Genomic DNA, 144,179 nt, shown 5'->3' with positions numbered 1-144,179 from the left:
AATAAAATAGTGGTGCATGGCATCGTGCCTCAAGGCAAATTGCTGGAACTTCCCGTAGCAAAAAATAGTATCAAAGCGCGTAGGCGCCGCGTAGTCGTCTAACGTGTAAACATTGATACGGGACTCATTTACTCAAAATTTGTACTTATTATTATAATCTTTATAAAATATCTGATAATACGATGTACATATTTCTAATATTCATTTTTGACCGCCAATTGGCATTATTTTTTACTTTTTTTATTGAATCTCCGGAGACGCTAGACCTGCCTGCCCAAAAATTTAATCAATTCTTCATCTCGTCAATATCGGACGCTCCGTTCTTTTAAAAACTGAGTTCCAAAACGGCTAGACCTGCCTTTGGCAAAAACTAATCAGCACGTCTCCTTATCAGTAGGAATTAAATGTGTTTTTGAATGATTCAAATCGGTCGAATTAATCGTGTTTGCGAAATCGTCGACGAAAATTTTTATCCGCACACACACACGCACATACACATACACACACATACATCCATTTGTCTTAAGGTGTGCCAAAATGTTCAGAAACCTTTGAAACGTAAAGATATATAAAAATTTTCATTTTCGATTTTTTTGCCATTTCTATAAATTACCCTACGGAAAGTTCAAAATGTGTAAATTCATTCAACATGCCTTAAGGAGAAAAAAATTGATAATCTGCAATAGTTTCTAATATTATAAAAATCCACAGTAACCAGGTTTCTTTAACCATCATAAATTCATATTTTTTTATTGACTTCTTATTGATTAAGGTTTCAAGAGTCTTTGTCTTCCCTAAGTCTTAAGTCAAAATTTCACTTACACCTAGTTATATTAGCTTTTTTATTAAAAAAATTGAAAAATTGATGTAATGCATTACAGTTTTGAAATCAATCAGAACTAAATTATTTTATTACTTAAACAAGCATTTATCAACACTTAGATTGATAGTCTTTATAATACCATATTTATAATACCGTACACGTATATTGAGAATATTAAATTTTACAACAGAATCGAGACTGACTAAAAATAACCATCTAGGAAGTAACCTTCGCAAATAAGAAGTCGACGTTCGCGATGTATATAGACTTTGTGATTCGCTTCACAGATTACCATAAGTTCAAACAATGGGGTTTTATATTTTAATTACCATCGGGTTTATGGAATAACATATCGTAAAGATTCAAAATACTTAACTGGATGAAATATTAGTCGTTTGTTTTTATGCAAGTTGAACGTATATTCCCGTAAATCATATGCTAGGTACTAATTTCGCGTCTATTGTATGATAATGCACAAGAAGTAGAATTTACGCGAAGAAAGATTGCTTTGAAATATGGTAAAAAACTAGTTTCGGTCGAAATAGGTACAAATGCAGAGATTATTTTATTTACAAATTTTCATATCCTAATCAGTTTAAAATCTGTGCTCTCATTTGTGTTCATAATAAACTTTCTCAAATTTAGCTTCTAAAATAGTTAATTTATGTCATCAGTTGATTTTATGTTGTTAACAAAATATAATACTTGCATTATGGCTCTATGATCAAACTGGAAGCAAATATGATAATAAAATGTATAAAATTTTTATTGGCAATAAAACTATGCAAAAAAAATGATAATACTAGCCGATCAGGCAAACGCAGTTTTGCCATAAAAATATTTCTAATATAAGATGTTTAGCATGAAAATCACTAACTGATTTCAAATGTGGTTCATAAGTTTACCGAATGCAAAGCATGCCATATATAAATGTCCCTCAATTGCAAGCCAATCTATAACTGATTCCATTTAAATTGAATTCGCACATTTAAGTTTTCAAGATTTTGCAATATTAATTGCGCTTTTCATTAATTCATTAATTTTTGAATTCAAAGCAAAAAAAAAATTCATTTTACATGATATTGTCATACTCATTGACTGAGATTGAAAAAAATTAAGAAAAAAAATTAAGATTTTACAGCTTTGTCATAAAATGGTACCTTGTTCCTTATCAACAACTGTTGTATCTTCAGATTTTAATATTAAATCTCTCTATTTCTTGATCAAAAAGCAAAAATTGCTCTTTATGCAAACCATTTATCAACTTTGTACTATTTGGGCGTATCAAGAAATATTTATACAATGGAAAAATGAGAGGGGTGGACAACCCTTAATGGAAATAAATAGTTGTTCGAAGTAAAAAGAGTTCTATGTATTTTTCAATTTAAAATTATAGAAAATTAAAATAAAGAAAATTGGTCTCAAAATTTGAAAAAAAATTACAAGGGTAGACAACCCTTGATGAAAATAAGAAGTATTTTGAAGTAAAAAGAGTTATATGTATTTTGTCAATCCCACATTAAAAAATTAAAATAAAAAAGTTGACTTCAAAATCAAAAAAGGTATTAGGGTTAGATAACCTTTCATAATAATAAAAAGTATTTTCAAGCTCAAAAACTGAATTGATTTAGAACGAAATCATATTTTCATAAAACTGCATTAAGATTAGATAAGTAAAATAGAAAATGCTAAAAATAGAAGATGAGAAAAATATACAAATAAATCATGTTAAGTTTGTATTAGGTCTGGAGTGTATATATTTTGGTTTCGCAACAAACGTTTTAATGACATTGCGAAGTATAATTACAATAATACATACTAAAATTTATTTTTGAACACTTAATTTAATACTATCTTCAAGTTTTAGTAACATTTGAAAAAAGCAACAAACTGTGAAAACAATAAAATTAGCGGTTACTTTTAACAATGACCTATTGCAATATGTGTGTAATATACGGTTATCGAAATATTATTAATGGATTTTATAATTTATATTATTATTTTATGCTTACGAAACTGACTTTGAACTTTCTTCAGTTTTGAAATCAATAGTTCATCATTGTTTCTAGAATTTATTATTTTATTACAAATTATAAGTTGACTTAATTTATCTTAAAAGATCAGCTGAATATACCATTTGATTTTAATTCAGTTTAATAAAATCCAAAACATAGAATTTTATTTTCTAATATTTAGATACATTTTTATTATAATTATATATTTCTTAAAATTGAAAAAAATTTTAATTTTATAATACTAAAATTCTAGTTTCCTACTTTATTTAGTCTTTGTTTACCAATATAATTAAAAAAATATTTTGTTCAATTCTGAATTTTATTTTGGCATATGTATTAACAAAGTCTAATAATCGGGCATAAGATCAATAAATACATTTTCGAAAAAAAATCATAAGTAATCTAATATATAAATTAAAGTGTCTAAACTGCGAATGTTTTTACATTGGCGAAACTAGCCCAAATCTACACAAAAGTTTCTCTCCACATGGAAACAATTAAAAAAATAAGAATCGAAATTAAAATAAAGAATGTAATAATTTGAAAGCATATTATATTTATACAAATAATATTATTTAATATATTTTTCTGGAAAATTAAATACAAAATACTGTTCAGAATACCCAATACCAATAAAAACAGTTAAATTGTTTTTGAAAATTAATAAAAAAAAATTCTTTTAAAAATCTATTTTACAATCCATGAAGACAGTCTACAGCCGAAAAAGCCCAATTATTACAATTTGATAAAAAAAAACTATTATAAATAATTTTTATAAAATTGTCTCGATTATAAATTGATTGATCTCGATTGAAAAAATATTATGATAAATATTTTTTTTTAACTGATCGCAATTTATTACTAAAAATGTAAAAGTTTAAAGCATAATATATTTATACACGTACTAATATAATTTTCCGAAAAAAAAAATACTGTTTAGAATTCTTCAATACCAATAAAAATAGGAAAATTGCTGGACTAATATTAGCAGAATCCAAAAAAATCTCATTCAAATAGAAAGTTAAAAATTCATCAAACCAAAAAATAAAATATAATTAACCTTTCAAGGGTAACTTCCATAAATGGAAGTTTGCAGATCAATTAAATTCTAACAAAAAGAATTTTCTCTATAAAAAACAGATTGAATTAGAATTTAATATTCTCATGATACAATCAATCTATTCTTTTAAATAGTGAATTCTATAAATAAACCTTTAAATGGTGACTTCCATAAATGAAAGTTTGCAGATCCATTACATACTAATGACAAAGTTTTATCTCTGAAAAAATTCTGTCAAAATAGAATTAAATATAATATTCGAATCTTGATACGATCAATGTATTCAACATTTTTATCAATGAAAAATTAATACAAAATCTCACCAATCATTACTCAGCAAATATCATGTTTTAGATGAAAATTCGGCACGATATCTTGCATCATATTAAGCAATTATTTGTAACTTTTTATGCAAATTAATTTAGTGTATATTACAAACATAAAATTTGAAATTCACACAAACTGATGCAACCGATCCCACAGTTTTGATTTTAATTAAATTCCGTTACACCAAACTTTGAAATAAGAGTTTTTAATGAAATTGTACGAAAAAGTTGATGCGATTGGTGTACTTTTTTCAAACATTTCCATGGTCTAGTGAAGCATGTCATTTCATAAGAAAACAAATTTAATTGTACCTACTGACAATGAGTTTCGTAATAACCAGTTCTTTTAATAGTAATACACTTGACCCGTCAAGAGCATTCGTAATTCTTGACTGACATTTTATGAAATACATATTTATTTTTAGAATCAATATTGACGCTTCAATATAATTATTATCAATTCTTAATTGTTTCGATGTTGCAAACAAACAAATAAAAGCTGTATACATTTATTGAATAAAACTTATGAAAAAAAAAGTGCGTGTAAGGATCACAGGCGATTGAAGTAAAACTTATTGCTACTGTACAAAGTAGCAAATTCAAGTTAAGTAAAAGTAAATACATCATATAACAATTTTGAATAACGTTTATTAGTAATATGGTAACACTCGTGATGCACATTTTTTTGTGTAAACCATTATAAACATTTATATAATGATAAATTATAGTTTATATATTTATAATGGCATTAAAAATATGTATAATATTTAAAAACAATAATGTAATTAAAGTCATACTCCAAATATGACATGATCGGTTTGTCATTGTAATTAGTATTTAGAAATGAACCTTCATTAGAGATATGAAGTAATTGCTGATTAATAAATTCTATAATATTCAAACATAGACGACGACTAATCATAAACGACCCATATAGAAATGATATATCATCGAGAGCAAATGACGAATAATTGGCACTAGACTCTGCCGTAACGCACTTCCGTTGCATTTATACGGATTTACACCCTAGTCGCGCGCATAATCCTAGTTTAAATTTAAAAGTTGAAAAGTATGTATATCAATCGCATCAACTCTTTCAAAAACACTATTAACCCTTGTTTCACAATTTGAAGTAATGAAATTTCTTTAAAAAAAAATGCAAGAAGCCCAAGTGAATTTCAAATTATATTTCAATTATAATGTTTGTAATAAAAATTAATCCGTATAATAAGTTACAAACAATTGCTCAATATGATGCAAGATACCGAGAAGAATTTTCATTCAGAGCCAGATATTTGCTGAGTAATGATTGGCGTGATTTTTTATTAGTTTTTATTAGTAAAAAATGTTGTATAGTTTGATTGTATCATGAGAATGTTAATTTTAATTCTATTTTGACAGATTTTCTCCAGAGAATATTATTTTCATCATTGGTATGTAATCGATTTCATCATTCCATTTATGGAAGTCACCATTTAAAGAATTTAATTTTTAGTTTGGCGAATTTTTAGTTTTGTGCTTAAATAAGATTTTTCGGCTCCTGTAAATTCTTCAAATGCTATTTTATACTAAATAATTACTTTTATTGGTTTAACTATTTAAGAATATTTAAGAAAATTACTCCTTTCAACAAAATTTTACTAATACAGTACATTTAGCATTATTTTTAATTGGAAAAATTTGCCAAATATGATATATACTTTGAAATTATGATATTTTTATATAGAAATAAATTCAAAAAAATAATTTATTATAATACATTATTTTTAATTAAGAAAACTTTATGCCTGTACCTGAAATATGTGAAACACGAAATATACAAAAATTAGGACTTTAAAAAATAGTGTCATATAGAAGTAAAGATGTGCAAAAAAATTGGTCGAAATAAAGTAGACTAATGAACGAACAGTAAAAAATACGAATTTCATAAATAAAAAAATAAAATTAAGATATTTTATTAAGACACCCTTAACTTTTCTATTTTTCTACGCAGACCTGCAAATTATCATAATTTAAATATAAAGTTTATTTTACAAACTGTAGTTTCTTCCAGATAATGATAATATATTACCAACTTTAATTTTAGTTCAATTAATTTCCTAATCTTGTACCAATCAATATTATCTTGCATTATTCATTATAATTGATATTTCAAAGTAAAAATATGTTCATCGATAAAAATCTGAATAGTAGCCATTAAATCTAACCTAATGAAGATGAAGTGAAGGAATTAGAAATTTATCAAAATTCAATCAATCAAATTCAGAAAATTATCTAATATATCAAACGGATTTTTTTGTTGGAAAGCAATCAGAACTAGGTGCCTAAAAAGCTGTTGTAAACGATTAAAAAAAAAACAATAATGGCATCATATGTGTCCATTGTATATTTCAAAAGACCAGTCTAATTACGATTAATATTTGACATAGTTTTTTTATATTTCATGGTCTTCATAAAACTATGCAACCGGTGTGAATCAATTTAATCGAGATAACACCAGTTTTTCTTCCTGGTCGCAGTTTCTATTAAAATCTTTGCTTTATTTTGAACAACACTTTTTATAATATTTCAATCTGAAGTAAAATATTATACCAAATCCATTTTATACATACATATTATATGTCATAGCTAAAAGAAATATTTTTAACCAGTTTTCAGGAATAATAATAATAAAAAATTATTTTGGAGTCTTCATATTAATTGTATGTTATTGTATGGCATTATTACGTTAAGTAAAAAAAATTAGATTTAAAATTAAAAATTATTTTTAATAAAATTTTCAAATGGTTTTTAGTTTTAACGAATCTGCTATAGATTTAAATTATAAAATTCATGATGCTATTAACTTCCCGTAGGGCAAGTTATAGTAATCGCAAAAAATCGAAAATGAAAGTTTTTATATATCTTTACGTTTCAGTAGTTTCTGAACATTTTGGTATACCTTAGAAAAAATTGATGTATGTATGTGTGTATATGTGTGTATGTGTGTATGTGTGTGTATGTGTGTGTGCGGATACAAACTTTCGTCGACGATTTCGGGAACACCGATCAACCGATTTCAATAATTCAAAAAACATTCGATTCGTATTGATAAGGAGACGTGTTGATTAGTTTTTGGCAAAGGCAGGTCTAGCCGTTCCAAAGATATGGAGCAATAAGTGTCAAAAACGGTAACTCAGTTTTTAAGAGAACGGAGCGTTGATTTTAATAAATCAAAAAACATTTTACTTGCATTCACAAGATGAATAAATGATTACATTTTTGCTAATTGGCGGTCAAAAATGATCATTAGACATATGCACATAAAATTATCAAATATTTTATAGAGATTTTAATAATGTGTATCAATTTTGTTTACATTTCTATGGGTTCGTAACACCGTATGTCTGTTAGATGTCGACGCGGCGCTCACGCGCTTCGATATACAGGCCCACTTCGAGCGGCCTGTTGTCAGGCAGCAGTGGCAACGATTTTCACTTGGAAATATAGATAGCAATATGTATCCAAGTGAAAACAGCCCTAATACAGCATTGATGCACCAATTAAATGCATCACTATTACAGTAATTGTAATAATACAAATTCAGCTCATAGAGATGAGACAACTGTTTGGGTTGCCATCTATGATAAAACCGAACGTAGTTTGTAAGATATTAATCACAACAGCTCATAGAACCCATAAGTTCTGATCGCTGTTCTAATATTATACAAAAAAGACACAGTCTCTATGCAGCTAAAGCAGTGCAATTGCTTTGAAACAAGTTCAAAATATTTAAAAAAAAAAACATTTTTTTTCCAAGAGTTTTTTTTCCAAAAATTCAATTGTTTCAAAAATTTAAAATTACTCAAAAATCAAATTTATTCAAAGTTTAAAAAAAAATTAATCTTCTTTAAAAAATTTATTTTTTTGTACTGAAAGTAGCAGCAATTTGCCTTAAGGCAGGATGCCATGCACCACTAGTTTATTTAGGTATGTTTTGTGTTATTTAGTCTATCGGGACATAATAAGTTTTTTTTACTATAATAAAACTTTGACTGATTAAAATCTCAGAAAGTCATCCCAGTTCTATAAAAGCACGATACATTGTCTTCTATTCGATATCGATATCTTAATTATATGTTCCTGGCGAGCACGTGAGGGGCGGACGTGGCCTGGCGCGAGGCATGAGCGATCCAAACGCAAACGCGCAGACATGGTTTCGAATAAAAAACGCAATTCCCATTAAAAAGACAAAAGGTCAATAAATAATTATACAAACAAAAAAGCAATAAGTAACCGGGCAACGGCAACGGGCGACCGACAACGACCACATAATGTAATATTATCACACCGCGAGAAAATAAAAGTAAGGCATTGTTCTAGCTGGAACAATAACAAATATATAACGCGGCATATCGAATATGTAAAAGAAAAAGCAAATATGAGCACACCACGGGGAACTTGTATTCTGTATTTTTACAGATGTAAATGTCAGACTCTTCAGTTATCTGATAGTAATAAATGACCAGATACATATGGCGTTATGACTTTTAGCACGTTGCGAAAAGTTTCGTATATAACTAATTATTGTAAAAAAAAATAATGACATGCAGTTTACAAAAACGTAGTAATAAATTGCACAGATTGTTTTTAAATTGATTGTGAAACTTTATATTGGAATACCGCTTGTTTTTTGTCTCTTGGTTTATAATACAAAAAGGCGGAAGGGAGATATTTTAAAACCTAATATTTCATGGTAGAAAATCTTAATTTTAAATCTGTTAAAACTAAAATCATGCTAAAAATTTTATTGGTGAAAATAATTTAATAAAATTAAAACTTGAATTCTTTATAGTTCTTTCTCATTTTAAAACATCTAATTGTTAAAAATAACACATTTAATTTTACTACTTAAAGTAAAATAGCCAAGCAATTAATATGAAGACTCAAAAATAATTCTTTATATATATATATATATATATATATATATGTATATATATATATATATATTTATTTATTATTAACGATTTTAATAGAAACTCTGTCCAGGAAGATAAACCGGTGTTACCGCGATTAAATTCGTAGAGTTTTAGAATTTGCTAGAATCAAAAGTAAAATTCAAATAATTTTTGATATTTTTTTTTTTAAATTGGAGATTAAAACAAATAGTTCAATAATACAAACGATAGTACTCATCGAAATCCATCACATGTCTTTTAAGTTTGTGAAATCATATGCACACATACATACTTTTTTTCAAATTTGGTCTCATTCGATTCAGAATGAAAACATAAATATAGCAGAATTTTGGGCAAAAATATAAACTTTTTCTTCGGGAAGTTAAAAAGTAAAATAACATATAAATAGGAAATTTTTCGAAGATAAATGAAATTATTATTATTATTAAATAATTTATTTAAATTAAATAATTAAATATTACTAAATTGATCATTTCATCTATGGTTATGAATTCTGTGTTAAAATGTATGAATTCACCTCACTTGGAATAATTGTATTTTAATAAACAATAAGACCAGTTACGGTAAATTAAACAGAAAAACCTCCAAAAGTAAGAATTATTATAGTAGTAAGAGCTGATTTAAACTTTATTAATTATGTTCAGAAAAATATATTTAGAATATATATTTAAATTTTGTTGTTTAATCTAATAATTAAACTGCATCGCATTAATAAAATAATGTAGTTATTATTCCTAAAAATTATAAAATGAAATAGTAGTTTCCGTCTAATCGTTTTTAACCCGACTATGAGGTGAAAAAGACCAGATGACAAATTTTACAAAAATGGAAAAAAAAACATATTTTTACAATAATGAACTAAATAGGAATATTACTGAACATAGTTTGATAGTTGTTTGTTTGATATGCGTTATTTGTTGTAGCTTAGTTTTTACAATGTAATTACTAAAAGTCAAATTGGGCCTTTGTTTCCCGGCCTACCTCCAATATTATATTTTAAATAATGTTCATAAATTGCATTTGTTTTGTATAAGTGATTATGGTACGCTTGATTAAAAAAATGGTTTTAGTTTTTTTTTAGTTCTGAAGAAAAAACTTTAGTATACTTCCTATAAACTAAGACAAGAATCTTTTCATAGAATGGCACATCCATTTCCTTCAGACTTCAAAAGCTTTGAAATGCGTTACAAAACCTGAAATTTATTTCAAAATATATCGTCATCATCATTCGCATAATTACGGTTAGTGCATAATTGATTACACGAAACGTGCAATAAAAGTAAGTAACCGTGTAGGAACTCCGAAAGTCATAAATGACTTTTAATTTATGAGTAGCCCATCCATAAAAACTATTCGAAAAAATACGTCTTGAGCGCGTACAATGTCGTCTTGCTACTGGTTGTAAATCTTTCATTACTGGGACTATTAAGTTTTATTGCTTTTATGGGGAAGGCAAAAAGTATGGAACATACATTTCATAGCTCGGTTGGTTAATACATTTACATTTATTTCAGTAGCAATGAACCTTTCAATTTTATTCGGCTTTAAGCTTTTTTAACTTCCCGATTTTTTTATATAACTTTACGTTTCAAAGCCTTCTGAATATTTTGATATATCTTACATTCAGAGAAAATGAAAATAAATATATGTATGTATACAATTTGAAGAGCACGGATCAACCGAATTGAATAATTCAAAAAGCATTCCTATTGATATGGAGACGTGCTGAAAGGCCGTTCATTAATCACGTGAGCAATTTTTATAAATTTTTTAACCCCCTCTCCCCCTTGATGATACGTGTTGATACTTAAAATTATAGACCCCCCCCCCGACGTTCTCCACACAGCATCACGTGCATTTTTAGTACCTAGATAAAAATGTAAAATTTTTGATTTTTTTTTCAAAACTTTGGATTTTTTTTAAATTGAAGTGAAAAATAAATACACGCAATATCTTACTAGGCCCCCCACCCCTACCAATGGTAATATTTTGTGATTTTTGGTCAATTTTGACCCCCTCCCTTTAAGGGTCACGTGATTAATGGTCGCCCCCTGATTAGTTTTTGGCAAAATCAGCTCCAGCCATTTCGAGGAGATTCAGATAAAAATTACAAAAAATTGTTTTTCACTTTTTGAGAAAACATAACGTTCGATTTAAATGATTTAATTCAACTTTGGCAATTTCAAAATTGACGAAAAGTTTCAAAATTTTCAAAAAAGTCGTTTGTTTTCAAAAATTTCAAAATTCTTCCAAAAATCTATTTTGTCCAAAAAATTTCAAAAACGTTAAAGCTTTTATAATTTTCAAATTACAGAAATTTTCAGTAATTTGCCTTAAGGCACGCTGCCAGGCTTAACGAAAATCAGTTTTTTACACAATTTTACGTTCCTTGGTAAAGATTAAACTGATAATTCCCTTATAGAAAATTAGAGTAAAGTGATTTTAACACCAAATGTTTTCAATCAAAATATATCCCAATTTATACTTTTTTGTTTAACCTAATTAATCATCATCTCTTTGTATTATCATAAATATCGATTTGTATATTCCTCAAATATATGCCGCCAATGATATCTTTTGTTATTTTAGTAGCACGATAAACGTTTTTAACAATTTATTTTCTATATATATGATCTTGAAAACTCTTTACTAAAAAAATGTTGGATAGAACTTCAAGGACTGGATAAGTATCTTTAAATATAACATACTTTCCCAAAATTCAGCACAACATCAGCAATACTAAGTTAACTAAAAAAATCTTGAGTAGAACATCAAAGAGTTACAAAATAATTTAATTGTAACAATGAAGTAGGATTTAATAGAACCCTCTAAGATTGTGAAAATCTGAGATTGAAAATTGGTGGCGTCCATAAAAAAAAATCCAAAATTTTGGATGACATCGACAATGTAAAATCAATTTTTTTTTAATAAAATCATCATTTTAACAACAAGTTTAAATTCTCAGAAAAATCCGAAACAAAATTAATTTATATATTTTCCAAAATTTGTAATAAAATTTATGAAAGAAAGTAGTTTACAGAATCGCAATAAGTTTGTGAAAAAAATGAAATTTAATTTAATATGAACAAACATAAGACTCAAAACTTTTAACCCACGTGCTGCATCTAAATTGATGCTAATTTAAAAATAAAAAATATAAGGACGAAAAGGTTGGCAATTCCCGAATTATATTATGAGAGAGAGCAATTAAGTTCGACAACTGTTCAACAGTTTTCAAATTGCACCTACCGCTCGATGCACTTGAACATATAGGAAGAAACTTGTCATAGATTTTATAAACAACCAAGAACTTTTCCTGAGAAATTTCAGTTAATTCTGGATAACACGATACATATTGCCAGAAGCAGATGTTAAATCTCAAACGAAAGAAATATCAATAATTAATTCAACATATTTCAAGAAATCCAATAATTGATATGAATTTCTCTGTTGATATTCGAAGGAATCGAAGCATCAGCTCAATCGATCAAACGGAGCTTTATTAGAAATATTTGGCTAAAACCTTATAAAACTAATGGGGTGCATGGCATCGTGCCTAAAGGCAAATTACTTGAACTTACCGTACCGTAATTAAAAATCTTGGTACGGAACCCAAAAAAATTTACGCAAAATGTGTACACATGATTAAAATCTCTATAATATATCTGATAATTTGATGTGCAAATGTCCAACAAACATTTTTGACCGCCAAATGGCATCTTTTTAACTAATTTTTATTGAGAGTCCAGCACCGCTGGTTTTCAGTTCTTCATCTTGTCAATACAAGTAAAATGTTTCTTGAATTATTAAAATCGGACGCTCCGTTCTCTTAAAAACTGAGTTACCGTTTTTAGCTCTTTTTGCTCCGTATCTTCGGAACGGCTAGACCTGCCTTCGCCAAAAACTAATCAGCACGTCTCCTTAATAATACGAATCGAATGTTTTTTGAATTATTCAAATCGGTTGATCGGTGTTCTCGAAATCATCGACGAAAGTTTGTATCCGCACACACGCACACACACACATACACACACACACATACACACACATACACACACACATACACACACACATACACGCACACATACATTCATTTTTTCTAAGGTATGCCAAAATATTCAGAAACCTTTAAAACGTAAATATATATAGAAATTTTCATTTTCGATTTTTTGCGATTACTATAACGTACCCTACGGAAAGTTAATAAGTCCTTCCTGGCTTAATATTTAAAAACGAGAGCTAAACTAGTCCCAGCCTCGATCTCAACGTCGGCCAACTCGATATTAAGCAGTATGAAATCAAATTTTCTCTTAATGATATGATAGTGATCAAATTTTTACTAAATGATAGATCTTCAATATAATCCCAATTGGAAATCGTCTTTCGTGGTGAAATAAAAATAAGAGTGGTTGACAGTTGAGTTGCCGTCTCGAGCAAAATCTTATGTTAGATGGCTAATACAGCTCATAGAACTCGTAGTTCGGATTTCTGGTGAAAAAAATCACAGTAAAATATATAAACAATTCTCGTATTTGCTGTTGAATAATTCCAACTCAAATAAACATATGCATAATCATAGATAAAAGAGATAATGTGTAGAATACATATATTTCAAGCTGCACTATTCATTTCAAAACGACCCAATTACTTTCAAGGATACTCTCAAAATGGTCAATCTTCTACGTTTCCTACGCAGCCATAAATAATTAATATTAAAATATATAAATAAACGTATATTTGTTATTACACATGGTAAATAATTGATTCGCCCTACTTAAATTCAAGGTGCGTATCGCACTAATTATAATATTCAATAAACATTATTACAAAATTTCAGCATGTACTTCGTAATTTAATTATCGTTGAATGGCCTTTGAGATATCATTATTTATTTATAATGCATAAAATAATTATTGATTAAGTACTAATCCAAATATTTAACACTTCTGTTTTATGACCTAGATAAGACCTAATATTATTAATCATTTCCATTCCTAATATTATTATTGATCATGTCATCATACAATTTATAAAATATTTCTTTTAGTTTGAGCTGTATTTTTATATAGGTAGATGTTTTAATAAATATCTACTTAATCATATAAAATAACAGTTTTAGTCATTTTAAACTTAATAAATAAATATTAATTCAATAAATAAATATATTTAATATAATATAAAAAATAATAAAATCATTAAAATAAATTTTTCCTCAAAATTATTCACAGATATGCAAGATAGTATTAAATACATATTATCTTGAAGAATATTACTAGAGCAATGTCCCTAACAAATCCTGTTAAAACTTCCCCTAACATGAATTGATTTTTGGTAAATATTATTTAAAGAAAAAGCATATTAAAATGATTAATATGAGAGCAATGACAGAAAACAATGGTTTACATTAAATTTGCCACTAGTAAATATTCACTAAATAATTAATTTTTTTGTAAAATTTAGGTTCAGTGTAATAGTCAGCAAATAGTTATGCTAAAGAACTTATATAAATATAGAATGAACTCCAAATAATTAAATGATTTATTTCATTACCATCTTATTTTATATTTTTCGAATTCTTATCATATAATGAACGGAATTACCAACAATGTATCAGAGGAGTTAACTGCTTAAATATTTAAGTTTTAATATTTTAATTGCACTGTTTTTATATTTATAAATTTAAAATTAAGTTAAATTATTGAATACCCATTAGCAATCCTTTTATCAACTTCCCGTAGGGTAAGTTATAGTAAAAGCAAAAAAATCAAAAATAAATTTTTTTGCATATCTTTACGTTTTAAGGTCTTCTGAACATTTTGGCATATCTTAGAAAATGTATGTGTATGTGTATGTGTGTCTGTGTGTGTGTATGTGTACGGATACACGGGTCAACCGATTTGAATAATTCAAAAAACATTCGATTCGTATTGATAATGAGATGTTCTTATTAGTTTTTGGCAAAGGCAGGTCGAGCCGTTCTGAATATACGGGGCAAAAAGTGCCAAAAATGGTAATTGACTTTTTGAGAGACTGGAGCTTTTATAAAATTAAATTTTAAAAAAATTTTAAATTAAATGAATAACTTATGATTTTTTTGGGAAGGCAGGTGTAACAATAAAAAAAAGAATAAAATTCCATTTGGCGGACAAAAAGGATCATTAGACATATGCACATCAAATTATTAGAAATTTTATAGAGATTTTAATAATAAGTATGAACTTTGCTTACATTTCTATGGGCTCCGCACCAATATTTATCCGTTTTATTCTATATTTATTCTATAAATGACAGCGATGCGGCGCTTACGCGCTTCGATTTTTCTTTTCTAAAACAGCCACGCAGGACGATTGCTTTGAAAAAAGTTCAGAATTTCCAAAATATTTCAAAATATTGAAAAAAAATTTTTTTTTTCAAAAATTTCTTTTTTCAAAGTTAAAAAAAATGGCACTGGAAGGTCCTTTAATTTGCCTTAAGGAACGATGCCATACACCACTAGTTTATATTTATTATGTAAAATAAAACAATCCTATTGCGAAAAATCACTGATAAAGATTATCAATAAAGAGTCACTAAAGTACATTTTCAAAATCACATAGTCACAAATATCTTTAAAATTGGTAACAAAAACATTTCAGTCTTCAAGATATATTTTGGTAATTTCTGCCGGAAAGCGAAGTGAATGATTCATGATTGCCTCATATATTTAACAATCGAAAAAATCTTTGCATCATGCCCGCACATCTTTCTATAACATTTATTCCTGTATTGTGTAAAATCAATAGAAATAGCGGATGTAAGAATAACATTGACACATACTGGGATTGCCATTCGAATATCTTTAAATAAACATTCATACAAATTAGGTTATTCACAGGCATCCTGCAGAGCACAGTAGCTGTAGGAGAAGACAGGGGTTGGCAACTAACATTAAAAATTAATTTCAATTTGGAACCAAATATCAATACTTCTGGGGCAATTCTACCACAACAGAGCCCATAACATAGCGTTGTCATGGCAACTAAAAATATACTAAAAATTGAAGTAGTATATAGCATCGAAATTGTTTCAGATCAAATTATTGGTGATGATGTAAAAACATAATTTAGATATTTCTAACAGTGTTGTAATGTATATTTCAGCAATATTCTGAAAGGTTTTACCTTAGAAATCATATTTAGATCAATATTTTCAAGTGATATCTTATATCACTGCTGCTTGATATCAATCTAAATAGAACTTGAAACCTACTTGAAACGAGAGAAAAATTGAACTTATGGAACCTAACCTATTGTTCTAAAATCTACAATGCCTTGTATAAGCTTTTCTTTTTCTCTAAATTTATCTAAATAATAGGAAGTTATATAATCCAATTATGCAGGATGAAAATATATCCATATAAAAATATTAGACAACAAGTAGCTTGTTAAAACGCTTTATTTGTTGCCGAAAGAACAAGTACGTTTTCAACGTACACTCATCGATAAAACAATTTATTTTCAATTAATTTACATATTAGTTTATTACAATTACTTAACGCAATAGAAGTTATAAACCATGATTTACAAACTCACAAGGGAACACTCAAGATTACACTTCTAGGATTTTGAAGAAACTTCGCATAGTGATAGAGTTGATAAACCAAACCAAACCAACCAAACCTCTTAAGAGATTATAGGCCTGTGAGAAGGGGTTTAATTATAATATTATAAATTTTAATTAATTAAAGTTGCAAAAAATGCGCTATCCGTGCATAGCGTTCCTTATTAACATTTCGAGGTCTATAATATTTTATGGGCTTCGGTTTGACTATCAACTCTATCACCATGCAAAGTTTCATCAAGATTTCCTTGTCAGTCAGTCAGCTAAATTAACTGCACATAAACAAAACTGCATATTTTGCAAAATAAAATATATAAATTTTACGAAATTTTGCGAACTTTTTTACAACTAGCCAAAGCCTGAGTAAACGCTTTCATCAACATAAAAATAACTAAAAAAATCCAAAACAATTTAAAACGATGTTAACCGAGCATATAAATAATTTAAATCATAATATAGATTAGTTATATTAGTATACAAAATTCTAAGTATTCTTTATTATTATTATTATTACTATTGTTTTTCTATGAAATTTCTTACATATTATTTATTTAGTTTTAATTTTTATGGTAAAATTGATTGCCACTGAATGAAGGCTAAGATGCTAGCCAAAACGTATGGATTTTAAATAAATTTCTAAAAACTCTAATACTATTTTTATTGGTGTAACGCCCGACATTTTAACTCAAATTAAACATAAATTTTATTATATACAATTTCCACAAATGTTATTTCTATAAATGAATCAATTTTGAAAAACCCTACTATTAAATTTGTTACTAAAGGGTAAAAAGTTACAAACTCCTGGCTAAAGTGTGCGATATTAGTTACCAGGAAAATGGCTCCTAGTTTTATCGTCATGCAGGTGGCGACAGATGTTCAGTTCGTGACCAAAAGAGATAGATTTCTGATATTTTGATATACCTACAGAAAACATGTATATATATATATATATATATATATATATATATATATCCGATTGTATACAACATATAACGACCAGTAATGTGCGGGGAGGTTGTGGCCGAACAAAGAACATAAAGTGATAGTCAGGTTACGTGCGAAGACAGATGTACTTTTTGCTAACGTTCGTACATTTTCTGGATTTTTCAGCAGATAATGAAGAATTGATCCGAAAGAGATAAAACTTAGAAAATAAGGGACTTTAAGAATTGAAAGAATCTTCGAATTTTTGTTGGAATGATGGTATACACGTACATGATGGTACACACAAATTAGTAGAAGATTTTTATATTTTTTTATTTTTTCAACTATGGAAATTAAAAAATCCATCAAATTTTGTTTATTATGTTAATACTTTTCTTACAAAACACTAATGATATCCATAATTAGGGTGACCATACGTCCCAGTTTGGCCGGGATGGTCCCGGATTTCCACCTTGTGTTCCGTTTTTTTTTAAAAGCGTTATTTGTCCCGGATTTAGATCTTTTGTCCCAGATTGTCCATGGTTTTCAAAAAGTATAGACTTAAATTGCATTTTCACTCTTATTTGATAATAAAACTACAACTATCCCATCAAATATCTGAAAAAGTTGTGTACAAAGAATATGCCCATGCTCACAAAACGTTATGAATGAAAAAATTGCTGATTACAAAATTCTGAAGATGGATTAAAATAACATCTTACATTAATAATTTCGACAAAAAATAACAATAATATGAAAACTTTTTGACTGCTGTCTAGCATAAGTACTGTTTTTTAAGATAATTATAAAATTAAACATAATTTTATAAGTTTAAAAGCAAAAATTATAAGACATAATATAACATATAATGGAATAACAAAGTTCTTACTAAAAGTCAGTAATTCTGAATAAAAAAATATTCATTTAAAATAGATTGATTTTTATTGCAATCTTTAATAGTATTTGTTATTTAAAAATTTTAAGTTTTGTGGCATACACCTCCCCCTAACCCCGTATTATTCGGGATTATCATAACTAAAAATTACGGCCCCAGTTTTTATTTAAAAAAATATGGTCACCTTACCATAATGTACTTTTAGGCAATAATTAGCTCAACAATTTAAAAATAGAAGATTTAAAGGTTTACCAGATAATTTTTTGAACTCATTCAAATATGCAAAAAAGTATAATATAAAATCTGAATTTACGATTGAAATTGCCAGAAACTGTTTTCTACTGCTACCAATAACAGTCTTGTGAAACCAAATATATAAAAAAGTTATCCTTTTTCTTGTTTTTCTTTAATAATACTGTTTACTGCTATGTAATACTCGTACACTATATAATTAAAATCCACCCCAAAATCCAAAATTATTTTTTATCAATGCAATTTCAATTATAAATGTAGTTTATAGTCTGTGAACTATTTCTGTAAAATTTTCATCAAGATTAGAGTGCAAGTATTTTTCAATACTTTAATATTTTTTACCCTAGCTAAATATATTTATCAGAATTAGTTATTACGTTATTCTATATTTAATTCTATATCCTGTACTAAATTTTATTTGTAAGATTGTAGCTAAATATAGCAAATGAAAAAGTTGTATAATTTATATATGAAACACATCCACAATTTGGATTAAAATTAAATAAAGATTAAACTTCTAATTTAAATTTGTTAATTAAAATAAAATCTACTTCTAATCCTTTAATTTTGGGGCACATAAATATCAATTAGAAAAAATAACTGCACTATCATCAGCTCAATAATTTATAATAAATTACACATATCGCAAGAAAATACTACAAGTCTTAATCATGTTGTTATGATAATTAACTTGCTTAATAGAGCCATTAATTCGCGTAAAAATAATAAATTACAGTGAACAAAAAAGTGCTAATTCTTACACACGTGGCAATTACTTAGAAAATCTGCTTGGTAACTATTTTTAAAACATCTAAATATACCCAAAAACAGATTTTTATATCATTTCTAAAACCATTTATTTTACAAATGAGAGACTCAGATCAGTAGATCGATTATTGAGTAATTTTCACAGGCATTTGTTTAAAAAAAAAAAAATATGTTATTGAGATGTAAAAATATTTGAGATATCAGTCCAAACGACTGATCGAATTATGCTTTTATAATGCGCCAAATCATAATTCAAATTTTAAAACAGTTTCAATATTGAACATGTTGAGATTATAATTATCGTAATTAATTCATTATAATTGAAGTTAATGCAAAAAATATCAGCCAGCTTGCAAAAACAAAAATTTAAATAAATTATTAAATACTATATATATATATATATATATATATATATATATAATCTATATAAAAAATTATACAAAAAATTGCTGGTACATTTCATTAAAAACCCGCAACATGATTCCGTACATATTTTTTTCATTTATGATTTATTGGCTTTATAAATAAAAACATATTAAATAACTGTTTAACTTAGGTATAAAAATGATATTTAGATGATAATTTTTTACTGTATAATTTTTTTCATTCACAAATATACATTCTTAAACTCATAAATTTCCATAATAATATAATAATTTAACTAATCACATGAATTGTTCATGCAAATACGCAATATATTTTACTTTTATTTTATATTCATTTTTCTATTTTGCCTTTATGCAATAAACGATATGAATCAAGCATTTTATTTTGTACGATTATAAAAAACGCCAAATTTACAGATTTTATGAATGATTATGTGATTTATTATAAAAAACAAAAAGTAATGTCAGATTCAGTACTTTCCCAAATTATTTCTCAATCATAGTGAATCTAAATCATTTACATACTACATACTTGCATCTGTTATTATCAGTTTTTCTCTACTAATTATTTTTTAAGTGCACATTAAGCAATAATGCCTAAGATGAGTCTTACTTCGATAGTCATGCAATTATAAACGTTTACACACATTAAATTTCGATTCAAACCTCATTAAGTTCGAGATATCTAAACATTTCTTTTAGGATTATAATTTCTAGTAGATGATGACTATAAGGTACTGACATGACAGCTCTTTTATGAATCGCTAAGCATAAGAAATAAGGAAGGTTGGTATAGTTAGATTTTTGAAATTTATAATCAATTTTATTCCTTTAAATAAAAATCTAATAGTGTGTAAACTTAACAGCATTATAGAAAAGAATTAATTGAATTCACAAAAAAATCACAGTTCAGAAAGAAAATCAGAAAACTAATTTAAGATTGTTGCAGTCCTAAATCTTTTGAAACTCTATTACTTAGTATAATTATAATTTTACAGATTATTGCAATAACTAAATAAGAAGAACGTGGTTCAGCAGCGAATTTGATAAAAAATATTAAACTTTTGATATATCTCATGATTGCTGTGAAATACGAACAATATGCTAAATATAAGCAAAATAACACACTGCCTAATTTTAAAAAAAAGCTAGTTTTATTAACGTTTCCACGAAGAAACCATAATAGCAGTCCTGCCAGATGTTGAGCGTCATTGTCACAGTCTTGTCGTACAGTTCAAACGTGTTTCGCTCCTTGAAAAGCTTATTTTGAGGGTATTATTCTCGTGTTTCATGGTGCTTTATTATTGATTTTTGTAACAATTTCAATTAAAATCAATGAACTTATACCAATAGTAGTTGTTTCGATCGATTTTATTGTGATAATGGTGTTTAGTAAAAGTTTAATTAATTATTCATTTTTGTTCATTTTCGGACAAAATGTCATACTTATACAATAAACAAAATAATATAATTACCATTTCACAAGCCTTACATAGCAAAGAAAAAAATTAAAACTTGTCAAAAGTGATTGGTTTCTAGCTTCTACTTCACGTAAGCAAAACATAATTGCTAAAAGCAGATGAAAAGATCCACTTCATACTTCATGTGCTAATGTCCCAAAGAGGACGAAACAATTGATTTGTACTACTATAAATAAAGGTAAGATATATATGGCCATTATCGCATTATTTTGTAAAATTGACATGTGGCATCTTTATCTTGCAATAATGAACATATTGTTTCAATATGTTCTGTGTCCTCATAAAACGAAAAGTATAATTAAACTCATTTAACATCTAACAGAAGTATTTTTGGCTATAAAATATCATATTTTAACAATTAACCGACCGACTCGTTTCTAAATCGTCCATGTCATATTATTAAGCGGAACAGTTAGCAGACCAACAACCTTCATTAGCACTCGCAGAAAAAGTTCAACTTTACAAAGAACCCAAGGCGGACTCCGATTTTGATGGTTTCCAGAAATGGATATATAATTTTTAAAAATACATCAGCTGTAAAGGACAATAATTTCAAAATTTGTGTAAATATAAACAATAAGTGAAATTGGCAATACATAAGATTAAAAAATGTTTAGAAGATGAAGAACTAATAGAAAAAAATATTCTTGCAGCTCTTTTTTGAATTTTTTTTTTTTTGATTCCATACACGAGATGCGAGTAAAAATTAGAGTAATAAATTGAGAGAAGGCAATTTAAACTGACCTTAAATTTAAAGACTCTCAACATAAAACAAGCTTTCGTTAAATTAGTTGTTAGTACAACTGTGATAGTCCACGTTTTTATGTAATTGTACGCCCTAACAACTTCGAGAAATTAGAAATTCAAAAAAAGTACCATTTATAATCAACGAGTTTATCTTATTATTTATTTGATTAACTGTACGAAATGAAATTATTTGGGTTTTACCATTATTGAATAAAAGATTATTAGATTTAAACCAATAGGTAATTGAAGTCATTACTAAATTTAATTCGATACTTATTTCTTCCAAAGAATTTTCCTGAACAATAACACTAGTGTAATCAGCAAAAAAAATAAATTTACAAAGATCAGAACAATTTAGTTGGCTAATTATGTATATAAGAAATAATAAAGGGCCAAGTATTGAACCTTGAGGAACACCAAGCATGATTTTTAATTTAGCATTTAAGATAATATTAATTAAATTTAAGAAATATAATAAAATCAAATCTGGATCGGAGAATTATTAAGAAATTATTTTGAACAGCACTGAATCATTCTTTGATTCATAAGATAATATTGTAATTAAGAAATATATAGGATGTGGATATATAATTTTTAAAAATACCCCAGCTAATTTTAAAATTTATATAACTATAAACATTGATTGTGAATAAAATGGGCAATACATAAGATTAAAAAATATTTACATTCAAATTTTAAAACAAACAGAGCATTCATATTAATTAAAGTGATAGGAATTGCATCATGCATTGTTTTATATAGTAATTGTTTTTTCTATTTTCTAATAGCATTTGAGATAATTTTAATTAAATTCAAGAAACATGATAAAATTTAATCTGTTTCAGACAAATATTAAAAAATTATTTTGAACATCACTGAATCATTCTATGCTTCATATGATAATATTTTAATTATGAAATATATTGGATGTGGATATATAATTTTTAAAAATACACCAACTAATTTTAAAATTTATATCAATATAAACATTAAATGAAATAGGCAATACAGAAGATTAAAAAATGTTTACATTTTATATTTAAAACAAACAGAGCATTCATATTAATTAAAGTGATAGGAATTGCATCATGCATTGTTTTATATAGTAATTGTTTTTTCTATTTTCTAATAACATTTAAGATAATTTTTATTAAATATAAAAAACATGAAAATATTAAATAAACTAAATAGAATATCCATGAATCATTCTTCAATTCGTACGATAACATTGTAATTAAGAAATGTACTAGTAACATTGGATATGGATATATAATTATTAGAAATACACCACTTGCAAAAAACGATAATTCTAAAATTTGTATAAATATAAATATTAAGTGAAAAGGGCAATACATAAGATTTTATTTAAACAAACAGAGCATTCATATTAATTAAAATGATAGGAATTGCATTATGCATTGTTTTATATATTACTTTTTTTCTCTATTTTCTAATAACATTTGAAATAATTTTAATTAAATTAATGAGACCCGATAAAATTAAATCTGTTTCTGGACATTATTAAAAACTTATATGGAATATCTCTGAATTATTCTTTACTTTATAATAGGTTAGGACGGCGCTTAAAGGTCCGCGGGAAAAAAGGTCCACCACCGAGATCTCAAAAAAAAGTAATAATGTTAAAAATATTTTAACAACAATATTTGAAAGTCACTTTGATTACTGTATCTGTTTACTCCTGGCTGTCCCATTTTATCCTGCATATGGGGTAAAAAGAACTAGGTTACAAATTTTTGGAAAACAGAAAAAATACCTTTCTACAATGATGATGTTATTAGTTGTGACATAATTGGTTTGGTTTTTCAGAATATAATAGCTCAGACTCAAATTGGACCTATATGCCCCGCCCTATTTGAAAATATGATAAAATTAAACTGATTTCTGATTTTTAGGAAAGAAATTTGTAATATCCCTGAACCATTGTTTTCCTTATAATATATGATATTATAGTAGTTAATAAACTTACAAGAGTGCTTAATTTTTTTGTATATATAACTCTATATTCTAATTCATTGTGATTACTCTATAATCGAAAAATGCGGTCCTGATTCAACATTCAACAAATAAAATGTCAATTTTTTTTACAAACTATGACACCACGATAAATCTGAAATTCAGTGGCCCGTGGTGAGTCACAGGATAGGCGAATTAAAGCACTGTTTACCCTATATGGTCCTTCATGGTTATTTAGTTACCATATGAAGAAGTCATTTTACTTGAAAATGTCTTCTATATTTAGAGAATCATATTATAATTTATTAACTTACAGATCCCTTGACTTAAAAATATTTTTAAAAAACTTTTCAAAATTCCATAAATTAAATTGACTGATACGCACGTGGTAAATTCATTAAGTTTATTTAGCTAAATATGATTATTCTAATAACTTTGAACAACTAAATTGTAATTGAGCAAATAGAGTAAATTAAATTATGAGGAAGAGAATTTTGTTAATATTATATTTAAGGATTTTCTAAAATTGGAACAAATTAACTTTTTTTAGTTGTTGAAACTAGACACATTAGAGTTGGATTGCACAACACTCATTACTCGTTTTTTTTGAATGAGTGTATTTCATATATTTTCATAATTTTGTACCCTTAAATAAAAAAAGAGCAGAAAATATTTGAAAATTGTTTTTTTTTTCATAATTTTCAAACTTTATATTTATCAATTACAAAAACCTTACAGACCGATTCCGCATTAGTGAAAAACTCTAGCAAATAAATATTGAAAATTTAGAATTTATAATTATGTAAATGATATAATAATATTAGTACAACTCATATTTTATTAATGAAATGAAAACATTTAAAAAAGTGTTTTACATACAGATCCGAAGCAGATGCAGTTTAGTCTAGAAGCTTTTACAAAAGCTATTAACCAGTTATTACAATTATAATTAACCAGTTTATAAGTAAGAGCAAATAACTACGTAATCTTAAACACGATTTAAATTCTTCATAAATTAGATTTAAAAGGATATTAAAATTATGTACCAGAAACTGTAAAATATAATTTATTTCAGCTCATCTGGAAATGTTTTAATATCTGAAAAAATTCTTAGACCTATCAAACAGGTGTTTGATAATGATAACATTTTAATTAATCAGTGGAATATTTTCAATCTTGTTACACACCTGTGGGTTTTTTTAAATCGCTCAAAGTGCTGAATTTTTATTAAGATATCGAACCGCCATTTGATTTAAATCTGTAGAGATTATGGTCATAAAATGTTTATTTAGAAAATCATTAATAACTTGGAAAATCGTTTGTAATAAAGGAAATATATATTGATCGAAAGTTTCAAAATATGATATTACTCAATTTTAAAATAATTTGCAACATACTGGCAGAAGAAGAGAACTTTATAAAGGTTCATGTTTACCCCAAGCCCTTGCCCTCTCAATATTTTGTGCAGTTTTAAATAAATAAGTAAAATTACCAAGATTAATTGATCATGATGACATCTAATTAGGTGTTAGGTAATACAAAAGGTTATTAATATGTACATAAAATAATATATTAAAAATAAGTTGAATAAAGATCTATGGCAGAAAAAAACAAATTTAGCATACAGAGTAGAGAACATAATTAAATAAAAAATCTTATAGTTTATGAACCAGTTTTCAATTATTATTTTAATTATAAATAAATTAAATTTTATTAATTAAAATCGACTCAACAGCATGTTATCAATGATGTGATGATATCAATATAATCATCAGCGTCATCACTTACACGATGATAAGATCAAGGATAAAATAATCTATAATGATCGAATATTCATAAGAGCATAGTACGTGACATATCATTATAAATTAATTGGAGCCAGGATTAAACATGTGCATACTTACAGGTATTTACTATAGAACCACGTGCTTTGAATCATTTTCTGTACTAAGCTGCAATCCCCACTATGTTTCCAATATAATAGTGTGCAAGCTGATCGCAAATTTTACTTATTTTGAAATATGGAATAAAAATTATTTTTGCATCTATAAAATCGACTATCACTATGATATTTTAATATTTTAAACTTCATTGATTAATTTCAAACTATAGACAATGAGGATGTAGAAAAGCAATTACTAATAGAAGGGCGACATTCCTTCGATATGAAATACTTTCATAATATAATATTGTTGTTTATAATATTAATGGTTTTAATAATCATAATTGAATGTGGTGATCGATGTCTCTACAAAACAATTCTCTAATAAACAAATTTGGTTCTTATACTAAAATCATATAATTATCTTCCCCCAGTATTTCATAATAATAGAGTTAATATTAACTCTAATAAAATTTTCGGTAACCCTTAAATCAAGTTTTGTTTAACAAAGAATTTACTTATAATATAAATAATTAGTCTTATTTCTGATAACTTATATTATTTGTACACAAATTTTAAACTTTTAAAGTCGAAATGCGATTAACTTTGCTTAAGAAATTACAAGGTAACTCCTAGGTGATTTTTACATAAGATCAAATAATGATGCAAGTTAATTGAAACGAGTAGAACGTTTTTTAAATTTCTAAATCGTTAGAAAAAACTTACAGCTAATTACAAAGAAATAGCCCAAATTACCAAAATAACCATTTTTTTACCCAATAATGATGCATCCTATTTTTATTCTAATAGTTTTCAAAAATATTCTAGATGGTTGATATTTTTCTTTTTTAAATGTTTGATCATTAGGCAAAAATAGTTAATGATTGCATCATTCAGTAATAAATTATTACTGAATGATGCACTCACTAACTATTTTTGCGTAATGATCAAATTAAAAATATAAACAAAAAATATAAAAAATAATCAAATTAGTTTTCAATTACTGAAATTAAGTATTTATACTAGAAATAGATTTTTTGTTAACTATGGGATAAAATATTATTGAAATCGGCATAGACGTTTTCAAATAGATGCCTACAAAAAATAAATTTTGACTTCATTTTTACACATGCACATATCCACTCACACATACATACGTAGGTACTTTTTCCAATTTTTGTGTAAAATTATTTCAAAATGATTTGCTACATCAAACAATAAAATTTGTCATTTTCTGGCAAAAACATAAATATCATAAAAAAGTTAAAATTTCTCGATTTTTCTTATTGTTATGAACACATTAATTAACTTCTCTTAGGGTAAGTTATAGTAATCGCAAAAAAATCGAAAATGAAAATTTATGTTAAATAAATTGTGTTATGAACACATTCATAACACCAAAAATCGAAAATGATTTTTTTTATTTATATTTACGTTTCAAAGGTTTCTGAACATTTTGGCATACGTTAGAAAAAATGGATGTATGTGTGTATGTATGTATGTGTGTGTGTGCGGATTTAAATTTTCGTCGACAAATTCAGGAAGAAGAGTCAACCGATTTGAATAATTAAAAAAACATTCGATTCGTATTGATAAGGAGACGTGTTGATTAGTTTTTGGTGAAGGCAGGTTCAGCCGTCTCAAAGATACGCTGCAAAAAAGTGCCAAAAATGGTAATTGATTTTTTGAGAGAACGGAGCATTCGATTTATATGATTTAAAAAACATTTTATTTGTATTGAAATGAAAAACTGATGATTTGGCAGACAAAAATGATCATTCGATACATGTAAATCAAATTATTAGATGCTTTATAGAGATTTTAATAATGAGCACATTTTTTTACATTTATGTGGGTTCCGTACAAATGTTTATCCGTTACACTGCGACGCGGTGCTTACGCGCTTCGATATTTCTTCTCTAACACAGCCACACAGAACGATTGCTTTAAATAAAAGTTCAAAATTTCAAAAAAAGTTTCAGAATATAAAAAAATATCAAATTTTTCAAAAACTCAACCTTTTTCAAAAATTCCGAAACTCTCATAGATCAAATTTTTCCAAAGGAAACTTTTTTAAAAAATTTAATTTTTGGTACGGTAAGTTCTACCAATTTGTCTTAAAACACGATGCCATGCACCACCAGTTTTTCTGTATCTTTATAACTAATTTCTATGTTCCTCAGCAAATAATATTTACTAAATAGACACCAACTCTCCGTCTACTGGCGCAACAGATTACTCTACGAACAGAAAGAACCATACATATGTTTTTCAAACTTCAGTCGAACGTCAACCGTTTGTGCGCGAGCACCTCTACGACACCTGATATATTCTACTTAAAAAAATACGATACGAAAAATTATTTTCATCAGAATGGTATTTTTATTAAATAGATTTATTGTTGTAAAATACTAGTGTGCAGTGTTTGTTTAGATCATTACTATGAACTCGTGGTAAAAAAAATAAAATATTCAAATTTTTGAATTGTGTGAATTATTGTGTTTGAATAAAATGAACAAGTGATTAATAAGATTGATATTTGGAGTGTTAAATATTAATTATAAATTTATAAATTATTACAATTTTCATTACACAAAAACATCTTAATTGTTGTGGCAGATTAGAGCTTTTTAACAGTGTGCTTCAAGAAGTTTTAAGCTGTGCTTTAATTTCCAATAAATTTTTGTGACATCAGTATCATAGTCCAAATATTTTATTGATATTTGCTGTGGTAATTGAAAAACAATAAAATAGTTTTAAGTATACCAATATAAACCAAACTTTGGGACCAAGTGTTGGGGCCATCTGATTAATTTTATTTACACCTATTGGAAAAACTTAGATAAAAAATGTGCAATTAGTGGGTTTAACCAGAATTAACTCAAATCAAACCAAAAATTACCAAGTGATCAAAAACTGTAGAAATATTTTCATCCAAAAAACTGATCAGCAAGATCAAATAAGTTGAGTTCTCCTAATCAAATTATCCTCAATCAATTTCTTTCTGAAATGTTTGGTTCTATGGAGCCCAGAATTACTTTCGAGATTCCTTCCGGATTACAATTGGAAGCTTTGGAAAATTACACGGTTTTAGTGACAGAAACACAAGGAACCATGGATGGAACTGCTTCTACTGGAACTTCCACACAGGAAGCTGAACAGTATGAACAGCTATTAGCCGATGTTTGGGTCGGGGTTGTTTTGACCCTAATGGTGCTTTCTTGTGTCTGTTGCATGTGCAGTTGTTTACTCTATCACAAGTTTCAGCAGTGGAAAAGAAGTGGTGAGTTTAGAGAAAGCTTTAAAAAATTATTTTTACTTTAGAAAAAAGTTTACCATTTTTACTGATATTTAAAATGATGTGAAAATACATAAACAAGGTGGGTCACTTGGAAAAACCAAACGATAACCTAAACGAGGGAATACTTTAAACAACAACAACAATTTCTATTCGTTTAATCTATATATGTGTGTCTGTTTATGTTCTATGAATTCAAGAACAATTCAGAAATTCAAGAAAATTTTGGGAAATTATTAGGTATTTTATCGAAAAAGTTTTGAATATTTTTATTCAAATCAAGTTGTAAGGATTGGCCACACCTAAAATTATGTTTTCAATTTTTGAACATTTTCTCATAATGCGCGATTAAAAAACATATACAATCCTAAATTTTCACCATCCCATGACACTCTCTATTTTGTAACAAACATAGTAATTAAATCATTCAATCGCAAAAAAATTGAAAATAAATTTTTTTATATGTTTTTACGTTTCAAAGGTTTCTGAACATTTTGGCATACCTTATCAAAAATGGATGTATGTGTGTGTGTGTGTGTGCGGATACAAACTTTCGTCGACGATTTCAGGAACACGGATCAACCGATTTGAATAATTCAAAAAACATTCGATTCGTATTTATAAGGAGACGTGCTGATTAGTTTTTGGCAAGGGTAGGTTTAACCGTTTCGAAGATACGGGGCAAAAAATGACAAAAATCGTAATTGATTTTTTGATAAAACGGAGCGTCCGATTTGTATGATTCGAAAAACATTTTATTTGTATTGACAAAATAAAGAACTGATTACATTTTTAAGAAGGCGGTTTCGGAGATCAAGTAAAAAAGTAAAAAGAAATGCCATTTTGTGGTCAAAAATTATCATTACACTCATCAAATGCTCATCAAATTATCAAATATTTTATTGAGATCCCGACCCTTACGCGCTTCCATATTTCTTCTCTAAAAATGCCACAAAGCCTAAAATATCAAAATATAAAACAAAATTCAAATTGTTCACAAAAATATATTTTTTTAAAAAATTGCAAAATTCTCAAAATTTTATTTTTTCAAATTTTGCAAAAAAAAAAATTAAGTTTTTGGTACGGGAGGGTTCCAACAATTTGCCTTAAGGTTCGATGCCATTCTGCTTTCAGTAAGTGAACATTTTTTAATAAAATTCGAAATTATATAAACATAACTTTTATTATCAACTTCTAAATTTAAACTGCACTTTAGCCAGATGATTTTAATACTAATCCTACTGGAAAATATATAACTTTTTCTTAAATTTATTCTACCAATTGCCCAGTTAACGGTTAATATTCTCTTCTACCTTAAACTATGCTGTATGCGCCCATATTGTAATTTTATTTAAATGATGACTTTGTTAGATATTACCGTACATTATTCTAATACTAAAGCTTATGTACCTAAGCCGATCATTCATAATTTTACCGTTTCTTAAAAAATCTATCTTCCATCTACTCATTGAGGAAAATACCCGTTGCATAACTTGATCTTCGAGAAACACACAAGAATAATTATAATATTGTGAAATAATATGATCACATGAGCACGAATTACAATTGCAAAATTATTTGATTAAACAACAAATACGTAAAATTCTCTTATCTTCTCGTATGATAATTTAAATCTATAGTACACGATACCATTGAGAAAAACTATTGTGTATTTACGTCATTTGATTGTTAAAAAAATGGGACTGTAATGGTGATAGGAAAGTTTCATAAAACTTTTGTCCATATGAAATGTTCAATAAGTTATTCTGTACTAATAGTTCGAAATTATGTAGAACCGAAATAGATATGTTAATAATGCATGCTATGTCGGTAATCTGTATATAATTACGTTTATTATTTGCTCTCTACGTGAATAAATTTTGTTGCCACGAAAATTCCACGTAGTTGGAACCATAAATGTAATAATTATGGTTGAATTTCAGATTTAATATTATCCCATAACTAGTGGTACATGACATCGTGCCTTAAGGCATATTGGTAAAACTTCAGGTACCGAAAACTAAATTTTTAGAAAAACAATGCAAAACTTTGAAAAAATCAGATTTTTGAGGAATTTTGAAATTTTTGAAAAAAAAAAATGATTTTTTTGTACTTCGATTTTTTTTTGAAAATTTTGTAAATTTTTTTAAGCAATCTAAGCGCAGCATAGCTGATTCGGAGCCGAAATATCAAAGCGTATAAGCGCCGCATAGTCATCTAACGTGTAAACATTGGTACGGAATCCTTACAATTGTACATAAAAATTTGTACTTATTATTATAATCCTCATAAAATATGTGATAATACGATGCACATCTGTCTAATTATCATTTTTGACCGCCAAATGGCATTATTTTTTACTTTTTTTATTGAATCTCCGGAGACGCTGGACCTGCCTTCACAAAAAAATTCGCCAGTTGTTCATTTTGTCAATACACGTAAAGTGTGTTATTTCAATTATTTAAATCGGACGCTCCGTTATCTCAAGAACTAAAATACCATTTTTTGCCCTATATCTCCGAAACGGCTAGACCTGCTTTTGCTAAAAACTAATCAGCACTTCTCCTTATCAGTAGAAATCGAATGTTTTTTGAATTATCCAAATCGGTTGATCCGTGTTCGCGAAATCGTCGAAGAAAATTTGTATCCGCACACACACACATACACGCACATACATATGCCAAAATGTTCAGAAACTTCTGAAACGTAAAGATATATAAAAAAGTTCATTTTCATTTTGTTTGCGATTAGTATATCTTACCCTAAGGGAAGTTAATAATAATAAAAGGTAGCGTGAGCTAAAAGTTAAGCTCCAACTCGATTCAGAAAAGATGAGTGTGATAGATTTCCCATTGCCATTTGTCATCGCAGTGCCCGAAATGAACTCATTTTTAATTGAAAACATATTTTCGATCCATATTTTCAAATGACAATTGATATCACTACTACTCGATATCAAGATATATAGAACAGACGTTCCAAATCACAACCCTGTTCACACAAGGCGGTGCGCTTAACCGTTATGCCATGGGACACAGCCCATATATTTTGATATTAATAATCGTTGCTTTTTGCTGGAGTGTAAATTATAATATTTATCATATCTAATTAATTCATTTCTCTTGAAATTGCACTTCATGTTTGTTGTTAGCCATAATTTTCAAATTGCATCTCTTCCTCATGAGAATCTAACACGTTTACGTGTTTGCGGTTGTTAAATTAACTCGTCACGCTTTGAACTCTGATTGAATCTAATACCATCTCTTCAAGACCACACATCGATTGATAGAAAACATATGTATAGTTTATGTTCTTTCAATTCCAAATCGAAAGAAAATTAGGAAAAGTAAAAGCAAAACTAAATTGTATTGTTCCATCGCCAAACCATTCTTGCCAATTCACCATTTCCATAAAGGTATCATGGCTAGGATGATCTACTCCATTATGAAATACTACTTTTATCGAAATTTTCACCAAGAGGGTTTATTTGTTTAGTACATAATGCCAATATTTGCACTACCAAGACAGAATGATTGAAACTTTGTATTAAAGTTGCTTTCAATTCCGTGATACAGCCAGCTTTTATTATTTACCTGCAATTCTGCTTGAAAATCTATTTTATTTTGTGTTAATTCAATACAAAATATTCTTAAGATTTTCAATGCTACCTAATCTTCGTCTTAATTCAACCTTCAACTAAAAAATAAAACCTTATTTTTCATTCGATGTCTTACCAGTACCAGTCCGAGCACTTTTCGGACGACGAAAACTTTTCGCAATGATCGATGTGAACGTCACACTTAACTGGTTAAATAATTATAAGCAAATTTGTAAGTAATAACTTTAAGAATGCTTTTTATCAAAACTTTGTATTTTTAGATAAAAATGCTAAAAAAATACAATTACTTTTTCTTAGAATTTGACTAAAATTACCAGTTTTCACCAAAAGTCCTACTTCAAATCAATTCATGAAATACCACATCAGTTTCCGCCGGATTAAGTAAGAATGAATGATATAAAACTTATATTATAAAAAGCTCGTCTGATAACCACTTACATGGAATTGATAATGAGCCCCATTCAAATAACCAAGGAAATTTTACGAATAATGATAAAATACAACTTATTTCATCACCAGAGTCTCTAAGTCATTTAATAATCAAAATTTTGTGAGGAGACTAATGAAGACCTAAATGACATAAACGATAGACAATATATAAATATCATCAGTAAGGGAATTATTAAATGGCATCATTAGCTATCACTTGGTACATTTCTGTAGATAAAGAAAGTCTTTTTCCCCGTGTGACATCATCCTAAGCCAGAGCTTTGCAGAAACACCCACTCGATTCCATCTAAATAAGACGATAGATAGATCGTCATAATACCGTATTGCACATTATTTCTGAGTATTGCGTTATTATTCATAACAACAGTATAAGGTACTTATATGGATATGAGTCGATCATGAATTGTGGTCGAAGGAAGGTACATTCATATTCACCAGACCGGATTGCTGGAAATGGTACTTCCGATAACATGCGATGGCCTGGATATTATCATCAGATAATTGCTTGTTTGACAACGGAATAACGGATATTGGTGTTATGCAGTTACGGAATCTCTATATGGATCGATATAATAATAAATGGAAATTCATTATGAATTATAAATAGTTTAAACTATAATAATAATAATAAATGGTAGTCTGCCCGAAGGCAGGTCCATGGTGCGTGTGTCACCAAAATAAATGTTTTCCTTGCCCTTCGTCGTCTTTTATTCTCATTGCCACTATGGAATTATTTTCTACTATTAATGTATGTAATATTTTTAGTGGTGTTAAAAATCTTCTTCTAGGAACTCAATAATATCAATATCAATCCAATAAAAATATAGATATTTATATACGAGTATATGGCAAGATTATAATGACTACAAATCGATCAAAAAAAACTTTATATTTATATTTAACAGCCTTGATGTAATATAAGAATTTAATATTTATCTAATGAACGAACATATGCAAAACATAACTATAAAAGATATATAATTTACAGAAAATAAGGTTGAATATCAAATCTAGCAGTGAAATATGTTTTCATCCCAAAATACGAACATATTTTATTTCTGTTCTGAGTTATATACTATAGAGTACTCTATACTATATTATAGAGACTCTTTAGCTCTCTTGATTTAATCTGAGCATCTTATATTTATCTTGATACCTAAATTTCAAAAATAATAAATTTATAAAATTTATGTTCTAAAATATTAGTACATATGAGTGAAATATGTACAGTACGATTACATTTTATTTCTATTCCGAGTTTCATAATATAGACTACTCTATACTATATTATACAGATTCCTTAACTCTCTTGATTTGATCTGAGCATCTTATATTTATCTTGATACACAAATTTCAAAAATATTAAATTTATAAAATTTATGCTCCAAAATCAAATCTACTACTAAAATATGTACTTTTCAATATCAAAGTACGAATATATTTTATTTCAATTCTGATTTATATAATAAAGAAAATTATATTTATATTCAACTCTTGATGCAATCTATCCAATATTTATCTGATTTCACAAATTTTACAAAAAATATAAAATTTTCAAAATACAAGGTCCAAAATCAAATCAAGCATAGAAATATTTTCCTACCCGAAATTGTGATATTCTCCAGTAATATTTATAATATTTTTCCAGTCTAATTTGAAGTGTCATTTCTTGTGATACTTGAAACAATATCGAACAGGATTCTCAGCATTAGACTTACACTTGAAAGCATTTTTTGCTGTAAAATTATTCTTCCGCAGCATGGTTTTTCAAGGCTGCAACGCATTGTCGCCTACATTCGCTTAAAATTTAATGTTAAAGAACAAACTAATTAAAGAAAAAGGTTCAGAAAAACATTTTGCGAACTTCTTTTATATGCAATTTTTTTCAATAATCGTACGACATACATATATGCAGCATTATAACAAGTAATTCTATACCGCATTTCATGTTAATGTTTCATGTCTCCCCGCAGATTTACGATCAATCCGCCTTAATGTACGATACACCATAAACTACATTAATTGAATATGTTATAATTAAACATAATTAGCTACTGCATAAAATAAATCAATGTTTAGTAATTGATTTAGCTATTTCAATTCTGTGCACACCTCTTGTTAACCTTGATTTTGAAATAAAATGATCGTACATATACGCCTCATGAGGCACAGAATTATAAATCTGTGGCTTTTATAATAGAAAGTCTGTGTTGTAATATATACATGATGGCTAATAAGATTGCCTCATAGGTATAATTGAATAATATGAGTAATCATTTGAATTTTATGCTTTGAAATATTGTTTATAAATAAATATAAAAGATATATAGACGAAGAAATTTTGATTTCTCACATTAAACTAAGTGAACGTGAAGTGAAGTGATCATAATATAATTAATTGTAGCGTATGATTAATTTAAAAAAAAGGTCTGTTGAAAATTTATTTTTATTCGTTGTTAAATATTAAAGTTAATACTATCTAATGTAAGTAGCATGAACACGATTAAAAAATGTTGCTGTCTAGCGATAAAAGGATTCTATTAATATTTGCATTTGAAATTTAAATTTAAACAAAATGTATAAAATATTCATTTCGTAAATAATATTTTGTTTACATGATAATTAACGAGATTATTATTAACCAGGTAACTGGGTGCTCACATCGAACAGCACACACACAGTATGTTTTTAGTTCTTTCTTAACATAAGCATATATTAGATACGTATTAAGTTAAAAACAGATTAAATTTAATGAAACTGAGAAAGTAAGTATTTTTTGAAAATAATAACTGAAAATGTTATTTAAATAACTGAATATTATTTCTTACTGATTAATGATATTTCCAAATTTCGAGATGTTCATATAACTTGTCTTAAAGTAAAATTCCACTAAAACTTCTTATTTAATAAAGTTGTAGCCTCAAATATTCTAAAGAACTTTACATTTAAGAATATATTTTGTAGTTATCAAAAAAAATCTAAGGTATGCCAAAATGTTCAGAAACCTCTTAAACTTTTTGATATGACAAAATTTTCATTTTCGATTTTTGACCTATTACTATAACTTACCCTACGGAAAGTTAATTAGTTCAATTTCTTTTATACATTTCAATCCAATAATTTTCCTAATCGACCAAAGTCATGTAGAATTTAATAAATTTACATATTGCGTGTTTTTCGACCACTAATCACAATCTATCGAATTTATTTCTATCTGATGAGCAAACAGAAATATATATATCCATATAGAAAATTTTTTCCAGGATTTCGTCGGTCCCCAATATACTTATTATAAATGATATGTATATCGATCACGTTTCGTATTGCTTTCGGAACGCCATCAATTTCAACTGACCTGTTCGTCTGTATATTAGAATTATTATAATAGAAGTCAAATAGAGTCAACACAATGACATCACCGTATGTAATATATTCATCATTGGATGCGTTTGTGCCATTTAGACGGATTTAATAATCTTTTATGTGTCATGGAAAAATAAAGATTTCATATAAACAGAATAATAAACTTAATATTAACGCAATCGTGTTAGATAGTACAGGTGAGGCATCAGAGGTAAAAGATAAATAACTGCGTTGCAAATCCTTACTCTAAAACTATTTAATAAATAAATTCGAAAAGACATTGTACGAATAAAAGAAATTCGAAAAGGCATTTAAGAAAAATCTTTAACTCAATTTCTTTCGAATATATTTATATATTTTAGGGGGAATTCCCCTAGTGGCGGACACATAAGGTTATTTATAAATAAATCAAAAAATATTTTACAAAATGTTTATTAAATTATGATTTATCTTAGATAACTAAGTTAGAAATCAAACTAAATTAACAAAACCGCAATCTTTGCTAAAAATAATGAATTCTATCAATCAAACTTTATCATCAAAAAATCAAAAGTAGTATCAAAAAATATGACTTTAAACAGTGGCACCTAGTACCGGACATTTCAAAATAACCTTCATTGATCACATATGTAGCCATCTCCACACTTTGGAATGTCTGCACATGTGTCTTTGACGAATATTCTTAAATATTGCAAAAAAAAACATTATTTATCCACCCTTTTGGCTGGGCCACACCGATGCTCTCAGCTGGAGCATTCACCATAAGCTTTTCATTCTTTGACTAGGAAATACGAAAAATGGGGGTATGTAGTGACCGGCACTCATACAGAACAAAATTAAATAATTGGAATAAATTACGTAAATTCTCACAAGAAATATCAATATGTTTACTGTCCGGCGCTAAGGGACAGACATTTTCGTTCATTTGGTGGCACCAACTAAAATTGGTTAAAAGATCTAATAATATTCTACTAGTGTTAAATAGAGTGTCCGGTGCTTGGAGCCGTCCGGCGTTACGGGACTTTCCCCTATATATAATATAGCCAATTAGGAGTTTGTTTCTATTAAAAACTTTCAAAATATGCAAATGATTACCTACTATTTTCCAGAAATAATATCCAAATTAACCAAATTTACATAAGCAAATAATTAAAGTTATACGCATAATTAAAGAAAAACGCGATGATCCGTGTAAAAATGTTCATGCATTTGGGCATGATTTCCAGCATATATCAGTTATAAAAGTAATTAACTAATAAAATGGTATGTATACGTGTAGTGTTTTGAATTATAACCTAAAGTAATTAAGTTGATGAGCAACACGCACGCTTAATGCAATTAGTTCTATTTAAAGAACCGAAACAGATGTAGCTACCACTTAACACTAGATTTTTAGGCTGGTAGAACTTTTAAAAGCTTTGTATATAATTTTTTTAGGTTTGGTCGACATGGACCAAAAATAATGAAAATGAGATTAACCGATCATTAGTATCTGTAAATGAAATAAAATTACATCTAACAAAAAATCAATAAAGTAATATAAATAAATTCAAATGACACTTAAGTATGGCATTCCACAGCTATTAATCATAGTACCCATTTTCAATTATACCTTATCCAACCTGCCCTAATTCAAACGATGTATATTTAAACACCCGTATGTCAACACATGGCTGTACTCAACTAGTCAACGAGTTGAATTTAATAAATTTAATTAAATTCCTGTCCTGATGTTGACAAAAAGCTCTCTATCATCAAATATTAATAAGCGACACTATGACCAAATCTATTTCGATAACTGGCTTGCGTCAAAGCTGAAAACATCGTATGGGTACATAATAGTTACATACATATGAGAATAATTATGCAATGAATTTAAAAGCGAACTATTTTCGTACTTGGATTTGATCAATGCCAATTTAGTATTACAGTAGAGGAATTGATTCAAAATATTCAAGACCGAGGGACATAAAAAAGAAAATAAGGACAAAACGTAGATTTTGTTATGATATAACCGATATAAACAATTGTACAATCAAGGCACTTCATTAACGATATACAGGATGTATCAAAACTGTACAAAAAATTCTGTTCTGTTAGAGAAATAAGATCTTTTATGTAAAGCTTAGCATAATTCTAGAAAACACAATTATGGCAATTGTTTCATTATTTTTAACAGTTGGCTTAGAAATGTTATTTCCGATTACGATTCCATGGTTTGAATGAACAAGTAAAATAAATTTTAACCACTCTAACCGATACATGATCACAGTTTGACCAAAGCTCTAGGATGTATTCAAAGCTCATTTTCAAACTGCATGGAATATATATATTTCTATTTTTTTTTCTTGACAGTTTCTACCATAACTATCACCCTGTTTCGACTTGACGTTGAATTCTGGGACACCCTATACAGCTAGTATATTTAAAATCACACAAAAATAATAAAAATTCTTTTTTCATGTTATTTATTTATCAAAAACAGTAAGAAATACACACTTATTGAATATAATTAGACCGCAAATTTCGAATTTCCCAATTCAGAAATTTGTGCCAAATTTGCTCGTTCTTGAACATGCCTAGCAATGTATCTTCCAACGGCTTCAAAAATTGATGGTTGATGATAAAATTCTGATCTACGTTCCTCTTCAGGATTTCCAACAGTATCTGTTATAGTCTATTAGAAACACTGGCATTATATATTTGTTACGAATATCACAAATAAATTACACCATCACTTTTAATTAAACTAGATGCACATACGAATTCAGTTATTAAGAAAAAATAGAACAACTTCAGGGCTGCTGAAATTCTGATTTGCATTTGATAATAAATCAATGTTTGTTCCAATTTACGTATACAAAGCTAAAGTTAAAGTTACATTATCAAAAAAGTTTTGAAGATTCAATCAAAAGTTTTTACTATACATCAATCTTATATACAACATCACTCACTTTTAAGTCGTTTGTTTGACTTGCGATACATTTCCTTAAATAACTTTGCGGATTTTGCGAAAAGTTTAAGAAAAAATCTCTTCTTATATTGATACCATTAATAGTATCCACTGTTTTATTTATTGTTTCATCGTAGAGACGAATTTTCTTTGAATTATCAGTTCTAAAAGAATAATTTTTGTCTTATAGGTAATCATATATTTCACAATATATTATTACCTGGCTAAAAATTTGGTCATGGAAGTATTAACATCCAAGTCCAACTCTATATCGAGATCGTATGAAGCTTTTTGTTCTGAATCGTCCATTTTTATTGTATGATTTATAATAATTGGATCTCGAGCATGTAACCATCGCTTGATCTTTGATGGAATGTCAGAAAATCTTAATTTTTTACAGGAAAACACGTGTCTTAAATATTTGTCGCATATGATGTACCTAGAAAACGGATATTTTTCTAGGATGATCGGCACCCAAGCGTATCACATAATATTATCTACTTATATATTTTTAAGTTATTTTCTTTAATTATCAAAAACAAAAATAATTTTGACTTACTCAGGTTCCAAAGGATCTTGCAACTTATGAATTTTAACGTAATTCCATAAAGCATTCAGTATTTCTGGTAAAGTTCTTATACGAACGCCAAGCAAAATATATAATAAAGACAGCAATTTGTATCTTGGCGACTGAAGGTCTAACAATATTTTAATTTTGCACTGAACTTCACTATCACCTGGACGAGTCACCTTAAAACCATCCATTAAATACATACACTTATTTTAATATTCATTATATATTTTTATAAGTTAATAACAGTTTTGTGCCTTGTATCGACACGTCAAGGCAATTTTTTGTTTGCTTCACAAAAATCATAATCTTAAAAAACACTTTTGAAATTGGAATACTTAATCACTAACAATAAGTACACTTTTAACGTTGAGGTCTTCTTAAATTCCTGCGATCCAAGTTACTTATATCATTCGTCTTAATTTAATTTGTCACTCAGAGAAGCGTAAAACGTTACAAATTATTCATTTTATTTTTTTTTTGCCAATTATATTCAATATTATTTATAAGCCTAAATCGCTTAGTCACTTATAGTGTAGTCGTTTACAGAGTTGCTTTAAAAAAGAGCGGAATACATTCAAAAAAGCGGTAAGTCAGTATGAATAATTGGTTTTTTAACTATTACACTGTTTGATAGCTGAAAACAATCAATTTCTAGTCAAATATACAAACATACCTGAAAACCGTCCGATTCTTGAAGAAAAGTTTCCTTGTGCCACTCAACCAAATGAAAATCAGGACCATAGAGTTCTTCATCCAACTCAATAACCAAGGACTTGATATAAGTCGAAAACTTGCGATCAGGCTGAAAATATTCAAAAAACATAAATAATTCCATGCAAATATAGTATGTATCATAATTTTTTTTGTACCACTTTAAGTCCATTTTTGACATCATCCAACAGGTGTCCCTCGATTTTTAATTCCCAATATGGGATAGGCCCGTAGCACCCTGCAGAATTATTATTTCCATCGGGGTAAAATTTGTTCCATATATGCACCCTTAAAATTCTCTTTTGCTTATAGGGAGCTTTTAAAGCTTGCCTGAAATCAATGCGTTTTCTTTCTATTAACCAATCTATTTTTTTCTCCAAATTTGATAACTGAGTAAATAGTTTCGCATCGGATTCTATGTGTTGAATATTATTTGGTAGATTTTTTCTGCCTAAACCACTCCGTGAGCCTTCTCCATTATTTGGTAAATTCCTGAAAAAAATACTTATGTTAGTCATGAAAATTAATTAAAAATATAATAATGAATTGTATATCAAAAGGATTAATTATAAATGCATGATACTTTGTAGAATGATGTGTTTTCACAGCATCATGCGTTACAAAATTATATGTGCTTTATGATGAATTTTCATTTAATTTCATTGAAAATTCTGATAATTATTTTCCTGCTATACGAGAGGTTTTAATAACTAGCTAAATTAATTTATTATCGTTGCAACGCCCAAAGTGACGCATATAGAAGGCTTGCATTTTATGAAAATTACCTTGATTTCAATCTCAAACTGTAAGCAAACTAATATTCATTAAATATAATCAATTTCGATACTCAATTGGGTCATGACATGGAATTAACACATTAATTACTACAATTACATCATCAGTTCAGAAAATGTGCTCAGAGATCTCCTTTCTATTAGGTCTATTAAACTTAATGTGATCGGTATGTGCCAATAAAATATGGATTTATATTGAAATTGAATATTTGCACCTTGAAAAATATTTTGATGTAAATAAGAGTCATTTAAATAAATCATGGGGAATATTGCATCATGAAACTTAAATTAGCTTGATTAGTGTTGCATATGTGATAAATTTATACATTAAGTGACAATAATGGGAGAAATATTTAAAATAATACGAAATTGAACTAGTGATGTATGGCATCGTGCCTTAAGGAAAATTGCTGGAACTTCCCATACCGTAATTAAAAATCTTGGTACGAAACCCAAACAAATTTACACAAAATATGTATACATTATTTAAATCTCTAAATAAATATCTGATAATTTGATGTACATATGTCCAATAAACAATTTTGACCGCCAAATGACATTTTATTAACTTATTGTTATTGAAATTCTATAACCGCTGGACCTGTCTTCCCAAATTTAATCAGTTCTTCATCTTCTCAATAGAAGTAAAATGTTTTTTGAATTATCAAAATCGGACGCTCCGTTCTTTTAAAATCTGCGTTACCGTTTTTGGCCCGTTTCTTCGGAGCGGCTAGACCTGCCTTCGACAAAAACTAATTAGCACGTCTCCTTATCAATACGAATCGAATGTTTTTTGAATTATTCAAATCAGTGTTCCCGAAATCGTGACGAAACTTTGTATCCGCACACACACACATACACACACACCTGCATCCATTTTTCTAAGGTATGCCAAAATGTTCAAAAACCTTTGAAACGTAAAGATATATAAAAATTTTAATTTTTCTACTTACCCTAAGGGAAGTTAATAATTATGAGACTCAGAAGAACTAGTCTAAAAAATATTATGAATCCACCACAATTATAATACCTCTACCCGTGAATTTCAAATGAGTCATGGAAATTACAGTTTTATCTCCCGAAAAGACTTTCTATGAATAATATTTGTATTAGTTATAACACTTTCGAATTGAACTAAACATTTTCAAATCACATTGAAGTACAGATTCTACTATTGTTGCCTCGATTATAATTGTTTGCTTTTCTCACACATCGCATAGAGTTTCAAAGAACGCATAGACACATATAATAATACATAATACACAGTAAAAGTGTTTTATTTATTTAATTTTTCTCATACTTTCACTCATTCAGATTTACGACGTTACATATAGATTTTATTACGAGAGATAAATCTTCTTACAATATCTGGATTGTAATAAAGATGAACGTTTGGCAGAGTTTATGCCTTGCTAGAAGAAAGGAAAACCGCGAATGTGTGAAGAAATCCAAATTGAAAGATTTATCTTATAGATATTTGTATTTATTTTATTACATTAATATTATTGTTTTACTACAATAATAACCAAGAACGTAAAAACTTGTTTATTGACGTATCGTCAATGAATAGAATCTTGTACCAGTTTTCATTCATATTTTTATAATAATGACAACAATACAAACAATACTCAAACTTTTATACATGTTCATGTATTTTTAAACGCAATGTTTATATAAAAAAATTTAATTAATAAAATATCATCAGAGCATCCACATTTCTTCGCTTGAAATATATAATCACGCACGAGCTTTTATATTTTCATACAAATATACAGGGTGTTTTAGAACTCAACGTCAAGCCGAAACTAGGTGATAGTATTGATGGTAACTGTCATAGAAAAAAATAGAAAAAAAAATCCAAGTATAATTTAAGTTTTGGGTATGTAACTGTAAATATCATATCTAGGACCACACTCAAAGATAATGACAAAATTGCTTCTAGTTTTCAAGAAATAAGACTTTCTGTTGAACTATAAATTTAAAATTTGAAAAAATTATCGACTTTGCAAGACTCCTTTAAAAAAGTGTACAAAAGTGTATTGGCAAGTTCCATCAAAATTTGGTGCATTTAATCAGGACTGGAAAATGGTAAAATACTTGATAGTTTTATAATAGAAAAATTCGAGTAAAAAAATAAAAACCTAAAATAATAGTTAGGATGAATACTATTAAAGCGTTTCAGCTTGACGTTGAGTTCCTGGACACCCTGTATAACATGACAGTATATCGAATAATGCTCTTTTATTATAAGAATAAATAAAAAATAAATTTAAAAAACGCTTTTGCACTTTTTTGGTGTAAATAAAACCTCATATTTTAAAGTATTTTAGTTATCTCAATAGATTCAATTATAATTCTTTAAATTTGATTTGTTTAAAATTTATCATCATGATACAAAAATCCCGATTGCAAAAATATACTATTTCTTCAAATTATCAAGTTAAAAGTTTATTTATATTTTATAAAAAAGTATTAATAAAAATGAATAGGTTAATTTTGCTCCCTAAATTTTCAAAAAAAGCCTATATGCTTATAATTTTGTAAATATTATAAATGATTTCAAAATAAACAAACAAAAAATATTTGAATTATTTCCAATAATCTAAATTTTCCTTAATGAACTTTTACTATAAAATTTAAATTTTATTCAAAAATATGTAAATCCCAATCTCAAAACTACATAATTTCAACAGTCGTTGGCCTTTATGTGTAATTATTTAATTAGTTCAATTTAATTTATTCCATCGATCAACTTTGATTGCCAATCCCATGAAATACTCAGAGCGTTGAACGTAATTACTTAATAACAGAATATATAATATAAACACAGATATTTATAAAATATATTTATAAATTCAAATGTCAACGCCGAAAAGTGAAATTATGGATGACGCGTCCACGCAGTTGCGTCATTTCATAAAAAATTGATTCGATCGAATCGAATGAAATAATAAATATAGCAGTTAATTATGGCATTATTGGTTTGTCAGATATACCAAATAAAATATGTTGTGACCCATCCAGCGACGGTGCCAACAATATGTAGGTTCTTCCTGCTGCTAAGCAACAAGCAAGTACCAAACTGTGAAGGCGAATCAGTAAAACAAATCAAGACTTTTGATGTTTATGTTTATTTCATGATTCTTGTACACTTTGCATAGAATACGTTACTATAAATATGAAATTGAATTTTATATAAGTAGATCGAAAAATGGAAACTTGTTAGAACAAACATACTTCGTCCTTACCTCTTTTAGACCCTATTTAGACTGTCATTACCGTACATTTTAATGTAAAAAATAGCTTCTTTCTCATCAAAGAAATCAATTCCCTCGCATAATGGATAATCAATATTTACTCTCGCCAAGCAAATATTATTACAGGAAATATTACTTAGTTTTTTCCGATTTTCAAGTTCACTTGCAACGGTACAGAATCGTCATCTAGCATTCCGAATGAAATCATTCGTAACGCTTTTGATTGAACGCCAACTGTCCGTTTGACGTTCCGCCGTTACATTACCGTTTTTTATTATTCTTAAATCAGAGAGAAAATTGGCTTCGCTCTTAAGATTGAATGTAATATTACGTCTTGTAACTGTTATGTCAATCGAGAATTGTGATTAGAAGAGGAATAATTTAACGCTAATGAAGACAATCAATGGACCTTCAAATGTTTTCTATACAAGTGCCACAATAATTAGAATAATTTGTTGTAACAGCATGTATTGGGAATAATTTTAAAATTTTTGGGTCTTTCATGCAACGAGCAAAATATATGCCATACTTATATTTTTAATACATTCACATTTTAACTTAATTAATTTAATAACGAGAAAAAAGTATACTCTAGCTCTACAGCAGGGCTTCTTTAACTATAGGTCGCGACCCCAAAGGGCCTTCACGTCACGTGAATCACGTGGGTAAAGAGCTTTGATCAATTTATGATCATTTTTCGGTTATTGTGGTTAATTTTTATTATTTTCTTTCATTTAAAATTTGAAACCGTTACCGTTAATAAAAGTTTTCAATAACTTAGACTTTTTGTTAAACTATGATTTTAAAAATGCCAAATTTGATCGACTTTGAAAAGCTCGCCCCTAAAAAATGTACTAAAGCATGTTGGCAAGCAAGTTCTATCAAAAGTCCGAGCATTTAATCAGGATTGTAAAATGGTAAAATACTTAATATTTTCATAACAAAAACTTGCTAGTTTAGTAAGAATTTCACCTTTAAGATTTACTAAAAATGCGTGTAATTATCTTCAAATACTGTTTACAATAAAAACTAAGTATAATTCCTCCAAATCATTCTAAATAAAATTTTCCTCAAATACAAAACATTTTGGTACTAATTTTTAATAACAAAACTAACAGTACATCGAAAATAAAATTTCCTCCGTTTCCCTTATTAGTAGGCCTCGTATAATTCCATTAACTTCCTGATTATACAACAAATAAGATTTTACAAAAGAACGATATCTCGTTCCAGTTCTCATATGAAACAGCCGTAAGTAGTATTATGAATGAATCGAATAAATGGAAAAAAATCTTCTTGAACTAGTTATTACTATCAAACACGAATCACTAAAAAAGAACCGATAGAAAAGATGATATGTTTTATGATAATCATTTGTGTACTTAGCGTGGGAATGGTGAAATTATTCGAGCGAATGATAGTCGAGATCCTCTATTTATTTTTAAATCGTTATCAAATTTATTCTTATATCTTTTGTTGTAATGTACATTCATAAAATATTTTCAACCAATTTAATTTTCAAACAACGTATCAAAATAAATTTTTGATTAAATTCGTCAAATAAATTCCAAATTTAATAGATAGAAAAGGTATCATGCGAGGTACATGCAGGATTAAAATATATACAATTAAGCTTACAATTCATTCAATTAAGCAAATTAAATTAATTAATTATTACTGAGGATGTACAAGTTCTGCTTTTAGCATGCAGAAGTTTTCAAAACACCATTCGGTCGAAAGCTTCAAAGAGATTTTACTCATTCGCGGTTCCGGTGGACCCAGAAATAAAAACGTGGATGCAAGATAAATTATAGTTTCCATTTAATCTTTCTAATGGCGAATTACTTTATGACTTTGAATATATAATGATAAATCAGCAGCATGCAAAGAGACACAAATGATTCATTAAGAATTAAAATAGTTAAATTAATATAATTTATAGAATTAATAGTAAAGTGCATCATAAATTTTCCTAGACTATAGTTGTTCCGATGAAAAGCAGTTTGGAAACATGATGTACATCACGTGCTCAAATCACATGGTAAAATGTGATTGAGAATTTTATGTGCTATACACAGAAACACTACTGATAAAAAAGGAAATAATTTAAATATAAGCAATTTACGGTTAATAATCTTATTATTAAATTTAAATAATTTTTGGGTAATTTCAGCATTTGCAAAAAAATTGATACTTATTTTAAAAACTTTATTAACCTTGTGAAGAATCTTATATTTTACATTATTCAATTATTCTCTGAAATTCATATTCATGCTTAATTTTTACCGTTTAATGTGACTCATTAAGTCTGACACGTTTTTATAAATTTTACAATTAATTAAAACTGAAGAGTCGAGGAGCGTGTTGCATCAAAATGCATTCTTGGTTGCGGTTTGCTGCAGAATTTAAAACATGATGAATTGCATATAAACCACAATTATCAAGATTTATGATTGTAAGAATGAATATATTTTAATTGTATATCGTGATAAAGTTAAGAAAAATAATCTGGAATTCTACTTTGTAATTTAGTAAAATATAAAAATTTGTTTTATAAGATTTTTTAGATATTATAGGATAATATAATCGCAATTTTTGTGTGTAGCACATAATTTGTATTATAAAATAATTCTATGAATATGGCATATTTGTTTATTTGCTTCACATTTAAACGATTTTATTTGATTATTTTTGTTAGATAGCAGATATTACCAATTGCATCTCACAAGAAGAACCTCGAGTTTAAATTTCTGTGATTTTGATGAAACCTCGTCAGGTGATAGCGTTGATAGTCACACCAAAAAGTTTAAAATATTATAGGCCTATGAGAAGTGGTTCTTATTAATATCATAAATATATATAAGGTCAGAATACTGTTAATGTTGCCTCTAGCGATTGGGGTAAAATATATATTGTTGTGCCATCCCCAATGACTTCAACAATATGTAGGTTTTTTCTGCTGCTAACAAAGCTGTTACCCGTAGAGGCTGATCAGTAAGACTGACGAAGACGTTTGATGTATTTGTTTATTTCATGACTTCTTGTACCCTTTACATATAACTTAACAATTGAACTTAAATACGTCTATACGTCTCCTTTGATTACTAAAGTACGACTGCCTAAATCTGAACTTTATGAAAACTAAATGACGGCTGACTCGCTTCAATGTGACTTTGTAATCCTTGATAACATTATTTTACGACTTGTTCAATGTCATTGCATAGTGCAACTCAATGCTTTACTAAGTTGTTACTGCGTATTTCGTGGTTTGAAAAGCTGAGCTGTATCATGAGTTTTACTGCGACTGCGTAGTTTGTATTCCGACCGTTACATTAATAATATTTATTTATAATTGTTACGAATGGTGCATACCCTCTACAATATATACAACACAACTTTTAATACATTTATCACTGAACAGAAAAATTATAAATTCTTCATTGAATATTATTTATGATTATGTGAGTTTGGCATCTAAAAAAGAAGTATCCTAGTGCTAATTCCAAAGGCTCTGTGTCCGGCTGGAAATATAGAGTGCCCATAGAAACCATAGAAATAGAGAGTGAAACTCGAATATAGGCGGCACATAGGGATGTCAGCACATAACAATACTAACACATTGTAATGTTTGAATTTTAGCCTCAGGGGCGCTCTACTTTCAAAATCTATTTGATGTACAAATTATTGCGATTGTTCTAAAATTGGCTCCATAAGTCTTTTACTATAGTAATTTTTAAACGGTGTTAGCACTTCCTTTCGTGCCTTTGAAATCAATGAAAAGCATCGTAAATCTCTAACGTAAACCATAAAATCTTTATACGCTTATATGAGTTAATCCATCATCTTGCATGTAATTTTATATTGCATACAATTCCTCGAACCCGAACACGAACGCGGTTAAATATGTGAGCGATTATAAATATCAGTGTCAGCTTTCGCGCATTAAACGATAATAATTTGCTTGTATTATTTAATTTTCAACGTTCATCGACCGTCGCAATTTTGCGTCATCTAAATTATGAGTCAATCAGTCAAAGAGCTCCGCTAGACGCGGTAATCGTTCTAAAACGTGTATGAATCATTGCGTGTTTCCCCGTTATATAGATGAACGCGAAAATTGTGATTTATCATGCAATTCCTCACGTTTTTAAATCCGCATTAAACCGGAACCACCGCGAATGTTCTTTGATGCAACATGTACGTACGACTTTGCAATCTTCATTCATTACATCCCAGCAAGAGTTAATGACACAGGCGATTAATAATAACTCGAAATATGGTAATTATGATGTAAAATGTAATAGTAAGTATATAGGAGATTATGCATTCAATTTTTACCTTACTTCCTGTAAGGTAAGTTATTGTAATCGTCCAAAAGTCGAAATGGACATTTTTTGCCTATCTTCACGTTTTGAAGGTTTCTGAACATTTTGGCATATCTTAGAACAAAATGATGTGTGTGTATGTGTCGATACAATTTTTCATCCACGGTTTGGGCGCACGGATCAACCGATTTAAATGGTTTAAAAAACATTCGCCAAAAAACGATTCGATTGATGAGGAGTTCTGCTTAAAAGTTTTTGGTAAAGGATGGTTTTAGAGAGAACTAAGCATTCGATTTGAATGGTTCAAATAACTTTTTGCTTATGTTAGCGAAACAATTGCTTTTGGAGAAAAAAAAATTCAAAATTGAAAAAAAAATGAATATCGAAAATAATGAGAATTTTCAACATTGTGTAGGGTAATTTAAGGTAATTGCAAAATAAAAATTTATATATCTTTATGTTTTAGAGGTTTCTGAACATTTTGGCACACCTTAGAAAAAATGGATCTATGCATGTGCTATATATGTGTGTGTTTGTGTATGTATGTATGTGCGGATACAATTTTTGTCGACGATTTCGCAAACACGGATCAACCGATTCGAATAACTCAAAAAAATCGATTTCTACTGATAAGGAGACGTGCTGATTAGTTTTGTGCAAAGACAGGTCTAGCCTTTCGGATATACAGGGCAAAATGTGCCAAAAATGGTAACTCAGTTTTTGAGAAAACGGAACGTCCAATTTGAATAATTCAAAAAACATTATATTTTTATGTGTTAACAAAAATCGTCTTCAATATTCTATTACAAAAGTAAAGTTGTTTGGTACAATTATTGTAATTTTTCTACATCAACGGTTTGTATGCAAAGTACAGAACATTAAAGTTCCGCAACAATTATTATCTTTATATAACAGCACATTTTTAATAAGTTCACTGAAGCAGACACATTTGATAACATTTACCGCGCTTTTTGCATTTATCTGCCGAACATTGAGATGAATAAAATTGTTTTAATGTATTGTGAGTGATATCATATATGTTTACATATTTATATCATTACATTATACTTGTTAATTTCTAATTAAAAAAATAGATTCTTTTACTTCGATCCTAGAATGGCGTAAAGGAATCTTTTAATTGCAATCTTTAATCTTCATTGTACAGTTGATGTTTAAAATTGAAAAATTCTTCATGTCCGAATTATTTTTTGAATAAGATTGCTATTGAAATTCTGTTGTAAATTATAGTTCATTCACTTATTATTCTTCCCAACTTCTAACCATCATAAATTTTGATGGAAATTAGTTGCAATTTAAAAGTCTATTTAGTAAATTAGTTTATTAATATTAATAGTTAGAATACATAATACATGCAAATAAATTTCTGCATATATCTAACAATAAGCGTATTTAGAATACAACTTCCCATGGCAATCTGATATTAAATCATTTAACGAGATATTTTAAGGTTAAAAAGATTTAGTTGAGAAAGTTGTAAAGACATATCAAATTGCTAAGTGATAAATTATCCGACACATAAATCAAATTGTAGTAAATCTTCTAGTTAAATCTATCTAGCTTTTTATTTAATTTATAGACTAATGTGAATTATTCAAATCGTGAGCTTAAGCGATAATAAATCTTCATTCAAACTAAAAATAAGAAATTTTTCCAAATATCTTATTTTGACAGCTAAGACATAAATTTACTTAAAATATATCATTCTTTACTTAGCCTTTTGACCGCATTTCGAACAATTTAAGTAAATTCTGATGATACAAACAAGTAACTAATTTTCAGACTATTTTCTTATCATAATAGAATAATATTTGTTCATAAATGTGTTAATCTTATCTCATGCAAGGTAAATCAAAATGCATTAGACATGAAGCACTTCACAATAAGATACTTCTATTTAAAATTAATTACTAATTACTATATTTGATTTCAATAAGTTATTATATAGATAAAATAATCTAAGATTTGAACAAAGTGTTATTGCAACATTTTTTTCAAGAAACAAAGACAAAACAGTCGTGCCACTAACGAAAATATCATGGCATTCGTTTCTTGGCTCTTTAATTTTAAATATTTTTGGCAACCCATAATTTAAGTACTTTTAAACAGGATTTCAACAGAAATATTTTTAAATCAAATTAATCAGCATGTCTCCTCATCAATAGGAATCGAATGTTTTTTCATCATTCAAAAATTGTCTCCACACATATACATACGCACACACATCCATTTTTTCTAAGGGATACCAAAATGTTCAGAAACCTCTGAAACATAAAGATATGCAAAAAATTTCCATTTTCGATTCTTGGCCCGTTACTATAACTTACCCTATAGGAAGTTAATATTGGCATTAAAATAATGGTGAATTCGAATTGAGTTTGAGCATGATGTAAATCGCAAATTAATTATCTTTCACCTATTACAAATTTTATTATCAACAACGCTAGTAAACCAAACGTTAGCTGGATTAATAAATAAATCATTCACCTTTTACAAAGTTACATTAGCAAAATCAATGAATTTTCTTGAATGACTATGAAATAGCTAGAAAGTGCTTTTAAAATGAAAATGCTTCCGCTCTCGTTAAGTAATGAGAAGTGAAATGTCCATTTAATTGTTTATGCAGATTAAATTTTGCTCGACTATGACGGATTTGTATACATTAACCGTTCATAAAATTATGCATAAAACTAGACAGGAATAATAAAGTTTAAGTAAACAAGTGCACAGAGATTTATATTATAGACTCGCATAAGAATTAATTTCTAATCAATAAACTTACGGCACAAATTATTAATTTGTGTTATTATTTTCAAGGAACAGGGTAAAATATTCTTCTGATTCAGACATTTTTCATTACGATACGCATACAACGACAGATCTCTATTCATATACACGACAACTAATCACAATCGACCCGTATAGAAATGATCTCATCGAGAGCGAGTAATGAACAGTTAGAGCGTAACGGACTTCCGTTGCATTTGTACGGATTTACACCCTAGTCGCGCCTAAAGAAGTTTTAGTTCAAAAAAAATATAGTCAAAATATCGGTATAGCAAAGGCTTTATCTAGTAAATCAATAGATTCCAAGCCACTCTTATAATCAATATCAATTTACTGAGTACTTCAATAAAAGGGCTATCAGACACAATGCAATTTATATGCACTCAACCATTTACTTATTAATTTTTCCCACTAGACAAACGTTGATGTAATTAAATGCCCTCTTCGCAAATAGAGTTAATGCTGAAATGGTCGGAAAAATAATTTTATAATTACACAATGCCACAATTAAAAACATGTTTTTCTATTAAGTTACAAACAGGTGTAGATGGGAATTTGTTATGTTTGTTTTCAAGAGCATGTGGCATGTGGCAATTTGCCCACAATCCTTGACTTGACACAAGGCCGATCACATTCTCTAATGCTACTTTTGTGTACACTTGAAATTATGCCACACCTTAACTAATATAAGTAACATTCAGAATTATGTGTTAAATTATAAAGTAGATGTGCATATCATCATCTATTGTATACAAATTATCTGTACAGGGCCCTGATCGATAATAGAGAATGTATCATTATTTTAAATTAGGTAGGCTTTTACTTTTAAAGGAAATCAAATGCAGTCTTGGTAGAATACTGTATTTGAATAAGAACATCTTTAGTAGAAGTTCTATGCAATTCCTATTCTTCAAATAAAGCTCACTTTTATATTGCAACTTATTTCCTCAGTCGTCGATGATGCCCATCGCTGAGGGCATCTACATCAGGTGATATCAACCATTTAACTTTTACAAAACATATTCATCTTTCACATCTTTCTATAAAAAGATTTTATTTTTTTAATTTTAAACTTGTTATTTACAAACAAAAAAAACTAATTTCTATTAACCCCCCTCGAACAAATCACACTGAGACATACACATGGGGTCCAGCAGACCCCATTACACTCGATTTTAAAAAAAATGGAACTATCTAGAATTCGACAGTACCTATATTTTTTTAAAGGTATAAACAAATTTAAAGGACTGAAAAATGCTTGGTAACAAGCGACCTTGTGAAAAATTGACATTTTCGAATATAGCTAAGTTTTTCATCCACAAAAATAATAAGCCGATAAAATAATAAATGTAGTATTTTTCGAAACAAAATAGAGCAATAATTGTCTTTTTAAAAAAAGATATTTGTATAATAATAAAGGTTTCAAATTCAACTCTAAAGCTGGCGTTGGGGTCCAGTAAACCCCAAGTGTACGAGAAAATTTAGGTTAATCAGTTGATCAAATATTTTGGTTTCTTTAATTTATATTAGTAGAAACTGAATTTTCATCAAAGAATCGTTAAGGATATTATAATAAAAAAAATCTTTACCCAAAATATCTTACATGATTGTACCTATATATTTTTAAAAGTATAAGTTTATCCAAAGACCTGAAAAATGCTCGAAAACGAATGACCTTGTGAAAAATTGTCCTATTTGAAAAAAAAATTAAAACCCCCATGAATTGTAACGATAACGAAGTTTCTTATGCACGAAAATAATAAGTAGATATAGCATTTTTTGGGAAAAATAGGACAATAATGTGTTCTTAAAAAGGATATCTAAGGGTCACAAATTCGATTCTAAAGGTGGCGTTGGGGTCCAGTTGGGACCCAAGGTGTACGGGAAGATTTAGGTTATTCAGTTGATCAAAAATGTTGGCATCTTTAATTTATATCAGTAGTAACTGAGTTTTCATCAAATCATCGTTATAATTCAAAAAAAATCTTTACCCAAAATATCTTACATGATTGTACCTATATATTTTTACAGTATAAATTTAAAGGCTTGAGGAAAGCTCGGAAACAAATAACCTTGTGAAAAATGGTCCTTTTTGACAAAAAAAATTAAAACTCCGTGAATTGTAACGATAAATAAGTTTTTTGACCGCGAAAATAACAAGTAGATATAGTATTTTTTTTTTAAAAAAATAGTATAATAATGTGTTCTTAAAACAAAATAAAAGACTATGTAAGGGTTACAAATTTGATAACGGTGGTGTTGGGGTCCTATAGACCCCAGGTGTACGAGAGGATTTAGGTTAATCAGTTGATCAAAAATTTTGGCATCTTTAATTTATATCACTAAAAACTGAATTTTCGTCAAGGATTCGTTATGGATTTTATAATACAAAAAAAAAATCTTAACCCAAAATATCTTACATAATTGCTTTTTATTATTATCCTCATAAAATATATAAATAGGCAACAAAGTAATCTAGTCGTCGAAAAAATCAGAGGTCTTTCAATATTATAGAGCGTAGACTTGTAGAGTATATAAGTTTTAAATAAGTTTATTTTACTACTTAATGTGATATATAAAATATCATTAATAACTTCATGGATTTCATATTATAAAAAGAAAAAGCTTCACATAAAATATCTTACATAATTGATCATCATTATTATGCTCATAAGAATATAAAAAACTAACAAAACAAATAAAGACCCCGAAAAAAATCAGAGCTTGCTTAATCTAATAGAGTGTAGTATTAACTTATAGAGTCCAATAAATTTCATATAAGTTATTTTACTATTTAATGTGATATATAAAATATCATTAATAACTTGTTGTGCTCGACAAATAGGTTGGTTGTCCATGAATAATTTTAAAAAGGAGCTCCCGTTCCGCATATTAAAACTTCAATGGTTATTACTACAAATATGCTTTGCTCTTATATTTATATGGAAGCGCAAGTTTCTTATGCCATTAACAATTTTATATGACTAATTTATGTAACGAATAACTAGCATATCCATAGATAATAAATACAAAAATAAAAATAAATACATAATAAACGCAATTTGAAAAACTAGCAATAATTTGTAATAGTTCGTAAAATATCTAAATCAGTAAGGTTATGTACATGTCAATTTAAAAAACTCGCAATAATTTGTATTATAAAAAAGTTAATGATTTTTAAAATATGTAAATCGTGTAATATAAGCATATATTAAGGAGATGATATGCCATTTTATCGTATTATTTATTTAATTAAACGTATAAATATTAACGACTTACTTTTAAATTTATGATAATTTTCAGAACGTGTTGATAATTACAATGTAGCAATTATAATTCACTCGAAACAGTGAATGTATTTTAAATTTGCAAAATTATGTTTAAATTAAGTAATATGAAACGCATGGCAATGCTTTGAATTTTGCATAAATGAGCTGAAATTTATGCATTTCGTATTTATGTCACTTCTTTAAACAAAGACATGTAATTTTCTTAACTCTACACGACTTTAATTCCGCGTGCAATAAATAATAATAAATTCTTATGCAATGGAAAAACCAAGACTTATTTTTTGATTATATTATTTATAGATGCACATACTTGTAATTGCAGAAATCCCACACCTTGTGAACCAATATCAAAAATTGCAAGAATTAAAACAAACTAAATTATTTTAAAATTAAAACAACTGTGCAATTGCAAACAAAATAGTTTTAAACTCTATGGAATGCTTATCTTGTTATTCTTCAATTTAATTAATCGATTTATTGAGATTAAATACTCATTCATCTCATTTTAAATATTGTATAATATTTACAGATTTCTGATTCGGTATTCAGCTCATAAATTTTATTATTGAATTCCTGCAAAAATTTGATTGGTGCCATATAATTTACAAATTGATAACATAATCTAATACCATATTATTATTATAACATTGCGTAGGAAGGTTTTGTGAATAAAATATGAATAATAAACCAGTGGTGTATGGCATCGTGCCTTAGGGCAAATTGCTGGAACTTTCCGCAGCGTAACGAAATGTTGGAGGAATATTAAATGTTTTCAAATAGATTATTATAAATATTGTTGCATTGTCTAATATTTATATAAACTGAATTCCAAAGTTAAATTTTTTCATTTAAAGTATATAAATGAGCTTTAGAACTTTAGCCAGAATTAAAATTAAAATCTTAATTATTTTATAAACAAGATTGGAAAAAATATAATTTTGCAATAATTTTTTTTTCCAATCGCAAATATTTTGTCAACATAAGCAGAAAGTTTTTTGGATCGTTCAAATCGGATGCTTAGTTCTTTCAAAAACTGCAATTTTTTGCACATTTAGCTCGGTATCACCGAAACGGCTGGGCCTGCTTTTGCCAAAAACTAATCGCCACTTACGAATTGAATGTTTTTTAGATCATTCAAATCAGATAATTCTTTCTTTTAAAAACTCGAGTTTTCTACATTTTTTGCTTCGTATCTCTGCAACGGCTTGACCTGTCTTGGTCAAAAACTAATCAGCACATCTCCCTATAAATAAGAATCGAATATTTTTTGAACCATTCAAATCGGATGATCCGTGCGCCCGAAAACTTGAACAAAAAAATGCGGACACTCAAAAAACACAGACACACATTTATGTTTTCTGAGATATGCCAAAATGTTCAAAAACCTCTGAAACGTGAAGATATGCAAAAATTTCCATTTTCGATTTTTGGGAAGTTAAAAATATCTATATTTAATGTCAGTAGGGCAAACTGGGTACGGTTGTGCCACTTCTTTTTTGATCAGCATTGACTTTGTTAATTTACCAGTTAGTTGGCAGAAAAGTAAATTAAATGACAATTTTAACATTTATCTACGTAGATACTCAAATATAATAGATTAGTTGTAAAATTAAATTATACAAGAGAAGGGCGAGTGTCACTAATGTAAACTTGTTCGAACAAACATACTTCATCTTTCTCGCTTTGGACCTAATTCAAAATAGTATACTTTAGCTTTTATGACGACTGTCACTACCGTACCCAGTCACCCCTATTCAGTAAAATTTGTGACAAATTTATTAATTATGATTCAGTTTTTAGTGCAATTTTCTCTATTTTCAATATTATTGATTTGAGTTCAGACTAAATGTTGTTGGCACCAATCTAACTTAAATTAAATTATTTATACTCTGGTTCAAAGATAATGAAGAGAAGTTTTTAATGCGCCAGTAATTCTCTTTGTAACCAAGAAACCTCTGGACTATTTACGACTACAACGCAGAACCAGCCATAAAAACTTAATTAATCCTAAATGAACGACACATTTTAAATACGTGCGTAAACAAAAGTGTTACAAAATAACTTTTGCTTCAACTTAATCAAAAACACAACGACTATTTCATACCGCAAACACAAAGTTCCCATTGTGCTTAAAAATCTTAAACAATACATTCAGAATGAAGAAAATTCAACAAATAATATTTGCTATTTGTTTTCAATAAGTCTTCAATTAAAAACAAGCTTGTTATTACGCATGTTTTGAATAATATTATTATGTTTTATTTGTCGCATATAAATAATGTATTATTTTCAAATGCATTGTGCAGCGTCCACAAATAGTTTCTCATTAGCGTATTGATTGCGATAAATCAATACAATTCCTTTGTATTAAAGCTTCCCACAAGGTCGGTGATATATGAAAATAGTCAGGTGGAGTTATGTAACAAGTGCTAAAATGCGTAACGCAATTTTATAGCTAATTGTAAGAAACTCGTATGTTGAAATACAATACAACCACGTATAAATATTTCTGTTGTTTTATTGTTATAGCAAATTATTGTTAAATAAATAGAAATCGAACAATAGAAATCGTATTACAAAAAATATCTATTAAAAATATTACATTAAATTATTAATTATTATCAATAATTAAAATAAACCATGGATGCATCTTGCTACCAGATTTCTGTAATGCAGTCTCCATATAAAATAAAGTTCATCACTATTGGAAAGCCATTATTTAGCATATCAAATCAAAAACGTTTTCTATTGATGCATATCTTGAATTTTTTAAATATTTCTAAATTTCGTGCTTTGTTATTATATGTTAATTTTTTAAATTAACATATTTATTTTCGTTGCCTACTAATTATGCCTAAAAACTTTGAACATATTGTCAATAAAGTTTTAACCATTAAAGCTCCGCATATTTATTATAAGGTTTAACTAGATACTTTGATATTTTATTCATAATTTTTATATTGATAACAGTTGATTCTAATAGTCAGATTTATTAATGATAATTTTGATTACCATTGTAATAAAAATATATTAAGATCATTGAACATCAAACAGGTTATAAGATATTGCACATATTATTGTACATACAATTTGATTAGCAAACGAAATTGTAAATACGTTCAATATTTTCATTGGTACTGCCAATAAAAATGTTTTCTACTGATGAATATATTATTAATTTTTTAAATATTTCTGAATTTCGTGCTTTTTTATATGCTGTATTTGTTTTTGTTGCCTAGTGATTATAACATGTTAACAATCTTTGAACACTTAAAAAAAAATTAACCATACATTAAAGCTTTAAATATTCAAATTAAGTTTTAACTCAATAATTTAAGATTGATTCTAATAGTTTGATTCATTAATAAAAATATCATAATATAACAAAATCATTGAAACATCAAACAGGTAATGAAATATTGCATTATTGCACATACAATTTTATTAGCCAAAAAATTGTAAATTCAATCTATAGGTTCATAAATATTTTTATTAAAGAATAACTTGAGTATTTTGAATTTTCTATTTCTTTTCTTTGTTGTGTGTTAATTTTTTAAATTAGCGTATTTATTTTCGTTGCCTACTAATTATGATATGTTAAAAACTTTGAACATTTCAAAAAAGTTTTAACCACACACTAAAGCTTTGAATATTTGAATAAAGTTTTTTTTAACTAGACCTTAAGATTTTACTCATACTTGTGTCTTATACATCGATACTAAGTATTTCTAATACTTTAATTTATCAATGATAACTTTGTTCATTATTTTAATAAAATGGTTGCTATTTCTAAAACTAATTTTATATTTCTAAACTTCTTTATTTGTTATTGGTTAATTTTTTAAAATTTAATATTGATACCTTAAAAATTTAAATAGAGAAATGAAGTTATAAGCAGGTACATACAAACATTGATTTATACTTGCCTCGTAATTTTACAATTGATGCAAGTTGATTCTAACGTTTTCATTACTATTTATCAATCATTATTGATTTCACTCAATTTTTTTTTAAATGTTGATATATCATTTTTTTTTAAATGTTAAAAATTATCACTTATAAGTAAATTAGGCTAACAATACATTGTTTGGTCCAGAAAGAGAAATTGTAAATACGTTCAGTATTTTTTACTTTGAATCCTTATTATTATTAAATTTTCAACAATTAATGTATATCTAATCAAAGTATAAATTTAATTTAATTTAATGTCACGATTTCGAGAGTTAATTAGCATTTCGTAGAAAAATCTATGCGTGTCCGGAATGTAAATAATACAAGTTAAATATGTGGAAAACCATAGAGACACGCGAATGCTAATTAAACGGCGAAAGCTGAAAATAATGATTTTCGATCAAGATTAAAAGTGAATTGTTCAGATTTAACATACATAGAAATCGCGGGATGCTATATAAAAAAATTATTTAAAAAAAATAATTCTGATACATTTGTTACTATTTTCAAAATATTTTTTCAAATCTCTCACTTTCTTCACCTCAAGATATTCAAATAATAAAATTTTGACAGCATCAAAACGATTGGTAAAGTGCAACTGAGCCTTTTGTTAGTATCTAATAATTATCTGTCGAAAATGTATCTATAGGCGCCTGAAAATATCCCAAACTGACTCATATATCAGGACACAAGAAATAATACGGTTTGCAACCAGACACGAAGAAAACCTGATGTCCCAAATGATGATCAATTAGCCCAAACTCTTTTAGCTCTTTACTTTCCAAACATATTTCAAAGAACACCCATGAGAACTCTGTTACATATAAAAGTTTAATTTCGTATCTATTTTCTACAAAAAAACTCATTTTTACTCTTGTTCAATTGCATTTTTCATTTAAAGTAGAAGTAATGCTGGTAACTTCTACTCATTGACTTTTATTTATTTTCTTCTCTTCATCCAATGCTAGATGACCACCAAGTAAGTTGCTAATTAAATGATGAATTAAAAAAGATCAATAATTTTAATAATGCGGCAGAATTTAATAAAGGAAGAATGCTAACGACATTTTTCTATCGCAGATCTTTTTCATGCAATTAAGTACCAAGGTGAAATATTTAACATTACTAAATTCAAAAACTGCCTACATTATCAAACAAAACACCACTGGTTAAGTAAATACCTGCATATGCAAGATCAGCAATCCTTTATTAACATTTTATTCTCTTTTACCCGCATATTAGATTCCTGATAGTCTATATAAAAATCTTAATGGGTCTGCTAACCCATATAAAATGTGCCATAAAAACTTTGTATTATCAACATCGAAGGCTGATTCAAGGAAAACTTAATACAATCAATTCATGATTTAGCAGTTAGTTGATAATAATACCATAGAATCCCCGTACATAAGTCAAACTCAACAATACTGATATATACAAGTGATAAGAAAATTGCAATTGAACAAATATTTGCTCTCAACATCGCTGGATGACAATAGATTTGTTTTGAAATAGAAGTACAATTGATACACCTGTAAGGCTTATTGCAAGGTTGAAGATTTCTGATGGAAATAATAGAGAACTGTTTGATAATATTTAATAAATAATGTGGTATTCTTTGTAAATATTTTATTAATGCTGTTTGTATTTTGCAAGATATTTGTATCAGAAGATTGATTAAATAATGTGCTATTTGTAAATATTTTATTATTGCTGTTTGTATTTTGCAAGATGTTTGAATCATACCTTCATCTACGTCAATTTGCAATTATGCAAGCTAATATGTAATATATGCAAATAAGTAAAAGCACTAAACAAAAATAAATTAAATTTAGCAGCCAACCAAATAGCCATTCCTAAGGAGTTAAGGACGGATAATAAAAATAACTAGTGGTGTATGGCATCATGCCTTGAGGCAAATTGCTGGAACTTGAAAATTGCTGGAAAATTGATTTTTTTTTCTTTTCCCAGAAACAATCGTTTCATCAACACAAGCAGAAAGTTTTCGAATCATATAAATCAGATGTTTATTCTCTCAAACACTGCCATTTTTTGCTCATTTAAAATGAAATGGCTGAACCTGTCTTTGCCAAAAACTAATCACCACTTCTCCACATCATTACGAATTGAATGTTTTTTTGCTTTATTCAAATCGGATGATCCGTTCTTTCAAAAACTCGATTTCTATTTTCTGCACTCTGCTCCGTAACTCCAAGACGGCTGGACCGACTTTTGCCGAAATATAATCAGCATATCTTCCTATCAATAGAAATCGAATGTTTTTTGAACCATTCGAATCGGATCAAATCCGAAAACGTGGACAAAAAGTTGTACCATACATACATACACACACACATATCCATTTTTTCTAAGATTTGCTAAAATTTTCAGAAACTTCTGAAACGTGAAGATAAATAAAAATTTTCATTTTCGATATTTTTGCTATTACGGGATGTTAAAAAATTTGATCACAACCAACCTTGTTTTAATGTCTAAAATCTGACTTTCTCATCAAAATAATTCTAATAGTATTTAATGAAAGTAATTATTCTAATTCGATGAAACGTCCTGTTTCTGATGATCTGTTGGAAAAGATCTATTGTGTGCAAAAGTTAAAGAAAAATAATCAGACACGCTCTAATAAGTAAAATAATGAATACATTTGGAAGACTACAAAATAGTCTGACAAAAACCAGATATTTGTTTTATTTAAATGCAGCTATGCAGCGAAATTGCTTAAAAAAATTCAAAAAAATCAAACTTTTCAAAATAGTCAATTTTTTTCAAAATTTCTCAAAAATCTAATTTCTTCAAAGTTTTGCAAAGTTTTTTTAATAATTTAGTTTTCGGTATGAATAATTCCAGCAATTTGCCTTTCGGCACGATGCCATGTACCACTAGTTTATTTTTAAATTGATCTCAAAAAATACCAAAAGTAATTCTGCTTATTTTATTGACAAATATTCCAAAAAAATGTATTGTAAGCTATTCATACATAATAAGGGGTTAAATTATGCTGACGGTTAAGTTTTGCTAAAGTTAATATTGTGAGCAATAAAAAAAACGCACCGGAATATATATTTTTTACTTTTCCTGCCCGATGGATATATGGATATACATATATCCATTAAGTAAATACTTGAGATATAATACTCAAAAGATTATTTGTTATCCCCAAAAAGGAACCCTTTTCCAGGCAGATGGTCGATTGCTTGTGGATTTCTTCTACCATATGTTCGGAGGATATCATATACAATTTCTATTGATGTTCATAATCGCTGAATCAAAATTTCATACCTGAATGATCGAAAAATTATTACTGATTGATAAAACTGAATATCATTCCATGCGGAAAATTATATGCCATAATGTAGAGAGTTAGTTATATATATGGATCAAATGGGCCCGTCATTAAATTTAATATTATTATTGAAGTTATATAAATTGAGAGTATGAAATTAATTCATATTATACAAATGACTAATTTTCTATTATCAAGTAAAAGTTTCAATCTGTTATATCTATTCATTATTAAACTGTATAATGAACTCGATGACAATCATTTTTAAATTATTTATAAAGGGTATAAAAAACAAATTATATTACATTTGGAAAGTTATGGTCATAAAAGATTATGAAAGTATTGTAGTAATTAATGATGTTCTTAATATCCATTAATTTTTGTTTGAGGAAACATGTATTTTAGCATTGTTAAAAAGCATTTTCGTTTTATTATATTGGCCATGAAGGTGACAATCTTCATGGTATTGAGCTTTTACTCGGGATGGTTGCTACCCCTGGTAGCGAAAAGTTTGATGAAACTAATTGCACACTTCTAAAAGTAAAGTCCGCGATCTTTTTCATTTATATTTTTGTAACAAATCAGCGATTATAATAAGAATTGCAACAAATACATAATATACAAACAAATCAGTGTCTAATACATAAATTTTATAACTACGTAGCATAAATACAATCATATTACAAAATACATAAACCATGAAAGTCAAAATTAAGTTAGGTTAATATTGAATCATTACACGAAAAAAAAATTTTTTAACCAAAATCACCTTTTATCAATTTTTAATTTATCCAAAAAATACTTTTTATTCAATACATCATAAATAATGAGGTAGCATAATTATACTACATGAAATAATTAATATATTTTATTTACACAATTCATTTTCTGTTAATGAAAAACTACGCATTTACGGTTGAAAAACGGTGAATTTACGTGAGTTATAATTATGTTTATAAAGCTACTACAAAATTTAATTGCTTTGTATATAAATACATCCACTTGGTACGAATTCTAATTATATAAACATAAACTTATGAGAAAAATCGAGAAACTGGGTAACTTACGTCTACTACGTAGAATATTTTAACACCTAAATGTATTTTTATACAAATTGTGCAAATAAACGTTTACAAACATTGATCGGAAATATGAAATTATCTTTGAAAGTTCAATAACATCGAGGAAAAGCAAAATAATATGAATTTCTTAACTTCCCGTAAAGTAAGTTATTCTAAATGTCCAAAAATCAAAATTGAAAATTTGTGCATTTCTTCACGTTTTGAAAGTTTCTAAAAATTTTGGCATACCTCAAAAAAATGGATGTGTGTGTTATGTGCTTGTATATATGTATGGATACAATACCACGTTTTCGGACGCACGGATCAACCGATTTGAATGGTTCAAAAAACATTGGATTCCTATTTACAGGGATAAGTGCTGTGTTTTTTAATAAGTTTTTTTATATACATATTTATTATTTTTAATATTTAAGAATTAAATATGTTAATTTTTATTCAATAGGATGTGTAAATGTACTGATCTCAGCTATTATTATTTTTCATAAACATACACATATAAATATATCAATATTTCTATTGTACAAAACGATTAAATAATTTCAATAATTCTAACCAGCCAGCTTTACTAAAATTCCTACAAAAGGATCCTGGTCATATATTTTGTATGCAAACAACTTTATTGTAATAAGCATTTGTGTAGAATTTTCAAAACATATTTTCACTTGAATTCATATTCAATTGACAACAACCCTTATGTTACAGGTATTTCTTTTTCAATAAAACCGCTATTGGTAGGTAATCTCATATGATTTTTTTTTCTTTAGAAAAAAAAATATAAATAAGCTCATCGATCATTTTACGGTCGAATGGAATATAGAATATGGAACGCTGCTGTTGTTCCCGAAATCGTTCGTTTTTGTGAAGATAACTGGAAATTTGAAACCCTTGGTTTGGGGTCGTAACGCATCAATAATTTTCGACTTTTTGGTAGAAATCAAAGAAATTTCGTCTAGAGGGGATTTAAGATCACGCAGTTTCTGAAATATATGTGAGATCAGACCTCATATAGAAAACATGAATAAGTACATAATTAATTTTACATTGTCTATAATAAAAACTATAAACAATCTTCTCATTGATAAAAGAGAAGATAAAAGTTCGTTAACACACAGACTTATAGAAAAATTTTTGTAGTTCTGATTGTGTGTAATGAAGTGAAAAAAAATCTGACCAATAAGTACTGTATACGATATAATATAATCACAAATGGGCATGGTTGCTTATTTAGTCATAACTACAATCTTGCCAATAAAGTTCAAAATTAACTGTTGCCTACTTTCATTTAAATCAAATATAAAAGAAAATAGTCACTTAAAGATGACATATGACTAATTATAAATTTATTCCAAGATGAATTTTATTTTGTCTCATTAGTTTTAAAATCATGAAATAATTGAAGTGCAATTGAAACCAGTACTTCTGCAAAACATGCGGGCAGTAAATACAAGTATGGCTTGAAAATTATATATGAAGAAATCATCAATGATATAAAATCTGAGTTTTATAAATGAAAACAATAATGCAGTTTGTGCACGGACAAGCTACTAAATTATATATACCTGATCCAAACCACCTGCTAAAAATTGACAAGGAAACCAATTATGGATTTTCGGTTCAGATAATACTCTATTAATTTTGCATACAAAATTTAATCATCAATAATATATGTTGATTGGAGAATTTTTTCTAGCAAAAACTGTTAATTGGGAACCACTAGACAAAACCTAAATAAATAACAAAAAATACTAATCATCTCTATGATAATTTTTGAAAATAATAATTCCACCAGTGACTCATTATAAAAAATGCACACCCAATATTTTTTCTTCCACCTCTAAAGGTATTTTTTTAATCTCCTTTGTATTCGAGAGGGATTCGATATTAATGCGGTAAAAAAAGAAAAGAAATGACGTGAGGGCAGAATTCCAAAAAAATATAATGACAGGTGTTTTTTGACTGATTGCTTTTGTATTATGAATTTACTGCTTTTAAGTTCTCATCATAAACATATTTTATTTGTGACTCTGCGGCTATTTTTAGTTTTATCAAATCATAAAACCATGGAGAGAATCCCTGCAGTTTGGGTTTGATATAGATGAAATTTTGAGATAAAACAGAAAAATGTTATGGATATATATATATATATATATATATATATATATATATATATATATATATATGAAGTTTTGAAAAAATCGGTATCACAGATTTTTTACTTGGCATTCACCAATAGAAAATAAACAGTGTTTAGAAAATATTCAAAATAATTTCATGCCACTCATTAAGCACTTAAATTTCAGCATATCAGAAAACGATAGTTTTTTAAATAAACTCCAAAAATGTAAATATCTTGATAGTGAAAAAAATCAATAACATATTCTGAAAGATTCTTAAATTTATTTTAGAAATTAAATTTGATTTTTGTAGAGAAATGATTAAATGTAGAGAATTTTCTTCACAAGTCTCTATTTACTTGAAACGGACATTCTTTCAATTTTTGTAATATTTGATTTGTTATTATTGTAAGCATACTATGTGTATATTATGATTTGCATTAATGTTATTATTAAAATTATTTTGTTCGCACGTCAAATGTAAAAAAATTTAGTAACAAATTTCATACAGCAACATTATAGAAAAAAAGGCAGGTCCAGACAATTCGAAAGTACGTAACTAAATGTTCAAAAAATTGCAGTTTTTGATAGTACTAAGCATCCGATTAAATAAGTAAAAAAACTTTTTGCCTGTGAAAAAAATTTTTTTTTATTTGAAGATTTAAATTTGTTTTTCCAAAAAAAATGTGATTCTGGCTAAGGTTCATTTTATATAATTCTTATAAATATTAAACAATGTTACAGTATTTATAATAATCTATTCGAAAACATTTAATATTTCTCAAGCATTTCGTTACGGTACGGGAAGTTCCAGCAATTTGCATTGAGGCTCGATGCCATACACCACTAGTTTACTTTATATTCTACTCTCATTTCACAAAGGTGCCAAATGCGTTCTTAAAATTGGACATTTTTGAAATAATTATTTTTTCTATTATAAAAATGGTTATGTTAACCCAAACAAAGATGAAAAGATGATTTTTGCCTTTTGTAAACTGTGAAATACAACTACAGCACCAACAATGAAATAAAATAGCCTAAAGCTACACTACAAAGTATATAATTATACACCCCATGTCTTTTTTTAAATAAGTTTCCTAATCATCAAATTAATTCAGAAAAAAAATTATATAATAACCCTTTGCCAAAGCCGGAAGTTTCTTATACTATCCACATGTATTTTATCATATTGAAAGATAGTAGGTATACTATAAACATGTATGATACAGGTATGCACTTGATCAGTTTATGTAAAAGTTCACACGTTCGTTCCGACTAAAAACAATTTGCTGAAAAGCTCAAAAACATCGCGAGTTCATACTCTGCAATGCATGCAGCGTGAAGTCAATTCGCTAGCATGAGTTGCATTTTGCTGCAAATTGCTCTACAAATTACTCTTTTCTGCACCTACCTTATATAAGGGTGAATATCTATGATCGACGACTAACTGATATATTATTAAAAACATAAAACTAGTTTTAGAGAAGAGGTAAGATAAAATAAATTATAACTAGTGGTGCACAGCATCGTGCTTTAAGGCAAATTGCTGCTACTTCACGTACCGAATAATTACAATTTCCAACAGTGTATTTTCACACATTTCCAATATGTGTATGTGTGTGTGCGTGAATATATGTATGTGTGGATACAATTTTTTGTCCACGATTTCGGGCGTACGAATCAACCGATTTGAATGATTCAAAAAACATTCGATTCCTATTAATAAGGAGACGTACTGATTAGTTTTTGGAGGAGACATGTCCAGTCTTTCGAAGCTTCGAAGATACGGGGCAAAAGTGCCAAAAAAGTTAATTCAGTTTTTAAGTTTTTTCTCGTATTGACAAAATGAAGAACTGATTAAATTTTTGGAAAGGCAGGTCTAGCGGTTTCGGAGCCATTTGGCGGACAAAAATAGTCAATAGGCATTAGTCATTAGCGAAGGCAAAGTTCAAAATTTCCAAAATATTTCAAAAAATAACAAAACTCAAATTTCTCAATAAAGTATTTTTTTTTTTCAAAAATTTGAAAAATCTCAAAAATCGACTGTTTTCAGAGTTCTAATCAAAATTGAATCTTTTTAAAAAAAAAATAGTTTTTGGTACGGGAAGTTCCAGCAATTTGCCTTAAAACACGATGCCATGCAGCACTAGTTTAAATGATAGATGATACTTCATGTTGACGATGATCTGTAGAAAGCAATCTAATGGATAATTATTGGATAAATTTTTATTATTAGAATGTATTCAATACCGATGATATATTAGGTTGTCAAATATCTCCCTTCCGCCTTTTTGTATTATAAACCAAGAGCAAAAAAGCGGAAGGGAGATATTTGACAACCTAATATTTTTTAATTTGATGCAGCAATTCCTGCAAAATGCTATTTTCACTTAGAAACATATTTTTGATCCAAATTTCCAAATAAAATAGGTATCATTAATAAGGTTGTAATGGGCGAATGTGCAGAATAATGAAAATGATCATTTTTAAATATTCGTTTCTTGTAATAAGTTGAAGATATTTGCGATCCAAATAAAGTTCCTAAGGTATTCATCAGAATTAAAAATTAAAAATATTAATAACAATTATAAATTATAACACAATTGTATTGTATGATTGATCCATTCAACAATCAGAGCTACTATTACTATAGAAATTAAAAATTGAATTACTAAGTTTATAATGATACTATGAGTCCATGAGACATCCATGCGATTATGAGTACTCGCCCTAAGAATTTAAACTAATCCTTCACAATAATGTTGAATCATTAAAAGCCTCTATGTAAGTTTTTAAAAGGATGTGACGTTTTTAGAGTTTAATAATATGCCGTTTTCAAGAAATTTATGGTAAACGCCTTACAATTAGATTTGAGATAAATATTGCAAAACAGTGTTGATGTGTAGAAAAAGACTAATCAAAATACATGGAATATCTTGTGTTTAAATATTATTTTACGACAGATCGTAAAATTAACGTTGAAAATTACATAGAAGCAATGACAAGTTTCTAGTTATCTGCGTGTTAGATTATTACGATTCATTGTTATAGAATTGTTTTGTTTGAAATTTCAGGAATAATAATATATTGTTTTGATTTCTTGTATGTAATTTTTGTGAAATTCATAACACCATTTATACAAAAGTGTATTGTCAATCATTTCTAATGTCAACTAAAACTTGATTTTCCCTTTAGTTACAAGAAAGAAGAACCTTTCACTTGTTCATTATAATAAAACAGCCTACAGGTGATCCAATAATTAAGGAATCACAAATATTGTTATTTTCGACAGAAATCGATTTTTGCTTACAATCAGAAGATGATTTTAAGATTTTTTTAAAACAGTATACGAGTATACTACAAGCAACTACAAGTATAACATAATATTGCATGTTTGCTATGTAAAAAAAATGGCATAAAAGAATTTAAATGTATGTGTTCATGAAAAATATTATTTAAAAGCTATTATTTTTATATGAATATTCTATCTAAATAGAACAGAAACATACTCTGCTTTTTAACAAAACAATACGTTCACGTTTAACTGGATTTATCATGTGTTCCATATCAATTTCACTTTACAGATAAAACAATAGGTCTGGTCCCGCATCCGGATAGTTTTCTATTTTTAATAGATACCAGATTTTTTGAGACAATAATTTAGTTGCGCTGAAATTTTGTACTTTTTAAAAATAGATTAAATAGAGTCAAATTTCTCTTTCTAACAACCACTGGTTTCGGATTCGATACCAATCTATGCCTACTTGATATCAAGCAGTAGTGATATATTTTGATTTGATATTATTGATCTCAAATATGATATCGACTAAAAATTGCCTTTCAGGGTATTACTGCAATATATATTCACGTCACTATTAGAGATATATCTAATAAATTTTATTAGAAAAAGAATGGTCAACCACTGGGTTACCTTATATTATCAAAGATCGAGATAGTTATGATTGTTGTTCGAATATAGGGCAAATGTCTTTATATTGGCTTATTTTTATTTTATTTATCCTTATCCGGATAATTTTCTATTTGTAATGAATACCAAATTTTTGAAAACAAAAATTTAGTTTCGCTGCAATTTTAATATTATTTCAACTGATAAATCTCATCAAAAAGGTCTTCTCGTCTCGTCAAAAAGAACAAGACAGGAGCTTTCCGAAAACACAGTTTCATTTATCCTCATTTTATGTCGATATTCCGAATTCGATACCCATTTCTGTCTGCTTGATATCAAGAGGTAGTGATATCAGATTTTGACTTGACATTATCGATCTTAAAATATGATATTAAGTGAAAATAGCCTTTTGGAGCTATATTTGGATTACTTCAATACATATATCACTATTAGAAATATATCTAATATAATCTCATTAGAAAGATAATGGGCAACCACTGGGTTGCCATCTAGAATCTCTAGGTTAAGGAATTACATTTCAACAGCTCATAGAACATAAAGTTATGATTGTTGTTCAAATATAAGACAAATGTCTATATATTTGTATAGGTTGCTTATTTATATTTCACAATCATTTGATGTCACTGTTTGAAGTAGCATTAAGATTCTTCGAACTTATTTCATATATAGAACGTATTACGTATAATTATTATTAAATATTTATTACATCATGAATAATTGTGCAGATGCTGACTGAACTGGCATAAATAATGCCAGTTCAGTCATGCAAAATATTGGTACATAATTTCTATGTTTACATAGTATTTTATTACAAGCATCCATATTCAATGTCAATGAAAAATTTATATTTCGCGAGAAATCCGTATAAGTTTGTAATTTCACACATGCCAAAAGCCCTTGCAATTGTGCCCTTTAAAAAAAACGCAAATGTTAACCTTTCCCGTCAATAAGCGATGCAACCAAGTTAAATATTCATTTAAAAAACTCCATGTCCCCATTTCACTTATTTGAGGATAATTTATGTAACCCGGAAGAGAGTATTTTAAGCGACCTTTTCGTGGTTTGCAAAGGCTAAAGAAATCGATCCCAAAATGTTTTTTGTATGTTTTCTGGCTGGTATATGGCATTGCGTTTCCTTGTCAACTTTTACCGAATTGCTACTGAATAACAATGATGTCACATCCAGAAAAATATAAACATGTGAGAATATAGAGTTTCCAAAAATTTAAAATTGTCCATACATTTTATATGGACTTGGCACTTTCTAAAATGGTATAAAATTTTTTAAAATTAATTATGATACTCATGATATTCAATCCTTAGTACTTCTCTTATTTGATGATCAAGAACCACTTTTTTTTTACAACTAATTACTTAGAATAAATTAGTTCATATTTCATTTGGTTTCACAGGATATTTAATTCCCTTGAGCTAAACTATCATGTACCAACTATCTTCCTACATTTTATTAAAATTGAAAAAGTTATTTACCACCACTGCCTGAAGCGGTTGTTATTAAAGTGATTTCCTCATAGTACTCCAGGGACATGTGATTTGATACATGTGAAAATGTCATCCTATATTTTGACTCGTTTAACTTTTTTTTTAATAAACCTTCGTAAGAAGTCTGTTACATCAAGGAAATTGAAATCACATTGTGTTGTGACTTCAATTTTTTCATCTTGATAAACCATATGCGACCGAACTGAATTCAAGTTACCATAATTGGATGGAAATTGTATAATAGAAAGCATAAGATCTTGTTAAAAGTAATGTCATAGAATAAAAATGACGCAACTTAATAGATACAGTATGGTAAAGTTCTATTTAATTAGACCGTATAACGATGTTGTATGGATTCTTTGATGTCAAAGGAAAATTTTGCTCGTTTCGAAATTGATATCAAAGAATTAATTTGTTTTTGCTTTTCATAGAAAAATTGCTATTACAATGATTATTATTCTGCAAATACATTCTTATTGGAAGAAAAAAAAATATGACATGCAGTATTAGTGTTCAACATTATAACCCATTATAAAAATTTTTACTTATTATTAATATATCTATAAAATATTTGATAATTTGATGTGCATATGTGTAATGATCATTTTTAACCGCCAAATGGCCTTTTATAACGTTTTTTATTGGATCTCCGAAAACATTGGACTTACCTTTCCAAAAATCTAATCAATTTTTCATTCCGTTAATACGAGTGAAACGTTTTCTGAATCATTCAAATCGACTCACGAACTAAATTTTCATTTTTTGCACTTTTTGACCCGTATTTTAGCAACGGCTAGACCTGCCTTTGCCCTATAGACCTTATATTACATGAACTGAGTCGAGCGCAAAATAAGTGCTCAAACAAAGAAAGGTATGTGACGTCACATGCCTGAGCGAACATTGCCGACGACAATCGCGGACTCTTCCGATTTGATTAATTGTCATATATCATATGATTTATTACAATAATATAATGGCAATTGTGATAGCTGATAATTTTGTAAGAAATGATAATAATATCTAATAATATTTATCATAATAGTTAATTTAATTCAAATATTATTTGTGATAGTTTTATTTTAATAATATAATGGCAATTGTGATGGCTGATAATTTTGTAAGAAATGATTATATTTAATAAAATTTATCACAATAATTAATTTAATTCAAATATTATCTGTGATAATTTTATTTCAATAATATAATGGCAATTGTGATGGCTGATAATTTTGTAAGAAATGATTTTAATAATATTTCCCCTGTGAAATAAATGCACATAAAATCAAATCCACCTGTTAAAATCGGTTTATATATTATAAGGCCTATGTTAGGCACCTAATATATGTCATATGACATTTGATCAATAGGGAAGGTCCGCGATTGTCGTCGGCAATGTTCGCTCAGATATGTGACGTCACATACCCTTCTATGTTTGAGCACTATATAGAACGGAAAATATATGAAGAATAGCAGTCCATGTAGTGTAATGTCTATGCTTTGCTCTAATTAGTACATCTCCCCATCAATACGAAACAAATGTTTTTTGAATTATTTAAATCGGTTGATTCGTGCTCTCGACATCGTGAACAAAAAACTGTATCCAAATATACACACACATATACTACATTCACACACACATGCATTTTTTCTAAAATGTAACATTATTAAAACACACAAATAATATAAGGTATATTTTGATCGGCAATAAATATATGCAAAAAAAAAATTAAAAAATATTAATATAATACTGAAAGTATCAAAATTACGTGAAATCTTTTAAAAATATTGAATGTCTAACTAGTGAATTAATGCTGTATAGAACCCAAGAAGTATCCATGTAGTATCTTACTCCAAAAACAACGTTGTTGTTATATCTATCACGATTCCAACAGTTTACTTAAAAAATGGGAAAGTAAATACTCTATAAAAGTAGTAAACATACCTAAACATATCAAATACGTACTCGTTCCTAAATCGTTTTCGTCGTTACATATATTTACTCTCTTGCCTAAACAAATAGCAGAAAATACGAAACAGATAGGAGCAGAGTTGTATTGCAGCGATCTCTACCAAATTTTGTTTACCAACATCCAGTAAATAATAAAATTTAAAATAAGATTTATTTTTCAAATTGTATTTTATTTATGAGAATTATGTGTTAGCAAAATGTTTTATAGGTCTCTATGTTTTTAAACAAATCCAAAAGCAAACGATCCCAAATAAATTCATGTATAGAACTTTGATTTGTGCATTTGAAAAATTATGCAATATTCATAGGTAACGAGATGCAGTACAGATTTTGACAAAAATTGGTCCTCAATTTTTTATATTAATTATCTTGGTTATTTCGGCACTGCATAGAGAACAAGTAAACTGTGATAGTCAGTAATAATCACACATACGCTAAGTGCATATAACGAATGCTTCGTGTATAACTAATTTATTTTAAGTAAATTAGTAACTGAATAATAAAATGAATAGTGTTCACATGTTACAGAGGACGGTAAACATTGTACGTTGCATTACTTGCTCATTAGAGCCAGCCTGTGATTTGGAAGTCAAAGCACATATATTTAGAGATTGAATCTTTTATTACTTATTTAGAAAAAAAAAGTTATTTCAAAAAGTTACGACTAACGGCGCCAGAAAAAAACACACAACTTACGCTTATAGAAAGTAAAAATATTTGGAAGAATGTAATAGACTGATACTTTATTTGTGGGTTTATACATTTCCAAAACCAGAAAGTAATATAATGTTTGATTGAGATATTCAAATTTTTTTTATTTTAATTTCTTAGACTGGGTACGGTTGTGCCACTTTGTTTTTGATTAGCAGAAATTTTGTTAATTGAAAAAAAAATAATTTGTTTTTGCTAATTAAGTTTTGTTAATTTGAAGTTTTTTTTAGTTATCTGGGAAAAAAGTAAATTAAATGGTAATTTGAACATTTGTCTACGTGAAAATACTGATATACTGCCCTTAAATACGATGAAATGGTCATGGTCAAATCAAGCACATCACACTCCTAAGACGGTTGTGACAAGCATGAAAATATATTAAAAAACAATAGCTATATACACCAAAATGGTTTATAACGAACATAATAATTTAAACAAAGATTGTGAATATGATATAAGAATATATAACAAAAGAAAGTGATCTAAATGTATATTTTCTATACTAAATCGTTCTAAATATTGTCAAAATCCATGTGATTGCTGTGCAGTCAGGCGTTTTTCTCAGGTTGTCACACAGAAAACGATCTTAGATAACAGGGTCTTTCTGACCCGGCTTCATAACATACAAGTGACGTTGCAGTTTATGTGTAAAACGTCTGCATGCACAGCAAATACATGACATTTTGACAGTATTCAGTATAATTCGGAAGCATAATTTATGCAAGTTGAAGCGTAACATGGCCTTGCCGTAACATTGGTCTGTTGTGCGGCAGAATCGGTCCATTATTTTTGATTCTTTAAAGCAATGCGGTCTACAGATGTCAATGTAGTAATACAACAATGGAAACTTGTTCGAACCAACATACTTCATATTTCTCTCTTTAAACCCTATATCAAAATCAGTATAGTTTAGTTGTTATGACGACTGTCACTACCGTACCCTGGGCCAACCGTATCCAGTCTCCCCTAATATAAATAGTAGTTATGACTTCTATTTATAAAGCACGGACCAAAGCTTCTAAAACATATGTGTAAATTTTAAATCATTACGTTTTTATTATCTACTATATTTTATTAAATCATGATCACTGATGGGGGAGTACTGTGGTATTTTATAGGCGATCATGTTTTTTATGAAGTGTATGAAGTGGAATCGTGCTCTTTGTCGAATCATTTTTGATTTGTAATAATTCATAGAATTATTGATTTGTGGTAATAAATAATTAGCAAAGTTGGAATAATTTTAATTAATTATTTTTTTGAGTAAGCTGTTTTAATTATTTCGCAATACATAAGTACAGTTAATTAATATATTAGATAAGAACAAATATGCAAATACAAATATTATTCAAGCCTACCACACAATGTCCATGCACAAAATAGATTTATTTATTTGTTTATACTCCGATTGCCCAGATCAGGAAATGACCATGGCATATTATTAGCCTAAGCTTGAACCGCAAAACTAGTACTATACTATACTATATGACTACAAAGATTCATATAAACTCAAATAAAGAAATAGAATGCGCAAATGAATTTGAACTTTCGTTTGAACTGCAACTGCATGCGATTTTCTTGTAACATTTATATTTCATATGAATGCAAAATGTCAATTGTCGGTGGGTAATTTGAAACATAACACAACGTTTCGTTAGAGGAAAAATATTAAATTTGTTTCAAAGATATACGTTAGTTCGTAATTTATTTGCTTTGCTACTTACATTTATTATAAGCCTCAGTATTCCATTTTTTATATGAACACGGAAGGATCAGAACTGCTGATTCTGATCCTGACCCTGATTCAGAAGTGTTCTATCATCTATTGTTAACGATGCTTATTCTAGGTTTATTATTTTTACAAACGCTAATAGTGGACTCATTGATTGTCCCATCACTTGGATCAATTATCAATTGGATCTAGATATTTGTAATGCAAGGCCAAAACTCTAACCACTGCCCTACGAGCAAGCTCATCTTACCATAAATTACGTTAGCGTGCACCGCATCAATATAAAACCGCTTTCAAATAACAAATGTCTTGCATGCAATCAAATGCAACAATAGCCCACAATCAAAATAAATTCAAGTGGCCGAGAAGAATGAATACCTGCAAAAAAGGGTCCTTCTTGTTGGTTTTTGGATTTTGTTTCGTCTTTTCACATACAAAATTTCATAAATCATATCCGAATATCACAAAAATGCAATCTCCTAACGGCATCAAAACCGAATTAAAGAATACTGGTTTTTCGACCGAGACAAAGGCGAAAGATTTTGTGGTAAATGTGTGTTGTTGGAATGGTGGAGAAACTTACAATTATTTTATATTTTATAATTATTTTAATGAAAGGGGAAATATATGTTGATAGAATAATTTATTATTATTTTAATATTATTATTTTAAAACAAAAATCAGAACTATACTGCTCTATCAGCATACCTTCTCCATCTTCTTCTTTCATCGAATTTTAGAAGGTAACCCAGCGGTTTATTTTTGATATATTTTTAACTTCCCGTAGGGTAAGTTATAGTATTCGCAAAAAAATCGAAAATGAAAATTTGTATATATCTTTACGTTTCAAAACTTCTGAACATTTTGGCATACCTTAGAGAAAATGGATGTATGTGTGTGTGCGTGTTCGTGAATGTGTGTGTTCGGATACAAATTTTCGTCGACGATTTCGGGAACACGGATCAACCGATTTGAATAATTAAAAAAACATTCAATTCGTATTGATAAGGAGACGTGCTGATTAGTTTTTGGCGAAGGCAGGTCTAGCCGTTCCGAAGATACGGGGCAAAAAGTGCCGAAAGCGGTAACTCAGTTTTTAAGAGAACGGAGCGTCCGATTTTAATAATTCAAAAAACATTTTACTTGTATTGACAAGATGAAGAGTTGATCAAATTTTCATGAAGGCAGGTCTAGCGGTTTCGGAGATCTAACGAAAAAAGCCATTTGGCGGCCAAAAATGATCATTAGACATATGCACATCAAATTATCAGATATTTTATAGAGATTTTAATAATAAGTATAAATTTTGTTTACATTCCTATGGGTTCCGTATCAATGTCTATGCAGTTAAAGCTGTATGATTGCTTTGAAAAAAAGTTCAGAGCTTCCAAAATATGTCAAAAAAATGAAAACATTTTTTTTTCAAAAAAAAGTATTTAAAAAAAAAATTATGGCAAGACCATGTTAAAACCAGCTTCCATACATTGTGCTACTGAATCATACTGAATACTGTCAAAATGTCATGTATTTGCTGTGTATTTAGGCGTTTTACACATAAACTGCAACGTCCCTCGTATGTTAGTAAGCTGATTCAGAAAGACCCTGTTATCTAAGATCGGTTTTTTGACATTTGTTTGGTTTCTAGGTATAGCAACCACATGGCTTTTTCAATATTTAGTATAGGAAGTTCTTCATAGCCTTGCCATAACATTTGTCATTTGTTAGCATAATCGGTCGATATAAGTGAGGCAACAAAAGCTGTAAGATGAACATGAGTTGTATGAAATTTTATATTTGTGTGATATGTCTAGTGCAGACTTATCAGAACAAATCTCACTATCACCCTTGGGGCAAATTCTACGAAAAAATAACAGAAATGAAGTATGCGATCTCGTTCCCTGTTTCTCGGCCCCGGCGTTGCAACGTGACACTTTCAACCTGTACGGAACGATATCCCGCTGACACCGATGTCTAGTCTAGTAGCTAAAAATAAAAGTCGATTTTGAAACTGTTCTGAAGCAGTCGTAAAATTTCGTTTTGGGTATTTTATCGTGGGAATTTCGTATGGTCACTAGATAAATACATATATCTAACCAAGTGAGTCATTGAAGTTGGAAACTTTGGTACAGTCATAGAATAAATATTGAGTCTAATTTTCGTTTTCATATCTCTTTATTAACTTCCCGTAAGGTAAAATCGAAAGTCAACATTTTGCATATTTTCATGTTTTAAAAGTTTCTGAACATATTGGCATACCTCAGAAAAAATGTATGTGTGTGTGTATGTATAGATACAATTTTTCGTCCACGTTTTCAGGCGCACTGATCAATTGATTTGAATGGTTCAACGAACATTCGATTCGTAATGATGGGGAGAATGGTGATTAGTTTTTGGCAAAGGCAGGTCCAACAGTTCCGGAGATACGGAGCAAAAAGTGCAGAAGATAGAAATCGAGTTTTTGATAGAACCGAGCATCCGATTTGAATGCAATTTGTAATGATGGGGAGAAGTAATGATTAGTTTTTGGCAAAGGTATGTCCAGCCGTTTCGGAGATACGGAGCTGAATGTGCAAAAAATGGCAGTTTTGTTAGCATGCGATTTGAATGATTTAAAAAACTTTTTGCTGGTGTTGGCAAAACGATTGTTATTGGTAAAAGAAAAAAAAATCATTTTTTTTATTTCTGGAAAAAAATTTTTTTGAATATCGAAAATAATTCCGATTTTCAAAATTTTAGTTCGGTACGAGAATTTCCAATTTGCCTCAAACTTATTTTATTAAAACGTTTCCATATTAATTAAAAGTGGCTATAATGCCACTTAACACTAGATATACCACGCCAGTCAAAATGACTGGTTGGGCACTTTCAATTCAAAATTCCCATTATATGTAAAATTTGTTTTGTGAAATGAAGTTATGACTGTTTAAGTTATAAGTATAGAAATCATTTTGTGCATTCAAAGTTACTTTATATATATTAGTAACAAAAATAAATTGTGTTACTACTACTTGTACCAGCACCAGTCAAAATGACTGGTGCAAGTTTCTATAGAAAATGTTTGATAAAAGAACCGAAATAACAATAGCCATAGATCATATGCGTTTATCGCCTACTCTCTTATCGACGACAATATATATTATTTATTCTTTATTCTTTTTTACATTGTAAAAATGCAGATTGCTGAAGTATTACTAGATTTTTACCAACAAAACAATCGTTTCGAGCTTCGTTCAACACACTAAATAAAATTTTATTCAAATTGATTTTCAAGTATAATTATTTATTCTTTTTGTACACTGACCCAAGTAAGTAACATTCGCGTGGACACAAACATTTTCAAAAACATTCTTGAGTAAAAAAACTATAAACGAGAAAACTGCCATGGTTTCGACTTATTTTTATAGCGACTGTCAGTCTTCGAAAAAAGAATGGAAACAATGTTTTTTTAGCTTGTTTGGAAATCACAATCAGCGGATCTCTGAAATGTGTGGACCTAGGATTTGAAATATATGATAGTGACGATGAATTTTTAGATAAACAAATCAATCTACAGGACAGTGCTATTATCGACTGTAGAAATGGGAAAATTTCGTGATAAAGACAATACAGATGGATCAAGTACGTTAGTAAATGGATAGATATCACAAACAAACGTATGAGACGATGCGAGCCACTTTCTTCCAATTCTGAAGACGAATTTGGAAGTAATGCACCAAACCAAGAAACCAAAATTAGTTTGGACGAAACTATTTGAACAAGAGTTGTAGTAAAGTGAAATAGGTTTTGCAGGTAGATTAGAAGTTCAAAGAGCTTTCAGACACATACTCAGGCCAAATTTATAGAAAAAAAGCCCGCGTTTGGAACAAATTATAGAAAATAGCAAAAATTGCTTCAAACCGGGAGCTCATATCACTATGGTTGAATAACATTTTCCAACAATGGCCAGAAGCATATTTAGCCAGCAAATGCAAAGAAACTATAAATTTACATAAAATTCTGTCTGACATCTGATGTAGAAACAAAATATATAGTAAATGGTTGCCCGTATTTAGCGAAAGACGAAGAATCAACCCCTCTAAGCAAATTTGTAGTAATGAAAATTCTTGAAACAAATACCATGAAGGGTATAAATGCAATAACCAATATTATTTTTATAATTATTCATATAGCATTGAAATTAAAATCTAAAAACACGTCGGTAGCTCTAATTTTACGCGCAAACAAGTGGGTGCAGCCGGACACTTTTATTGAGTATTGTGCTAAAGTACTGTAAAAACTATTAAAAATTAATATATTTTGTTATTTGACAATATCTATAAGTTTATTTAACAGCTGTAATTAGTTTTGTTCAACTTTAAAACACAATAAGTATGTTTTCTTAGAGACCAGTCATTTTGACTGGTATTGGTAGAAATAGGTATATACAAACGGCTGGTATATCTAGTGTTAATTCCATTTCCATTTAGGAATTAATTCTCTAAATAATCAATATGATATCGATATCGATAATTGATAATTTAGAACAATTTGCTTATTATGGCAATATGATGGATTAAATAAAGACCATATTTTCATATGCTTTTGTAACTTTATTACATGAAATATTCTGTATTAAGGCTTTTGATTGGCATAGTCTGATATCCCTGGTTAAAATTTAAAACGATTTGTAACGAGTTTTGTACTGACGATGAGAAGCACCAGGTTCCGCGTTTCATTAACATTCATGAGCAAGCATTAGTCATAATTTTATTATTTCTCAACATGATACTGCACGAATCCATTTTTTCTTAATTTGTCAGTTATTTCTGGATCGAATGTTTTTTTCACATTTGGATAAATGATAATTACAAGCTGTAACTCTATGAATAAATCAGTATTCAAAGTGATGTCAATAAACTACGTTATCGTAATTCCGTTTTTATAGCAACTCATTAAAATACATTATTAAAAAACTAAGATGGAACATATTGTTATCCATACATACATTCACACAAACACACACACACACCTCAACTTTTTCTAAGGTACGCCAAAATGTTCAAAAACCTTCAAAACGTGAAGATATGCAAAAAATTCAAACCTCGATTTTTGGACGATTACAATAACTTACTTTACAGGTAGTCGTAAAAAAGACTTGAAATAGTCTTATAAAAGTCGTAAAAAAGTCTTGAAATAGTAGAATCCTTAATGATCTACTGTGTGTTACATATGCATTACTCAATATATTCAATGACAAATTGATTATTTCTCGGTTTTCGAAATATAATTCTTAAGTTGAATATTTTTAATTATTTTTTACATCCCTGATATAAGATTTCCGTCCAGATTGTTTAAGCTCTTTGAATATCCGTGTGTGTTGTAATTCTCGGACTGTAATGATAATTGTTTGTAACGTGATATTCTGAACATTCTACAGTTATATTTCGCATATCATTACGCGAAATGTTTCGTGGTAAAATATATATTAAGTTCCAAAGATTACTCATAACTACTGATTACCAGGTATGTTTAAGTACAAGGTAATTTTATTTCCATTTAACTGATGTGAGCACAAATTGCGATCCATTTTTTAAATCGAATCGAGGTAACTTTACTAAAGTTTGTGCTGAGTTACATAGAAATTGAACACTACTAAAAATGTAATTATATGATTCATAGTTGATGACTTTTAGTTTATTTTTGTCATAATTAAATTTTTATAGTCTCCGATATCAAAAGCTCTATTTACAAAATTTCATTAAATAGAGATTTGTGATTTACTTTAAACTTTACAAAAGCTTTATTTACAAAGATTAATTAAGTAGAGATGTAGTACATACTGTATTAATATTTAACAATATACTATATTATTATTTTAATAATGTATGGTATTAGTTTTATGATTTTAGTTATTTTTGCCATGCTGAAGCTTTTATAGTCTCCTACATTAAAAGCTCCATTTACTCTAAAATTTAAAATATGGGTGAACAAACTGTATTAATAATTTATATAAGGAATGAATGCATATGAGATTAACAATGAAATTCTACCAATTGTTATCACATTGTCCATGTATAATTATATAAACTTCACTAGTAAATATATTTTCGTAGTTTATAATTACAAATCTGATACATAATGCGTATGTTCATTAAAAATATAAAATAGTTAAAAAAAACTATGTTCACAAAACGTAGCGTATATTAAACTGCAAAAAAAATTTCGTACTGCAAATAAGCCACGGTAAACCAAAAACTATAAAAGATAAGGATGGCATTTTGCAGAAATATTGATATGAATATATAGTTTAATATATAAACGTGTTGAGAGATTATAAACGTTTATTTTTCTTTGTACATAATTTTTATTTCCCGAAGGTCTTAAATTTCCAATATTCGTCGTATTCCTACAATGCGCATTTCGCAATGTTGATGTATTTATTACCATATTAAATCAATATCCTTGAACGATCATATTTTTATCAATTCAGTACGTGACGTTGCACATGTTTTTCGAGATGAATGCGTTATTCGAATGTTACATTTAATATTTGCACGATGGAGTAAATATTTGCATAAATGCTTTTAACGGTAAATCCGAATACGGAAACATCATTCATCTTATTGACACTTTTAAAACAATTGCGTGTCGGACAATTCATTAACAATAACAAACCATTCATTAGCACTTCGTGATGCCACTCGTTACAATGACATTGTAATTTGCTATAGAAATTTACTGTTATTATGGAATGGTTATTGAAAAATAATAACTTAATAATTGACAAAAAAAATAGATATGCTTATAAAATTATATAATTATACCTTGCACAAAATACTAAATGAGTCGCGTGTTTTAAAATGAATAAAAATAAATAAACACTTTTTTGTTTATTTCCTTTAGTATTTATAGTTTTTATCTGGCAAATATTTTTTCACATATATGTTTTGGAAATGTAAATATACACACTGATGTATCTTATTTACATGAGGGAAGGTTGTTTTTACTAGAAATTTTATCTGTGTTAAAAATATTTAGAGATAAACCAACATGAACCTGACCTAACATAATCTTAAAATGAACTTACTACTACTCTCAGAAAAAGTATGACAAGGTCGATAGGCGATAATAATATAAAAAATTGTAAAAGCTATGTAAAAAATATATAAATATAAATATATAGTGAAAAAAAGTAGTAGATAACGACTGTTTATAGAGTAAGTACAAAAAAAAAGAGAAATATTTCTGCGTTTTTTGAAACTATAAACTTAAAGAAAGAACAAATAAATTATCTTAAAATTGTGATGGGTCGCACAGCAGAAAAATGTTATGGCAAGACAAGACCATGTTATGCTCCAACTCCCATATATTATGCTACTAAATTATACCAAATACTGCCAAAATGTCATGTATTTGCTGTGCATTCAGGCGTTTTACACATAAACTGCAACATCACTTGTATGTTATGAAGCTTTGTCAGAAAGACCCTGTTATCTAAGTTTGTTTTTTGACATGTGTGCGGTTTCTAGGTTAGGTTCTAGGTCTATCATCCTGAGAAAAGCGCCTGACTGCATACCCTTGCCATAACATTGGTCTGTTATACGGCAGAATCGGTCTATGAGTGTGCTGAGATAAAATAAGCTAAAAAGTGTTAAAAACTTATACTTTTCGCAAATAATGCATCTACGTATAGAGCAAAATTGATTAGATTAAGAGCTTAAAAAATGGAGAAATTTGACTATATTAATATTTGAATTGTCACGATAATATCAGAAAAAAATTTCACATAAACCATGGTAGCTTTATTAGATAATTTAGTTAAAAATGTATCAAGAAAACTTAATGTATACAAGATTTTTTCTAACAAAACTCATGAAAAAACACAATTTTTTTGTCACACATATATGACTGACATAATCCTATTTTAAAACTTTTTTTCTCGATTTTTGCAGTCGGGTATGTCAGACATATATGTTTGACATGGCTCATGTAGTACTTCTTAGCGTCAGATACATATGACTGGCATGACAATTAACGTGTTAAATGTGGTAGCTGGGTAAAACCAAGTATTTGTTCCGTACAAAAATAAAATATTATAAACGTATATACTTATTAAATAAATATTTGAAGTAGACCAGTTTATTCAGTTTAGTCTGTATTTTAAATTTGCTGCCCTTTTGCCAAAAAAGCTACTAATGTAGTTTGCATTTTTCTCCTACGTTCATTTAGAAGTTGTTGAAGTTGATAAATGATCAATACCATTTGGATCATTTTCAACCAATTGGTCCATAATGTCAGTCATAGTTGACTAAGGGGCTCATTATCGAGTAAAATAGACCATAACGTAGCGTTTTTCTTGGTACTAAAAACTGTGAAAATGATATGTATTTGCTGTACGATCAGGCGTTTTACACATAAAAGCTAAGTTCATGTATATGTTATAAATTATGGATACAATTATGATAACATTCTGATTTCTAGGTTAGGTTTTATATCTAACACGCCTGACTGCACAATAAATAAGCATTTTCACAGTTTTTGGTACCAAAAAACAAGCATAACATAGCGTTGCCATGACAACACAATGTTATGGTCTATTTTAACGGAGAATTAGCCTCTAAGACTCATCTATTTATAAAAACTAAATCGCACCTATGAATATTTTCGTTTCGCTCTTGGTCAGTAAATTATTTCAGATCATCATTAGAAGACCAGCTCCTGTTTCATGAACCATTTTATCGACATTTTTTCACTTTTGTCTCATCTAACCTGGCTTTTTCACTAATTTCACTAATTTTCCATGAGTTTACTCCTAAAAAAGCGCTAAATGAGACAGTGTCATGCAGGTTCTTATTATACTACTAGGAGTCACACTTCTTCAGTGTGTGTGAAGAAGTTCCTTCAGAAATTATTCCAAGAAAAGGATGCATTTATATCAATTATCTTACATCCTCCTTATTATTTAAATTAATCAAAGACAATCCGTTCCAATTCTGCACCGCTCGATTTCATATCCACAAATAAAACAATGGAACTTTATCTCCATGTCTGTGACATCCGAATGTCCGCCGGTTCCTTTTGTTGTCGGAGGATGTGACAGACAAAAGTGTCAATTATGTCATAAATCATCAATATCAGATTTTACACGCCACCCGTAATGCAATTACACGTCCAAATGGACATCGGGTACGAATAGATTTAGCTGGTCAGGGGATGAATTCATTGTTGTTGAGATTTTGTTCGCTTGAACTGATTGTAATTTATATTGTGGTCATTAAACGATGTTATGGTTATTTAAGTTTATTAAAACGAGAAGCATGACAGCCAGAAAGCGAGATTTTCATAAAAGCAGTGAACTGACCACAAGGTTAATGGTAATAAACAGATTTATATTTATAACTAACTGGCCCGCCAAACATTGTTTAGCCATAAAAAATATTTCTAGAAAATCTTTAGTATAAAAAATACCTAATTGATTATGAATGTGAAAGTGTGTAGTGAAAAAGGCAACTAACACAAATTGAATGGATGGTTTACACACTCAAGGAAACCCATTCCCGCTCAATAATGTTTTTGTATGTAAATAAAACTAAGAAAACTAAAAGGAAATCTAAAACATACTATTAAATTTAATTGAACATCATCGTTTCGAACGATTTGACATTTGACGTATGAGCCACCGTCCATTGTTTCATTTAAATTACGCTTCTACAAAAAAATTCAAATTACAAATGTAAAGTTTCTACGCGTTTTTGAAATAAAATCTCACCTTTCTCACAACCTCTGGATTAGCACAAATATTTCAAGACTAAGACTTGCCAAATCCATTCAGCCGTTTTAGAGCCTTAGCATACCTAACATAACACCGAGCTCCAATTTTATATATAAGAAGATAATGAATTATAGAGTTTCGTTAACTTATTTGTATCAACAACAATCGGTTCAGAATTTTCTTAAAAAAAAAAATAGCCATTATTTATTGTGCACTTTTAAATGCAGCCTATTATAATCCTTTTTCGACTTAGTAAAAAATTCTCGAGTTTTAAATAACACGAGTTTTTTTTTCAAGTACATTTTCTTATATTATTGACAGCAATTAGAACTTAAACGAGTCCGATGAGTTATTGTGATGACTTCCTAATTACTTCAGTTTTTATATGTCAAAGCAACGGTTGTTCTCTCTCTATTTGTTGAACTTATTTTTAGAAATTTTAATATTGATGTAATTTTTCTATTGATACAGCAAAGCCAAATAGGTGTCTGTCTTGTCCTTACATTTTAGGACGAAATAAAATACGAAGTTGTCATATATGGAACAAAAACTAAAAATCGAGATGAATCGAATGATGTATAATACTTTATGCGAATTCTTAGTGTTTTATAAAATATTTTGAATAGTTGCTCACATTTGTGAAACTAAATATTAAAATATTCACACATTTATTATCCTATCCTACACAAAAAACGGTTAGAATTTAAATAGTTTGTTTGAAAAAGATACGCAATAATAATACGAATAAAACGATATATAATTCGATAAGTGCCTGCATATAATTTTCGTGAAATTTTCCAATTTTCCTTCAATTTTAGGAGCCTGACTCGCCTATCTTATAAAAAGCTTCTCTTAGAAAATTTCTATTGTCATCTATAATTTTAAGTTAAAACCGGTGTCACTACTGCTTGACATCAGGCTATCCAAAGCGGATATCGAACCTGTTTTTTTGTATAGAAGCACAAAGCTCTAACCAATAAACCAGGGAAAAGCCACAAAACTATTGAAATACTCAATATCTTATATTGAAGATCAATGGGCTAAATTCTGCGATAAAATAGACTAATGTTACGCTGGGATTGTCATATAAAATGGTATCAAAAACTGCCAAAATGCTATGCCATAACACTAATGTCATAATGATAGATATAAAACCTAACCTATAAAACGCACAATCGTCAAAAAAAGAATCTCATCATAAGGGCATCTTTCTGATTTTATGTGTAAAACGCCTGATCGCACAGCAATTACATAAGATATTGACAGTTTTTAGTATCATTTTATATAAAAAAAACGCAGCGAAACATTGGTCTTGCCATAACGTTGGTCTATTATACGGCAGAATTGATCCATAATCTTACGAAACAATAATAATATATGCCAAGCATACGAATGTCCCAATTATAATTCATCTTTGGTCCATAATATTTATCGCAAATTTACAAATATAAATTATATAAAATATATGTCCAATAGAAAACTAAAAAAAAAATACAACTAATTTGCAAAATTTGTATTGCAATCACCTAAATTATTTTGGTGTAAAAACAAATAGAGAGTATGTTATGGAATTGAGAATATTTAGGAATCATTTAGATTTTTTAATAACATATGTCCTGGATTTCTAAAGAATATGATGCATATTCTGTCATGTTATTTCCAATATTGTTATCTTAACATGATCCAATGCCATAACCTCGGTATCAAAACCTTTAACAGCAGTATCATCGTCGCCAATCTCAAGGTATCGATGTACATTGTCAGACAATAAATTTTATCCATATAGGTCATATACAGATCATAAATTCGGTATCGCCCACCGAGCATGTGGGCGAATTCTGTAACAATAGCAATGTATGGGCATAAATACTCACATAATTACGGGATGCCGCTGACTGTTTTGCCTCTAATTGAAGTTTCCCTTTTCGGAATAGTCCCTTCTGTATTGAAATATAGGTCCTTTTTTCAATACGGTATTCAGCTTTCACACGGCTCGCCCCTGCGTAACAAATATTGTGACTTTATATCGGTTCCTGTTACAGAAGTCGAAGAAGAGCGATTCCTTGAATAGCAAACAAAAGATAAATTTTAAAATGTGCGCCGACCATAGGTTTCAGATGCACAATTAGATAATAAAAATTTAATTTTCGGAATTCTGAAATATTTTCTGCAATGTGGTGTGAAATATCTATTATTGTTAAAATTGTTGAGGCAGATCTATAGGCCTAAGTTAATTTTTTTTTGCATAGATTTATTGCCGATCAAAATAATATATTTTTTTAAGACAATATGTTAGGTGTAAATGCATTTAAAGAGATTATCTCCTATGAGATATCTCTTTTTTTATTTTTTGACATTTTATTTAAGTTCGTATGGCCATTTGTTTTTCAATCTCCGAGTAGGAGATTCCTCACTTAATTCTTTTAAATATTTGTTCGAGTGACCAGTTTCATTGATAGTTTTTATTTTTAAGTCATTATGTAGAGTGTCATTTGTAATATACCAGGGTGCGTTCACAATGCATCTTAAAATTTTTGATTGCGCTCTTTGTATTATTTGAATTGCTTGCGCACGCCCATAGCTCAATTCCGTATGTCCAGATTGGGAAGTTAATTAATTAATAAACTTTTCGTGATGAACCATTTTAACTATTGTGCGTTGCAGGTTTAATAAATTTTCTTAAAATTAGACTTTTATTTATTGTTCTACCGTACAACTTAATTAAGCAAAATAGTTGAAAGGAGCATTTTGCCTTAAGGCAAGTTGCTTGAACATCTCATTAAGCATACACAATCATTAAGTTAATCTTTAAGTATTAATATTCAACTATATTTAGAAAAAATGTTCACTTGTTTATTTCTAAAATAAAATTTTTGCTTTCGCTAACAAATATTCCATACGATTGCCAATTGATACCTTTCGGACATATTTATAATATATGTATCTGTATAAATTAAATTAATTTGTTCAATACATTTCATTTAATCTATTTCGTGTTCTAAAAGTGTGTACGTCAACTGTAATCAGTTGCAACCACCACAGAACGTGTGTATGCTTCGGCTTAGATTCTAATTAGAATTCCTCGCGCGGCGCTATTCTAAACTTTATTGAATTTTTATAATTCAACCGCTTATCGTTATTAATTTGTTTAACCCATTTCATTTAATCTGTTTCGTGTTCTAAAAGTGTGCACGTCAACTGTAATCAGTAGCGACCACCAAAGAACGTGTGTATGCTTCGCCATAGATTCTGATTAGAATCCCGTGCCCGGCGCAAATCTGAACATTGTTGAATTTTTATAATTCAACCGCTTATTGTAGACCTATAATATTTTAGCATATTATTTCAGACCAAGAAATCTATCATCATGCAAAGTCTTATCAAAATCACAAAAAAGTCCAAAAATAATTACGGTCCAGCAGATTCCCACCATAACTTAATCAGTATGATTCCCAACCAATATCTTTCGAACTGTTTTTAAATTTCTAAAATCGGTTTGGAATTGTGGGCTAAAACGTGGACAAAATATTTGACACTTTTTTGCTAAATATAAGAAACGGCTCGGTCGATCATAGAGCAAAACTAATCAATGCTGGTTCTTACCGAGGTACATAGAATGGATTAAACATTTTTAAAATCGGTTTATATAGTCATTGTATTAAGTTCACCTCGGATTTCGAGATACCCAGCTGTAAGCCTGTAAATACTTGTATTTTGCACCCTAAAAGTTGTCTCAAAATCTACATATGTTGCTATTAATTCACACATTTACATGTTACACGAAAAGCGTTGAAATTACTTAAAAAATTCATTTCGGAAGAAATGCATAATAATCATATGTATAGAACTATATACAATTTGATAAATAACTCCATATCGTTTTCTTGAGATTTTACAATTTTCTATGTAGGTTTTGAGACAACTTTTAGGGTGCAAAACACAAGTATTTACAGACTTACAGCTGGGTATCTCGAATTCCGAGATTCTTACCTAATTTAAGCTAAAATGACTGGGCTATGTAACTGTTATCAGCCCTTTTCGAGAAAATGTCGACGAAAGGTCAAAAATTAGCCTCATAGTTTTTCACACACATACTTTTTCTAAATTTGATTTTGATTCAGACATTCGATTCATTCGATTCAGATTGACTTGAAACATCGAGGAAACATGAAATTAGCAAAATTTTTTGGGATGTTCTGGCAAAACCATAGACTTTTCCTTCGGGCCTTAGTAAATTAAAAATACTAAACCAGCATGCAAAAATTATATTTATTAATAATTTTCCCTATATACAATGTTTCATAAAATTATTTCTATTTCAGTTTTGGAAGCAAGAGCAACAGCAGACATATCCAACATCGAGCATGGTTTAGACAACGAATCCCTGCCAAGTTACACTCTGGTCTCCGGTCTGCCAAGCTACGACGAAGCAGTTAGGCAGCTCCAACAAATCAAACAAATGACCAATCCTCAATCAACAAATATTAATGAAAACAAGACAACCTTGGAGCAAGAGCAGCAGCAGCAAACGGCAGATAACAGTTGGACGCCAAGCACTCCTGCTCCAGCTAGGCTGTCGGTTGTAGATTTATTCCATTTATACAAAACTAGCCAAAGTCAGACAAGCACTCCAATAAATCAAGCACCACAAACGACTGTGGCACCATTGACAACGGTATCAGAAAGCACCACGCCAAATGATTCTAACAAGATCTCATGAAATTCACTGTTAGAAACTGAAAAATTATCTTGAACTTAATTTATATTTAAAATATATAAACGAACTGTGTTATTAATTTATAAAATGAGTGAATGCATATGAGATGGTTGACGATTGATGAATGAAATTCTAGCAATTGTTATCACATGTTCATGTATAATTATATAGACTTTAATGTAAATATATTTTTGTAGGTTATAATTATAAAACTGAAACTAAATACTTATAATGTTTATTAAAGAATATAAAATTAAATAAATATGTTTGAATGTATCAAAAAAATCCTGCCATTACAGGCTAAAATATATAAAAATTCCTCTGTACTAATGTAGGCTATTCCCAAGGTGCTATTAATTTTAGTAATTTATTAAATATTCGAACCATTTAATTTTCAGGGGTCAATTCTCAGATAATAGGCCGTTGTTATGGCAACGCTTTGTTACCCTCTTTTTTGTATAAATTTGTAGTAAAACTGTCAAAATGCTATGTTTTTGCTGTATAGTCAGGCGTTTTAGATATAAAACCTAACATAGAAAACGCACACACTTTATCATAACTGCATCTTTCTGATGTGTCGTAACAGCACACATATAAACTTAAGTTTTGTGTGTAAAAGGTCTTAAGTTTTTACTAAGAATTAATATGAAGAAAAGAGGGTTGCCATGACAACGCTATGTTACGGCCTAATTTATCCGAGAATTGGCCCCTCAGGTTTGTTTTAAAATTTACACAACCCTTAATGTCATATGAAGAATCTCGTTTTATAAATGAAAATTATTTTGTTTTATAATTGTCATACATGGAACGAATTTGTGAGATTAATTTAAAATTACATTTTTTTATGACAATAGCACAAAAAATCATAACTACTTATATATACATTTGTGTAACCAGTGGTTGTGATTTTTTATTGTATATGATTTTTCCTGGTAATATATTTTTTTTGAAATTCTAAAGACCATGATTAAGCCTGAATAGAGTGCCTCAAAGTAAATGAAATCGTATTAGCACATTGTATTCTATATGTATAATCTAGATCTAAATAAACTTAAGATAATTGTAGCTTCTGCTGATTATTTTATAATAAACTAAATCGAAAATTAAACTGTGTTCTAATTAAATATTATCAATAATAGTAGTAAAGGGTAGTACTGCCCTATTGCAGGTCCGTGAACTGAGTTAAACTCTAACTCGATTCAGAGAGGAATAGTGTGAGAGATTTCACATAGCAGTGCCAAAAATGAGCTTATATTTCATTGGAAACAAATTTTTGATCAATATTTTCAAGTGAAAATGGACATCGCTGCTGTCCGATGTCAGGTTGCCAAAGCGAGGACTTGAATCAACGCAAGGCAGCGTGTTACCAGTTACGCCAAGTAGCACCAATCATCAAAGAGTACAGGAAAAAAAATAATTAAGAGTAATTTAAAATAAATTAACACGTTTATCACCATGTCAGTCATATGTGCCTGACATATACGTTTTGCTAGACTATATATATAACACTGCAGTCATGACTATACACCGAAAAAAAAGTTTAAATATAGAACCATGTCAGTCATATATGTGTGACTCAAAAAATAGTGTTTTCGCAGAAATTTTGGCAAAAAAATCTTTGATACCTTAAGTTTGCTTGATACATTTTTAACTAAATTATCTAATAAATTTACCATGGTCTATGTGAAAATTTTTCTGATATTATCGTGGTGATTTACATGTTACCATCATAGACCTTATACTTTAATACATGAACTGATGACATTTGATCAATCAAGAGAGTCTACGATTGTCGGCAACGCTCGTTCAGCAAGTGATGGCACACTCGTCACAGTCCCTCCTATTTTTGTACACATTATACAATGGAAAACATATGATATGAGGACTAGCAGTCCATCTAGTGTAAGGTCTATAGTTACCATTTATTATACCAAAAAATTACCATCAATAATACTACTAATACTATCGTTCAAATAGCACTAACCTGTTGTACGCGTTTATCACTTATTTAGAAAGAATTTTTGTTTACAAATTACAAATTACTTTTCTTGAATAAATAGGCAAACGATCAAAGAAATACAAACATAATTAATTCAAACATTCATATACTTTCTTTAATTGAGTTTAAATCATGACAAAATTGTAATACTATACGATTCTTAATTCCAAAATTAACTGAAAGCTTTTAATTGTTATAAAAGTGCTTCTTCTTTTGTTCGGATATTAATGACATGCAATTGTACCAATTATAAGAAAATTAAGTTATTTGTTTTATAAATAAGCAATTAACATAATTACAAAATTCGTAAAGTTGCAAAAGATCTTTCATTGTTTTTGAAAATGATTCAAAGTCTTTTGTTGTGCATAAAATCCATTTGGCGATCAATATAAATAAATATATTTAAAATATAAATATATTTATTGCCAAATTTGTGTTAGCAATGTTACCAAATAAAAAGTACAGTTTACTTTACAATTTAAAATTGCATATACAAGATGTTTTTTTAAACTTTTCTTTTGCTTAAATTTTGCAAAATTATTTCATAATAAGAAATAGTTTTAATACTTTAGTGTCAATTAATGCAAAATATACAACCTAAATCCTTTGTAAAATTCACAACATATACATTTGAGCAATTTTTCAAATAATAATTTCTTATTAACTTTCAGTAGGTCAAGTAATAGTGATCGCAAAAACCTAGAATGAAAATTTCTGCATATCTTCAAGTTTCAAAGATTTCTAAACATTTTTTGGCATACCTCAGAAAAAATGGATGTATGTGCGTGTGTGTGCGGATACAAATTTTCGTCGACGATTCTGTAAACACGGATCAACCGATTTGAATAATTCAAATAAGATTCCATTTCTACTGATAAGGAGACGTGCTGATTAGTTTTTGGCAAAGGCAGGTCTAGCCGTTTCGGAGATACGAGACAAAAAGTGCCAAAAATGGTATTTCAGTTTTTGAGATAACGGAGAGTCATATTTAAATAATTCAGAAAATATTTTACTTGTATTGACAAAACGAAAAAACTGGTGAATTTTTTGTAAAGGCAAGTCTAGCGTCTCCGGAGATCAAATAAAAAAAGTAAAAAATAATGCCATTTGGCGCACAAAAATGATCATTAGACATATGTACATCGTATTATCAAATATTTTATGAAGATTATAATAATAAGTACAAATTTTGTCTACATTTATATAGGTTCCCTTCCATTTTATGTTTACGGAAGTCGTCTACGTCTACTAAAAGAAAATCAAAATATAAGAAAATCAAATTTTTCAAACAGTTTTTATTTTTCAAAAACTCCAAAATTTCTCAAAATTCTATTTTTTTTTTTCAAAGTTTTGCCAAAGTAGGGTAGTTATAATAATGAGAATAAGTAGTAATCGAAAATACAAATTTTTGTATTTCTCGACGTTTTGAAGGTTTCTGAACATTTTGACATACCTCAGAAAAAATGGATGTGTGTGTGTGTGTTTTGTATGTCCGCATTTTTTCGTCCACGTTTTCGGGCGCTCGGATATACCGATTTGGATGGTTCAAAAAACATTCGATTCCTATTGATAGGGAGATGTGCTGATTACTTTTTGGCAAAGGCAGGTGATGCAGTTACGGAGATACGAAGCAAAGAGTGGAGAAAATAGAAATCTAGTTTTCGAAAAAACAGAGTACCCATTTGAATGATCAAAAAAACATTCAATTTGCAATGATTGGAAGAAGTGGTGATTAGCTTTTGGCAAAGACAGGTCCAGCGGTTTCGGAGATACAGAGATAAAGGTGCAAAAATGGCAGTTTTTGAGAGAACTAAGCGTCTGATTTGAATGATTCAAAGAACTTTCTGCTTGTTTTAACAAAATAATTGTTTTTGGGAAAAAAATTTTGTTTCATTGTTTTTTTTAAAAAAAATATTTTTTTTGTATATATAAAATAATTATGATCTTAATTGTAATTTTGACTTAAGTTCTAAATATACTTTAAACAAATCTTTTCAACTTTGCAATTCAGTTTATATAATTCTTATAAATATTAGACAATGCTACAATATTTATTTATGATAATCTATTTAAAAACATTTAATATTCCTCGAACATTTCGTTACGGTACGGGAAGTTCCAGCAATTTGCCTTAAGGCACTATGCCATGCATCCCACTAGTTACAATTGTCAATAAACTATTACTCAACGTTAATGCGCATTTGACCCGCACAATCCGATAAGATTCAAAGAATTTTCTTATTTGCTGATGTAATCACAAAAGTATTTAGATAATAAGAGATGTAAATAATAAAATCTAATCAACGTGCAATTATGAATACATATTAACCACAATATGTTAAAATTATTAAAATATTAAAAAAAAATTAAGCATGTAAAACTAACCTCAGTGCACATGACCGGCGATTGAATCATAGAAAAATCTTTTCAATAGCACGCTGACAGAATTCGTTCTGCTTCTATGTTGGGCGATTATTTCGTAATGTTTCTGATTCACAACAAGAAGAACTATTTAAGGATAACTGTCTTATCAAAAATTACACAAAAATGAAAGTTATTGACAAAGACTGGCGACCATTTGTTTATGGTGGATTAGCTTCAATAACTGCTGAATTTGGTTGGTTGGAATTTGACATAACCTATATATAACCTCAAAATTATAACAGAAGTATTTGAAATAATTTTGAAAATAACATGTATTTTAAGGCACATTTCCTATTGATACAACAAAAACTAGATTACAAATACAAGGCCAAAAAATTGATCATAGACATGCAGAACTTAAATATAAAGGTATGACAGATGCATTTATAAAAATTTCTCAACAAGAAGGAGTGAGAGCACTTTATTCTGGGTAAATAATTCAATATTATTTGTTGACATATCAAAGTTCTGGTACTAATATATTCATCCTATTACAATTATTTCCATTAGAATATGGCCAGCTGTTTTAAGACAAGCTACTTATGGAACAATAAAATTTGGCACATACTACACGCTAAAACAACTACTTCTTCCTAATGATCCAGGGGGATCACAAAATGTTGGTATAAACATTTGTTGTGCCGTCTTAGCAGGTTCCATATCTAGTGCAATTGCAAATCCAACCGATGTACTTAAAGTTAGGATGCAGGTGAATATTTTTAATATATTGTAGGAATTGAAACATAAAACTACTTTTCGGTTATTATGTTACTTAATTAAGAGTAAGGTGCACATGCGATTGAAGTAAAACTTTTTTGCTATTGTTCGGGATGGCTTTAAGTTCAAAATAAATACATTATATAACAATTTTGATTATTAGTAATATGGTAACACTCGTGATGCACACATTTATTAGTGTCGACCATAATACACATTTATATAATAATAAATTATATATTTATAATAGCATTAAAAATATGTATAATATTTAAAAACAATGATGTAATTAAAGTCATACTTCAAATACGGCATGATTGGTTTGTCATTGTAATTAGCATTTACGACTTGAATATTCATTAGAGAAATGAAATAATTGCTGATTAATAAATTCTATAATATTCGTTCACACAGTGGATTATGTTAAACAACGCCTAAAGAAATATTGTTTTCACAATTTCACTCATCATGTATTAATTGTGTTTGAAGAACTTCATGTAATTAAAATTATCATACATTCATTGACTGTTTGTGTTTTTTTTTACTTTTTTGCTGGAGATATAATCGTATTCTTTAAGCAGCTGTAATATCTGTCTTGCCTAAAAAATATTTTCCATTTTAATAACTTCAAAAATTTATAGAAACTACGAATAATATAGAGATTATTTCAATATACTTACGTTTAGTACACAGCACAAATGTTTCATTTGTTTTATTATTTTCATTATTTTTTATTAAATCAAGATTTGTACTATGATGTAACTTTAAAATGTTCATTTATCCATGCTGATTTCCTTGTCGATGTCTGTACGCATACAACGACAGATCTCAATTCACGCGACACGACGACTAATCATAATCGACCAGTAAAGAAATGATTTCATCGAAGCGAATGACGTACAGTTCGGGCGTAACGCTATTTCCGTTGCATTCTCACAGATTTACACCCTAGTCGCGCCTAAAGAAATTTTACTTCAAAATATTGTAGAATGATATAAATCGTTAAAAAATTAGAATGATTATTAAAGTTGTAGTTCTTCTTTATAAAATTGTTTTATTCTTTAGGTGCACGGCCAAGGATTGAAAAAAGGATTACTAAAATGTTTTTATGACATTTACAAGGAAGAAGGCGTAGCTGGATTATGGAGGGTAAATTGAATACATTTATCACAGAATTAACAAAGCTTTCTTTTAAAATTTATAACATGTCACTAGAATTTGTAGGGAGTTGGACCAACTGCTCAGAGAGCAGCGGTAATTGCAGCAGTAGAATTGCCTGTATATGATTTTTGCAAACAAAATTTGATGAATGTTTTTGGAGATCAAGTCTCAAACCATTTTGTGTAAGTTTTGTGTACATAGAATAAATTTCTTTTTGAAATTGTTTAAAAGTTTAATGTATATGTACAAAATAATGCATTATATGTGTACTTTATATCAAATAAGCTTATATATTAATGAAAATATTTAAATAATTACTAAAATTTACCATTTCCCATTTTAGATCAAGTTTCATTGCTAGTCTTGGCAGTGCAATAGCTTCAACACCCATCGATGTCATTAGGGTAAATTCTTACATTAAAACACAGCAAAATATAAATTATTTAGATATTATTAAAAGTTTTTCTTTCAGACAAGATTAATGAATCAGAAAAGAGTCACTAGTGGCAGTATGACGACAGCAGTTGTATATAATGGAAGTTTTGACTGTGCATTACAGGTACTATATTTTTTTTGCTAAATATTGTTTTAAATTTAAATTGAAAAATTTACTTTTAAATTTTTTATGTATCTATGAATAGATATAATAAGTTATTTTTTCAGACTGTGAGAAATGAAGGATTTCGAGCCCTTTACAAAGGTTTTGTACCAACTTGGGTTCGAATGGGTCCATGGAATATAATATTTTTCATAACTTATGAACAATTAAAACAATTCTACTGAAGTACAAATTTTTAATCTATCAGGGTCATTGCAGATAAATATTTATGCACAAATGAGTTATCTATATGTAACATGAAGGACACAAATATCTGCAATTAGAATAAAAGTGTACTTAGGTTTTGCACCAAATGTTATTAAAATCTGCATTTTATTTCAAAAAATCTGCTTAGTATAAAAATATTTTTGAAATTAAGCCTTGTGTGCAGATTTGAAATTTTAGACAAGACATATAGATGTTAGCATATATAGTAATTTATGAATATTGTTTGTTGTGATAGAATGAATCTTTCATTATGTAAATAATTTAAATAAAATTAATCTTAAATAAAATTTTGTTATTTTTCGGAGCATTTTTATGTTAAGAAGCTTCATACATTCCAACAGACATAAGCAAGTTACGACGTGAAAAATGTAAACATAGAATTGGTGAATTCTTTGTTGAATATGTTCTTAATAAAAATTGATCTCCTGTTTTAACATCGGGGTTATGTGATACATTCATATCTTCATGGGCAGCCTCTTCACATAACTTGGAGAAATCCCAAATTTTTAAAGTACAATCTAAGCTGCCTGTAAATGATTAAATGATGAAACATGATTCATATTCAACTTATTTGTGTACTTATTGCTTAAGTAATATTTGGATCAACCATATAGAGAATTACAAAAAGTGAATAAAATTAATTGACTAATCAACACAGATACATGCTAATTATATACTAATAGTTCATTAATTATTTCAATTAGTTTAATTTGGAAGTAAACTAAACTACTTAAGAAGCTTTTTTAAGGAAATTACTAATATTAAAAATTACCTGATGCTAAGATAGTGCCGTCTCTGCTAAATACCAATGAATGTATGGGTCCTTTATGACTAATCAAAGATGCTACTAAATAGCCATGTGAAAGATCCCAAACCAAAACTCTATTATCAGCACTGCCCGAAGCAAGATATCTCCCGCAAGTTGAGAAGCATAATGTATAAATAGCACACTGAAAGGAATTTACTTTAAATTTAATAATGACCAAAAAAAAAAAATAACTGTTAAAAATATAAACTTTTCAGAACTGAAATTTCCACTAATATAAAAATATAAATATTATTCAAGTAAAATACAATACAAAAAAGAACTTAAAATTAATCTCATTGATTGATAATATAAGATTATTATTTTATTTTAATTAAATATTCAATGAATAAAAACAACAGTTTATTTGAATACTTGGGAGAAAGCTTACCTTATGTCCAGTCATCAGTCTTACTTTGTTACCAGTTGTACAATCCCATAATCGTACTGTTCGATCACTTGATCCAGTTGCTACATAATTTGAATTTGGATGAAATTGAACACACTAAAACAAAAGTATGTCTTCAAATTCTTGAATTATTATAAAACATTATGTATGCATGCAAATGAATTACATATAATGTGTTCTGGAATCTATATTAAAAAGATATGTAAATAGTTAATTAATCATTATTTATTAAATAATAATTAAAATTATCAGATCAATGGTATTTTAAACTATCACAAGTTCTGAAAATAAACTTGAATGCAAATGAGCATTTCTAATAGGATATCTAATTACATCAACATCTGCCAAATGTCCTGCAAATATTCTTAATGGTGTGTGCTGGTCTGTTGCCCAAAGTCTTGCAGTTTTATCATGTGATGCTGTTACAAAATAATACCCATGAGGAGAAAATCGAACATCCCATACAGGAAAGCAATGGCCTCTATAAATTACTACACATGTCCATGTTTGAAGAGACCATAAACGTACTGTAAAATAATGTTTTATATGAATTTCCTTATGTATACTTATACTTATTTTTGTCTTAGAATAGAATACCTGTTGTATCTTCAGATGCTGATAATAACAAAGACCTATCAGGACTAAAGCTTAATTTATAAATAGGCCCTGAATGGCCAAAAAGTGAACGACTCACTTCAGAAGTTCGATCATCCATCATACGAACCAATACATCATCTATAATGTAGATAATATATATTTTGTAATTTCTTTTTTACTATTATCAAGTACTATTTTCAAATAAATACCAGCTTCTCTGTCAATGTCACTCAATAAATCAGCATTTTTCATTCCTCTTAATTTGGATGGTGTTAATGACCAAATTTTAATAACAGAATCTGCAAAACCTATACCAAGTATACTTGAATCTTCACAAATTTCAGCCGCAGTTATTTGATTTAGGCTGTTTAACAGTGTGTAGAAACATATTGATGGCAAGGACTCTGGTCCTAAATTTGCTCTTTTTGATGCTTCTCGAAGAGCCTTAATCTTTTCCAGTTTATCTGCATCTTTTCTGAAAGTATATATTAAATAATTAGCAATTTGTATAACGAATAATATAAAAAATTTTATATCCTAGAAATAAATCACAAAAATTATTCAAACTATTTTATAAATAAAACCTACAGATCTGGCAAGGGCATCCTATCTAAAGAAGGCGCATTTGGATCAGATTTGGTCTTTTTTGAAAATAATGGGTCACGTTTAGCCTTTTTCTTTTTTGGTTTATCACCACCTTCACCTTCTGCTTCCTCTTCTTCTTCTGCAGGTGCTGCCATACTCTGTATATCAGGCTCCTTTAGCAAACCGTAATATACTTTTGCACGGTTTTCTATATTGATAATGAAAATATAAAAAAAATTGCAAAACTATGAACATAAAGCATCATATAAGAATTCCAATCCATTTACCTTGTCGTTTTGCTTCTCCTAGCATAGCTCCACCAGTCGCTTCAATTTGCTGTTTTGTCCTTGCAACTCCTTCATAGATATCAAAATATAATCGTTCATCTATTATATTTTGAACAACCGACTGCCTTCGCTCTTGCAGATAACGTTTAAGTAATGACAAAGTATCGCGTGATATTCTGATTGTAAATTCATTAGTACTGTAATTACAATATAATATTACTAGTAGTGCTATTTATTACAAAATTGAATAGATGTAATATATGTAACATAGTTTGATTTTTGTTGTAGTATTCCAAAGACAAACTTCAATTAAAATAATGGGAATAATAATTAAATTATTTTTTATATCGTACTTAAAATTTTGTGACAATTCATTGCTTTCCATGTGTTCTTTCTTAATGATCATGGACAGCTTTTTAAGATCATCTTGATAATAATCTTCTTGTTCAGGAGAAAACCTTTGCAATAATGATATTGCTTTTTCTTCATGACCATTGTAGATTAATCGTAGATACATATGCACTAGTACGGGATATAGTATCATGGCCAACTCATACTAAAATATTAAATAAATAGGTTATTGGATAATAATATAATACATTATATCACTACTATATATTACCCTATATATATCTAAAGAGTTTTCAACAAATTTTCTCAAATCAAGGTAAGAACTTTCATATAAATCTGGATCTCCATCACTTTTGTAAGCTGCAAGTACGCCATTAACATCATCGATTGGTATTGAATCGTCTAAATCTGTTAAGTTTGCTTCTTTCCTTAATAATTCTTCTGTTCCCTGTTAATAATTAAGTAATAATCTATTAGATGCTAAAAATATACTAAGTACAGAAGCTCTAATCAATATTTATTATTTGTTTACTATTTTTCATAAAAAAATATTAGCGAATTTGAAGATCGGAAACAAAATTGAAAAACATTAACAGAAAAAAATTAGTACACCTAATGTTAAGATTATTCATATTTTAATAAAATCACAAATATTAAATATTTATATCATAAACATTTATATTTTACACTTACTTTTAGGTTATATTTTTTTAGTAATTGCAGAACTGCTACTAATGTAGTTCGGTCACTCATTTTTATATTTCATTTACACATAACTTGAACACTTAGCACCTTACAGACAATTCTTATTTTTTGATTATTTATTTAAATAATAAATATTTAATAATAATAATTGTGTTTATAACCTAATTTTGATCTCATTTACAAAATGACGTATCTTAATAAATACCATTGAAGTTGGCAATGAATTGAGCAAATTGTAACGTAGAAATCAAAAAGCGCGCCGAATTTAAAAACATCGTTTGTTTTGTAATACATGCTTGCATAGATAAACAATACATACTTAAGTATGTATGCATCACGTATATAAATTGATAAAATAGGAACAATGAATATACCTAACACTAAAAATTATATTTAACTCATAAAATAAATTGTAATATTACAACGAAACAGAAATTTTCAGGCATTTATTATGACACCTACATTTAAAACTTTGTAATTATATTTCAAGCTAGACTTTTATTATTTTATACATTTTATCTACTGAAGTAATCTACTATTCAATACTTATCATATCATTTTTAGTACACACTTTGTACAACTAAACAAGAACAAATATAATTACCTATAAAAAATATATTTAATTCCTAACAGTGAAACAAAACAGAACAATCCAACCATTTATTGTTTATCCAATACTTACAATTATAAAGTTACATTTTCATGATTATTTTATTGTTTTGTACATTTTCAGTTCTAAATTAATCTACAATTCATTGATTTCCACTTCAATTTTAAAACCTCTGTTCTTATAGCTCGTCAATAACAAATTTAATGAACTAAAAATTCAAATTCTAAATTCTAATTCTAAATAAATTGTAATGTTACAACTATTACAATAAAGGCAATCAGAAAACTCGAGTCATTTTGTTAAACTAATATTTGAATTCTAGAATTATATTTTCATCATTTCTTTATTACTTTGTACATTTTGCATTCTAAATTAGTCCATAATTTATTGATTACCAAATCAATATCTAGCTCACAGAAAACTTGAGTCCTATTTTGTTAAAACAAAAATTAGAATTTTATAATTATATTTTCATCATTTCCTTATTACTTTATACATTTTGCATTCTAAATTAGTCCATATTTTATTGATTACCAAATCATGTCTTGCACACAGAAATTTTCAGTCATATTTACCAATATTTAGAATTTTATAATTATATTCTCATCATTTCTTTATCACGTTGTACATTTCGCTTTCTAAATTAGTCCATAATTCATTGATTATCATCTCTTGTCTAGCACACTCTTTTTCCATCTCGGCCACCTCTTCATTTTGCTTAGTAAATAATTCTAATAATGTTGATGGTTTCTGGGTATCTACGGTACTTACAAAATCTTCATATTGATTGTAGCAATTATAAACAGTATCAACCTCTTTTTTAGTACTTGCAACCTGTGAAGAATTAATGTGAATCAATCATAAATGGTATTAGATACTGTAGGTAAATTATAATAATAATTGTCATACATAATTAATAAATAAACACACAAAACACATTTTAATATGTTATTCTCCTACTCGAAATTAAAATTTGTTATATACAATTTTGAATTATTTTTAGATTTTTAAAAATTATGAAATGCTGAAAATGAATGACAAATCCAAAAAAAGAGAATGTGACATATATAATTTAATTGTGAAAAAAAAAACACTGCAGTGATTATTAAGGAATCAACAATTCATGAAATTCTAATAGCACTCCTATGTAAAGTGAAATTTAACTAGTTGGGTGCATGGCACAGTGCCTTAAGGCAAATTGCTGGAACTTCCCTTACCGTAATCAAAAATCTTGGTACGGAACTAAAAAAAATTACACAATATGTGTACACATTATTTAAAAACTCTATAAAATATCTGATAATTTGATGTACATGTCCAAAAAACATTTTTGACCGCAAAAGGACATTTTTTTAACTTATTTTTATTGAAAGTCCATAACCGCTGGACCTGCCTTCCCAAAAATTTAATCAGTTCATCTTTTCAATAAAAGTAAAATCTTTTCTGAATTATTCAAAATGAAAGCTCCGTTCTCTTAAAAACTGAGATACTTTTAACTTAGGCACTTTTTGCCCTGTATCTTCGGAACGGCTAGGCCTGCCTTCGCCAAAAACTAATCAGCACGTCTCCTTATCAATACGAATCGAATGTTTTTTGAATTATTCAAATCGGTTGATCGGTGTTCCCGAAATCGTCGACGAAAATTTGTATCCGCATACACACAACATACATCCATTTTTTCTAAGGTATGCCAAAATGTTCAGAAACCTCTGAAACGTAAATATATATATAAAAATTTTCATTTTCGATTTTTTTGCGATTACTATACCTTACCCTACGGGAAGTTAATAATTTCATCAAATTTTATTGTTGATTATGACAACTCAAGATCAAGAGTTGCAGATCAAAATGTCAAGCAAATTGAAGATCAAAATCCACTATGCACAATTAGACCACACACTGAATTTGAACATTAAATTAGTAGTTATTAATTGTTAAATATAAAAAATGACTAATTTATCAACTTCTAGCATCGCATTCAAGTAGAATAAAATAAACAAATTAGATATTTTATAGGTTAGGCTAGAACTTACCCCGTCAACGAATTGTTGCACAATAAAATCCATGTAGGAAGCAAATTATTAATCAGCAGTCGAGCAAATACTCGATTTCAACAATATCTCTAGACTATAATAATAAGTAATAAAACGACCTTCTACAATATTTATTTGTTAAAGACATAATTGGTCTAAAAACTGTCAGTTAAGATTAGGTCAAATCTTAACAGATCTTATTTCAAATGTCAGATGTAACTCTTGTAGTGTTGGCACCATTGTCTTTGTGTCAAAATTAAAGATCAATAAGATGTTATCAAAATCTTAATGTTATGTTACTGTTAATTTTGTCATTTTAGGATTAATTTTGTTTAAACGCAAGTTTAAAACAAGTGATTTTACAAAATATTTCAATATGAATGCTCTATAGCCAAAAAAGATATGCATGCCCTTTTCCATGTACGTTTTAATTATCAAATTATAATATATGGTTCATACTGATATCATTCTGATTGTTGATAATTTTATTATTTATTTATTAATGAATATTATATATGAAACTCTTGCATTTGATTTATATATACAACAATACATTATAACAGTTTTCGTTTGTTTAAGTTGAAAAAGATGTTATATTTATATTAACAAAGTTATTTATACACATGTTCCTTATCTTTACAACAGAGATTACTTTTACTGAGATAACATTAAAATGTATGATTTTAAAATTTTTACTTCTTATATAATTTTAACTTTATTATAGTAATGAAAATTTTTAAATGACAATCATACAATTGTTTCTTGAATTATATAGATTTATGTGTACATTTTTTGCAGAAATGAATAATAACAAAACTAGCAAGAACTTTTGTTTATAAAATTACTGCCACTGAAACTATGTCTGTTACAATAAATAATTTTTCTAATAATCTTATGGAAAGGAAACGTGTTATAAAAACAACAAGAATACAATATGAAATATATGTAAAATTCTTAGAAGAAAATAAACCATTCGCTCTTGGCAAAACTGATTTAATTGCTAACGAAAACTATTTTGCTGAGAAATGGAATGAATTAACTGCACTATTGAATACCTCAGGCGCTGGTCCCACTCGAACACAACAATCTTGGAAAACGGTAATAAAAATTATAAATTACTTTGTTATAATAATAATAATTATAGTAAATCTTTCTATAAATGGTGAAACAAATAGCAAAATGTTAATATAATTTTGATATAATATTACTTTTTTACATTTTAATTTACTTGCTATTTTGAATTTTCTAAACCATATTCATTATTAATGTTTAGCAAAATAAATTTTAAATACAATAGCGTTCTGATTTAGTTACCATATCGAGCAATTAAGAAAGCCCAGCCTAAATTTTATATATAATTTAATAAAAGTGTTCAATAAAATATCGTGATTAATGTTCTTTATATTTTATTTCAATAGCTGCTATGTGGATGGAAAAATCAAACTAGATCAAAAGCAAGAAAGGTGCAAGCAAATAATCTGTTAAATCATCAAACAGGAAATGGAAGCTTAGTTTTAACAGCGGTAGAAAAAAGAGCTTTGAATGCTTGGAATGGCGTTGAAGAATATTCAGATTATCAAGCTTTGCCCAATGTTCCTATTGGAATAACAATTAAACGAGATTTAAGTTCCTGCCATAATTCACCGGTTAGTTTTGCATAAAGAAAAAAATAATTTTATTATTTAAGCTACTTTTTCTTATTGCTCTTCCAAATATTTGATTTGATTTATGTATTATCTATAATCTATATTCACATATGTATAACATGATAGAATATCTCTAAAATTTGAATATGATTAAATGTTTCAGCAGAATGATGATAATGAATCTAGTGATGAATTTGTTCCTCCTCCTCGGAATAGTATTCAGGAACCTGAAGTCTTTGTTTCAATGCCAATGGACTATGAACAGCCAGGTGTATTACAAGAGGAAAAATACAACAATATAGAATTTGAAAATGGTATTCATTCATTAAGCAATATAATTTTAGAAGTCTATTTATATTTGTTATTTATTTTTTATTGTTCATCTCAAATCTTTCTTTCAGAGGACATTAATAATATGACTGCAATATTGGTAAATGCAACCAACACAAATACAAAGATTATCAAGGAAGTGCACATGGCTACGAGTAGTGCGTTGGAAGCGGTAGCAGCCTCAGTTAATAAAGTTGGTGAAGCTTTGCTTGCATTAGCTCAGGCCCAGCAATTAGCACATACAAATGAGAAATTAAGGTTAGAATTTGCATTAGCGAAAATAAAATTAGAATTAGCTCAGATAAATAATAGGCAACACTAGAAATGATAAACTAAACAAACTAATATAAATATAAATACACTATCACAGTGTATTTATATTTATGTGCAATTTTTTCTTAAGTTAATTCATTGCTTTGATTCCTTACATTGAAATAGTTAATTAAATATAAGAAAAGTTAAAATCAGGTAGAAATAACTTATACTGAAAGTATGACGATATTTTATATTGTTCTACATGTACTGAATGCATATTTATTTTAGTTAGATATTCTTGATTAAATTATCTATGAATATTGAAAACCAATTTCAGTTTTAAACTACTGTGGTATCTCGACAAACCAGTTTAATTCGGTTCATAATCACACATGCATTTTGAATCTCAAAGCAGTTTTTCACATATAGATACATTGAAAGGCTATTAATTCGTTCTAATACTGTATGTGTTAAATTATTTTAATACTAAATTCATAATATTGAGGAAAAGAGTTAAATATGTTAGAACTTTTTTATGTTGGTTCTAAAAGGTCAGAAAACTGCTTATAAATTGTTATAAGGCCTTTAGCTGTAGTTATACTTCTTATAAACTCCTTCTGTTTAAATACAGTATTTATTCATGATGTATTTCGCTTGTACATCTTTGCCCTTCTCATCCTATTTAATTCAATAGACTCGTGTTCTTTCTTGTGACCATGGTTATCAAAGTAAATAAGACGCGAATTTAACATATACAAGTGCACAATCACTTTAATGACAAAAGCCTGAAATATTAATTATGATTATTGATTACGGCTTGCTTATGAATAAATAAATAAATAAATGTATATTTCGATTATCAAAATAATCCTTGAAATATCCGCGTCGGTAAATCGTTATTGAAAAATGATTTTAAACTTAATCACCATATCAAAGCTCATATCTCAAATTGTGGTCTTATGTCTATTTCGAAACACTTGTAAGGTAAGTCGGGGTGCCACTGTATTTGTAAACCAATAACATTATATAAGAAGTGCATACTCAACTTTCGATTTTATATATTATTTTTTCAGTAAACATTGTGATTGCAATGCATATTGACTTTGTATTAGTCAGTATACAATATTGTATACTGATTAATATTCTTATTAACATATGATTAGATAATTTCTTAACTATCATATAAGAGTAGAATATAATAATGCATTTTCTGTGAAGAATCATGGCTATTTTAATTTACTGGCAAATCTGTAATTCAAAATACATACATTTTTTACATATGAATTTTTAATGAAACACAAGTTTGTATAAATATTTTTTTTAATAAAAAAAAATTATATAAACAGTCAATCATAAAATAAACTCTAGATATAATTTAAAACAAATTTTATAACGTATATACAAATTTAATAATTTATATACAAATAAAATTATGACTATTAAAGGAGTACAAATATAATTATTCTAATATATATACAAAAAATGTTTTTATTACCCTTAATATCATGCATAAACAGGAATATCATATAGGAAGTTCATCTAATAATTTTTACAATATAACGTTATATGCAATATCATATTGAGAACTTACATTAAATAAAATTAAATATTTTTAATATTAGGTTGTCAAATATCTCCCTTCCGCTTTTTTGCTCTTGGTTTATAATACAAAAAGGCGGAAGGGAGATATTTGACAACCTATTATTAACAAACGGTTTTTTTTTATATCACTTTTTAAGATCTCCGTTTGAAACCAATTGTTTTTAAATCTACATTAATCTTCTATATTATGTCACTAATTAAATCTTAAAGTATCACATTACAAATTTGGCCACTAGTATTGTTAATTACTTCGGTAACTATATACATCTCTGTCTTCAGAACAATTATCAGAATCTTCATCGGGGTTATTCGATGACGCAGCATTTCTTGAGTTAAAACAATTCATATTGTTAGTATTTGGTGACTGGTAATTGCTTTGAGTTTGTGTTTGAATTGTGCTACTACTGACATTGATGATATTATTGATGTTAAGTACAGTGTATCGGGGCTCATTCTGAAAATTAAAAAATTTGAGTTAAAAATATGTTATAACAAGTATATACATATAGGTCATTGCAAAATAAACTGAACATAAAGTCCTTTCAAAATATATTATTTTGAACTACGATTTTATGATACAATTGTGATAGTATATTATATTATGTTTATTGACAATAAAATATAGAAGTATTATTCAAGTAAGAAAATTCTTACCGAAGATTTGGGTTGTTTAGGTGGTGGTTCATCTTGCTCTTGGACATTTTCAGCGTCAGAATGTCGTCGAATATTTCTATTCTCTTGTTGTAAAATTCCAGCAAAGGTAGTTCTATCATCAGTTGAAGCGGGCGTCCTGCAAATCAAAAATATATTAAAATAAATAGAAGACTCTACATCAAGATGTTGTGAGAATTCAGTACATTTATGGTTTATTTAATACGAAAAATCTATTTTTTTAGCGAAATCGCGATTCAAAGTGAGTTATGGACGTAACAGGATTTTACACTCTTTTAATCTCAATATATATGACTAACTATAGGAATTATAATGTAAATAACTTACGGAGTCCAAGGGCTTGGTTGTGTAGATTCTCCATCTGGTGAATTAATAACATCACCAGCACCTGGTCTCGGTGTCGCCATTGAATCAGTGTGGTCCTCTGTAACAGCTGGAGGCCTGTAATAAGAAATAAAATCATTGTTCGATTATATATATATATTTTTAAATATAAAACTCTATTGATCTAATACTTACGTAATATAATTCGGAGGTCTATAAGGGACAGCTTCTTGGAAATTATCAGAAATTCGTGGACCCTCAGCAGCAACATTTCCTGGTGTATATGCAGGAGGTGAATCACGTGCAGATGAATCATCAACTGTAAAATTTAAATATATATTAACAAAAAAGAATTATTTCAATTCTATATCAATTGTTTGCATTAAATTAAAATTTATTTACCAAAAGAAAGTATACGTTTTTTTTAAAGCTAACAAATTGATTCTTATAGTAATGAGCTTATAAATATTACGAATTTATGTTCTATCATACATAATTTACCAGTTACCGAGAGTTCTAAACCAATATTATCTTAAATAATCGGAAAAGTTATTTTGAATTATATTATAATGAGCCTCAATTGTTTTTACTCATTACAGATTCATGGACCCATAGTCTTTACCATAAATGCAAGAAGTTAGAGTAAAAGTTAAATGCCAATGAACGGGTTTTTACAGGTTTCAATTTTCTTTTTCTCAAATGCACTACCCAGCAGTGCTTGCCAATGAGTACTATCTCATTTTGTCTACGAATTTCAACCACTTTAAAACTGAATTGCGCAATAAAGATAAAACATAGGTTCTTCATACTATGTGAAAAAATTGCGTAGTGTGTTTACGTTATTGTCAAGAAGAAAAAGAAATGCTATAACTTTAATACTCCCGCCATTTAGAAAAAAACTTAGAATTACCACGACGATTGTTTCTTTTGTGTGGTAAATACCAATGAAATAAATGCAGGCAATAGAAGCAAATGATCATAAACCACAACCCCAAAGGTATTTAAGTCTACTTCTGACCAGATACACAACCCTATCCATGCTAATGATGAACAACCTAGAACATCATCATCTCCTGCCTACCAAGTAATGGATGCAGAAACCAACGTTTAAGACAGGAAGAATTGAAAACTTGAATTGAAAAACTTGAAAAATTGAATTTGATGTATTTGATTTGAATTCATCACCTGCACTTAAATTCAAAACGGTTTTTGGAAAATTTTGGAGATATTACCGAAGAGCAGGGCGAGAGTATCCACCAAGACATCAGGACTTTGGAGGAGCGATATCAAGGAAGGTGAGACATCCACATGATGGCCGAAAATTGTTGGAGCTTATCAATCGAAAATCATATAAAAAGACTTTTAAAAGCATAAAATCTAATATGTAGTATTTTTTATTCTAATTTGGGGTAAAACTAGGATATTGGCATATCAGAAAAACTAGAGCTGTTAGCAAATTTCTGCCACTGTTTTCGTAATCAGAGCCCTCGAATTACTTAAAAACCATCATAACATCTCAGAAAAAAAATTTAGTGTCGTCCAGTGTAATCAATGAGTCTCCAAAAAACATGACAAAACCACCATTAAAATAAACAAGATTGTGACAATGACGCTCAACATCTGACTGGAGTGTGATTATGGCTTTCTTCGTGTTATATAATCGCGAAAATGTTACTAAAACTAGCCAATTTTTAAATACTGTGTCATTTTGTCCATATATACCATATTGTTCGTATATCCTCTAGTAATTGCCATAATTATAATTCTTGGCAAAAACCTACTTGAAAAACTCATTTTCAAAAGGTACAATTAGATTTAAATTAAATACTGTCAATTAAAACATATATTATTAATATATGTATATTCAACTTACAGTATGATCCACTTTGAGAATAAGCATGGTTAATTGCATGCTCAGGCGCCATCATCGGAGCACTTGGATCATTCATTCCGTTTGTCTTCTCAGGAATTGCAGTAATTTCGTTTATCTTCCTCGCAACACGATACTTTACGACGAAACAACCAATAATTGCAAAAACCAAAATAACACCAACTACAGAGAAAATGATTATCAAAAGTGTGTGATTCGAAATATCTTGTTTTGGAGTATCTTTGTTAGAGTCGGTTGATGTGTCGTGGCCTGAAAACAGAATAATTGTTTTAGTGAAAAATTAGTCCGACCATACCATGCTTCATGCAATATTTTATTTTGTTTACCATTTTGTTTTGGTTAGCTTGCAAAAAAATAAAACGCTGATTAGTTGGTTTATGTATCTATATAATTGCATCAACACATATAGTCCATGGTTTTCATTTGCAATGAAATTTTAAATGATTATAATTTTTTTTTTTTTTTTAAATATCTTAAAAAACGGGTAAACCGATTTCAAGAAGTTAAAAGGGTGTTGCATTTGGTGAAATTTGATAAAGATCAGCCAAGCCGTTTTTTTAGATTTAGCAGATAATTGCAATTTTTTTATCAATGCTTTAGCAAAAAAATCCTGAACCGATTTTGAAAATTCAGAAAGATATTAGTTGGACATCGTACTGATTAGTAGCTTTTGGTAAAGATTGGCCAGGCTTTTCTTCGAAATTAAGTCTTGTTTTTTTTAATGTTTTTGACGAAAATTTGTATGATGATATAGAGATGGTATGGAATATAGTTCATGGTGTAAATTAACGTACTCAAATATTATAAGAATCTTACGAAAAGTGTTTGAATTATAAAAGACATCAAAGTTTGCAAAAATGCTATGTTTATTTCATTCTGAGTTCTAAAGTACACAAACAGAATGAAATGTGTTTAATATTATAAGCTTGTTTGGAAGATATCAATTGGAAATTGAAAAAATCAATTGCGTTGATTAGTTTTTGGTAAATATTTGAAACTTTTTTTTCGCAATAAACAGTTGAAAATTTAATCTAAATAGCTAATTTTCAATTCTTGCCGATTAAGTCGATCAAGAAAAAATGCTACTTACAACTAGTTAATTAATTAATATAATTATAATTTTTAAAAAATCAATTGCGTTGATTAGTTTTTGGTGAAAATCTGAAGTTTTTTTTTCGCAATAAACAGTTGAAAATTTAATCTAAATAGCTAATTTTCAATTCTTACCGATTAAGTCGATCAAGAAAAAATACCACTTACAACTAGTTAATTAATTAATATAATATAATTATAATTTTTTTCCTTACCTAAATCATTTTCCACGCATCTTTTTCTCCCAGTATTAAATTGATTCTGAGGGTCGTTTTGGAATCTGAAAATTCAATAATTATTTAAAAAAAATCTTTAAATGATACATAATATTTTTTGGGACTCTATTTGAAATTAAAAAATTAAATGTGCATAATTGAATACCAAAGTGAATAATACTGTAATATAAAATATTTATAAATTTTGTTGGTTTCATCTTCAATAGAACACCACATTAAATTTTAACTAAAATGTTTATAAAACAATAGTAATGAAAATAATTGGTGAAATAAATTAGACGAAAGAGGGTGTTGTACAACATACATTTTGAACGAATACAATGAAAACATTACAAAGACAAAAAAACTTTGCCTGGAATTCCTGGTGAAAGATACTTATGTGAATTAACATTAACGAATCCAGAAATTGAAAGTGATTGATGTTTGATTGTGGATAGAATGCACTTCTTACATTACAAAAAAATTATCTATTATATTTCAAAAATATTAATATAATTATTTTTACCCCGGTAAGCACTCTCCACAATCCTTTGGATCTTTGGCACATCCTGGTGGATTACTTTGTCCATATTGGGAACAGTCCAAACATGGGGTACAATGTTTATTTCGGTAGCAGTACTCATTTCCTAAACAATCACTATTTGATTGGCATTGTTTTAAGGCTAAACTGGAAACTACAGTCATTAAGCAGAATAGTATCAGAGGCATTGTTAATCTTTTTGGTCCTTTCATTATGGTGAATCTGGAAGGAAAAAAGGTATAATTTAATAATATTTTCTATATCCCATGATAAAAGATAGCTATATGACTTGATATCATTTTTACTAACATGATCTTAGACTAGAATCAGAATAATCTCAGAATAATTATTAGATGAGGGAATCTAATGGTAAAACTCATACTTTGCAAGTATATTTATCTAATTGCAAATATTGCAAATTAATGGTGAATTTATATATATCCCAATTCTCAATAGTTGTGGATTGTACCGTAATTATTATTGTTTGGACATAGTTGTATTTGATGGCTAATAAATTATAATTATGAAATTTTATGAATGATGAAAAAATAACAAATAACAAACAATTTTGAACTCTTAATTAATATAAAAAAGTAAATAAAAAATAATTGATCTTTTATCAACTTTTCAATATAACAGTTTCCGAGTTACTTATAAAGCTTCACTAAAATTTATACAAATAAGTTATAAATATTTTACAGTATGTAATTGCACAACTGCAAATGAGATAACAATAATTGCATCATTTTGTTAAAAGGACAATGCCAAGATAAATAACCAGAATAAACTAAATAGACTAAATTTAACCTGACTAGACGAAATTTAACCTGACAAAAAATGTAAATGGAATATAAGTAAATTATAGAATACTGAAGTATTCAAAATTTGTATGCTTATAAGTTATCACACTTTCGTTTATCAAAGTGTCGATATAACGATTGAAGATATTATTTACCTTAACTTTTTATTAAAATAATATTTATTTTAGTACTAATAAAATTAATAATAATAATAACCACTTGATTAAAGATAAGAACACAAAATGATCCTAAGCAAGCACGTGCAGAAGAAAAATTAAAGCAAGCTTGAACAAGCTCAACATTGAAAAAATAGTTTGTGTATTTGTTTAATGATATCTCTATCGTTTTTTATGCTTAGCACATCAATGTTTATTTACTTGTTTTTCATATATCATAAGATAAAGATATTGAATGCGTTATGAATATGCAGCGATTACCACTTTCTTCGAAAATAAATAATTTAGATCAACTAGGACACCTAGTCTAATTATAAGTGTAAGTGGCGTCATGCAAGTTGTAAAAACTTCCCAAAAAAAGTTTATGTTCTAGCTAAAAATCTACCTTGCTATTTTTCCTCGACGTCTCGAAGGCTTAGTACATAAACACGAGTTCATATCGAATTTAGTATTAGTTAAGTTTTTGAAATCGTACCAGTGGTTTTTGAAAAAACGTCGACGAAAGGTCAAACTTTTGGCCCGAATTTTGGTCTCGCCGAGAAAACATTAACATCAACAAGTCCAACTTGGTAAAAACAAACCTTTTCTTCGGAAAGTTAATAAATCGTTAAATTATTCGCGGTATACAATATTATAGCTTATAATCGCTTATAATATTTACCTAGCTTTTTTGAACTTAATTTTAGATAAATATTTTATATAATTTTTATCTAATTTTTTTCTAACAAAGCGTTTAAAATAAATGAATATAACTGTTCAAAAAACATTTTGAATTTTAGAAGTCGAAAATTGATTCAAAATTTAAAAAAAAAATATGTGTAATTATTGAAATTAAATAAAAAATTGTATTTGTTAAGTAGAATTTGAATAAAAATAAAGCAAAATAGGAATAATAGAATTCGAATAGCTGAATTGTATTAGGAGTAAAAAGAAAAAATATTAGAACTTGCCGAATTTTAAAGAAGAATGAAGAAAAAAATGGAGTGAAGATAAAAGTTGAATAGAATTAGAAATTTGAAAAAAGAGCAAAAATTGAAGAAAAATAAGAAGAAGAAAAATTAAGAGGAATATTGAATAGGGTATATATTGAAAATGATATAAAAATTGAAATATATGTAATAAAAATGTTGTAGGTGGCTAAATTTTAAATGAATAAAAAAATAAATAAAATAGAAGTCAAAAAATCAGACTTGCTATAACTAAGTTTGAGCTAAATTATATACGCAAAAACAAATTGCTGGTAATTAACTACAGATGTTCAATTTACAGCAAAATAACAAATAAAGTGATCTACGTGTATACATATAAAATTAATCAAACGAAGAAACTTTTTTTTTAACTTCCCAAATGAGAAGTTTATGTTTTCATTAAAAAAATCCGATTCGCCTATTTTATGTTTTACGACGTTTCAAGCCGATTTTTATTGGCGATATATATCATGGGCTTATAGAACGTACTAAAAGATTACGTCCTTACGACAAGTAGTTAAATTTTAATAATTTATCAAAGTTTGAGAAAATGAGTAGATTTACTTAGTATGACTATAGAGTACATGGTCTTAATGAAACACAATAAACCATTAAAGTCTTATGGAAACTCTTTCAATTATAAAAATTATTGATTTTTGAAAATTTGCTTTTAGAAAATACTCCGAGTTATGGTGTTCGTTCGTTTTCAATTGTGTGTAATAAATCCACTCGGAATACTTTTAATCACTCATGATTTAATTTATTTTTTATTGATAAAGTCGATTATTTACACATTTCGGAAAGTTCATGTAACTTGCCTCAAGGCAAAATATCAATACCAACTAGTTATTTTTTTTTTTAAACTATGCGGTCTACAGATCAGGTTGATGTAGGGCGTAGACTGAATGCAATAATAGAAACTTGTTCGAACAAACATACTACATCTTACTCCCTCTGGATCCTATCTCACAATCAGTATAGCTGTTATGGCGACTTAATCTATAGTACCCTGGCACAACCGTACCCAGTCTCCCCTATTATTTCTACAATCGACATCGCGAATGTTCTAGAAATAAATCGCGATATCGCGATGACGAATCAATATAAAAAGCTTGAGAGATAACGCTTGCGATTCAACCACCATTATCAGAAAGCAATGAACATAATTCTTATATTAATACATATTTTCTTTATTTGTGTTCATTTTCAGCTAGCAACAACTTTTAACCTATACTAATGAATTATATGTCAAACTAATTGCGTATTTCAATTAAAAGCTTGAGAGATAAAGTTTGCGATTCAACCATCCATTATCACAAAGTATTGCAACGTAACAATTCTTTTATACTAATGCGTATATCCTTCATTACTTATCATCTCCAGTTAGCAACAACTTTTAACCTATAATAATGAATTATACGACATATTAATTACAGTATAATATTATATAAATGAATTTTTTCAGAGCAAAGACCTACGACATTCATTAATTGCAGTCGTACGACATAACTTATCTGTAATATATAATAATTATAATTGTAAATCTTGGTAATGGATGACTTTTAATTGTGATACGAGTTGTAAGTTCAATAAATGCTATAAATAAATCAAGAAACGTAAATTAACTCAACTACCCGAATGCCTAAATTAAACTGAAAGTTTCTGGAAAAAGTTAATACAAAGTCAATAGGATAACAAACAAATTCAACAAGAAATACTTATAATTAGATTGTTTTGCGTTATACATAATATAAAACAGCATATTTTATGGGAGTTTTTTATGCTGATGACAAACTATAGGTATTTCTTCTTTAAAATTAGCTTGTTATCATATTTTTTATTTAGTTAGCTGTGTATTGTTAGTTTTTTATTTTTGAAATACTATACTAAATCCAATAGCTTTGTTTTAGTGTTGGGTTGCACTAATACTTGAAATTAATGTTCGGTTAAGCAAATGACTTAGAATGAACAATTTAATCTTAATAATATTTTATTATATTATGGTTTATTATTTTTTGTTATCATTAACATCCTAAATTCAACTTTTCAATTAGATATACAGATTGCAGAATAAAATTAAAATTAAGAAAAAAATGATCAACATCTTAATCGGCACGATATCAGAAAAATTTTCATGTAAGCCATGGTAACTATCTTAGATAATTTAGTTAAAAAATTATCAAAAAAATTTATGGTATCAAAGAAAAAATAATTTTTTGCCAAAATTCCTGGAAAACACTATTTTTTTGATATAACTGACATGGTACTATATTTAAACATTTTTTTCTTTTACCAAGTTGACAATGTAAGACATATATGTCTGATATATGGTTCTGTATGAAAAGCTTTTTAGCGTCAGACACATATGACTGACATGGCAATTAACGTGTTAATTCAGTGAGAAATAACTTACTCAAATTATTGATTACATCAAAAATGTTATAAGCTGCCAAGTGGTTTTAATCAGGTCTATTTTCATACAAATTGAAACATTTAATTATTGTTATTTGTAGCATTTTCTGACAAATTAAATGCATTTCCTGTAAAACTTATTCTGACACAATTTAATTCAACTGAAATCTGAAATGATATATATACAATTTCAGAATTATTTAAGATTAGACAGATAGGTAAAAGACAATAATGCAGATTTAAATATTTTGTTGTCTCTAAAAAAATTAAATTAATAAAATAATATTACTTACGAAACGTATAAACCCTAGACAATATTAGAATACCCCGTGTTCATAACTTTAAATATTAATCAAACGTCATTTTTGACATCACGAGTCTTTTGATTGGTAGTTCTGTTTATTTGAAATGTCAACAATCGTCTTGAAGTTGTAGTCAATGCTTAAGTAAAAGGCAGCGATGAAGATAATTTTTTTTTATTCTATTTTAAATTAAAATGGAATTAATAAACTAATTACTTACAATTATTATTATTAATATTACTTACAAACCGTATAAAATTTATACGTTATACTATAAATTTCAAATATTGTTCAAACGTCTTTATTGACATTACAACTCTTTTAGTTGGTAGTTCTGTTTAAAGAAATGTCAACTAGAAGTTGCAACTTGAAGTTGCATCAAAACATTGCCAAAACGCTTGAAATTTAGGTTATTAAAGTTTAAGTTTTCATATAAAAATAAAGTTGAAAATAAAAGAAAATATTTCGCGCAAATTATTTAATTTGAAGTGTTATTTTTTGTAGTGTTTGCAAATTTATGGTGAAAGCTTTAGGCGCAGATTTAAACCCAAAGTTTTATTTACGGTATGTACAATAAATATACCTTGCTACTTTTTGGCATATTACGTGATTTGGAAACAGTTCAGGGTTTAGTTCCAAATAATCTTAAAAACTCCTTCGGGAAATTAATAAAACGAATTAGCCATTTTTAAATAAATATAACGATTTTAATTAAATAAATATAACGACTGTAATTGAATGTAATGATTTTCTCTCAGAAATGTTAGAAACATTTTTTTTTACAGACCATAGTCCAAGTGTTTCCAAGTCGCCATATTTGATTGCTTTTATATAAAAAATGTAAACCGAAAACTGGATGTAAATGCATTTTGACTTTCGATGCACTTACAGAACTTTAATGAATTTTTATGAATACTTTTCATAAGACTATAATATTTTAAACTTGCGGTTTGGTTTGGTTTGACTGTCAACTCTTTGACTATCAAACAAAATTCCAGAAGAGTAAACTCGAGGTTCTCTTTGTTAGAGCAAGTTGCATAAACTTCCAGACATGTGTAAATATTCAAGTTAACGTGTTTGCGTTCAATAAAAATTACAGCAAGGTATAAAAATTGACATTCATTTTATTTTTAAATTGGTGCTCCGTATTTTCTAACAAACACCCTTTATAAGGATAGTCAGATTATTATTTATTTTTATTTATTCATTGTTTTATTGACTTTGTATACGAATACATAAGTCATTTACAAAATATTTAAGTCTAATCGCAATTACACCACTTATATGTAGGTATATAGGATATATACAGTATACAGTTGTAGTATATATATTCTATATTTCAGTCTATATTACAGTATAGTATATATATTCTAAGGATAAGGTAATACGAAAATACTTAAAGAATCAGTTAGTCATTGCCTTAATAGGTATAATAGTTGCATAAACGTAAGTTATATTATAATATTATTTTTCGTTTTTTTTTTAATAAGATTTATAGAGAGATTTTTAAATTATTAAAATCCGAGCATCTATTTTTAAGAAACAGTCAACGAAAAACATACACACAAATGCATGGATTATAATGCATACATATACTTTTTCCATATTTGGTGTCAAACGATTCACATTGAGTTGAAACGTCGAGAAAACATAAAATTCGAAATAGGATTTTCTGGCAACAATATAAACTTCTTATTCGAGTAATTAATCAAGAATTTTTTGGCATAATATTTGATAAACTAGTGGTGCATAGCAATCTGCCTTAAGGCAAGTTGCTGAAACTTTCCGTTTCGAAAATTACATTTTTTGTAAAAGATTCAATTTGTAAACTTAGAAAAAATCTGATTTGAAATTTTTGAATCGCGGTGTTTTAGCTGCGTAGTGACAAAATATCGAAGCGCGTAAGCGCCGCATCGCAGACGTGTAAACATTAGTACGGAGCCCAAAATGTAAACAAAATTCGTTCTCATTATTAAAATCTCTATAAAGTATCTAATAATATGATGTGCATGTCTAATGATCATTTTTGACCGCCAAATAGCATTTTTTTCCATTGGATCTGCGATAACGCTGCACATGCTTTCCCAAAAAATCATCATTTTTTCCCCCGCATCTTCTTAACGGATGGATCAGTCTTTACGAAAAACTAATCAGCACGTCCCTCCGCCAATACGAATCGAATGTTTTTTGAATTATTCAAATCAATTGATCCTGCTTTCCCAAAAATTTCATCAATTTTTGCCCCGTATATTCGAAACGGCTGGACCTGCCTTTGCTAAAAACTAATTAGCATGTCTTCCCATCAATACGAATCGAATGTTTTTTGAATTATTCAAGTCGATTGACTCGTGTTCACAAAACATACACATACATTTTTTCTAAAGTACTCCAAAATGTTCAGAAACTTTGAAACGCAAAGATTTCAAAGATTTCATTTTCGATTTTTTTGCGATTACTATAATTTACCCTACGGGAAGTTAAAAATTGGTTCAGGACTTATATTATCTACGTCAAGGAAGAGAAATATTTTTTTGCTCTGTAGCTAATAGTGATATTAGTAAAATCGAATTCTTAATATCGATTACTGTATCTCATTATGCAGCATAAAACATGATCAGCATTTGACAATGATACAATTCTAATAACAAGTATGTTCTAAAAGTCGTAAGATAATTGTATAATTTGTGAACATAATAAATCTGTTAGGAGTCAACAGCAATAAGACGACTCGTTGGCATAGTCTCCATTTAGACTTCTACGCAAAAGACCACAAACGTCAAAGTACACACGATTTAATGCAATACACATGTTAAATATACAGTTTAAATCTTTTCCATCGTTCTTTACTTTTTTGTTACAATTTTTATGCACTTTACTGAGACCGTAATAATATAAACGATGACACCACAGCGATTGCACTTGGCTCTGAGCCAAAGGGAAAACCTAACGCGAATAGGTACGAGTTATATATACGCGTTTAATGATACTGAACAGATATATTGCTGTTTTAATTCGAAGGTGACATAATATTACACGAAAATACGCATAATATATTTAAATGCGTACATGATCATAATCATAATAAGCATAAAAAAACTGGAGCAACCGCCTTCACAACTTCATTTTACTTTCATCCATCTGCCTAACATCGTACGAACAAATACATGTATTGTTAAACATCTGATGATCGTGTGGAATGATTGTACGAACTTGGCATACTAATTATAGGCTAGTTTCAGATTAAATGGTTGCAAATAAATTTTTAGGTAAGCTGGCCTAGTCTAATTGGCCGATTCTGCCACACAACAGACCAATGTTATGGCAAGGCCATGTTTCGCTCCAAATTCCATACATTATGCTACTGAGTCATACTGAATACAAGGGCCAGCGGTGGCGATACCCGTTAGAATGTGAGCTAATACCAACTGATCCCATGTTCGCTAGTTCGATTCCCGCTGCCGCCAAGCCTGACATCAGGCAACTTTGATTTCAAATTTCCACTTGAGGTTATAGATCTCAAATATAGCCTCAAGTGAAAATCGCCTCTCGTGGGTATAATTGCATACACATATAATAAAAATGTCAGCAAATACTTACGAGTATAGACTAATCATAACTGGACTGAACAACTACTGGGTTGCCATCAGTTCAAGATTCATATAATAAGAAAAGTCAAAACAATTACTGAATGACTGACTGAGTCACTGACGTGACAGATTGTAATTAAAATAAAATTTAAAAAAATACTGAATTTGCTGTGCATTCAAGCTTTTTACTCTTAAACTCCAACGTCACTTGTATACTATGAAGCTAGGTCAGAAAGGCGCTGTTATCTAAGATCGTTTTTTGATATTTGTGCGGTTTCTAAGTTAGGTTTTCTATCTGACAACCTGAGAAAAACGCCTGACTGCACACCAACCACATGGATTTTGTCAAATTTAGTATGGAAAGTTCTTCATAACATAGCCTTGCCATAACATCGGTCTGTTATGCGGCAGAATCGGTTCATAAGAGGCCGATTCTGTCGTAAGATAGACCAATATTATTGCAAGGCGGTGCTATGTAGCAGTATTCATATAAAATGGTACTAAAAACTGTCAAAATCCTATGTGGTTGCTGTGCAGTCAGGCGTTTTAGACAGAAAACCTGTCTTAGAAAACGCATTAATGTGAAAAAACGATGTTATCATAACTGGATCTTTGAGATATGGCTTGATAACATATAAGTGAAGTTGCAGTTTGTGTAAAACGCCTCATAGCACAGCAAATTCATGGTATTTTGACAGTATTTAGTAGCATTTTGTATGAAAACTGGAACGTAAAATAGCCTTGTAGACAGTTTAGATATTTTTCAGTAAAAAAGTTTTTTGATCCGTTCAGAGCTAGCGTTTGGCATTTGTGGAAAGATAAAAAATCATCCCAAAGAGGTAAGATGTTTCTGCAGAGGTAAAAAGGCATCTTAAGCTCATGCAAAGTTATGAGCAGTGTCAAAATTGGTTTGTCAAACTTCGTTTAGGTTATTTTTCAGTCAAAGACGAAAATCGCTTTGGTCGAATTCAAGTTGATTGAAAAGAAATTGTCTACTTTGATCCAATACAATGTTATTCTCAAAATTTTGATTCACTTGTCGCTAAATTATGAACTTCTAAAGCACAATTTCATTTTTACCTATGTTATTTCCATAAAAAACCTTGGTTGGAGTATGTAAAAGTTAATATTAGGAGCTAAAACTTTCGAAGATTTTTTTTTATCAATTTGAAAGCATTTGAGCTCCTGGGAGCAAAGAAATTCAAAAATATAAATAAAGGATCAATATACATACTTAAAATATAAATTAAAAATGTGTTTACACGTTTACAAGTAAAAATACCCTTCCCCGGAAATTGCTGCATTAAATTAAAAAATACATGTTCATTATTGGATAAATCTTAATGCCAACCGTTGGGTTGCCATCTAAAACGACGCGTAAAGATGAAACGGTGCATGGAGCTGCCATGTTCTGATTACTGTTAAAAAATTAGAATTATAATTTGGAGAATAAATTCAACCTTGATAACACTGACCTACATCTACAACATATGATATGCGCGCTTGGAATTAATTCTTATCAATGAAGTTCAACGACTATATCATTATGATACAACAAGCACTGCTATCAAGTAAGATGAATATTTTGCAAGTAATGTAATAGATTAATAGAACAAAAATACAATTCTGTGATCTATCAAAGGAAACAAGAAAAGGCTCTATCAAAATAATTTCTAAAGGTCTCTGCAATTATATTTATTAAATAATTGTGGTTGTCTACCTAATACCGTGGCTTTCATAAGCTCAAAGAGTCATGAAAACCACTAGAATATTCAGGCTAATAGGAACTAATATGATTTTAAAATCCATACATGATGTCAAGGTCTCAAAAACACACAATTAAACACATTTTTAATCCGCCATTTCAAGATGATCAATATTCTAGTCCTCACTTTTATTTGGAATTTCCTGATCAAAATATTTCATGTTGAGAGATGTCGATATCTTGTGCAATAGAGCACTAACCTTAACTGCGTCAAAACAAATTAAAAAAAATCTAGACATGTTAAAAAAATCAATCTAGTCCATACAAAATATTCTTAAAGGTTATTAGTCAATTTCTCTTAAAAGCTTGCAATTATTAAGAAGTACACAAATTGTACAACGATGTAATTTTGTTCAATTGAATTGAAATTATTTTAAAATTTACATTTCCGTCATAAATTAAACTTTTATGTAGTTAATACAAGTGATGAATTTTCAATATATTTCAATATATTTTTAATAAATTGTTGAAGTCGTATGGCTTTTATACCTCCAATTAACTCTAACAAAACATTCCAATTGCATGAATTTTTTAAAGATGCATTACATCATCAATAAATTGGCAAAAAAATACAAAAAGTATAAATATTTGCCACGCCGAAACAAAAATAAATTTAAAAAATTATTCAATTACAACTTTAAAATAATAATACGTCATAAAATTTAAAGTTTTTATTGAACTTTGATCACTTGATTTTACGTTATCTTCATTTTAAAATCATTATAATTTCTAGATGCTTCCGAACAAAAAACGTTTACAAGTATTAACTGTTATAAGTGAATTATCTATATTATTAATTTGGTTTGTAAAATACATAATCACAAATCTAAATATATGGATCAATCATATTCATTGTTATAGTAATATTATCAATAAATTTTATACATGATTCTAAATAACATAATGTTATTAACAAGTTATGAATTAGCAAACTATATTATATTAATGTATAAAGCCGATTGGCATATAAATAAATAAATAAATAAATAATGCATTGCCACGAATTATTATTAAAATGAGAAAAAATACTACTATTCTGTAATTAATGTTTGGTAGTCCTATACTAGTATAGATAACATTGAAAAAAAAGGAAGAAAAATCATAATCAAATAATAATAAAGGGAAAAAAGAAGAAAAATAAACGGATTAATTATGATGATCAAATAATATTCTGAATAAATATTTCTTCTACATATTGTGTGTAATATTTGATACAACAATTGGTTTAATTTAAGCTATCTTGTTTAAATGATAAAAATAAAATTTTTAGTATATGTTATTAAAAGGTATATCTTTTTAATTGATTTTTACTATATTTGCTACATATTTGGTTCTATGGGGATAAAACCCAAATAGGGTAAAAATGTAATTTTTGAGTATATATTATTAAAAAGAATATATTTTTAATTGATTTTCACTGTATTTGCTATATAGTTGTTGCTATGTGAATAATCTTTCTTTGCCATGAGGTAATATCAACTTAGACAAAAATATTTTGAAGTAATGAATAAAAATGTTAAGTGATACGATAAATGATAACTTGGCGCCGGCAAATAAAAAGCAAAATGGTAGATAAATGTATCAAATGTATCGCATCACAAAATAATAATACCGTGTTCTCTTCAAAGATAAAAAAGGTTCAATAAATATACTCACAATAAAATCTATAATTCAAAATTGGCACTCAAAAAGATATTTCACAGAATTTAGATTTTAGTATTACACGATAAAATAAAATGTCGTTTTTTTTAACACCATGTGCATAAAAATATAAAGAACAAAAAGACAGAAGATCAATAAATGTTGCAAAAAGGTAAAATATATGAAGAATTTCCATTTTGTTGAATTTCTGAACATGTTTATTATCTGGGTAAACTAGAGTTCACTTAAAACTTTACACTAACTTGTAAAAATTATTAGTACTGTAGCAATTTCTCGTTTATTTTTAAACACTACAAAAAAGTGAATATGATGTTACATTATAAGGAAATAAATTGTCTGTTTTTTTTTTTCAAATATCATATTAAAAAACGCGAGAAAAAATAAAATTAAAAGAACTAAAAATTAAAATTAATGATTGTTCTGGAAGTTAAAATATCTGAAGACGTATGAAGATCCAAAAGCACAAATTTTGAAGTTCAAACTTAAAGATTACGTTACGTATTTTATATTTCTACATAATATTGATGCTACTCTTTGATGGAATTTATGGCGAAGATAAACTTATAAATTTTCACATATCAGTTTATAAAAATGTTAATTACCTTGGTTTTGTAGACAAAAGTAAAATAATGTACATTTTCATCCAAAACTAGCGTTCACTTAACTATAGTTTAGTACCACTGGCTTATGATGAATAAAAATTATTGGTACTAGAACACAGTCCACTTTTATTTTTAAACAACTGATTATTTTTAAACACTTTACACAACAACTTTAATTGCTATCTATCACAATGTAACTGATTAAAACCGTTCGAAAGAAAATTCTAGAATGACGATATTTTTCGATTGGAAATAATGATATATGGAGAATGAAATCTCCCACTCCATTTGATCAATCCCAAAGTCACCAGTTTTATTTGGAGGAGGAGCTTCCAGGAGTTTGCACACAAAGATAATTATAAACGCGCGAAAATTATAATCATATCAGTTTTAAAGATTGTAATTGTATTGTAGATTTTTTCATACATTTCTTTATTATATAAACAGATTTGATGACCTGCTTGCATTTGCGCATTATGGAGCGCCAATCACGTGAGGCTTAAACGGGGAGGGGGGTTTCACAAAAAATTACGAGATATCACTTGAGGAGAAGGGGGGGCTAATAAGATATCACGAGTACTTATTTTTTAGCAGAATTTACTCAACTTTTTTCCAGATACTAAAAATATACGTGATGTTTGGTGGTAGAGGTGGGAAGGTTAAAAAATCATTAGAAATGGATCACGTGATTAATGGACGGATCCTTATTATTACTCAGAAAAATAGCGATCAGAACTTTTGGGTCTTATAATCTGTTGTAATTTTATTTATTTACTAAAATGCTTCACTTTATCAGAAGACAACCCAAACGGTTGTCCTTATCTCTATGTGATAAATTTATTATTACAATTAGCAAGACCAATTTTATAGAGATAAAAACTTCTCATTCGGGAAGTTAGTAATGTAATCTGAAACGTCCAAGAAGAATATTTTTCAATCGGTACTCTTATATATTAGTTTTAGAAAAAAATGTTTGCAAGATATGAACTTTTGCATTTGTTACGTCTAAACATGAAAATTGATGAAAGAATTATATAAAACTAACGATAAGAAAAAATACGGATCTTTAATTTTATGTTTTCTCGATGCTTCAAGTCATTCTGAATCATTTAGTATATGTATGAGAGCCAAAATTTGATCTTTCCTCGACTTTTCCTTCAAAATGATACCGATTTCTAAACTTCATATATGTATATAATAAAAACTGTGTACAATGATTATGGTCTTGAACAGTATAAAATATTATACACTCATAAATGTGGTCCAATTATATGAAATCATCAATGTAATTAATGATCCAAAATTCCAAAATTTCATCATCATAATTTTAAAAGTAACAAAATCTCAATACTTATTGATTAATTCGATTTTGTATATACATATCGGTAAGTTTTAGCAACTTTCTTTTAGGCAAAATGACACTTACACCACGTTTTACTATTCTATTTTAATGTTGATATCAGTAGCAAACTGATAAACTCCTGTGTTCTCTGTTATTTATACTAATATCCACTAATTGTAGCTTACAATTTGTAAGAAGAGTATAATATAACTCTATAATTCTGATTTAAAATTAGCATCTCCAGCTTATTGTAATCATCTTTTCTTGTATAATGCATATAAATATAAAGAGTAAATTCAACTTTATATCTAATAACTATAAGTAGTTTTCTTCAGAATAAAGTCAACTTTATACCTTTAATCGACTGTTTGAGACTACTTAATTGTATGTAAAAATTAGGTCACCGATTTGAATTTGATATATTACTTCGTAATTCGCATTTGCTGCGATGTATCACAGGGAATGCAAATGCATTGTCTGTGAATTAATTAAAAACAAATCGTTATATAGTTATATAGCAATAGTAGAGTAAAATGGATATTCTGAATGCTTTGATCATGATTTGGATCACAAAATCTTTACGGCAAATGAGAGGTACGGCATTTGTTCGGACGTCTTTTCGTTTTATTATATTGGCCATAAAGGTGTCAAACTTCAAGGCATTAAGCTTTACACGGAATGGTTGCCACCCCTGGTAGAGGGGGTAGCGTAGTGTTTAATATTAATGAAACTAGTTGTTCACTTCTAAAAGTAAAGTCCGCTTAACAATATGTAAATAACCAATAAAAATATCTTCTTCATTATAACTTAGTAACAAATGAGTGATTGTAATTATAACTGCAACAAATACATAATATACAAATAATACAGTCCACAGCTACAAGGGTTAACTTATAACCCAACAACCTGAATTATCGAAGGAGAGTTTGAATAAATTCTATAACTATACGTAAGCAAAAATACAGCATTGTTATCATGAATATCTACTGATATCAATGCAAAAAATACTTCTGAAATAAATCGCCGGTGAAGTCTTTAAGTTGTCAAATAATTCAACAAAAGTATACATGGACAATAAAGGGGTGTTAGTAGAATTAGAGTTAAAATAGTAGAGTAAATTGTGCATAATGACTATTTTAAATTTCACATTAACACGGAGTCATAAAGTCGCGTTTAGTTCTGGATGCGAATAGAAGACGACGCCGGTTGTGCTGTTATTTTTTTGCCGCAAAGTCGCGACTCTATTTCTTGTTATCATTGCGTTTATCATTCAGTTGCCGCCAATGTGCTGCGATAATGAAACAAATAAATAAAGTGAACACTATCGACCATTTTAATAATACTCAAATGATTTAATTTTCGGAGGTACCATACAAGGTCACTAAAACAATGATTTTTGTATGATCGGTTATATACATCGTTATATATACATAAATGAAAGTTGTACCGTTGGCATTTCTTTAACAATGTATTTTTTATGAGTTCAACATGTGTAAGTTTTACTGGATAATGACTTTAAGTAAAAAATTATCACATTTTTATAGAAAATATAAGAAACTTTGATAGGACTGTAGGGTCTTAGAGATGTTGGAAAGTTAAAACAGAACCTATCTGATCTTACACAAGAAAAAAATTAAACATATTAAATTATACTACCTAGTAATTAAACCCACAAAGTGTCAAAAATTGATTACATTAAAAAATAGTTTGTCAATCTTAATAAAAATGGGTAGTACTGAGAAGTTTAATGACCTATCTTTTTTACAGTTACGTTTCTTTTAAATTGATGCAAATGTTGGTAAAATATTCTATTTGTTCTTGTTCATTGTGTATTTCCTCATTAATATTTGCAAATTTGCAAATACAAAATTCAATAGAACTTCAAACACAGCCCAAGGGCTGTTCGTCTCACAAAGGGCGATTTTTTTATTTTATGAAATATTAATACCACTAAAATTTTTACTTAAATTGATAAATTTTTCGTATTTGTCGTTAATAAATTAATAAAATTTTTAATTGAATTTTATAGGTTTAGCTTTGAACTTTTGCTTATTTCTAGCAGATTTGAAAATTGCAAATTGCTAAACTATGCGCATATATTTCATATTTATATATATTTTTATATTACTAGCAGGAAATTATCTTTCCGCTGCTAAACATGAATGAAAATATTATCAATACTTTAATATTTGTAATTTTATCAAACTCAGACTGTCCATATAATGTCGTATAATCGCATAAGTGACGTAAATAATTGTGGAATGATTATTATCAGAAGGCGTTTTTAGAAAAATACAAGCATTTTGGTAATTTTTAATATTTTTAAGAGCTTCATTGAATTTTTCCATATTTTGTTCATAATGGTTTAAGTACATAATAAAATGTGCGATTCTAAATGTTAATCATCGATAAGGTGAAACTTTTGCCCCTTGTCTCCGAAACGGCTGAACCTGCCTTTGCCAAAAACGAAACAGAAAGTTTCCTAGTCAATAGGAGTTGAAATCATATAATCATTTCTTTATTTATTTAATCATTCAAATAACAAACAACTAAAATAAAATTATTTTATTGCAAACTTAATGACTTGGGGGGGGGCGTCTATTAATCATGAGGTTTTTAGGGAGAGGGGGGAGCTTGACAAAAAAAAACACAAAAAATCACGTGGGCGGAAGGGGTATAGTAAGATATCACATATTTTTTACCTAATTTTTATTTGAAAGAATCTGTTAACGCCTTACTCCCAAACCTGGTCTAATTATTATATTTTATTACCTTCGTACAGGATAGCAGCAATAAACCCTCATCCCTTAAATAATCAATCTTATTGTAATGCATCCTGTCCCTAAATATATCATCCTGTAAATAATCTATATTTCTAAGAAACTCGGATTACCTGTACCCAGTTTTAATTCTACGTATCATGCAATCACCGACCAATACCTGATTGGTTGATGAATGTAATAGCCACTGATTGGATCCAAAATTGTAAGGGAATGTCGCTTAATACCACAAAATGAACCAATCAGAAAAATATATAAAATTGTAAAATCTTTTATAATTTAGTATTAACTCACATATCATCTAGCTAAATCAATCTTAAATCAATACTCAACTAAGCAACAAGTCTTAAATCAATACTCAACTAATCAAGATTTAAGACTTGTCTTAAATCAATAATATAAATATCTAAATCTCATCTAATAAACATATCATCTATAAGTCTATAAATCGTTACATTTAAATATACAGCAATTAAACATTTATTCACCATCTTTTATTTTTTATTATTTTCAATCGGTCTGATATAGCCACTAACTAAATATATCTGGTCCTTCGACAATATAAACAAAGTGCAAGTGTTTTAATAGAGTTTGGCAGCATCTTCATGAATCACGGACTTCTATACACTTTTAAACTATCTTTTAACGTATGTTTGGTCGATTCGAACCGAATGGTCAAATAGTGAACCAAACTCCTTAAAAAATCGATCACGTGATTAATGGATGCCCCCTTGGTAGCTTGATGCCACATTATAAGGATGTGCTAAATCCTTTCTCCAAGGACCATCTAAATCCCTTCAGAAGAATAAGATAATAAAATAAGGACATTATATTATATCAGATAAAAAAAATTACATTTTACTGATTTTCTAAATCACTTCGCGGAACACGTAATTTTCTAAATCAAAAATTGCACATAAACGAAGAGCAAAGGTTACAATAAAACAACGCACACCACACCATGCATGTCGCCATTATAATGAAGCAGTAATAAATGCGACTTCGTGACTCCAATGCGCGTAAAAAAGAACACATACATGTACTAAAATAGCCGTAACGTAACACCATGTCTCTTCAGATGTTATCTTATGTGAACATTTTATTTTTTTGAGATCACGGAATTGACCGAAATGATTTTAATACGATATGACCAATAAATCAATTTAAAAATCGTAGGTAAAAAATACTCTATTTATACAATTGCCACCAATGATACCAATGAACTGTCTCTATGACTCATAAAGAGGTAATGAATGATTTGATTTCATATTTGTATATTATATACTTACAATTAGTTAAATAAACATTTTGGATTTAATTATTATGTGTGTACAAAATTAAGCATAACTAGTGGTGTATGGCATCGTGCCTTAAGGCAAATTGCTGGAACTTCCCGTATGAGAAGTATTAAATATTTTCAAATAGATTATTATAAATATTGTCACTTTCTTTATTCTTATTTTATGAAAAGTAAATAAACAAAACTTAATCAATCATTTAAAAAAAAATTAGATCATATAAATCGAATAGCAAAGTTAAAATTATTTATTAAAAGTATATAAGTGATGTTTAAAACTTTAGCTAGAGCTGCAATCAAAAATTAAAAAATCAATATTTAATTTGTTTTTTGAAAATTAAAAAAAAAATGAAATAAAAAAATTCTTTCCTCTAAAACAATCATTTCGTCAACACAAGCAGATTTTTTTTAAAACCATTCAAATCGGATGCTTAGTTCTTTCAAAAAGTGTCATTGTTTGCACATTTAGCTATATATCTCCAAAACGGCTGAACCTGCCTTTGTCGAAATCTAATCACCACTTCTACCCATCATTACAAATCGAATGTTCTTTGGATCATTCAAATCGGTTGATCCCTTCTCTTAAAAACCGTTAATATCGAGTAAAAAGAGCACTTTTTGCTCCATATCTCCAAAACCGCAGGGCCTGTCTTCGTTAAAAACTAATCAGCACGTTTCTTCATCAATAGGAATCAAAAGATTTTAGAACCATTCAAAACGGAAAATTCGTGCGCCGGAAATCGTCAACGAAAAATTGTCTCAACACATACACGCACATCCATTTTTTCTAAGGTATGCCAAAATGTTCAGAAACCTCCGAAACGTGAAGATATGCAAACATTTTCATTTTCGATTTTCGGCCCATTACTATAACTTATACCCAACGCGAAATTAAAAATACTTAATAATTTGTTAAAAATAATAAATAGTAAAAAATATTGATAAAATAAAACACATTATGAATGAATTATTTAAAAAAATATATAAATATTATAACATATTGACAAGAGCCTCATTATGATAAAGGCAGATATTTATTTATTTACCTATTTATAAATTTATTTATTTTATAAGCCATCAATAAAATGATACCATTATAATGGTTATTGAATTTTATTCATTTATTTTATAAGAAGTTTATAAAACAAATAAATATCTGCAGTAAATCTCAAATTGTATAATTAACATACAACATATTTGATCATAACCGCTCTTGAACCCATGTGGTAATTTATTCAATAAATATTGACTATGACGTATATTTGTTTTGTATCTAAAGAATCATCGATTTTTATGACGGACGTTCTATGTCAATTTCAGATCAGATTTTAGCTAAATATTTAATAAAATAAATAAATAAATGTGATAGAGTATTGTATGAATGATCCTTACTTCTACTTGTGTTCTTTTAACCAGTTAACTGTGATTGACAAATATTCACGTCATATAGAAGTAGCTGAATTTATTGACGACTATATTCGTCATGCGTACAAAACAGTGACCATTTGTTGTAAATTGAAATTTTAGAAAAAAATCAAAAATTATATTAATTGTATTCTAAAATATTTATAAAGATATTTAGATTATGTTAAGGCTATGACTGTATAAAATAAGTAGTTGTAAGTGGCAATTTTACCTTAAGGCAAATTTCATGAACTTCCCAAAATGTGGAAATAATATACTTAACGAATAAAAATTAAGATTTAGCTATCTAAATAACATTTTCCACTGTTTATTTGGGAAATGGTGTTTACTTTTCATCAAAAACTATTCTTATTTTCTTACATTTAGCTGTATAACTTTTTATCGAATTTAATCCGTTTTTAGTTTAATACGTATGGGGCCGTTCAAATATTACGTAAGCACTATAGGGGGGCGGGGGAGTTGTTGATTTGCTTATTTTGGGTTGACATGGGGGGCAGGGGAGTCTGGATGATGATTACGTCATAGGTAGTATTTTTATTTTTTTACATTAATTGCAAAATGTTTACGTAAGCATGGGGGTAGGGGGTAAGAGCTTTGCTTACTTTTGCTGACAGGGGGATGGGGGGGTAAATAATTGTAATAAATCTGCTTACGTAATACTTAAACGATCCCTATGTAATATCTGTTTGTTAACAAAGAAGTGAAATGTAGTAATAACACTTTTAAATTTTGTAAAATAAACCTATATTTTTCATTCTATATCTTATCAGCCCCACGTTACTCTGTGTTTGACTAACATACACGTCTTGAGCTCGATTCAACGATACAAATCTGTGCGCAGAGCGACACAGTTAACTGGTTAATACAATAATAATTTTACATCGATAAAACCATGTAAATAAGTATTCTAAATTAAAAATAATCATACTCATCCAATATCAGATTTGCGTCGTCAATGTCATAATGTGATAACTCAGGTCTGTGGGTGTCTGTTCGAATATTTGTATGTGATCATACGTTATATATGCTGCTAAAAAAAACTTTCGCCGAATAACATTCAAGGTTACCTTACCGCACAAGTATTTCGATTTCATATACTAACACTTGCGATTTCAAGAAACCTGTTTATTTTGTTTCTATGTAGCAAAAAATAAAAAAAACATATGCTTATATATATTCGTTTGATCGACATCATCGTCGAATGGTAAAATTCATTTGTTTTGCTTTTTATTTTAAAATTTATCAAAGGTCTGTCTGTCCCTAAAATTGCGTTTTTTTGGTCTGAAACATTTAAAAAAATACATACTGTTTGATCTTCAGTTGCTTTGTTAGCGTCGAAATAAAAATTATATTATGAAATATAAATAATTTATTATATTATGAAAATATAAATATTTACTCAAGTTGTACCATAAAATATTCCTTTTTATATTATAGACTTTAGAATTCTAATTTTAAAAATATATTCACCTCGTGTACGATTTGGCGAATGTGCTTATCTTTTTTCTGAATGGATATGATTCTTGAAATTTTATTTAGAGATTTGATTACATATCTGTAATATTAATTGTAATAAAAATCATGTTAAAGTTATTTTATATTAGTATTACGAAGTAAAGATAAGTAAACAAAAGTATTATTATAAAGTGACTAATCTAATCGTGAAATTAATTTCATGAATATTAATCAGCAAATAGAACCAGCTAAAACCACAACACATTATTAAAATATTTTTTTGATTGAAAAATTTACTTAAATACCGACACATAACTACTATTATAAAATAAAAAAAACTATAAATAAAACAGCCTATTTTTTATAAAATAATTATGCTTAATACATAATTTTTTTAATATAATTTTTATTTTTCTTGGTTTAATTATGCTGAAAGATGACAAAATGACAAGTACAGGCACTTAAAAAAAATTAAAATAATATTCAATTTTTTAATTCGAAGAATGGCTATTATTTATATCAATCTTTTACGTTCCAAGATCTCCTGAACAGTTTGGCATACCTTATTGTTAGAAAAAATGGATGTACTTATACAAGTATGTTCGTGAGAATGTTTGGATTCAATTTTTTGTCCGCGATTTCTAGAGCACATGTCAACCGATTTGAATGATTCAAAAAACATTTCTTGATGGGAAGACATTATGTAGGTTTTTGGCCAAGGCAGGTCCAGCCGTTTCAGAGATACAGTGCAAAAAGTGCAGAAATTGGCAATTCAGTTTTTGAGAGAATCTAAGGATCCGATTTGAATGATTAAAAGAACATTTTAGTTGTATTAACGGAATGAAGAGTTGATAAAATTTTTGGTTCAACGGTTTCGGAAATCCAATGAAAAACGTTAAAAAATGCCATTCGACATTCAAAAATGATAATTAGACATATGCAAAGCAAATTATCAGATATTTTATAGAGATTTCAATAATAAGTCAAAATTTTGTTTACATTTCTATTGGTCCTGTGTCTCGAAAACAGATACACAGCGCGATCCAATTTCCAAAATCAATTATTTTGTTAAGACAAGCAGAAAGTTCTTTGAAACATTTAAATCGGACGCTTAGTTCTCTCAAAAACTGCCATTTTTTACACATTTAGCTCCGTATCTTTAAAATGGCTGGGCCTGCCTTTGCCAAAAACTAACAAACACTTCTCCCAATCATTACTAATTGAATGTTTTTTAGATCATTCAAATCGGATGCTCCGTTCTCTCAAAAACTCGTTTTGTATTTTCTGCACTCTTTGCTCTTTATCTCCGTAACTGCTGGACCTGCCTTTGCCAAAAACTAATCAGCACATCTCCTTATCAATAGGAATCGAATGTTTTTTGAACCATTCAAATCGGTTGATCCGTGCGCCCGAAAACGTGACTGGAAATTTGTATCCATACATACATACACACACAAACACATCCATTTTTTCTGAGGTATGCCAAAATGTTCAGAAACCTTCAAAACGTCGAGAAATGTAAAAATTTTCAATTTCGATTTTCGGCCCATTTCAATAACACCCAACGGGAAGTTAAAAATCTAATTTTTTAAAAATCTTTCAAAAAATATATTTTGTTGAGCTTTTAAAAATGTTAAATTACGGTACGGGAAGTTCCAGCAATTTGCCTTAAGGCACCGTTCCATGCGTTACTATTATAGATAAGTAAATAGGTTAGTCGTTACGATTCTATATAATTAATTTATTTAAACTTTGTGTGTCAATGCACCTTGTCTAATCACAAAATTAAAATCGTACCAATCGAGTGTCCATTACCAATACCCAACAATCACCTTCCCAACTTAATAAAAATCTCTCAAAAAGTATATTTTGTTGAGCTTTTAAAAATGTTTAATTACGGTACGGAAAGTTCCAGCAATTTGCCTTAAGGCACCATTCCATGCGTTACTATTATAGTTAAGTAACAAGGTTAGTCGTTAAAATTTTGTATAATTAAATTTTTGAAACTTTGTGTGTCAATGCACCTTGTATTATCTCAAAATTACCAATACCCAACAATCACCTTCTCAACTTAATAAAACGTTTTCGTGTTTCTCATTTCTTCCTCTTACATACAAATTACCATAAAGCTTTGCACCGTCCTTTTCTCGCCAATGGTCCGAGAACCGAGACCACAGCGGCGACTATGAGATCAAAAGCGAACGCACAATCAAACAAAATAATAAAACTCCTAACAAAAAAAGTGCTGTAAGAAAAGCAAGACGAAACGAATGGGGTATCCCAGCATCGATGGCGTCGGGTCGCAGGTTCCAGCAAGATGACTCATGTTCGGTAACTCGTAGTCGGAGCAGAGCGCGCATACCGTGCGCTGGTAACTGGAAAGATCAGCGCCCGACGGTCGGCCGCGGATAATATTCGGAGAGAAAGGAAGGAATAAAAATAAAAGAGGATGATTTGGGTTCGCATTGGGAATATCTTGATAATTAGAGCGTCGATAAACTCTATAATCTATAGGATTTAAGATTTTTTCTGTTAATTTAAGAAAATTTATTTATAAGATTTGAGAAAATTTTATTATGAAACAATTATTCCAACAATGATAAATTGCGAAAAATAAAATTAAACTCACAATGAGGCAGAGTTTTGTTCTAGTACTCAAAAAAAGAGAAAAAATGTGTTCACACACACACTCATATACTTTTTCCAAATTTGGTCTCATTCGATTCAGAATGGCTTGAAACGACGAGAAAACATAAATTTAGCGAATCGGATTGTTTTATGAAAACAAACTTCTCCTTCAGGAAGTTAAAAATAATTAATGAGCTTGACATTGTGTCTTAAGACAAATTGCTTCCCGTACCGAAAATTATTTTTTTTATCAAAGCTCTAGAAATTTTTTTGAAAACTTAGACTTTCGTGAATATTCAAAAATTTTAAACTTTGTTTTTATTATGAAATTTTTCGAACATTTTTTCAAAGCTATCGAGTTGAGTAGCTATTTTAGATACTATATATAGAATCTTCATACCCATAAAAATGGAAACAAAATTTGAACTTATTATTAAAATCTTTATAAAATATCTGATGTGATGTGCATATGTCTAATGATCATTTTTAACCGCCAAATGGTATTTTTTTACTTTTTTTATCGGATCTCTTAAACCGCTGAACCTGCCTTTCCAAAAATTTAATCAGTTCTTCAATTCGTCAGTATCTACAAATAAAACACTTTTTGCCCCGTATCTTCGAAACGGTTGGACCTGCCTGCCAAAAACTAATCAGCTCGTCTCCTTATAAATAGAAATTAAATGTTTTTTGAATCATCCGTGTTCCCGAAATCGTCGACGAAAATTTGTATCCGCACACACACACACATACATACATACATACATACATACACACGCACATGCATATACATCCATTTTTTCTAAGGTATGCCAAAATGTTCGGAAACCTTTGAAACGTAAATATATATACAAAAATTCATTTTTTGCGATTACTATAACTTACCCTATGGAAAGTTAAAAATACAACAATATGATTTGTATCTATACAATAGTTGAAATATCTTTAAAGGACTTCGATAAATTCTAAAATATATAGGATTTAATAAACGTTTAACTTTATAATTGTATTTAAAACAATTTGCAAAAGATAAAGTTAAACTTACAAAGTTAGACAATTTGTTCTAATATACAAGAAAAAGGTAAGAATAAAAAAACGATGATTTGGGTTAGCAGTGAAAAGGTGTCTATAATTAGAGTTTCGATAAAATTGATCGAAATTAAACTAAATTAAAATATATAAGATTTAAGAAAGTTTTAATTACCTAAATATAGATTTTGTACTCAAACTAAGAAATATTTCTATATTTCGATTATTGAGTATATATGAGTACCGGGTTCTTAACAATAACAGCTTTATTACAACTACATTTTGAGAGGTGGAGATTACAATTGGTAATATACTCTTTTATGTATAACTTAAACAATAATTCGGTTATTATATTCAAAGCACCTACATTATAATTAGAAAGCAGAGAAATAAAAAAAGATGATTGCAGAAAAGAAGCATTGATAAATTTTAAAAATTATGAAATCTAAAAAAACCTATTTATTTAAATTTATGAAAAAATATATAAAACAATAATAAATTGCGAGAGATTAACTTAAACTGTGGCAGATATTTTTTAATGTAGATTATTCAGCTAATGTGAGGAATTGCGTTTACATTAATAGCTTAATTCAACTACTAACTAATTGTTGCATTTCAAATACTTTGAAAAGCGGAAATTTCAATCGGTAAAGTACTATATATAATTCTGTTATTATATACAAAGCACCTACATTAAATTAGGAAAGAATGATTGGATGCTCAGTGAAGTCTCTATAATTTGAGCCTCGATAAATTTTAAAAACTATGATATCTAATAAAAGATATTCATTTAAATTTATAAAAAAATATATAAAACAAACTTAAACTGTAGCAGATATTTTTTAATGTAGTGAGTACAGCTTTAGTACAACTAATTGTTGCATTTCAAATGCTTTGAGAAGTGAAAATTACAATAGGTAATGTACTATATTTTATGTATACCTTTACCAATAATTCGGTTATTTCATGTAAAGCACTTAAATTATAATAATCTTCAATTTCAAGTGTTCATTTATCATATTTATCAACAAATTATAATTCAAATTTACAAGATATTGATAAATTATTCACCGTTTTTATTAAGGTACAATTGACTAGTCATATCATAGATAAAGACGTATAACCTGAATCGTACACCAGACTGTGTGTTATATTTCCCAAGATAAAATAAAATCTCGAACGAGACTCGTTTACGACGCAAAACAGTCAGCGTAAGGTGCTTGATAATATGATGCAATATATCGGAGCCAAAGTTTAAGTTCTTTTTGTTTCGCGTCGGGTTTGTATAATGTTTAAAAATGAAAAAGACTAACTGTTGCATCATCCCAAATAAGACAGAACACAAAGGCAATATATTCATAGGTGTTTAGCCCCTTAATGTTTCGGTGTAAACTCGCGAACGACATTGAGACGTCATTGTACCTTAAATGAAATATGCAAACATTTTGTCGAATGCTACCAAGACTGACTATATTGATCACGGTATAGATAAAGATACACGTGTATTGATAATTTTTTATCCAATTACGAAGAATTCATTTCCAGACTAGTAGTCTACTTGCATTCATGTTTTATGCATTATGATATTTTATATCATGTCAAATCAATAACCCAATATTTTTTATGAATAATAAAAGTCATTCATAATCTCCAATGTTGATAACAAGTCGCTAACTTTTTGGAGGTGTGTTTTACAAGCACGTGGAACAATCTCATTCACAAAAAAATCATTCCCATACTTACTTTAGTTGTATTTGATGATTATTTTGGAATTAATGAACAAATATTTTATAATATTAAAAAACTCATTTATAATCTCCAATGCTGAAAACAAGATCGCTAACTTTTTGGAGGTGTGTTTTACAAGCACGTGGAACAATCACATTCACAAAAAAATCCTTTTCAGACTTGTGCTTTGGTTATATTTGTTGACTATTTTGGAATCAATAAACAAATATTTTCTAATAATAATAAAACTCATTTATAATCTCCAATGTTGATAACAAGTCGCTAACTTTTTGGAGGTGTGTTTTAGAAGCACGTGGCACAATCTCATTCACAAAAAAATAATTTCCAGACTTGTGCTTTAGTTGTATTTATTGATTTTTTTGGAATCAATAAACAAATATTTTATAATAAAAATAAAACTCATTTATAATCTTCAATGTAACAAGGTCGCTAACTTTTCGTAGGCGTGATTCACGGGCGACACACAATTTTAGAACACCTAAATTTTAGTACTCGCATATTTCCTAGAATTATTGTTGCAATAAGATTTGTTCTGTGTCTGGTTTTAAATCATTTATGACTTCCTGCAAGTGTTATTGACTTTTTTTCAAATATGTAGACAAACTATATTATAGAGTAGAGCGTTATTATTCCACATCTGCTGATTATTATTTCTCACCAAATAACGTACCAAGGTTATATACGGTGTAATTTTTATAAACGAATTGCTCATGAAATTTTAATTTCTTATTGGTTAAATAATAATTTAGCTATTATTTCGTAAAATCTTTTTAAAATTTAAAATAAGGCATTGTATCTGTTTGACCTGTCTGTCCTATGAGGTAAAAAGGAACAGATGATGAATTTTTGAACAAAAAAATAGCTGAAAAACATTTATATAAATAGGAATTCTACTGAACATAGTTCGATAGTTGTTTGTTTGATATTTGTTATTTCTTCTTACTGAGAGTTGAGTCTTTGTGTCTCGTCCTACCTTATATATAGTAAAATCAAGAAAAAACTTTATTTAAATGCAATATAATAGAAAATTTGCAAGTTCAAGTGTTAATTCCGCTTTCTTAATTTTTTCCTCTCTTTATAACCCTATCATTATGCACAACCATCAAATTTCTGAAATATTTCACAAACTCAAGTAATATATTTGGAAACCTCTTGACGCCATCACATTTGCAATCAAGTTTAAAAAATTGAGTGAATACAAAATTGAGAAAAAAAATTATTTGCAATACAAAATTTTCTTAATCGCCCAAAAATCTAGAATGAAAATTTTTGCATATCTTTTCGCAACGTTTCATAGGTTTCTGAACATTTTGGAAGAAAAAATAAGGAAACGTGCTGAGTTTTTGGCAAAAGTTGGTCCTATCATTTCGGAGATAGGAAGCAAAGGGTGCAGAAAATGGAAATTAGGTTTTTGAGAAAACGGAGCAACCGATTTGAATGATTCAAAAAATATTACACTTGGATTGACCTTGAAGAACTGATCAAAGGCAGGTTTAGTGGTTTCGGAGATCTTGCAAAGAATTGAAGAAATGCTATTTGACAGTCGAAAATTAGATATTTGCGACGGTATGGATCAACTGATATAAGTAGATACTAAAAACTTTAAAAATAATTTAGTTTTCATTAAATTTTTAAATTTTAGTGTTTTCAAAAAAATTCATACTTTCAAAAAAAAACAGTTTTTTTCAATATATTCAATATTTAAATTTTTGAAATTTTTCCAAAATTTTCAAAAAAAATATCTGTTTTTTTATGATCTTTGCAAGTTCCAGCAATTTGCCTTAAGGCACGATCCCATGCACTACTAGCTAAATATTTACTTTTATTTAAATTATTGATATTACAACATATCAACACCTGCAGTGCTAACCGAGCTTTAAAAGCTCGTTATTATTTCTCGAAATCTACCTGAACGACCCGAAGGTTCTTGGCGCGCAAGTTTCAGTAACTGCAAAGACATGAGTCATTGGTCTCAGAATGCGTTTGAGAACACATATGAGACCTGCGATGTCACGGATTGAAGGATTTTATTACACCATATAACAATATAATACATACAATTTAATTTATTATTCATCATCTTCTCATTATTTACGATTGCCATTGCCATTATTGACATATTATCCTTGCAGCTATTAATTTCCAATTTTATAAAATGTCAAAGTTTTGAAACCGATTTTGTACTAATACAATCAACGAGAACGTGTTTCGCAATAGGATAACGAACCTATGCATCATTTTTGTTTTTTGAATCATATAAATAAGCATGTAATAACCTTTCCCAGTATTGTTTTGGAAGAACAATTCCAGGAATTTAATAAACATGCAGTAAAAACTTGAATTAAATAAAAATGAGAATTATATTCTAAATGAATAATAGTGAATGCAAAAATGGATTTTCAATATATTTTAATTTAATTTAGTACATATGTTCCTAAATTATTATCAGTCAATTATATATCAGTTACTTCATTAGAACATACGATACGTCATAATAAATTATCACAAATTGATAAGCTGACAACTCACAATAAGGCCAGGTTAAAATATATATGATTTATTTATATTTAATTTCCAATTTCACTTATTTATATTATCCAGCTGCCTAAGATGACCACAATTTTATAAAATGGCGAATTATGCGAGAAATCGTATTATCATAATCGTCTTAACGAGGTTCTACTGTTGCCGTGTAAAATGTAATTGGGTAGGGCGAGGCGCAAAGGTACAATTTGACTTTGAACAATTATATATATTTTGTGAACGAAATCAATTACATCACAACAAATAACACATATCAAACAAACAACTATCTGACTATGTTCAGTAAAACTTCCAGCTTGAAGAAATGTATTTGTTTTGCGGTTTTTCAAAAATTTGTAACCTAGTTTTTTTTATTTCATTGGCGGTGTAATTTGGGAAGGCCAGGAGGCAAACAGGCCTAATGTCATTTTTCAATTTGAAAGATATTTTACAAAATAATAGCTACATTATTCAACCAATGTAAAATATCAATTATATGGGTGAATTTTTATTGATATAGTACTGTAAATAACCTTGATCTAGAATATTCATCAGCAACGCTGAAATAACTATTTATTTAATTTATTTGTTTAAAAATTGCTTTCCTAACTTAATATTTTTCATTTACTATTTTTTATTGTTTATATCTTTGCCAGGATACTGGTTAGGTTGGTCTTTCTACCATACCCATCAGTAAGTTTTTATAGAGGTTATATAAAAAATTACACAAAAAATGCTAAACCGATAAAAAACGCTTTATTTGGAATTTGAAGCATTTAACTGATGATGAAATAAATATCAAATATGTGCGGATTTGACCAAAATGTTGGCAATTCATTTCAATCTTTTCAATCACAGTTTATAATTATAATCCAAAAACTGAACCAAATTGAAGTTTTTGAAATTCTTTTATTCGTGCATATATTTGTCGAGTATAAAAATTGCTGTATTTTTATTTAATTGATGATAAATTTTATAAAATTACGGCAAAGTTTATATTTTCAAATAAGTCATGCTTGTATAAATTTTTACATATTTCATTTACATGATTCCCAATATCTTATGTTCTTGGTATTACAGTAGATACATTTAGATAGAATTGGAATCTTTTTAAGAAAGTAGTGCATCTATACTCTACTTTAAGTTTTTGCATCTTTCTAAAAAAATGACACGGATCTACTTATTATATTTAGAACTTGTATTTGATAAAATTATATATATTTTTTATACAATTATACATCTCCACTTTGGTCTTTCTCAAAAAAAATTAAGTTAACGTTTTTTGTACAAATTGCTTTCAAATAGATAAGGGCTTGTACAATTAGATAAGCGCTTTCTATACACAAAAGTAGTTATCTTCCTTAATTTAAAAAAAATCTAATTTAGGCTTATATTCATACTACTTTAGATTTTATTAGATTCCATATTATTTTATATAAAATGCTTGTTAACTCTATCTTTACTAACACGTTTATGGTCATGTCAGTCATACGAGTCTGACGCTAAAAAGTTAACTTTAGTCACATGTATGTCTGACAAAACCTGATTATTTTTTGGCTTACTACAAGTTTGTAGAGAAAACAGTTTGAATATTGTGCCATGTCAGTTATATATGCGTGACATAAAAAATAGTGTTTTCCAGGAATGTTGACGAAAAAACTTTTTTCTTTATACATTAAGTTTTCTTAATACATTTTTAACTAAACTATCTAATAAAGTTACCGTGACGATTATCGTGGTAAATATAGAGAAAAACGGAAAAACAGTGACAACGATTTATCAAAATTTGTTTTGAATAACTAATTTATTTGCATAACAAAAACGCGTTTGAATCTCTTCTCTAAATTATATTTACATAAGGTTCAATAAACCGAGGCTGGTAAGATGTTAAAGTTTTTTATACATATATAGATGCATTATATTATATATGACGGTGCGTAATAAGGATGGAATTATATGTATCAGCTTATTCGTCTAAAAATCAAACGACGGACAACTATGAGTCACTTTCCTGCTATTTTAGAACAGAAGTTATTTCATGAGCAAACAAAAATATAAAGGTGTTAAATAAAATTGTACATATTATATAGCCCTTTGAGTAACGCGATGCGGAATTTAGTTGACACAACTTGTTGGATTACTTATTAATAGAGTAAGTTTTAAATATTGTTTGTAATGCCTAATTATCAAAACTTTTATTTTTACTAATTAATATCTTTAGAGATATATAATAACCCAAAGCAATTTTGAAGCTACAATATAAATATCTCTGCAGCTATATTTTTCAAGAATTCATCATTTTTAGGATTAGGTAGGATAAGGATAGAGCAAGCCAATTTGACTTTGAGCAATTATATTGTGAAAACCAAACCAATTACATCACAACAAATATTACATATCAAACAAACAACAATCTGACTATGTTTAGTAAAACTTTCAGCTAATTTATAATTGTAGAAATGTGCTTTTTTGCTGTTTAGCAAAAATTTGTCACTTGGTCCTTTTTATCCCATTATTTAACCAGCGCAGAATATAAATTTTATGGGTACACTTTTTACAGTGTATATAACCTTGATCTGGTATTTCGTCAGAGTTGAAATAACTATTTATTTAATTTATCTCTTGTAAAATTGCTTTTTTTAACCTATTTATTTTTTTAATTACCATTTTTTATTGTTGCTTCTCTACTTTCAAATATTATTGTTAAAAAAAACTAGGTTTACTTGGTTTAGAAATATCGGTTGTGATCCTTTTTACCCGCAGAATTTTAAGCCCCGCTCTACTCTACTATTTTGAACATAATTACTGTTGTATATTAAAATTTACTGTTTAATTACAACTAGTAATAAAAATACATTAATAACTATTGACAGAATTACATTTGCTTTACAAAAAAATTAAATCATCTATAGATATTTAATTATTTACTGACATCCGATAAAAATATTAATATTTGGGAATAATATTACAACATAAAATAACTAATGCAATTTTCTAATTTAAAAGGCTGATTATTTAAAAATAGGAAACAATTAATATATGATTCATAAGTCAATGTATTGTATTGCATACAATTTCTTATAAATTCAATTGCGTATCTTAAAACCAAATATATTCAATACTTGCTGAAAAATCATACATTCGTCGTTTTTCATATTTGCTCATAATATAACATTTTTATATATAGATAAGTAAAAGAATATCGCATATTGAGCAAGAAAGCTGTTATCTTATTGTTAGTAGGATATAGAAAATCATATATTTATATTAGATGAAAGGCTACATTACATGATAAAATACAAAACTACGAAA

General features: G+C 28.3%; 5 protein-coding genes across 5 annotated transcripts; 3 read left to right on the top strand and 2 right to left on the bottom strand.

Moving 5' to 3' along the window:
• The first annotated feature begins 28,709 nt into the window (after positions 1–28,709).
• LOC113388214 (protein commissureless 2 homolog) lies at positions 28,710–90,294 on the top strand. Its single transcript, XM_026625614.1, has 2 exons — positions 28,710–29,376; positions 89,897–90,294. Exons 1-2 carry the CDS (start codon positions 29,103–29,105, stop codon positions 90,292–90,294), a joined length of 672 nt encoding a protein of 223 aa, XP_026481399.1. The 5' UTR covers positions 28,710–29,102.
• A 4,386-nt stretch (positions 90,295–94,680) lies between these two features.
• On the top strand, positions 94,681–97,531 carry LOC113387827 (mitochondrial uncoupling protein Bmcp). Its single transcript, XM_026625202.1, has 8 exons — positions 94,681–94,907; positions 94,997–95,144; positions 95,225–95,423; positions 96,497–96,580; positions 96,656–96,774; positions 96,936–96,996; positions 97,065–97,151; positions 97,256–97,531. The coding sequence occupies exons 1-8, from the start codon at positions 94,838–94,840 to the stop codon at positions 97,373–97,375; spliced, it is 888 nt and encodes a 295-aa protein (XP_026480987.1). The 5' UTR covers positions 94,681–94,837; the 3' UTR covers positions 97,376–97,531.
• Positions 97,532–97,650: 119 nt separating this feature from the next.
• On the bottom strand, positions 97,651–101,205 carry LOC113387728 (transcription initiation factor TFIID subunit 5). The gene is made up of 11 exons (XM_026625097.1): positions 101,146–101,205; positions 100,724–100,900; positions 100,455–100,657; positions 100,102–100,298; positions 99,818–100,022; positions 99,439–99,704; positions 99,230–99,367; positions 98,966–99,159; positions 98,615–98,728; positions 98,191–98,368; positions 97,651–97,945 (listed from the first exon to the last, which is right to left on the bottom strand). The coding sequence occupies exons 1-11, from the start codon at positions 101,203–101,205 to the stop codon at positions 97,734–97,736; spliced, it is 1,944 nt and encodes a 647-aa protein (XP_026480882.1). The 3' UTR covers positions 97,651–97,733.
• A 2,910-nt stretch (positions 101,206–104,115) lies between these two features.
• On the top strand, positions 104,116–106,098 carry LOC113388212. The gene is made up of 5 exons (XM_026625613.1): positions 104,116–104,220; positions 104,599–104,898; positions 105,219–105,446; positions 105,610–105,760; positions 105,848–106,098. Exons 2-5 carry the CDS (start codon positions 104,659–104,661, stop codon positions 106,096–106,098), a joined length of 870 nt encoding a protein of 289 aa, XP_026481398.1. The 5' UTR covers positions 104,116–104,220; positions 104,599–104,658.
• A 1,680-nt stretch (positions 106,099–107,778) lies between these two features.
• LOC113387864 (protein CLEC16A homolog) lies at positions 107,779–124,819 on the bottom strand. Its single transcript, XM_026625249.1, has 8 exons — positions 124,643–124,819; positions 112,354–112,590; positions 111,828–111,892; positions 110,503–110,769; positions 108,825–108,948; positions 108,633–108,746; positions 108,288–108,423; positions 107,779–108,087 (listed from the first exon to the last, which is right to left on the bottom strand). Exons 1-8 carry the CDS (start codon positions 124,681–124,683, stop codon positions 107,875–107,877), a joined length of 1,197 nt encoding a protein of 398 aa, XP_026481034.1. The 5' UTR covers positions 124,684–124,819; the 3' UTR covers positions 107,779–107,874.
• Positions 124,820–144,179: the final 19,360 nt, after the last annotated feature.

Source organism: Ctenocephalides felis, unplaced genomic scaffold, assembly GCF_003426905.1.
Source record: "Ctenocephalides felis isolate EL2017-DRISC unplaced genomic scaffold, ASM342690v1 CF-g0.4_SCAFFOLD_03572, whole genome shotgun sequence".
NCBI lineage: Eukaryota > Metazoa > Arthropoda > Insecta > Siphonaptera > Pulicidae > Ctenocephalides > Ctenocephalides felis.
This window is presented reverse-complemented; position numbering and strand designations above follow the sequence as displayed.

Coding starts and splice junctions, on each gene's coding strand:
- LOC113388212 (XM_026625613.1), top strand. CDS start 104,659: ATGTCTGTTACAATAAATAATTTTTCTAATAATCTTATGGAAAGGAAA. Junction 104,899..105,218: donor CACAACAATCTTGGAAAACG/GTAATAAAAATT, acceptor TTATTTCAATAG/CTGCTATGTGGATGGAAAAA. Junction 105,447..105,609: donor GTTCCTGCCATAATTCACCG/GTTAGTTTTGCA, acceptor TAAATGTTTCAG/CAGAATGATGATAATGAATC.
- LOC113387728 (XM_026625097.1), bottom strand. CDS start 101,205: ATGAGTGACCGAACTACATTAGTAGCAGTTCTGCAATTACTAAAAAAA. Junction 100,658..100,723: donor ACTCTTTAGATATATATAGG/GTAATATATAGT, acceptor TTAATATTTTAG/TATGAGTTGGCCATGATACT. Junction 98,729..98,965: donor GACATTTGGCAGATGTTGAT/GTAATTAGATAT, acceptor CTTTTGTTTTAG/TGTGTTCAATTTCATCCAAA.
- LOC113388214 (XM_026625614.1), top strand. CDS start 29,103: ATGTTTGGTTCTATGGAGCCCAGAATTACTTTCGAGATTCCTTCCGGA. Junction 29,377..89,896: donor TCAGCAGTGGAAAAGAAGTG/GTGAGTTTAGAG, acceptor TTTCTATTTCAG/TTTTGGAAGCAAGAGCAACA.
- LOC113387864 (XM_026625249.1), bottom strand. CDS start 124,683: ATGAAAATGTACATTATTTTACTTTTGTCTACAAAACCAAG. Junction 108,424..108,632: donor CAACCAAGCCCTTGGACTCC/GTAAGTTATTTA, acceptor TTTGATTTGCAG/GACGCCCGCTTCAACTGATG. Junction 108,088..108,287: donor CTAAACAACCCAAATCTTCG/GTAAGAATTTTC, acceptor TTTAATTTTCAG/AATGAGCCCCGATACACTGT.
- LOC113387827 (XM_026625202.1), top strand. CDS start 94,838: ATGAAAGTTATTGACAAAGACTGGCGACCATTTGTTTATGGTGGATTA. Junction 96,775..96,935: donor CAAGTCTCAAACCATTTTGT/GTAAGTTTTGTG, acceptor TTCCCATTTTAG/ATCAAGTTTCATTGCTAGTC. Junction 96,997..97,064: donor CACCCATCGATGTCATTAGG/GTAAATTCTTAC, acceptor TTTTTCTTTCAG/ACAAGATTAATGAATCAGAA.